The 144,179-nt window shown below is 37.9% G+C and overlaps 1 protein-coding gene and 2 long non-coding RNA genes across 6 annotated transcripts; 2 read left to right on the top strand and 1 right to left on the bottom strand.

Annotated features, from left to right (window-relative positions):
- Positions 1-30,037: 30,037 nt before the first annotated feature.
- LOC116438376 lies at positions 30,038-76,675 on the bottom strand. 2 transcript variants are annotated; one of them, XR_004237701.1, is made up of 4 exons: positions 76,473-76,675; positions 72,473-72,577; positions 34,050-34,151; positions 30,038-30,607 (listed from the first exon to the last, which is right to left on the bottom strand). It is a non-coding gene; the product is annotated as an uncharacterized LOC116438376 (long non-coding RNA). The 2 variants fall into 2 exon arrangements; XR_004237700.1 differs by lacking the exon at positions 76,473-76,675 and adding an exon at positions 76,280-76,385.
- On the top strand, positions 73,256-84,998 carry LOC116438377. Of its 3 annotated transcripts, XR_004237705.1 has the most exons (5): positions 73,256-74,314; positions 81,742-81,801; positions 82,384-82,475; positions 83,527-83,853; positions 83,984-84,998. It is a non-coding gene; the product is annotated as an uncharacterized LOC116438377 (long non-coding RNA). The 3 variants fall into 3 exon arrangements; XR_004237704.1 differs by having other exon boundaries at positions 73,679-74,314; positions 83,709-84,998; XR_004237703.1 differs by having other exon boundaries at positions 73,682-74,314; positions 83,527-84,998.
- Positions 84,999-98,076: 13,078 nt separating this feature from the next.
- LOC116438291 lies at positions 98,077-135,993 on the top strand. Its single transcript, XM_032097131.1, has 4 exons — positions 98,077-98,172; positions 104,226-104,405; positions 104,600-104,729; positions 135,751-135,993. The coding sequence occupies exons 1-4, from the start codon at positions 98,077-98,079 to the stop codon at positions 135,963-135,965; spliced, it is 621 nt and encodes a 206-aa protein (XP_031953022.1). The 3' UTR covers positions 135,966-135,993.
- Positions 135,994-144,179: the final 8,186 nt, after the last annotated feature.

The raw sequence follows: 144,179 nt of genomic DNA, 5'->3' as shown, positions 1-144,179 counted from the left end.
TGTCCATTTGTACAACTGATTACCCTAGAAAATATAATATTAAGTTATATAAGAACCATGATAAAAGTACAGGAAAAAGAAATAATTTAAAATGGGTAGGTCAGAATTTCTGCACTATATTTTTTCATAGTGAGTAAGGCTTCATCAGCTTCATCAACTATCTGGAATTGTAGATGATGTAACATTATATTAGGCCAGTGCTGTTTATCTTCATCAATTACACAGGTGAAGAAATTGAGTGCACCCTCAGCAGGTTCGCAGATGACACCAAGCTGAGTGGTGCGGTTGACACACCTGAAAGACAGGATGCCATCCAGAGGGACTTGGATAAGCTTGAGAAGTGGCCCCTGGGAATTTCATGACAACCAACAAAGCCAAATGTAGGTCCTGCACATGTACTGGAGCAATCCCTGCTATCAAAACAGGCTGGGGACTGAAGGGATTGAGAGCACAGAAGTACTTGGGGCACTGGTGGATGTTAAACTGGACATGAGCAAACAATGGTTCCCCTGATTCCGGAAATACATGGATGTTATGGAGACGGTCCAGAGGAGAGGCACAAAAATGATCAGAGAGCTGGAGTACATACTCTGTGGGGATAAACTGAGAGAATTGGAATTGTTCAGCCTGAAGAAGAGAAGGCTCTGGGAACACCTTATTATGGCCATTCAGTATCAAAAGGGGACTTGTCAGAAAGATGGAAACAGATCTTTTAATAAGGCCTGTTGCAACAGGACAAGGCATTAAACTCAAAGAGAGGAGATTCAGAAGGTGTGAGAAAGAAATTTTTTATAGTGAGGGCGGTGAAACTTGCACAAGTTGCCCAGAGAGCTGATGGATACTTCATCCCTGGAACATTCAAAGTCAGGGTGTCTGGGGGTCTCAGTAACCTCAATTCATCTCTCCATTGGAGAAGGTTTGAAGTCGATTAGCTTTCAACCCAAACTATCCTATGATTTTATTACAAGACGGAAGGTAGAATCCTGTACTTCAGGATTTTATACAGTATTTGGTTATTATTGTACTCACATCCTGTTAAAATATTTTCCTGTATTTTTATGTAGCTAGCTTCTGTTGACCTCAGGGTACTAAATGAAATGAGATGAAGACACTACCTTTTGTAGTACTGCCACGAAGTCAAGAAAAAATTAAATGTAGAACTTAGTTGGAAGCCAACTAAACCTTTGTCTGTCTTTTCCTCAGGCTCTGCTTCATTATGAACAGAATGCCAATCAGGCAAATATCACTAGATTATTGATTTCACTGAAATCAGTACGATTTATGTTTAAACACATATTCAGTTCTAGTTTTGCTTTATTATTTTTCTAATCATGCTAATATGATTCAAGAAAGCCTTCTGTGTATCAAAATTCTGGTGTGTATGGATCTTAAAAATCCACAAAACATCTTCACAAATGGGTCTATCTTTTCCATATACAGATGCAAGTGTGACAAGATCTTTGATGTGATAAAATTCCAGGTCATTTCTCCTTCTTGCAGCACTCTGCTGCCATTGTTTGGCAAGATTCAAGGCCTTAATGATTTCTTGAAGTAATGCTCCTTTTCAACGAGGTTAGTCATCTAGCGAAAGAACTGAAATCATACTGCACTTACAAGCAGTATGAATAAGAATGTTTTAGTAGTGCGTAAAAATATTTGTACTTAGATGAAAATAAGGGTCTGGTGAACATTTACTGAGAAATGAATGATCTGCAAAGAGAGAGAGGATCCCTACTTCCTGCTGATGTCATGTGGGAGTTCAAGGTGTCCAAATTTACTTTATAATGCACTTCTCACTTACGATCTCAACGCCAGTAAAAAATTCTTAAATACATTCTACATTCAGTAACACAGTAACTGTTCCAAAAGAGACCAGTCTGCTGAGCCTGGCTGTGTTTCTTTGCACAGCAAGTATTGGTGTCATGCTATCATTTGTCTGGTCTTTGTTATGATTGTGCATATGTTCCTGTCAGAGAATTGCTGATAGTGCTGGTCTGCTGCTCCAAGACCTGGGTCAACCTGTAATTAAAAAAAGCACCATAAAGGAGGAAAAACTTCCCATCTGAGACATTGGTTAGGTTCCCACATCTATTAACGAGAGTTTTCAGGCTTGACTGCTTACGAGAAATGTAATCAGGAAAAATATTCTAAGGACAAATGTGTTTCCATTGTACATAGATAGAAAACCCTAGTGTTAAAAAACAAACAAAACAAAACAATTGTTCTGGAAAATAACGAAAGCAATGAAATATCAAATAAAGTTTTTCTGCCAAAGGTAAATAATTTCTAAATAGGGCAGTTGTTAAATACTTATGAATATTGGAACCTTTAAAGAACACACATGATCAATTCAGTGTTCAGATCCTAGAACTTCAAACAACTTACATTAAAAGATCACTGTTTCTTATATGCGTTAATGTGCAAAAAACAACTTGTAGATATTGAGTTCTTGTGACTATTAATCAAGGCTTATTGAAAATTCTCTTGGTGTTAATTTCCATGGCTTGAAATTATATTGTCATCTACTCTTTGACATAATTCTATGACTGCAGTGATAGAAGGGCTTGTCAAACATAATATTGCATGATACACTTTGTGTTTTTCTGGCTGACCACTGCAGTGGCCTCCTTCAGGTAATGGAATCAAAACTACTAATAATGTTCTGAGATTTACATAAATCCATCAACTTTAGCAAAAAAAAAAAAAAGGAGAATGTTTGCAAATTAGTGGAAGGTGTGAAACACAGTATTACTATATCTCACAGAGGTTGCATTTTGAAGAAAGCTTTTTCGAAAATGTTTTTTGGAAAATAATTGTCAAAAAGAAGGTTTTTATTGGAAAAAATAATTAATCCCAAAATCTATATTAACACTTTTAACTGAGCCAATACATTATTAGTAAATGCTTATAATGAAAAACTTACTTTTAAGATGACATATCAGGAACTTTGAAATTGCTTTACCTGCTTACTGAACTGTAAGGTTCTACATCCATGCCTGGGTAGTGGCCTCTACCCCCTATTTTAATCAATGACATGTGACAGCAGTAAGGATTAAAAAGTATTCCTGACAGCTGGAGAGATGTTCAGATGAGACACTAAATATAAGATACAGTCTGTCTTTCTTTTTTCTGGACTGCTTCTGACATTAATTTTAAGCAGAATTGATGAATATTTAATATATTACCTAATTGCGACATCTAAACAAAAATTAGATAGTAACAAAGCAACAGAAGATGTGAGATTTGTGTGTGAATTTCTTCAGCAGTATCTATGTAACCTGGCAATTTTTACAGTTGTCAGGTGGGATTCAAAATGTGGCAGGTAGCTCTTTTTAATTCAAGACACTGGAAACTGGCTTATGGTTTCCTAATGACAACACGAATGGAACCTGACTGGCATCTTTATCTGCATCAATGAAAAATAAATAAACGCATTTGCAACAACAGGAGACTTGTAAGTGCTATATTTTTTCACTCCTCTAAAAAAGCAAGACAAAAGCATCTACCATGATTGATACAATTTCTTCCTCTTTATGTGTATTGTAAGCATATCTACAGAAGGAGAAGGTTTCAAGAAAAAAAGGAGTAATTACTTAAAAGAAGCCATTTTTGTTACCTAGGTTGGTTTGACTTTTAAAAATGTGTGTTGGGTTATCTTTTTTTGTTTTTAGTAACAGCCTTGAGGATAAAAAATCATTCTGGATACACAACACATTTGAAACTATATTAGCATGAAAAGGATGAAGTTTCACTGAAGAGTTAATGGAAGTAAAGGTACAAGATCCATGGAACCAGTGGAATATGGTTCACATATTAAGACACCATCTTTTCCACTGGTTGAAGCTGATCCTTATTTTGAAAATTTGTGAGAACTGTGGACTGTTTTCCATGTTTAAATATCTTATTCTGTAGTGATGGTCAGTGAATTAGAGAGGAGTTTGTTTTGCTGTGCCTGAGCCTAGGAACCACACATTCACAGGAGAGACTGTTCCACTTTCTCCTGCATGCCTACTCTTTTGTGGATAGGAACAGACATTGGGAATAAGATTTCCTATTAGTTGACTAGGTTCAGAGCAGTCAGACAGACTAGCTTCTCCTACTAGCTCCTCTGCTGTACCTGTCAAGGGACTGACAGAATTGCTGCAGACCTGATGAAATTTGGGGTCAGGGATGGGGAAAAAAAAAGGATGGGGCTTCACACACTCCTGTGCATTTGAAGCATGCCAGCTTTTATCAAATGGCAGTATGCTAATTTTGTGGTCCAGGCAGATTTGGCAGTTAGGAAAGTTTACCTCAGCTGCTGCCTAGTAGCAGTATTTGAAGCGTGGGTCTGAAAAAGCTGAGCTGCTCTCGATATGAATGATTGACCAATGCCTGTGTGAGGCAATGAGTGCAGCAGGAAGCCAAACCTGGGTTTAATTGAAACAGGGTACCTGTGGTCTGAGGTAGATTGGCCATGAAGACTGCAGGAGGATGAGAGGGTGTGAAGAGTAGGGAATGTGTAGATAAGGCCTTCCAATGCAGGCTATTAATAATGGTTGGAGTCTGAGAGCATGCTTAGATGAGCTAATTAGCTAGCTAGATAGTATAAGCTTGATGCTCAATAGAAGGCTGATAGCTGATAAGATTAAATGATAATATCATTTTGGGAAACAAGAAATGCACATAAGAAAAAAATTGGATTTAAGTGTGATACAGTTTAAAGAATGTTAAGTGCATTAGTTATTGCACAGGTATATGGTACCTGATCTTCAGTATGAATATTGATGTCTGCCATTGTCCCTTAAGAAATTCAAACACTTAAGCAGTCAATTTGACTGTGAATTGAGCTTTGGGGCTAAGCATACCTAGGTGAATCTAGTCAGTTGGGATCAGAAGCATATTCTGGAGTAATCAAAAGTAGCTGATTAATGGACATTCAGACGCTGGCATACTAGCAGCTCTGGAAGCAGCAGCTAGTGTGCTTTGGCATTAGGCATTACAGTTCTGAGCTGATGTTTGGATGAACTGAGGGAATTCCTTTAACTGTGAGGTGGTCACCCTTGCTAATGTAACAGTGTCCACTGAGAGTAATGACACCCACTGGCAACTGTGACATTCACAAATACTTTAAGATAAAAAAGGACTAAATTAAATGACAGAAAGGGAAATATTCTTGTATGTGTACCTGATTTAGAGAAGCAAACTGTAAAGAATCCAGCATATACCACATCCAGGCATCTTTTCATCCATCGAAACAAGTCTCTGAGAAGAAAGGAAGGAAGCATGGTGTCCTACAAACTGTTAATCATATACAAAATTAAAGAATCTATTGAAAAACACTTTAAAAAAAATTAATAGATATGAACGAAAAAGACAATTTTGGAAAAATTCAAGAAAAATATAACTTCGCAGAATTCAAGCAAGCTGCATTACAGTGAGAACCAGAAGTATAAGAATTTGTACATATTCCTTGGGAATATGTGACTATATTCATGGGGAGATGACAGTTCGTCTATACTTACACCAAATGATTTGGTCTGTTGATACTGATGTGGCGAGAAAAAGGTGAGGAAGCAAATCTTCACGGTCTGACAGTGAAACAAGAAAAAGATTTTCCTAATTTGTTAAATGCACATATTAGATATAAAATTAGACATATCTAACTTTAAGATAGGTATCAGTTGCAGAAAATTTAAGGATGTAAAAAAAGACTGTAGATGCTGCATAAAGATGAAAAACCTGAAATTAATAACAATATGGTTACAACCACCTCACAATGTGAAAGACGAAGATTTGTAATATGAGCAGAAGACATTACTACACTATGTTGGGAGGGAAATTCTATTGAGACAGTTATCTAAAAGTATACCCTGTACATTTATGTGTGGTGTGTGCTATGTGGGCAGAGAAGACTACCTTTCCTTATATTAGAAGACTAATATGAGAAAATTACTCTGCTACCTACAGATCATAAAACAAAACTTTTATGAGTTGCCTTAATAATGTACTGAAATGCAGTCTATAATCTGCATCAGGTGTTTGTGGCTGGGGCTGAATCTGCATGATTCTTCTGATTGATGATGGGGAAATTGGTAGAGGCAAACCCTATGCAGAGGAGAAGCTTGGAATTATCTTTTCCGGCTTTAATAACAGGAAGCTTCGCTCAAGTGTCAACTCGCATGCTATAATAGATTCTGTGGTTTTACTTCATGGTATAGAGGGAAAAGACCTACACTGAATAAATGGCTAGTTGCTAGTAACTGATTAAAATAATATTTTTACTTCCTAAACTACAAGAATTAATTGAGCCTAAGGGAAACTAAGTATTGTTAATCAAAACAGGAATTATGTCAGCCAGAGAAATGGGCTTGGATATTTTTGAAAGACTTTCTTTACAGTGACTTGCAATTCCTGTCATATAACTGGTTTGCCCTCACAGTAATATATGTACTATTATAATACTCTGAACAATTTTTTTAAATAAATGCTTCTTTTACAAAGGAAATAAGAGAATTGAGTTCTGTGAACCTAGTTAGGAAAATTAATTCAATTTTATTTTATCCAGTAAGATGTTATTATTTAGTAACTTCTGAGAGACTAATCTATAGGTCTACATTATTTCTATCAGTGGAATAATTCACAGAACATGTTGTTTAGCTTGGAAGCTTAAGAACTTTCCCATGAAATACCTCAAAATTTTTTTAGTGGATCTTCTTGTTTTTAATGGAGGAAGAGTGGAGTCATAAATGAGAAATGATAGGGGTATGATTAAGAAAGCATTTATTTTCTTATAATTCTAGTGCAGAATTAAATGTATGAGTCTCTGTTAAGTAGGATGTCGCATAACTTCCCTAAATCTCAATTTATCCAGAAAAGAAATGGAGTTTTCACTTCTTTGGCAGAAGTACTCCTAGCCACCAGTATAATTAGGTACATGCAAATGTATAGCAAGTATTATTAATTTGAATTAGAATCTTTGAGATTTATAATGAAAAGCAGAGTAAGGCATGGTGAATGAGCCACTTGAATGGGATTTTGGGAAAGGCTGTTTTAAAGAGGGCAAAGGTAAAAAGATCACAGAATATTTAAGATTGGGAGGGACATAGGTCAGTGACACAGTGGGTTGTCTGGTCCTACCTCCCTGCTCGAATATGGTCTTCCTAGAGATCATGGCACAGAATTGCATCCAGACAGTTCCTGAATATCTGAAAATGATACACGGAAGTATTAGGACTAGTGAAATTTTCCCTGGTTTCATGCAAAGTTGAAACATTTTCCAATGTTCAACATTGTTTCATTGTTCAAAACTGCAATGTGACAATTACTCTAGAAAGTGGAAATAATTCAGAAGATATATACAGGTTAAAAGATTAAGATACTGAAAGAACTGTTATCTCTGTTACCATAAATATAATTCAGAACATCTCCATTTGAACCTAGGGATTTAGCTAATAAATTCTGTCCTTATAGAATAAAAAACCAAACAGTTTCCCTGGGCAATAAAAAAAGTGCTATTTTATTGATTTACAAAGCTCTTTGCTGCTTATGGCACTAAATCCCACTCTCTTTTTTGAGGTAAAACTCTCAGTGAATTCTACAGCAAACATATTTTTATTTGAACTTAACAACCTCTGGCAGAGAAACAGCTTTCCTTATTTTTTTTTTTCCAGGATAATTAAAGATACAATAGTATCATAGCTCTATAAGAAAATTCCTTTCCTTTCTCTCCTAGTGAGAGTTCTAGTAAAAAAAATTAGGGCAAAAAAAGATCTATAATAAATTTAAAAAAATACCCAATCCCCAAAAAACAACAGGTTCAGTTTTCTTTGGATTTGACTTGGTACATTAAGATCTTTAAATTATTTCATTTTGGTGGCATCTGTATTGTGATGGGCCCTCTGGAACCCCAAGAGTTGCATCCAGAAGAGAAACCTGAACCTCAAACAGGAAAAATAAACAAAAATTCTAGTAAAGGTTATGTCTCCAAGCTGCATGCTGATCAACTATCTCATGATAATACAGAATCAAAAGATAAATTAACCATTTTCAGGAATTCCCACATATCATAGTAAGTTATGAGTATTTATTTTGGAGCATTTCTGTAGAAATGTGGAGAAGCTGCAGAGCACATAACAGTCATGTCCACCAAGTCATGAAGGTAGCTGACATCATATGTGACCCCATCAAAAGAAATACAGAGATGCTTTCTGAAGAAACAGAGAGGCTGTCAAGTCTGTCACCACTCCCCATCCCTTGCTTCCTTCAGTAAAGTAAGATAAAATAGTTTAAAGCAGAAGGAGACATAGGTTGCATTGTAAAGAACAGAAACAAACTGGGAGCACTGACAAAAGAAGACAGTGCAGGGGGATTTTAATAACCTTGACTCACAGAAAAAATGATCTTTTTTGTGCTTTTTTGACTACCTAATATGTAACTTATTTGGTTTTGAGATCAGAGGTTTTAGAACTGCAGAGAGAGGAAAATGAGTATCCATTATATATATAATTATTTTCAAATTTTTTTTTGACATCTATAATCCTGTAGAATCTTTTATACTATGTACATCATCTTTATCAAATCCTAGATGGACCATTATTATTTTTGTAAAGGGTAAAGAAGGTAAGACCTTCTTTTGGTTAAAGAGGATTGGTTAGAGAACGCCTCGAGACACCCACAAGTGAATGGGCCCTGATTCTCAGCATCCACGAGTGCTGAGAATGCTGGCTGAAACAATAACTAGATAACTCAAAAATCTTTGAAAGGTTGTGGCCATCAGGTGAGGTGCCTGAGGACTGGACAGAAGCAAACATCACCCCATCTTTAAAAAGGGCAAGAAGAAAGACCCCGGGAACAACCAGCCAGTCAGCCTCAGCTCAGTCCCTGGAAAGGTGATGGAGTACCTCGTTCTGGAGGCCATCTCACCCATGCAGATGAAAAGAAGGTGATCAGAAGGGGTCCACAGGGATTCAATAAAAGTAAAACATGCTCGACCAACCTGATTGCCTTTTACAGTGAGACAACCACCTGGATGGATGAAGGGGGAGCAGTGGATATTGTCTACCTCGTCTTTAGAAACGCTTTTGACACTGTCTCTTACAACTTCCTCATAGGCAAACTCAGGAAGTGTGGACTGGATGAGTGAACAGTGAGGTGGATTGAGAACTGGCTCAGTGGCAGACTCCAGAAGATTCTAATATGTGGCAGAGGGTTTAGTTGGAGGTCTGTCAATAGTGGTGTTCCCCAAGGATCAACAGTGGCCCCAGTATTGTTTAACTTATTCATCAATAGCTTGGATGAAGGGGCAGATGCCTCCTCAGCGCTGATGACACAAAGCTGGGAGGAGTGGCTGATACCCCAGAGAGCTGTGCAGCCCTTCAGAAGGACCTCAACAGGCTGGAGGTATGGGCAGGGAAAAACAGTTTGAAGTTAAACAAAGGCACATGCAGGGTCCTGCACCTGGGGAAGGACAACCCCTGACACTGGGACAGGCCGGGGACTGACCTGCTGGAAAACAGCTCTGCAGAAGAGATTTGGAGGACCTGGTGGACAGCAAGCTGTCCATGAGTCAGTAGTGCCCTTGGGGCCAAGAAGGATAATAGTATCCTGGGGTGCATTAGGAAGAGCATTGACAGCAGGTGAGGGAGGTGATCCTGCCCCTCGACTAAGTCCTGGTGAGGCACATCTGAAGTGTTGTGTCCAGTTCTGGACTCCTTAGTACAAAAGATATGGAACTCCTGGAGCGGGTCCAGCAAAGGTCTATGAATTTTGATTAAGGGATTGGAGCAATTCTTTTGCAAGGAAACACTGAGAAAGGTGGGCCTGCTAAGCCTCTAGAAGAGATGACTGAGACAGGAGCTTATCAATGTCTAAGAGTATTTGAAGAGAGGGTGTCTGAGGACAGAGCAGGCTCTATTTGGTGGTGCCCAGCAATACGACAAGAGGCCATGGGCAGAAACTGATGCACAGGAAGCTCCACCTGAACATGAAGAAGAACTTTAATTTGCAGTGCCTGAGCACTGGGTCAGATTGTCCAGAGAGGGTGTGGAGTCTCCCTCACTGGAGATATTCCTGAACCAATTGCATTCCTGAATGGAATCCTGCGCAATGTGTTTTAGGATGACCCTGTCTGAGCAGGGAGGTCATACCAAAATTGCAGTAAATTGGCACTGATTTGCCTATCTAAGCTTTGATATAGGCTCCTGGTTTAATGACCTGGAAAACAAAAGAAGAAAAGTTAATATTCGTACAAAGTTTGAATAAAATACACTAACAACACATGGAAGTTCCATTTCATATTTTTCATAAAGTCTTTTAATTTTTTAAAGTTTCCTGGTTAGGGATGTTGAGAAGAAATAAAGTATATCACCAGGAGCATTCTTTATTTCAAGGTATCAAGCTTGAGAGTGGCAATTTGGAGTTAATGAAGAATAATAATATCCAGTTTAACTGGGTTGGGTTTAAGCATTATTAGGGAGAGAAAAGTAAGATGTTTTACTGATTAAGACCACAGGTATATCAGTTTGTTCTGTTTGTTCTCCCTCCCCTCCTCAGGATTAGACTGCATAAATACTAATTCCAAGTTAGGACAACAAAGGATTTTCTCTCAGTCTTCTGGGTACCATGCAGAATGCCGGCTGCAGTGCTGCATTTGTGAAAATGTATTACTTTCCTGCTAAAAGAGATGGATTTTCCTTTGACATTTTGACATCATCAGAATATAGAGATTGTCATGTCAAACAGTCTTCTAGAGTCCATTAGAAAACAACTATTAAGAGAAATGTAACACAGCAGGACTCTATTCTAGCTTGTTTTTTGAAAATAGTTCTTTAAAAGTTTATTTGTTTAAACTGGCTATTTCTAGGGATTTAAACTATGCCGAAGATTATTTCATATAAGTCAAACAACCTTGATAATCACAGGTTGTCACAGACAAATGAATTCTTCTGGTTACTATCAGTAGATAAAACATTGTAAATGAAATTAGAAGTAGGTTGTTTTTGCACTTCTCACACTATGAATTTCAAGTAATGAATAAAACTTTTTGCTTGTTTTTAATAAACATCAAGTTTTAATAACACAACCTAGTTTTAAAGCCTCATTGTTGAAAAAAATGCTGTTCTCATGAAATTCACTTGCCATTAAAAATTCACAGAAGATTTGATTATTCTGAAGAATGCTGGCAGGAATCCTCTGGTATTTTGCATTTTAACTGTGAGTAGATCTTAGTCCTCAAACATTAATGAAAATATAAAATGATAATGAGAAATACTTGTTCCCAGTCTTTACTACACAATAAGAATCTTTACAAAATGGGAATACTTCTACATACAACATAAATATATCCTGTATGGGGAAGAAATGCAACACCAAAAAAGCTAATGATATGCATGTTGCCATATCTGTAGAAAAGACACACACCTGCTCTGTCATCTGTGTTACATGGAAATAAAGTCGCTCAGTTTTCTGATACTCTGATACTTTCTATACTTCTGATACTTTCTCCTTTTCAGTGATGCTAGGATCTCTGCAGCTATTGTATGAAGATCTAGGTACTTAAATTGGAATTGTGCTGGGGCTGTATGCTTTTCTTGATAAAATTTTATGAGGTTCAGGATGTGAGTTGAACTATACTAAAAGCCTGGGCATAGTGGTAGATACTGAGATGTTCAGAAGATCTTGGTTATTTAGTCTAAAAATTTCATGTAGTCAGTCAGTCAGCATAAATTATTAATAAATTAAAGTTATTGATAAAACCCCATGCTTTTTGTAATCTCAGTTCTTTTTCCACTTCTTTGCTACAGAATATTCTCAACATAAAGCAGACTAAAGAGGTTACTGTCACAATTTTCTTATAAAGCATGAATATCTCTTTGAGGTTGCTGTGGGGAGACCTCATGAGCACAACAGACTGTATATGTGGAAAGTGCTAGGAAAGTGTGAAATACTTATTTTGCAAACAATTTTTGCCTGTATCTCTTTCAGTTCTCTTTTGTAGGAGTTCCTTTGATAGTATCTTTCAAATGACAACTGACTTTAAAATATTTGAATTTTGAAGGGCTCTTTTCTTCTCTGTTTTTTATGTATTCTTGAAGCATCAAGTGCACTACAGAGCTATTGTAGTGAATGATTCTTACTTAAGTACAGTGAATGACACCAAAGTTTTATTCACCTTTTGCTTAAACTTTGCAAAAAATGATTTAGAGGCAACAGAAAGCTTTTCAAAGGATTTTTAAATCAATTAATATGAGTGGCATTTACTTTTTTCATTCCACATTTTCCATAGCTTGCTCTTAATGCTCTTCCATTTTCCCCCCTGCAGCTTTAGTAATCATATTGGTTCAATGGTCCTCATCTCTCTGTAGAGCTGTTTAATGATCAGGATAAAATGCAGTTATCCTTGAGATTTCCTTGAACCTTGCATTGTTGGTTGAACCCAGATTCAGCCAACAAATGATTATTTGAGAAATTCTAACATTAGCAGTCCAGCTTTCCCCAAAAATATGCTAAGGAAACATGAAAAATTAGAAGTCAACTGCAATTCAACTCATTTGCATCTATCATGCCTAAATGCATAAAAGGTCATGTCCTCAAGCACAAAAGAACCAGTCACATCACAACCATATAACACCTTTAAAATAAATTTTTGTCTTGGACGGTGTGCAATATTGCAATACTTGTGTTTCTACACCATGTCCTGCATTGACAGGTAAACAAAGACATTTTATTTATATAATTATTACAAAAAGATATTTTGTGTAAAAAAAAAAGTGAGGATGAAGTGACCAAATTCCATAGGAATTTCTGCTTATTGTAGTCCAGAATGATTCACAGAATCTAAATGATTCTAAAAATAACTGTGTGTTTATTTTTCTTAGGAATCAAAATAGATTAAAAGGAGATTCATGTACCTTTCCCAGAAAGCCCCTAAATATTTTGAGTGTCTTCTGTTCTTATTTGCTAAATATGACAATGTGGAAGACTGTGTATCTGTAAAAGATGATAAAAGAGAGACAAGTAAAAATGCACTGTTTGATTCCATTTTTCTTCTACCTTAATTTACAAAATAAAATGAAATTGTCTCAATTAAAGGAGAAAACCAATGATGGTTTTAAGAAGAGCAATAAAAAGTAGTTCTGCAAAGTAGAGTAGTAGTTGAGTACTCTTCTCAGTTCTGGGCTCCTCAGTGCAACAAAGATATGAAGCTCCTGGAGTGGATTCAGTGAAGGGCAAAGAAGATGATTAAGGGAGTGGAACATCTCTCTTGCGAGGAAAGGCTGAGGGAGCTATGACTGTGCGAGATGAGTGAGAGGAGACCTCATCAATGTATGTGATTATCTGAAGGGAGGCATCAGAGTATGGACAAGGCTCTGCTTGGTGGTACCCAACAATAGGACAAGAGGCAATGGGCAAAAACTGATACACAGGAAGTTCCACATTTTACTGTGAAGTGACTGAGCACTGGAACAGATAGTCCAGAGAGGTTGTGGAGTCTCCCTCACTGGAGATACTGCAGAACTGTTTGGACACAATTCTGTGCCATGTGCTCTGGGATGATCCTGCTGGAGCAGGGAGGTTGTACCACATGACTCACTCTGGTCTCTTCCAGCATGCCTCCGTCTGTGATTCTGCGAATCACACTCTAGCATCTGTATAACTGAAAAACTATAAGAAAGTTACCCATCCCCTACCATGAAAACTTCTGGAAGCTGTGATTCTTGTTGTAGCTGTAAAATAAAATTTTAGATGCAAGAGGCAACTGCCTATGCACGGACTAGTGTTAATGTGCAGGCAAGGCTTCACATAATGTTTTCTTAGTGAGGAAAGGAGGAAGTAGACATTCTGATTTCCTGTGTTTATATTGTTTTCCTCCATCCTTTGTCAGAGATGATAATTTAGAATGTTTAGATATGCAGGAATCCTTTTAATAGTATTTACTGTAAATGTCCAAACTGGGGTAACCAGCCCTTTCTAGTGGAAAATTTTTTTAGTATTACTTTCCCAGATCTCGCAATACTTACTGTCTATTTAGAACATATTCCACTCTTTATTCTCATTCCAATGCTGAAATTCATCACTTTATAAGAATAAATAATTTTAGAGTGGTTGCTGGCTAAGTGATTTTTACATTATTTATTGACAATTATTATTTTAAAAGGAATTTTTTATTCCCAGTAAAAACTATTGATCTAAGTTACTCTATGGAACCATTAGTCCATTCTGTTCCCTACTGATTGAAAATGAGTATCTAAATCTCTTTAAGAGAATCCTAATCGTTCTCTTGGGAGATTACACTCAGTGAAACATGTGAAACATGGTGAAGGTATGCATTTTTGCAAAGATTTTTATACACATATAATGCACAGAGATGTCAACTTTGCTATATTAATATGTGAAGAATAAGAATATGGAAAAGTACAATTCATGGTTAAGTACTTGTTAAAGTGGGCTAAATTATCTGCAAGTAACTGGCTGTCACCATTGCAGTATGATTTAACGTGACCCTTCAGAACTGTTCTCTATGTGACAGAAGTTTGCAGGGAAGTTCAGTGATACCTCTAAGAGATTATGCCATCCGAATTATGGATTCAAACAGTGCTACCTTTTATGTGACCGTAGAAAATGAAAGGGTTTTTGATTTATAGATATTTTATCCCAATGTACATTTCTCCATTATTGTTCACCTAAAACTAGGCAATATATATACATAATTTCCACATTTTCCTTTGAATCCTCTAGCGAGCTATATTTAAAATTAAATGGCACCACTGCTTAAGGGAAATATGAGATTGAGCTAGTATTACTGAACTAGCAAAAAGACTCATAATAGCCACTACTAAGAAACAGAGCCTGGACAGCAATACAAGTTTTGACTGTCAGGGACTGAAATGGTTCATGCCTTAAATATTGTTATGAAGGAGTTTTGCCTGTAATATCAAAAACTGTATAAAGAAGCTACAACACAAAAGCCCACCCCTCCTTGAAGATGCCTGACAGGAACTTTGGACTAGGAGTTAAGCTGCCTAGATAAGATAAAGGGGACATTAATATTCGATCATCTCAGGTTGAGGGACAAGAATGCATCCACAAGAAAGCCAAACCCAGTAGCTGTCCTGATTATCATCTCCGGCTATGTTTGGGGTGGGGGAGACACAGCCCACAGAGGCCAGGTTTACACAGACTCCCCCCACAAGTGAGGGTAGGAGGAGGAGGTTTCGGGTGTGTGGTGTAACCTTTGGTGAGAGGCATCAAACACCCATCTTCTGTTACACAACCTGGCCCAGCTGTGAAATCCCAACCCTGGGAAGGCCACATTCATGGGACATTCATGTGGGATTTAGCTGAGGGGGAGTCATAATCCATCAAAGACCCCCCAAAGTGCTCCCCAGAGTCATTCCTGTGGCCTTGCACCACAGGGCTGCACGTGATGCAAAGTAATGCAACAGACCTAGAGTTTGCTGCAAGAGACTATGTCAAACTGACCCCTTGCACTGGGGGAGGTACTTGGGCATTCCCACCTGTCCTAAGTGTGTATTAATCCATTGGAGTCTATGTTTTTGGGGGGGACTGTCACCACCAAAAAGACTTAACTGGAGAGGATCATTGGGATGCCAGTGGGATCCATGGAGTGGTGATATTTTCTTTATTGTTTCTGTCACTCTCTGTCATACCACCGCTTTTCTATTTCTTTCTCTTCCTTCCTCTCTCATATATTTACTATTAAAAAACCCCGTACTATTGACTTTGGCATATGGTCTCATTTGCACTTTAATTCGTGTAGAGGCATTTCTAGTAGCTTTAAAAACCAGACCATAACACTGACATGGAGAATGCTGACTTTTCAATTGAATATTGAAATGCTTTGCTCAAATTCAAGGTCTTATTTTGGTGGTATTTAGTTTAGAATAGATATAGCTGGCTCTGCACACATTATTTATTGTAAAATTTCAGTTATGACAGCTGAGTCTGGAAAGACTTTTATTTTTTTCATTTGGCTGCTTCTGGTAAGCAAATACCATGGATTTTTTGTTTTATTTTGCATTTTACTAGCCAGATCAGGTTATAAAACTCATTCAAGTTTCTTCCTATATCTTGCTACTACACAGAGATTGCTAGTTGTGGTTCTGCTGTGCTTTCTCTGTGGTGACAACCAGACTACATCTGTTATCTTACCATGTGTTTTTCTAAGACTGTTTCACACTGTCAGCTAAAAAAATACAGCAAGCCAAACTTTCTTTTATATCACTGTCCTTGCTCTAGGGTTCAGCTGATAGAAACTGCTGATTGGACACTGTAGCATCATAAAGTAGGCATGGTCTACCTGTGGACAGCAGAAAACAAAAATACATAGCTGCTTGTCCAAAGAGATTTTATCTCTTCTAAATGGGACAGCAGAGGAAAGATGGAGGTAGACTGCGCCATTCCCACTGGAACTTTATAAAGCTCTCTAAAATTTTATTTTTTTCTGTCTTAACGGTGACAATTCAGTGCCAGCAGGGTGCAATCATGGTGGCTTTGTACCCTGTAGAAATTTGTCACAACATGTAGAAAGGTAGAATTTGCTCCATTTTAAAATATGTTTAAATTTACTTTTAGCTCATTTTTCTTGTAGTGAACATTTAAGGGCATTACAGAGTTTAGTCTTTTGTTAGTTTGTGTAATAGATAGCAGGGGAAATTATTTTGCCTTTTCCAAACCTAGCATGGACATACAACTCAAGTAGAAAGGGACACAAAGGAGGCAGTTGTACATTTGGACAGCAGCAATCATTTGATGTCTTTGCCTTTATTTAAGAGCTAAAGATTCTTGTCTGTTGGCGATTGAATCACGGACCCAGACCGGCAAGGGATCTGAATCGTTTATTCAAAGGAATGAGCTGGTTTTATACAATTTTCTAAGGCACAGTATTTCCTTATATGGTAATTCTCATTATGTGACCTATCCCATGTTGCAACATCAGCAACACACTTCCTAAATGTCCTTCTGTGGGGTGATCACTCGCTGTTCACCCGTCTGTCAGCTCCCGGCAGGCTCCTCTCCGTAGGGGCCTGCCGTGCGACACCTCCTCCCCCCAGGGTCTGGAGGAGACAAACCTCTCTGTGCTACCATGTGCTCCTTTGTGCTGCCGTGGGCCTCTGCAGGCAACTTTTACAGCTCACAACCCAATTCTCTCTTATAATTCCCCATACTTGTCTGTTAGAATAATCCTAATAATGAAAAGCTTTTCTTCTATCTTGAAAAAAAAATAAAATTTTTAAACTTTCTTAGCATTGTGTGAATCTTCTTGTGCCTTTGCATTATTGAAGATTTTCTTTTGAGATCCTTAACAGCCAACAGACTTTAGAGGTGTCATTGGGAGAGGGAGCATTTTCTCTCCAGCTCTCCCCAAAGTGCAATACTTTTCTCAATCATACAAGTCTGAGACTTTTTTTCACTCTGGCCCAGCTTATTTTTGAAGAACCCCATATTTGTTATCCTTTCAATATCTTCAGGAAGTGGGTTGGAGATCTTTGTGATAATGCTGAGCCTGAAGTTTTTATACTTACACAAGGAATACAAAAGCGTAGGTGGGCTAACTGGAATACATCCTCTTTAGACAACTCAAAATTTAGTGGTCCTAAGTGGAAGTTTGTTGTACATTCAAGCATCAGTGATCCACCTCAGCAGACATGCTGCTCTGCAGTGTTCTGTACAGTGCCATGCTGTATGGCACAGGCAAGCCTTCAGAATTGCACTCTGCTGCGCATACCTCTTGATGTGGGATAAGCTTGGCTGGATAACCATTAAGGAAGGCTCTCCAGGTGGCACACACTTGGTGTAATGGTGATGCTGGGAGCAGGTGTTTGTCATAAAGTAAAGCAAGTGTTTCCATATAAACTTCATTTTGATCAAAATACAAAAGTTGAATAAAGTTGCTTGTTGCTAAGAAAATTCTATCAAAACTCAACCACAGTGCCCTCAGGCTGTTGGGGTTCCTTCCCCCTGGCATGGGGTCCTGGGAGAGGGGCCCTGGGGTAGAGGCAGGGCCTACAGGGTTTCCCTACTCCCTGGTCAACCTTGTTCCTCATTGGTTGTTTTGTGTTCCCCTGCCCGGGAAGGACCCTCTGGTCCCGTGATTGTTCAGTTCTTGGGCAAGTCGCTGACCAGGCGGCTGGAAAAATAAACATCTCTGAAAATATCTACCAAGAATTGGTCCATATAATCTTTTCCACAGGCCTCGTTGTCTGATACACATGTTGCAAGAATCCCCACTGCAACAAATAGTTGGAGAATGCTGTCAAGACATCGATCCCTTGGGACAGCAACTGTGATTTGTGAGTAAACTCTGGATTTCTCTTCTTGTTTTTGTTTTGCTGTTCCATCTCTAAACTATGGAGGAGCCATGGAAAGACTCTTGGCTCTCAGAGCCACATAGGGACATTTTTCTTAAACTTGAAAAGATTCTTGAACAATGATTTGTAAATTTTACCTTAATTCAAGCTCAAAAAGAACTGAAACACTTCCTGGCATGGTTGTTTAAGAACTTTTTCTGTGTTTCGTGGGGCTTGATTCTTAGCAAAGCCTTTTGGAAGACTGTTTAGACACAGTTAATTTCTGAGTCAAAATATATTCCAATGGAAGAATATTTTTGTGAATATTATTTAATTACCGGGACTGTTGAACAATATCAGCTGTGTCCTGGCGAAGGGAAGTGTGCCTCAGGGACTGTGTGACCCAGGCCACGTGCGTCGAGCGCTCTGCGAGCAGCAGCGAGGCAGTTCCCGTGCGCGTGCGGAGCGACGCGAGCTGCAGTGTTGGCAGTGCTGTGAACGCCCGACCGAGAGGGACGGTGCGTGGGTGGTGGCTGGTGGCGATGGCCACGGAGCGGAGCCGCGTGAAGCCCAGGCATGTGCCGGGACGGAGCCGTTTGCAAGGCGCAGGGGGCCATCACTCGGAGGCCCGGCTGAGACATGGGCGCGGCTCCAGGCAGCAGCAGCGCAGCTGCGACCAGAGGTGGCAGCAGTGGCAGCGCGTGGGGAGCTGAGCAGCGCAGCCTGGCCCGGCCCACGCGGCCCCGAATGTGACCCTGGCAAGCCAAAACCCTGCGGCAAGAGCCCGCAGGCACGAGCAGCCCCAACGGCCCCGGCAGCCCTGGCAGCTCTGGCAGCTCCAACACGGGAGCGAGCGAAAGCAAAAACACAGTGAGACAGAAAACAGCAGCCACTTGGAAAAAGGAAAAAATCATCGTAGCTGAGGTTGTAAAATGGTATAATGTTAAACAAAATTATGGTTGTATAACGAGATGTGACAACCAGGAAGACATATTTGTTCATAGAACTTCTATTAAAAAGAATAACCCCAAAAAATACATTCCAAGCTTAGGAGATGGAGAAGTAGTAGAGTTCAAGATTGTCCAAGGAAAGAAAGGGTTACAAGCAGCAAATGTTACTGGGCCTGGGGGTGTTCCAGTCAAAGGCAGCCATTATGCACAAAACTATAAACAATATCCATCCCATCAGCTTCCCTACCCGCAACCTACTTTCCCCTTTTACCCTATGCCCAATATGAACCCTTTCCTAAGTTTACCCCATCCCCAGTGTATTCCCAATCAGTTTATCCACCCATAGTTTCCCTCACAAAACCATACCTTTGCCAATTGTTTCCCCAAAAATCCCTTTCCAATGCCGAGTGGGGGATGAAGAGGGGGAGGGAAGAAATTAACTGTTGTTGTTCCAACAAGTACAAATTGAAGAAACCCTCTCCTGCCTTAGTTTCCCCACAAAGCATGCTCAGAGAGTCCTGTCTCCCTTCTGCTGACTCAGGATGATGGCTTGTTTTGTTTTGTTTTGAAACTGTTCTTGTTATCTCATGTTTATCCAGTTATTTTCAATGTTAAGTTTTAAATCTCTTTTTGTTAAACAGGTGAAGTGTTGGGGTTCCTCCCCCCTGGCATGGGGTCCTGGGAGAGGGGCCCTGGGGTAGAGGCAGGGCCTACAGGGTTTCCCTGCTCCCTGGTCAACCTTGTTCCTCATTGGTTGTTTTGTGTTCCCCTGCCTGGGAAGGACCCTCTGGTCCCGTGATTGTTCAGTTCTTGGGCAAGTCGCTGACCAGGCGGCTGGAAAAATAAACATCTCTGAAAATATCTACCAAGAATTGGTCCATATAATCTTTTCCATGGACCTCGTTGTCTGATACACGTGTTGCAAGAATCCCCACTGCAACATCAGGCCTCACTATGAACAGTAGAGCTGTTCAGCATGTTGTGCCATTACCAGAGGTCCATCCAATACTCTATCACCTCAGGTTTACCAGCATCAGAATAGATGTAAAATTTTATAATGTGCTATCAGTTGCTCTTGGAAAGTTATAAAACCTTTCTGCACAATGTTTTTCTTACTGCGATTCAGAAAGATGACAAGTCCTATTGTGTAAAACAAGAAACCATCTAGAAAGTGCATTTTCTCTGTATCTCTTTCTTCCTTAGAATATTAAAGGTATGCCAAGTGAATTTCCATTGAAAAGTACAAAGGAAAAGCAGCTTTCTGAAAAAGTGGCAGAGAGGAAGAAAAGTTCTTGTAAAAATTAACTGAAGCATGGAAATTTTAAGGATTCTCCCCTACTCATTTATCATCGTTCATTATACGTTGGGATACTTTACTGACTAAAATTTTCCAAATCTCTGCCCTAAAACTTTCCTCAGATTCCAATCTGTTCTCTTTTGTTGTTGCAAGATAACATTTTGACACTTAATATCAGCTGTAGGTATCAGATATTCTCAGATTCTCAAGAGAGAACATGACATAGCTGCAGCTGGAAGAAATCTTTTCCATCCGAAAAGCATTTTGACAAACATGTGGAAGATATGATAGGATAAAATTTTATCTAGAATGTCTGGAAAGTTGCATTGCTGGTACATCACTGTTGTATTTTCTCTATAGAATAATGTCTTGTTACCTTTCTTTAGTGACTTACTGCCCAGCTCTTTAGTAGTTAAGCAGGATTACCTAATATATATATAATTGATCAATTTATTCTGTTGATATGAAAAAAACCCCCACCCAAATGTACCCCTCTCTGATTTTTCTGCTAATATTATCTCACTTAGGAAGGCTTCGGGAGTGGAATTGCTAATTTTGTAATTAGCTAAGGTAAATAATATCGGTGTTGACTACTCAGAAGTCTGAGACCTGGTTTACAATAGGGAAAAAAGGTAGAATACATTTATAATTACAGAATTTGAAGGTATGTGTAAACATAAACGTGCTCTTTTATATAAGCAGTAAACATATTTTTAATATAGCATTAGGGGAAAAATGACTGATTTGGTCACATAAAGAGAAATTCCCTACACTGGCTGTAAAAGGCAACATTTCAAACAGGAAGACTACACGTAACTGAAGTCTAGAGTGCTCTCTCCTTTAAGGGCTTAAGCATTCAGGAATATTTTTATATTTAGGATCTTGTTTTTCTGAGTGCTTTGTTTTTCCTTTTGACAGTACAGATGCAGTGATAGTGTCTGAAGTTTAACTTGAAGAGACTACCTACCCATTTTGGTAATATTTATATAAAGAAGAAAAAAAATTGATTGAATTATGAGCTACAGGTTTTTTTCAGATGTTGCGGTAATCCTATAGCTCCTTTGAATATGTTGGTCAAGGAAAGTGTAGAAATTTTTCGGTTGCACTTTCAAATTTTTTTGGGCTCTGGTAGAGATACAAAAGAGAGACTGATATCTTGGAAAAGCAGCCTCTAAGAAGTATGTTTAAGATGAGATAGCTTGTCCGACTTTATGTACTACACATAGTTGGGGATAACTATGTTTTCCATCTGAAGTCTGGCAATTAGCTCATGCTCAGCCTGATTTGCTTTTCTGTATAAAACTTAACAGCTACTAGGAAGTGGTAGAGTTCTTGTATTTCATCACTTTAAGAAATTTCGTAACACTGACCCATTAATGCATAATTTTATTCAAGAATCAAAATACTGGGATCCTTAAACTACTTATTTAAAATTTATATTTTGGAATAAACTAATAATAACCCCCCTGACACACAGATCTATAGATGTTGTCAGTATATCTGGATACTTTAGTAAATTTTTGATAATTTTTTAGAGGAAATAGACATTAAAAATATTCTGATAGGTTTCTGTATTCTTCCAGAGCTTTGAAAACACTACACATACGATATGGATGTCTTATATTCATGTTCCTCAAGTGGCCACGAATCTCTGATCTTCTCTCCCTTATGGGAGGGACCCCCTGTCCATGTCCTAAATCTGTCTACTTGAGTGATAAGGGAAGAGAGGTTGCCAGTGAGGACTGAGGCAAAAAGTTGTTCAGTACCTCAGTTTTCTTATCTGTTGCCACCACTTTTCCAGGATTGTTTATCAGTGAGGGTATGATTTCTTTGACCTTCCTTTCCTGGCTGGCATACTTGTAGAAAGATATAAAATAAATTTACAAAGGAATAACTAAAGTGAGGCTCTTGGCCTGCACGTTTCTTTCAGGTGATGATAATCTGGGAAGAATGGTTCAATTTCCAGGGCTGAGGGTGATTTTTTAAGTGCTTAAAAAGAAAAAGACTAAAAACAGATACTGTGGGAGACAGAGGAGTAGAAACTCCTGCAATTAAAGGAGGCTTTGATTTACAACCCTGGAAGAGACTAGGTCTGGCTTAATTGACAGAGATTTATAGATTTTAAGTTAAAAGATTACAAGCTTGTATTCCTATAATTATAAGTAAAATTGTACACTGGGTGTTTTGGTGAAGGGTTTTAAAATATAATAGTGTGATTTTATATAGTTTAAGTTAAGAATGTAGATGGTATAAGAGAGACATCTGTGTGTGCGTGACATGAGAAGTTATTGGTCAAGACACAGCTGCATTGCAGTGAGAAGTGCCACAGGTGATAGGTCATAAATCCAAAACAGTGTGGTTTCAAGTGCCTATTGGATTAGAAAGTTATAAATTACAATGTAACTCTAAATCTTGTGACTAGTTGCCATTATTTGGAGGTATTGTAAAATCTCACGCCTCGACTGATGCTTTTGTTATTTTAAACAATAAATTAATGTAATTGCATAGTCCCATCCCTTAAAGTTATTTCCTCCGACACGTGAATGTGCGGGAAATTTGACAAGATACATCTCCAAAACTACTTGCCTTAAACTGCAAAAATATTTGCTGTGCTAAATATACTGTTTTAACCGAGTTACTGGCAGAATTAGAGGTAAGGAAGTGTCAGACCTGATACTATGGAATTAAATGTGGCCAGGATTTTGCCCTAGGTATGTCTAATCTAAGAAATATTTTGGAAAGTTTCAAGCATAAATCAGGAGATGATTGTTGAGTTTGTTGGCCACTCCCGTTTTTAAAAGGTTCCACCAGAGGGAAAGGAGTCCAACTATTAAAATTCATAGATCTTTGATATACAATAAAAAAAGTCTGACCTCAATGATAAAAAAGGAAGTAACTTTAAAAAAGTAAAATGAGTCTTAAATCCAGCTGGAATATTCAGTGCTAGGAGATTTATATCTATCTGTTCGCTGGGTATTGCTAGATTTTTATTTCTATACAAAATTCACCATCTCTGGCTCCACAATTACAGATTTTAGTGAAAGAGAAAGTGCAATTAAAAAGAGAACAATTTAAAATTACATACCTAAAGCACACAATTTCTAGAATGTTTTTTAATTTCTCACTTTTAATTACATTGAACTTAGTCCTTGTATTAATCTCTAGAATTCACTGACCCAGGAATTGATGATATTCAAAACCTGATAACCTGATAGAAAGGTAGGACATATTTCCTATATTTAAAAGAAAATCCAGAGCTGTACTAAGTTTATGATAATTGAATTCTGATGCAATTCTTTACCTACTGCAGGCAAATGGGAACATAGTATTGAGGAGTTCTTCCTGTCTGCATATAAAAGAGTTCCTGCAACCTGTTTAAAGATTCTGGTCTAGTCAATTCTAGCCAATCAGTGAGTGCTTGAAGGTTTTTTTCCTAGATTCATGTAACAGGATCTATTAGGTAGCCTAACTCTGCTTTCTTTCAGTGTCTCTATTTTCAGGAGGGGATTGTTGTTTTTTTTCTAGTTTAAAAACAAGTCAATTTATTTTGATGGGAAACCTGTTGCTTTTTGTGTATTAAAATAGTTCAATTATACTTGAAAAGAAAAGAAGTCAGTTACTTTCTGCACTGCTTCCATTTTATATGCTAAAATGTATCTACATTAGATTTATGCTGCAGTGAAATATAAAAACAAGTGGACCAAAAGTAACTTAATTGACTCAGAAAGCAATAACAGTTTTGCTACTGCAGTTTGGTGCACAGCAGGGACTAATTTAACCTATTACCTGCAGCTAAAGTAATCTGCACTGAACTCCAAAGCTGACAATCAGAGAGATGGTACTGTAATTACATACCCTGTGTTAATTTAAACTCTTTACAGAAAGAGTGACAGATTTTGAGAATATTCACTAATGAGTTTGTATATTGAAAAATGAAATGTTTTCACAGAAGTGAAAGATGAAATGTTTTCACAGAAGTGAAAGATGAAATGTTTTCATATGTTTTCAATAAAAAAATTTGGGGCATGAAGCAGAATTAGAAGACCTTTCTCTCTAGTCTGTGCCATTTAGAATGAGCTGGAACATCTGGCTAGTTATTGAAATATTTGTGAAAAGCAGCTGTCCATAACAGGAAGAACAAACAACTTCAAGAATGTTTTAGTTTAAAAAGGTATGCAGATAATAAAAGTCTATATTCTCTTAGGATCTATGTAAATTAAAAAAAAATTGCAAATTTCATGTCCTGGTCATGGTAATAATGATAGATTTCATGGGTTATCATGTTGAAAGAAAAAAAAAAGCTTATATAAAGCATATAAAAAAAGCATATCTGTGTTGATTAGCAAATTTTTAGCAAAGATTATACATGTTTTCTGAAGAATAAAAGTGAATACAAATTAACATGTCTTCCAATCTGTGTTTTACTAATTCTTCACATCACTGCAACATCAATTATAGTTGTCATGCAATTGCACTTGACTACATACAGTAAAACAGGCTCTCAACTGGTGCACATCTGTTGACTTCACGGGAATTGCTGTGTTATGTCTCAGCAAAAGATATTCTGCAGATTGTTTATCTCAGGAATCAATGCCAAGTTTTAAAATCAAAAAGAAACAAATGTTAACTCAGTCATTTGCTTTTTTATCTATTTGTCAGGATGTCAGGATGATTCTCAAATACCTGTTCATATCTCTTAAGTTAGAAAGTAATTGTGCTTTTCTGAAATACAAGAAAGTTCTCTGAAATAATTTATCAACATAATTTTCAAGAGAACACTTTGTTTAACTCCCATTTCATGCTTAGAAAGGCTGCAGAAAAAAAAAGATTTTATGCTAAAATTTTTGCTTTCCAAGTCTCTTTATCAGAATAATTAAAATAATAGTGCGATCATTTTCATTTTATAGTTTTTCATCCTGGAGGACCTTCAAGAATATCTCATTTTTTGGTAGTAGCAAATCAAACAACAAAAAAGTGAAGAGAATATTTTAGCAATAATAGTTCATTATCTTCAAATAATATAATTCTCTTAATCTTGTCCTCAGAGATGTAGCTGAAAAATAGAAATAGAAAGTAATTAGTGTCCCAAATCGGTGAGATTTTAGAAATGTCAGTTGAATCAATTTGTTTTATGCAGTACAATATAACTCTTGGTCTTTCTGTATGCTACTGACAACACAAAGACAGAGATCACAAGTTCTTGACCCATTAACAGTTGTGTCATCTCTACTGCTGGACACAAAGCATTGGTCAAAAATTCGTGGTCACAAAACAGGTTGGTTGCTTCGCCTCACATCTGCATGCCTTAATTAGGATCTTCAGATACACAGTTACCACAGTAGACTGGCAGGAGGAAGAAAGAACCTTACTAGGCTACTGGATAATTGCCTAATTGTAATAGACAGCTATACTGGTGAAGCTATTGCTTTTGAAAATCAATGAGAATGACAAAATAGCCAAGGCAATCTCAAGTGCTTTTTCAGTCCTCTGTATTTGAAAGTGTGTTAAGATCTGTCTGGCTTATGTTTCTGGTTTGGTCCAAACTGTTTTTTCCCAAAGGAAGTAAATGTCTGTGTACAAATTTCTGGAAAACATTATGCCCGTAACACACAGCTTCCTATTTTTATGCATTTCTGCTTATCATTCCAAAGTTTTCATACCATTTTCCTCTGTAAAATGTAAGGTCAGACAAATTGGAGCTATTGGTGACAGTTCTGGTTATAAATATTCTCTTCCTCCCTATCTTTGCTTTTAAAGATTGCTCTATTCCTGACAGAAGCTGGATGAAATTCATTGCCCCTTCAGAGACTGATCCTTCTGCAGAATGTCTTCACTTTTGGAAAAGAATGATATCTTTTTGCATAAGTCAGGAGACAAGTATACATGTGTCTCTTCTCACCCCTTATGTATGATCATGAACTTTTCAATGACTCTTTTTTTGTCACCTTTATTTCTGGGGTGATGTTTCCTCCTTTTCACATGTAGCTCTCCTTACTCTGTTTTCACAATCAATGAAGAAGTCAAATAGAAAAAAATTGTCCTCAGTTCCCTAGGCAAAGGAAAATGTCATCTCTGTTGTGAGTTCTTCCTCCAGCAGGAAGTAAAAATCCCAAGTTCTGATGGGGGAATATTAAAAGATTCAGTTTCAGGCAAGGTGATTTTCCAGGACTTTTCTGAATATGTCTTTGGCACCTATGTTTTCTCACCTAGAGGAATTTTAGTCCAGCTTAACATCGCTGGCCTCCTTGAGTTGTTCCTTATTCACAAAGATGAAAGATAGGCCCGTGTGGTCCACAACAATTTATCCATAATTTTTTTCCTGTTTCTTTTATAAACTATTTTTAACATGAAGCATAAGTGCTGCAAACCCCACAGTTTTATTTATGAACCTGACTAGCATAGACAGCTCAGAGTTCTTTGGAAATGAAAATTATTTCTAATTATTTCAATGAAGTAATGAAAATTATTTCAAATTCACATTAGAATGTTTTTAGAACAAAAAGGAAAAACAAAATCCCCAGGAAGGATTTCCTGCTTTTTCTCAACAGATTTACTTCTTCAATTCTTTCCCTTTCAATTCAGTCTCAAACCTGCAAGCGGTCCATCACATAAATTCTTAGTTTTCTGTTTAAATATACAAATATACAAGCATTTGGTTTAGTTGCATGACCTGTGCAATATTTTAATGTTGCAAAAGATACAGTATAAGGACATTAAATTACTGTTGTTGCAATATTGCGTTTTTCTCCTTTGTCTTCAGCCACATTTTAATCTCTTAATTTGATTAATTGATGAGATGACAAGTGGACAAAGCAATGTGAGTTATCCTATGGATCCCTTTAGTACTGCGCCTGGCTCTGCCTTGACAAGGAGGGAAGGAAAAAAGCATGAAGGGAAAGTTAAACACATCTTGTGCTAATGTAATGATGAACAACAGTGATACAGTTCCACTGTGGCACTTCTGGCAGGGGATAACAGTACTAAGTAATGAAACAGAGAATGACATGAACAAGCAAGCATATAATGAAAGGAGCATGTGAAGAAGATAAGGGAAACGATCCCATAAATTCAAAATTAAGTTCCTTCTTAAATTCCTGTAAAGGGAGAGCCCCATGGTGAATACCTGGCAGGGCATTAGCTTTTGCTATTCTCTTTTATCAAAACCTCTAAGGAGAGAGAAATTCACTCCTTTATGTTTTGAGGATTGATTCCAAGACTTTACATTTATTCATTTATTTGTTTTCCAAGTCAGATCTTTCATGATACTCTTATACAGTAGCATAAGCTGCAGGAGGGAATTCTGGCTGTTCAGTTTATTTTCTTTTCACAGCATTAATAAGCAGTGCATTGAAGAACAGGACAGCTTCTTTTCTGCAGTCCAGATTCTTGCTGCTGTTAAGTGTAAATTGGCAGAAAGGCTGCCTGCATTTGCTGGAAAAAATAAACAAAGCTGATAGCATGTTCCAGATCTGCAGCCTCATATTTGTTTAGAATTTGTTCAACTATAACTTTCAATGGGTACTTGAGTATCAGAGCTATTTATACAGGGATTTTCGTTGAAAAGGTATGAATTCTGCAGTTCACCATTTGCTTCATTTGTAGAGCTGCTTCAGTCCAAATCATTTCATAGAGATGTCTGTTCCTCCTGCCCCCCTGCCCCAATTCCTCTGTGAGATGTAATGTATGCTTGCAGAGGTAAACATTTCACATTCTATCAGCAAAGCCCTTTATTCCATATTTGTATAGGAGACACAGAGCAGGGCCTTGTTAAGATGATTATCTGAGATCTACAGAATTTGCTTCGGGGGGTGAGATAAACTAACAAAAGGGGAATTTTAGAAAATGCACTTGCACAACTCTTCATATCTCATCTGAGAGACATGCAACGCAGAAATGATAATCCTTTGAACATAGATCAATTTTCTCTCTCTCTCTTCTGTGAAGGGCCCCTCAGCTGTAGAAGCAATGATGCTTTGTAGCTCTGTGTTCTGTGTTAATGGTGGGGAACAGAATAATTTGGGACAGAGCAGAATAAAGCTAAAAGAGTCAGTGTTGGGGGGTTGGTTGATTTTTGGGGGGCAGGGGGGCTATTTGTTGTTGCTGCTGGTTTTTGTTTGGGTTTTTTTTTACCCCTTATAGGAGCAGGGGCTGAGGTAGGAGCAATTGGAAGGGGAGAAAGGATTATTCAGTTGGTCTCATTACTGTTTTGTCTGTCACCACCAGGCAAAACACCAGTTTGCACGTTGTCCTTGTAGTGGGTTGGGTTCGTAACCGGGCAGAAACACCAATTTAGTGTAGGGGTTTGGTCCAAAATACTCATTACTGTTTATCTTCTGTGAGATAAGAATTAGGAGAAATGCAAAGCAGGCACCAATCTTGAAAGAATATAAAGAACTTTATTAACAGACCTAAAAGAGGAAAAAAAAGTTATTCCACCTTCAGAACTCTCCTCCTCCCCCCACCTTCCTCCCTTCTCCCACTGACAATGGAAAAAGACAACCCTTGAGGTGTTCAGTCTGTTTACCACTTCCATAATAACCTTGTTCAGTCCATTTAGAAAGAGAAGTCTCTTCTTGCTCGTGCCATGAAAACATTATCACAACGAGACAGCCGCCCACTTCCAAATATTGTTCAATCCATTTAGGAAGAGGTCTCTCTGCTCACAATGTGAGTCCCTTCCCCCAACTTGCAGCTTTTCCCGCAACTGCTTTCGGGGGTCCACTCTTGGAAGTTTTTGGGGTACAATTTTAAGGTTGAGCCGTTCAGAAACAAAAACAGAGGCCCTTCTCCTTCCCTGGGAGCAAAGGGTCTTCCTCATCTTCGTCATTAAGACTATCTCTGGGAGCATCTCTAGGAACTGAGGTTTTCTCCTTTCCCATTTGGAGCAAAAGTCCTCATCTGGTCCATCTCTCCCTGTCCAAACTTCTCATGAAATTACAGCTGCGTCAGCATCTGCCTATCTCAGCGCAGGTGCTTTTGCTCACGAGTTGAACACTCCACCCCCCATATCTTCATGAAATTACAACGGGATACTCTGATATATCATAGCTTCACAACAGACTTTCAGCTTCAAGCATCTCCTCTCTCTCTTCCCTCCGGTTTTCAGCTCTTCACAGCACTAAAAGGGTTAATCTCACCTCGGCATTGCAGCTGTGTGGCTTATCGCTGTTGGTCACCTGGCCTCTGCCGGACAGCAGTGCTGCTTTGCTGAAATCTTGGCCGCAGTGGGGGGGGGGTTCCGAGCTGCTCTGGCTGCCCACAACCCTGCTGGGGGGGTTCATCCTGGAGCCGTGGCCCGGCCCGGCCTGGCCCGAGCAGGGCCTGGGCCGGGCCCATTGAGCCCTGCTTGGGTCCCACAGCCGCCTGTCCCAGCGCCGGAAACGAGAGAGAGCTTGGGGGGGAGTTTGTCTATTCTTAAGTGCGGATCACAGAGGCGGTCACAACTTTAAGTGGCTTAAAGAATTGTCCATATTCAAACTGGCCAGCTGATAGGTTCTATCAGTTCCCAGAGGAAACTGTAAGCACCCCTTAGCAAGGACATCCCTTCCGGGACTATGCTTGCTAACCTATGACAACACTGTATTCAAACATTTTACCATCTGTTCATTCTACATGTACCTGAATAACTGCTTGCTTTCAGATTCCCATTGGTTTGTGCCTTGTACAATATATGGGGCTCCCAGAAGTAACTAGACGGGTCCTTGAGTATATAGAACATTCGCAAAAATGCCAGTATTACCAACCTCTCTCTTTATGTAGTCCTGATGTTAGCAGAATATCCATTATTTGTTTAAGGCTGTTTTCAAAAGTATCTGTGAAAAGTGTGAAAGCGAACTCCTCTAGATACTACTTTCCACAGTTAACTTATTTGAGAACACTTATCCTGGAGATTTTCAACTGTGACTGTTCAAACAAACTCACGCATTAAGATGTTTTGCCTGGGTATTGAACCTGCAGAAACAGAATTCTTGAATTGCTCCAATCTCCCTGTTTTTCACTCCTGGGATGTTGCTTTCATTGTGCCTTCATTCTCCATCAGTAAAATGTGGGTAGTAGTGTTTCTCCACTTTCTACAAGCAAGATGAAGGAAAAACATTCAGTAACAAATTAATAATAAAAAGACTAATTATAGTAAAGCAGATTTTTTTCCCATAGACAACATATTTTCACTAACTGCTCTGTATCAAACATACCGGCACAGGAAAGTTGTCAGTCTACCTAAAGTAATTTAGGAAATCAGAATAATTTTGGATCCTATTTCTCTTGTGAAATGTAGAATCTACGTTCATATACATGAATGTCACATGTGGTGCTGGGCTGCAGATTTGCAACTGGCCATGCAAACAAGAAGACACTGTAGGATGAAAAATATAGAATCACAACAGTAAGTTTTGCTTCAAGCACGAGGGGTCCTATTCATACTGGGATGCCCCAAATGTGACTTTACACAGGGTTCTTAATTCAAATGTTCAGATACAATGTGATTTGACTAAGCCCTAGCACCCATATTGCTCATTACTAACCATAGTAGAAGTTTGCAAAGCAATGGTACTTTTGCACCATTGCAAGTTCTTGCAGCTTGTCTATTTATCCAGATGTCCCTGGGATCAGTTTTGAAGTAGTGATGTATCTATGATGCCAGATCCTTCTGGTAGGATATTAGATAGGCAAGGATGCTGGTGTTACCTCAGTTGTAGAGGGGTATCCTTTGTCCTTCATGGACAGCTCTAATCTTCCAAGAAGCAAAGTCCTTATTTCTAGGGCCAGGCTGCCTTTTACTTTGTTTTGCTTAAGCATGAAGAATACAAATCGAATTTTACAATCCTGTAAAATTTGACTAACTCATTACATTACTGCATCTAATGTGAACTAATATATGTATTAACAAAGTTAGTAAGTTTTTATAATGTAAAGAGTGTTTGGGGGTATTAGGGAAGAGAAATTTAATAATGCTCTACAAAATACTTCTCTAATGAAAAAGCGGGAATTTACCTGGGTAATTGACATCTTTTTGCTTGAGATTGTCCTTCACTTGTCACAGCTACTGCTACTGTTTTTTTACCTGAAGAATATTTTTGCACCTTCCCCAGAAAACCCTGGAAAAGTCTGCATTCCTCATTTCTGCTTGGCTTTGTACAAAATTAGAGTCATTTATACTAATATTTAATTCAAAACTCAAGTACAAATGTGATGGATAGAGCTTATACAAAACATATCATGAGATGATTTACACAAGCAGAAAATCTGTTAGAACACAGGGTAAAGTTTGCATCTTTTGACATCAAAGTCTTGTTTGTGCCAGAATAAGCATTACAGGAAATCAGCATCCAGCCCTTTCTGGATGAAGAACTTCAACAATGGGATTGCTGCATAGCCACAAGGTGAGGGGAAGTAATACAAAGTGCCTGAGCTAGGACTAAATAGAATTACAGAATTGGTTAAATTAGACTCAAAAACCTAGCTAGTGTCTGAAGTCTGGAAACACATGGAAACCATGGATAACTATCCTTTTGAGCCTCCTGAACAATTAATACCATGTTGGAATGCTAAATCTACATAAAGGATACTTCCTAAATGAGGTAATATATTGAAAAGCATCCCTATGAGGTCTGTCCTGCATGGCTATCTGTAGCACAAGGTCCATGTAAGTGTGTTGTTAAATATTTAAGTGTAGGGTGCCTTTTAATGGCCTCTTTAAAGACAGCAGAAGAGAGGTTATGGAGAGCAGTTGTACGTTGAAAGCCATAGGGTCTTTCTTCCTGAAAATACTTGAGATGATGAAAACGCTTTAAAAATACACAAGCAAGGGTTAGAAAAACTTTCAGTCCTAAAGTCACATTCCCACCCTTGTCATGCAGTGAGATATCAGTTCACTGAACGTAGAATTTAAGGCAGTGCATAAAGACATCACAGTAAAGTGCGCTTGGTTCAGTCCCAGGATTATTCTGCAGGCTCTCACCATGTGTTTTCTTCTGGAAAATGTATTTAGATGTCTTTTCTGAATGTCATTAATTATAACCAGGCATATGCATAGGAGGCATATTCTGACATGACAGCTAAGGATTGAAAAGTAAACGACTTGTGATGGTGATCTCAAAATGATTGGGTAGTTGGTTTTATGCTGAAACCATGTGACACAGACAGCTCTTGATAACCAGATTCAGGTGGGAGAGTGTTTCTTGGGGTTATTTAATTTATACAGCTTTTTGTATAATGGACTAGATTTTGCAGCTTGATGGATATAAAAGATGCCTTCATTCATGTAGTTAGGATAAAGACCATAAAATTGCTACTTGGCTAGACCTGAGGACGTGAAAAAAATGCTTAAACTGCTGTGCTCTTTACAACACAAAGTATGGAATCTATGTGATGTAAACCTTTTCTAGACTTGATGGGTATATTTTTCACAGTGACCCTATTCATTTAGACATCTTGCCAGTAATTTGAAAGGACAGACAACAATATTACGTATATATATACATTATATATATATATACACACACATGTATATGTATGTATATATGAAACTATTGAAAGCAGCTGCCTACCAAAAAGCTTGCAAAAGGCAACCATTTTAAATTCACAGTTTAAGAAATAATTGAATGCAGTGGGAAGATTTCTTTTTATGGAAATAAAAGAAAGGCTCAAGGCAGTTACAATTTTAAAGAATAGGGAAATAATCTAAGTTGAAAAGCAGCAGTACATTGCATACATATCAGGTCTAGATAGAGGTAATCTCAGAAGTAACACGTAATTTGTAACACACAAATGTTCAAGCTGAAAAGATTCTTTAAAATTTATTTTTACATTTTTTTAAATTTTATTTTTATTTTATTTTATTTTATTTATTATTATTAAATTTTATACATTGTTGAATACTTCGCAGCATTTGCAGAACATTGATTTTCTGCATCTATGGGTAATCTGTCTCAAGAGAAACTTTAAAATAGGATATTTGCTTGGTCAGGAGCTCTTTATTAATTCCATTGTTTCTCCAAAATCTCATAGGTGGTTAGAGCTATTTTAAGTATTTTAACTTCTGGTACAACCAACACAGGTAACAAAACTGACAATTTCACCAAAGAGTTTGCCCTTCAGACCATATCAGTGTCATTACCTGTATAGTATTTTGTGTGTTCAAAGGAAGGACAGATGGTTAAGTGCAGGGTTCCCTAGCCTTCCTTTGGCTGCACTTATGATGCATGGGAATTTATGATGTACCACAGCAATGTCAGACAGAAGCATAGAAAAAAAAGTATTTCTGTACCACAAAATATAGAGCTCTAGATTTTATTAATAGCTTTTCACCTATGTGAAAACTTTTGCAACTTTTTGCAACACAGTTATGTGTGTGTGTGTGTCTGTGTGAGTGTGGAATGGACCAGTCTGAATTGCCTCGGTTTCTGCTATTTAAAATAGGGATTGTCCTTTAAAATGCATTGAGAGTTTAGATCTGTTAGTGACTGGGAAGTTATGAAAGTATGTAAAAGAAAGACTGAACTGTTTTTTTACCTTTTTGAAAGAAAGTTGCAAATGCAAATTCAATAGTTCCACAGTTAGTTGGTGTTGCCAGCCGGGCGCTGTGGCTTTGTGGTGCTGGACCGTGGGGTGCCGCTGTTGGGGAAGATGAAACAGGAAAGCCTTATAAATATGATTGCCTGACAAAAGATTTTGGGAATATGAAAACTATAAGCGACATCGAAATGAAGGCCACCTTTGAGATACCAAATCTTAGTTACTGAACAACTGGAAAACAATGGTATGGCCGACTGAAGGTAATCCCCTCTTGATTGAACAATACCCTCTGCTTGCAGGCAGGTCCAAGGGTCAGAGCAGACCCTACTAGCTCAGCAGAAGGGGTCCAAAGAGTAGTTTTTAGAAGTTAAGATGTAACACTCTATGGTAATATAAGAACTCTTATAGGCTGTATGTAAATGCTATAGGATTTGTATCTTGTATTAGATTGGTTAGTGACAATTAGAATATTCAGTACAGAAGATGATTTATTGTATTGTAATGAGAACTTCTGTACCACTCTACTTACTCCCTTACCCGCTTACTCTCTTACTTACCTCCTCTTCGCTCACTCTTACTCCACTCTTACCTACTTGCTCTTACTTTTACACTCTTGCTCTCCTGGGCCTGCTCCGAGCTGCGGCTGGCAGCTCTAAGCAGTGCCCCTGTACCCACGCCCTTTGCAATAAATCGCATGTTCCAAGATCTGACTTCAGAGATCTCTCGTCTCCGTCCGTCCCGACTGTCCGACCCACCCAAGCTCCTACATGCCACAACCTTCCTAAAAGCGTCTTCAAAGCAAAGCCACTCGGCAGGACCACCACACACTCACACACGTGTACAGGCACGCACACATGGATAGCTCCTTAAAATGGGTCAACGGCAAAGAGATAGGAAAGGGTCTCTGTATAGAGTTCCACAGGAGCGATTTATTGCAGCCACACTCGTGGAGGGCTCCAAGGACAAAGACCAAGAACAATGGAAGGTCCAGGTTTAAGTAGGGGAGCAGATCGAGCATCAGGGACGTCTGAGGGCACAGGGGCGGTACACAGGCGGGACTAGGGAATGGGAACCAATGGGGAAGCTCTGGGGGAGTGGTGAGGGGCAAGGGCCAATGGGGGAACCTGGAGTGAGAACTTTCTAGGACATGGGACATATGGGGTGGGAAGGCCAACGGCCAGCAAGGGAAGCAGAACTGGGATACATTAACAAAGCAAAAGCAAAGCGTCCCAGGGGAAGCCTCTTCTGTTCACCATAACCTGGGGACGACACTCTGGTCTTAGGGACTGTCCCACCAGCAGACTCTTTGTCCTTTGTACCACTGGCTCACCGGCCACCACAAGTTGGAATCACATAAGTAGGGCTGAAAACATCCATAAGAGATCATTTTGGATACACTCGTATGCATAATATTTTGCATTACTTTATTGATTTGATACTGAATGAGTTTGCAGAAGATAAAGCTTTTTGACACTCCAGGGTCTCTGGGTGCTCTTTTACAACTTGGTCAGGGCCAGTTGACTGTGTTTTGATTGCATAAATACTGTGTCCAGAATGTACGCCACCACTTTCCACTGGAATTTTCCGATGAGAAATGTAGGAGCCCCTAATGGGCGAAAGATTGGCAAATGCTGGCAATATTTGATGCGTAGACATTCACTATGATCAAGAACATTGTTGGCATGATGAAGAGAACCTGAAATCATTCAGAGCTAATTCAGAGAGAAAGTCACTACTGAATGCTCCCAAGCTGATATACCCAGTAGCCTATACTAGTGGCAAATAAAAGAAGTGAGTTCAGAAAGAGAGCCAGTATAAAACACCACTTTTAATTTCCAAATTACCTCCTCCCAAAGAAGGGAAGATTAAAAGAGACGTAAAAAAGAAGAGCACTGAAAATCTGATCAGTGAGAAGTGCAAGGTTTTGCTGCTCCCTTATTTTTTTTTTTTTAGTGTGTGGTTGGAGTACTGCAATTAACAATGGCTTGGGCTCAGAAAGAGAGGCAGATATATCAACATGAGCCTGGGGCAGACAGAGATGAAGTAAGCTTTAAGCACAGGTCTTCAAAGGTGAAAAGCTAATGAATTAAAAACTGCTGCTCTTTCTGTCTTCCTGCACTGACTTGTTAATTACAGAGTTATGCATGACCTATACTTCAAGTGAAGCATGCAGAAGGAAAGTGAGTTGGTAAAGTAGGTGACAACAGTTAAAAATGCCACTAAAAATAACCCAGTCCTTTTACAATATATTATTTTCAAGTGCCTTGGGACATCATGATATATGAAAATTGCTGTGCTAATTGAAATTGCTATCTCTTCTCATAATAATTGACTTTATGAATCCCTTTTCTCCCAACTGGTAGAAAATGAAAGAGAGAAGGCAGCAGCCTCCCACTTTTTGCAGAACAAAAACCGGGAAAGATTTTGAGAGAATTCTCTGCGAATATTGTAGGAGAACATGAAATTTTGAAGAATTTATAAGCTGCATACACCCACATAATGTAGATTATTAAGATTATTTTTGATGCATAAGAATTCAAATAGGAAGAGTGGCTAAGTACAGCTCTAATGATAGAAGGGCATAATATCTGTTAGGGCATCTTTTGGGACATGTTAAGATCCTATTGTTGAGAGATGCCTCTGCCCAAATTAAGGTGCAAACAAGATCATATGCCGAAGCCAGAAATAAGTTATTTAATAGTAAATGTGAGGTAGAGAGATAGAAAGAAAAAGATAAAAGCAAAGGGTGAAGAGTGGAAGAGGGGAGAGAGTCAGATGAAGCAGAAGAGAGTCATGGCCCATAGATACAGCAGCATCCTGTTGCTCCCTCTCCAGCCTAGGCTTCTCAACAGTGGGGATCCTCAAGTCATTGAAAATTGTTCATTATTTATCTCTTTTAGCAAACAAAGAAATTAATGCTTGTTTTTTACGCTGTTCTCTTATTCTATTAGTTAAATGATTCCCTCACCTCTAATGCTACTTAGTCCCATATTCAGTCTTTTTCTTCTTTTGAGTTGGTGTTTTTTTGTCAGTGGTTGTAATCTCCCTTCGCCTGAATTACCTTTCACCCAGTCCAAGCTGATTTCAGCACAGTTGCTGAGTTTGCTTTCCTCATGGCACATAAATCCTGTCACTATCAGTGATAAATTCTCCCTCAGCTTTGCTTTCCTCCACCTATGCCTGAGATAATGGACAACTGACCTTTATCTCAAGTTCCTGTCTTGGTGGTTTAACTTACAGTCCAAGTTTCAGTTAACCACAGAGGCATATTCAGGGTGGGGGGTTTTGGTGATTCCAGATGCCATCTGTCCTATAACTTGAGAGGATCTTTGTCTGACCAGTAACATGTGTGTGAGCAGTTCCTTTACAGTTTACCACAGTGGTAATTTTTGCCTGGATGTGCACCCAGGATGTGCTAACCAAACCTTGCTTCCACCAGACTTGGAGTTAGAGGCAGCCTGTCCACTCCGTGTTTATCTCATGGCAAAATCCTTCTGTGGCCAAACCAGTGTTTGATAAAGGCAGCTGTGCTCTTTAAGACTTTACAGGATAGTAATTTTCAAGGTGTTTTCTTTCTGAGGTTGAGTGTGATTGATGTTTCTTACGAGAAAATCTTCTGTGCTAGGTTCTGGGAAGGAGCAATAAAAATCAAAAAGGCCTGTGACTTAATTTGTAACCAGAGATGGAATTGGGACAGAGACATTACCCCTACTTATGTTATAAATGTGTTAGTGGTTTGAGAAACAGACATGGGAGGAAGTTACGTGGAAATATGCCTAGTGATGCCTTTTCCTGGTCTTAAAATCAAGAGTCATACACGGTTAGAAGGGGAAAAGGGATTTTACCTTGGTATTTTTTTTAAGGATCCTTAGGTGCACACGTCCAGGTCATATGCATTGAAATGCACCCTGCGAAAATGTACACCCCAAAAAATCGGGTATAACATTATAGATTTTACTAATTAGCATATCTATCAAAGATTCCCCAGTGAGAGGCTCAACTGAGCCCCCCTCCCCAAGGAACCTTCCCCTGGATGGTTCTATCTTAGTTTACAGAATGTGTTCTGGAGAGCACCTTGGGGTCTGGGGCACACTGGTCCCTAACTACAAAGCTTCTAAAATGTTTAGTCTCTCAGCTTGACAAACAAGTCCAAGAATGTAGGGAAAAAGCACTAAGAATACAGAAGTTGTAAAAAATGTGTAATAGGGGTATAAAATAAAAGGCAAAAAATCTTCATGGCATCACTAGGATGGACAGTTTATTACAAGATGTTTTTGAAAGGCTGTAAGATGAGCTTGTTGACATTTACTAATTTTTTAAAACAACACCCACAACTAATTTCTTCATTTTATCTCCATCAGTTTTCTTTCCCCCTCCCCTCCGCCCCATTTCCTTTTGTCTTCTTTTTTTCTCAGCCACTAAAACTTGCCAATTCAAATATTGTGGTCAGAGCTTGTTTGCTTGAAGAAAGGATCATATGTGCAAATATTTGCATGCTTTCTTTTAGATATTTCAGTGACAAAACTGGTAATAAAATCAACTCTCCATAACACTAAACTAATTCTATTTGAACTGAATAATGAAAGCTTCTAACTTCCTCTACAAACCTTATTTTTCTACACGTGAACATGTAAAACATCATGGCACATCCTGGCACAAGTGTAGGTATTTGTCTGTAGACAAGAAGCAGTATTTGTAAGACATAAAACGTGAAGAAAGGGTCTAATATATATGTATATATATATATGTATATATATATGTATATATATATATTTACGTATAAATTTAAGTTATGTTGTGCTAACGTATTTTTGTGATAGGTAAAGCTTTAACAGTAGGTTAAGTGCTCATTTCACATGAAATGGCATGGACTTTTGTGATTGTCATATTGGTTTCTGCACACATGTATTTAAAATAAATCGCATGGTTTAAACTTTAATTTCTAATTTATTTTTGTGAGAGTTTTCAAGTAGCCATTACTTGATCTTTAGAAAAATAACGTACATTCGTTAGTAATTCTCTGTCCAATTCCCAGTTCTAAAAAAGTTATCTGAATATATGACAAAATATTATTTAAAAACATTTCAGGATGTCATGGGTTAGCATAGCTACGGAAGTGATTTTCTTGCAAAGAGGTGCTTACAGCTTCCTCTAAGACCTGACAGAACCTATCAACTGGGTAGTTTGAATATTGGCAACTTTCTAAGCCACTGAAGGAGCTTGACACGCCTCTGTGATCCACATTTAAGAATGAACAAACCCTGGGAAAGCTCTCTCTTGCATCTGGCCTTGGGACAGGTAACTGGGGGGGAGCCCATGTGGCCCAGTGGGGCTGGGCCAGGCCCTGCTCAGCCTGGGCCGGGCCAGGACACAGCCATCCTGGAGCCGTGTGGACCTCTTCCATCTGCACCCCGCCCGCCCCAGCACTGTTACATGCAGATGGCATGGCTCCACACCCTCCCCTCCAGTGCGGCCGAAGATTCAGCTGAAGCTGCCCTGCTGCCTGGCAAAGATCATGGGACCAACAGAGAGAAGCGAATTCCAGCTGCGGGGCCGGGTGAGATTAACCCTTTTCGTGCTGTAAGTTTGCTCCAGAACAGATGAATCCTGCTGACATCAATCCTCTTCCGAGTCTGAGGAAGAAGGAAGGTGAAGAAAACACCAGAGAGACACCAAAGTCAGTAAAGAAGGAAGAGCTGAAACCTGAGGGAGAAGAAAGAGGAGATGCTTAGAAGCTGAAATTCTGTTGTAAAGCTATGGTGGTGATGGACTATGATATATGAGAGTACCCATTGTAATTTCTTGAAAGCCTGGGGGGGTGGAGCGTTCAAACTGTACTTGTGAGCCAAAGCACCTGTGCTGAAATAAGCAAATGCTGAAGCAGCTGTAATTTGATGAGAAGTTTGAACAGGGAGAGATGGAAGTGATGAGGACTCTTGCTCCAAATTGGAAGGAGAAGACCTCTGATCCTAGAGATGAAGATGCTCCCAGAGATAGGTGAAGAGAACCTTTGCTTCTGAACAGCTGATCCTTAAAATGGTACCCCAGTAGCCCAAGACTGGACCCTCGAAAGCAGTTGTGGGGAACGCTGTAAGTTGGGGGAAGGGACTTTCACATGCAAGCAGAGAACCAGCCTGGGCAGCTGTCTAGCTCTGGTACTGAAGCCATGAGAGAACTTCTTGTGGAGATGTCTCCATAGCATGAGCAAGAGAGACTCCTCTCCCTAAGTGAACTGAAAAAGGTTATTATAGAAGTGGTAAACAGACTGAACATCTCAAGGGTTGTCAGTGGGAGAAGAGAGAAAGGTGGGGGGAGAAGAAGTGTTCTGAAGGTTTGGACTGAATATTTTTTCCTTTCTTTTAAGTCTGTTAATAAAGTTCTTTATATTCTTTTAAGTTTTGTGCCTGCTTTGCTTTCTCCTAATTCTTATCTCACGGAAGGTAAATAAGTAAGTAATGAGTATTTTGGACCAAAACCACTACACGGGAGTTTTTGAAAACCTAGTTTAGATTCTGGACAGCCATTCACCAGCTTTATGGTTCAGATACCTTCATTCATCAGAAAGAATGATGAGCCATTTACTAATTCATCTGGCAATATATTAGCAATTGCCTGGGTTGGTAATTAAATAAAGATAATAATAAAACATGATAATGTATTATCAGAGAAAGAGTTCCATAGGTGTGAAGAAAATAATTTTAGATTCCAAAGCTCTGGGAGAATGCATATCCATTCTGCTTCTGTTGTTTTGATTTAGAAGACAAGGGAATAAAAACATGAGCAAGTAAGGAGGCTTCACACAATTAGGGCAGCAGTACATTAGCAAAAGATCAATTTAAGTGTGAATTTATTGAGTAAATTTAGAGTAAATTATGAAAAATGCTAAACTGTTTGAAGTACCCCGAAGAGTTATATCTGGAGAATCATCCAGATAAGCATGGAGGTCCCCTGGACAATTAAATGAAATTAGATGGTTATGTCAAGACATACAGGATTCATGCTGTTTTTATTAGGGAAAGAGCGAAAGTATTTTTTCACCTGTATCCAGCTCAATCATGTATTTTATGATGAACTTTTAATTACCTTTTCAGTAACCTGATACTCCAGCAGTACAGGAAAAGAGAGATAGTTTTAAAAATCTTTAGAAATATGAGGTCTGGTGACTTGCCTGACCTCAGATCATGTCTAATGATAAGTTGTATAATGTCTCGGTTTGAGACAAATTATGAGGAAACCCCCAAAATGAATGGGTCCTCTAATGGAAGACCCCTCCCACCAGGTTTGGAAAGAAATTCCAGGAGAAAAGTGAAAAAAACCTATTTATTTAACAAGCAGCATGTATGCAGGCATGAGAGGGAAGAAAAAAAAGAATAATGTTAAATAATAAAACCTCTCACAGTGCAAAAAAACCTGATTAGATTCAGAGTCCTTTCTGTAGGTGTGGCTCTGCTCTCTCTGGAGGTGGGGTGTGGTGTGGGCCTCTCCAGGCCACAGTGTGGGGCCTCCCAGTCACGTTCTGGTATTGCAGAACAGTTCCAGAAGAAAAAAGAAGCCACAGTCCCAGGAAAACTCCTTGCTTCAGCTAAAGAACAAGAAGCTAGCTAAAAAGCCAAAGAATGCACCTCTCTGCCCTGCTGCAAAGCCGAGAGCTGGGGAGAGAAACTGAGGGAGTTATCTGTGTTTTTTACACAGGTGTCGCGGGTTTGGTTTGTAACTGGGCGGAAACATCAATTTAGTGTAGTGGTTTGGTCTAAAATACTCATTACTGTTTATCTTCTGTGAGATAAGAATTAGGAGAAATGCAAAGCAGGCACCAAACTTGAAAGAATATAAAGAACTTTATTAACAGACCTAAAAGAAGAAAAAAAAAAAAATATTATACCACCTTCAGAACTCTCCTCCTCCCCCCACCTTCCTCCCTTCTCCCACTGACAATATAAAAAGACAACCCTTGAGATGTTCAGTCTGTTTACCACTTCCATAATAACCTTGTTCAGTCCATTTAGAAAGAGAAGTCTCTTCTTGCTCGTGCCGTGAAAAATTATCACAACGAGACAGCCGCCCACTTCCAAATATTGTTCAGTCCATTTAGGAAGAGGAGTCTCTCTCCCTGCATGTGAGTCCTTTCCCCCGACTTGCAGCTTTTCCCGCAACTGCTTTCGGGCGTCCACTCTTGAAGTTTTTTGGGGTACAATTTTAAGATTGAGCCGTTCAGAAACAAAAACAGAAGCCCTTCTCCTTCCCTGGGAGCAAAGGGTCTTCCTCATCTTCATCTCTAGGACTATCTCTGGGAGCATCTCTAGGAACTGAGGTTTTCTCCTTTCCCATGTGGAGCAAAAGTCCTCATCTGGTCCATCTCTCCCTGTCCAAACTTCTCATGAAATTACAGCTGCGTCAGCATCTGCCTATCTCAGCGCGGGTGCTTTTGCTTACGAGTTGAACACTCCACCCCCCATATCTTCATGAAATTACAACGGGATACTCTGATATATCATAGCTTCACAACAGAATTTCAGCTTTAAGCATCTCCTCTCTCTCTTCCCTCAGGTTTTCAGCTCTTCACAGCAATAAAAGGGTTAATCTCACCTCAGCCTTGCAGCTTTGCAGCTGGAATGTTGAATTTTTCTTATCGCAGTGGAGAGGGGGGGAGAGCCGAGCCGTTCCGGCTGCCCACGGCAAGGCAGTGGGGGGGGGTTCCACGGCTGGAACAGGTCCATCGGCTCCAGGATGGCCGTGGCCCGGCCCGGCCTGGCCCAAGCAGGGCCTGGCTGGGCCCGCTGGCCCCCGCACGGGGCCCGCAGCCACCTGTGCCAGCACGGAAATGAGAGAGAGCTTGGGGGGGAGTTTGCCTATTCTTAAATGTGGATCACAGAGGTGATCACAACTTTAAGTGGCTTAAAGAATTGTCCATATTCAAACTGGCCAGCTGATAGGTTCTATCAGGTCCCAGAGGAAACTGTAAGCACCCTTTAGCAAGGACATCCCTTCCGGGACTATGCTTGCTAACCTATGACAACAGGCCGCCAAAAGAATTCCACCACCTTCCCCCCCCCCTTCCAGAGCTACCTTTAAAGGCACAGAACTCATGTCTGGCATAGGGCAGACGATAGGGGATACAGCATCAAAAAGTCACCCCAAGACATGTGATAATGGTTGCAAAGAGGTTTGCAATATGGGTTCTCAGCTCTCACTTTCTGGCGATTCCTATTTTACATCCTCTATTCTCTACAACTTGTAAGGATTGAAAATGAGGGAGGTAAGAATAGTTTTTGGAGTTCTGAAGAATAGATTTCCTACTTGACTTAAATTTACCCAAGTTAACATAGTGTTATTACTTAAATTTCCTTAAATAATTAAATCTACTTATATTTACTTAAATTAATATTGAAAAAATATGTGGCATAATGTGGCTATGCTGTGTCTCTGAATATTGTGATCGGACAGGGCAGGAATGATAGGAAGAATTTTCCATATATTTTGAAGCTTGGAAAATAAGGCTGCTCCACAGGGAGCAGGGTTTATGGGCAATAAAAGAAACTTTACTGAGAAAATTAGAATCACCATCAGAGGAGGCGCAAGTGTTTTGAAATAAATTCACCTATGAAATAAATGCTAGTGCAAAGGATATTTACTTTAAACCTAACATAATTTCATACCCTTTGTCTGAGCTAGTATTAGAACTAGTCATCTTTAGCCTTAGGATCTTATGCCTTGAACTTTTGCAGAGATAGATTGCTGCTTCATCCTTTCCAGCTGAGGAGAATCAGTATTCAGAAGTATAAGGTTATAATTGTCTATTTTTAAACACTTAACCTTGTTTCTTGGCAGCTTTTCCTTTATGAAGTGCATTAATCCTATAGACTTGTGCATTTACAGGTTTGCACATACAAAATACTGTGAAATGTCATGTTAAGGATTAAGTTATCCTTGTCATCATCATCAACGTCATCATCATCATCTAGTTGCTAATAATAGATTTCCACAAAACTGTTCATAACCTTTAAAATATAATTCTGCTTAAAGTTTACTATTAAATTTCTTCACATTATTTTCTTCAAAAATTAAATAAAAAGTGATAGATATATATAATACTTTCTTTAGGAATTACAGAGTTAAAGCTTCAGAGAAGCTAAAGAAAAAAGCCAGCAGCTCTTAACAGGCCCTTGGTACTACTGTGGGAGAGCTGTAAATTTCCACTGATTGATACTGTGAGATCATTTGGGTTTTCTGCCTTTTTTTTATTGCAAATCCCTGTAGTTTTGCTACAAGTTTAAGGCTCCCAATTGATGTGTCATGTCTTCATTGATCAATGAAGATCACTCCAAAGATTTAAGAACAAACCTTGTAAAATGGTTTCCTAGTTAACTCAAGGTGGAGTTCATATTCCCTGCTGATCTCAGATTTGAAAGATCTTTCTACAACGTTTTTGGTGGCCCTCTAGGTGCATTACATCTTGTTTGAAAAATTAAATATGTCTGGGCTGGTATATATATCCTTTCTTATCTGAAAGCAGGAGTGATAAAATTACCTTATACTTCCAGTATAAGCTTTGCAAGATTTCAGAGATTGAATTATTTTCTTTGCTGGGCTTGGCTGTCTCAAAATCTTGGAGAGAGGTACTATCTAAAAGGCAAATAAGTTCTCAGTCATTTGTGTTCTCTCTCAAAATATAAAAATAAGTGGCAGCTGATTCTAGCATCCTCTCTTTGACCCTCATGTTAGAATGGAGGGTTGCATCTCTTTAGATAAAGTACAAGCACACTTATTTTTAGGCTAAACCAAATGCATTTCAGAGATATTTGAGAGAGAGATTGAGAGCGAGAGAGAGAGGAAGAGGGAGTGAGCTGAATACCTCAGAAAGTTTTATTTTACTTAGAAAAATAGGAACTGCCTTGGAACTCCACTACATTTGTGGAAAAATAATATGCTGGGTTAGTTCCTGAGGTGGCAGATAGTTCTCATTTACTTCACGTGGACTCAGGGACTTTTATGTTTGGGGAAAAATTACACACACCCGCATCAACATTAGGAAAGTTTTGTTCTACTTCTAGGAAAGGAAAAAGCTGGTAACTTACATCCTGTGTTAGCCCTTTGGTACCATTTGAACCTGGAAGATTGTACTGCAAATCCTATGCTTGTACTGGGTGAACAGCACTGTTAATTGTGCTAGGATTTCTCAAACATTATAAACTATCATGAATAATTCTGTTTACATTTTTTTCTTTGAGAGTCACATGAAAGGGAGACCACAAGGGCTGTTAAAACTATTCCAGTGATGAAGAATCTGAATTTACTTTTCAAAACTTACTGAGCAACAACTATAGAAAAAGAAATAGCATGACTAAATCTTAATTATTTTAAATCACATAGGGCTCTTTACCAACAACCTGTGACATACATGCCTAAAGAGTATACTATTCACATGATAAATAAGTGTGATATACTCTAGGCATCAGTGAGAATGTACAAATGCCATTTGAAAATTAAAGTGAATTGAAGAACCTTATTTAAAAAAAAAAGCTCTTGTTGCACAGGAGATCTGAGGATTTTTTTTTGTGTATTGCAGATTGGGTATGTAATACAACACTAAATCTGTTTGCATATAATGAGCTATGGACTGCATTTTCTTATTAAGAGACTGCATCAGATAGAAGGAAAGCCATTCCTGCAGATCACTATAGTTCACATCTAGCTGTTTTCTCAGCAGCCAAGATTTTATGGAGCCCTTGGTGAAAGCAACACTTGGGATTTCATACATACAGCCTTAAATAATTTCTCTAGGAATTGATTGAAGTGGCTTTGCAAAGCCACTTTGTAGACTTTTGTAGACACCTATGTGTTTAAGCAGAGAAGTGTATGGTTTTGCATGGTAAGTTCTTGTGAATGTTCAGTTATTTTCTATTCTTCAGAAGTTAATTGCTGTCATCTACATATATTTGGCAAGAGTTTGCTCCAGATTATTTTCAGCCTATTGCCTATCACACTGACTATTACTTTCTTACTAAATTACATTTTCTAGACCTGTCTGTTGCCATCTCTTGACCATGAACTTGTTGTAGATTATTTAGTACAGCAGGGTTCCACCTCAGGATTAGGATGTTGGCATGATGTGGTATTAAAAGTACTTCAATAGTAAAAACAACCGTAAATTAATGGAAAAAACCCAGTAAAACAATGGCAAAAAAATCATATTATGGATTTAAAAAAAAAAAAGTTTATTACTGTCAGAAGGTCACGGGATCCTAGAAATCAAGCTGGAGGAGGTCCAAGAATCTTATCTGTTCCAGCCTGCTGTTCTAAACAGTTGAGCCATATTGGGCATGACTTTTCAATATATCACCATTTTTACAAATAAATATCTTGTAGGTTCTGAATTTGGGAAATTTTCAGAAATTTCTAACCCAAAATAGGTTACCATTTTAATAGACCAAAATGCCTTGAATATCTGAGGGAAAATTTCCAGTCTTTTTAATAAAATGGCTATAATTATTAAAAAACAGAAGTAGTATTCAAATGTTGGGGTTTCTGTTCAAGCCAATAATTCTCCATGTGGTAGAAAAACAAATAGTTGTGTGGTATATGTTATTCTTAAATTTAGAGGTGTGCAAAAAGTACCACTTTTTCTGACGTAATTGCTGTATGTTCAAAGGCAATTAAAGAAAACCAAAAGATGCTGTATTCACAAAAGCATTAAGAGCTTCATAGGTTCCAGGTATCTCAAACTGAAAATAAACGTGTTAATTTTTGAGAGTGTTTTTGCAAAATGCATTGTCTCACATGCACATACATATGTGTGTGTGCACACACTCTCCCCTCTCACTCACTTATGTCTCAGCATTGTAGCTGATTTGTGCTTTAGGTCCTATGTGTAACCTTTACCGTTGTGACAGTGATTGAAGTTTATCAAATGCCTCTGGTGACTTGAACTGTCAGAAAGCAACAAGAGTGACTGATGCTTTCCTTGGCCTCACCTTCTGGGAGGAAAAATCCACCTCCTGAAACCATTTCCAAACCTGAGGCTTGCTAAGGTGTCAAAAGCTTACTTGGAAAGCAAATCAAAAAGAGAAAGTGAATAGTAAAAAAACCCAGTGTATTGAATACTTTTTTTTCAAAGAAGAGAATGCAGCTTTGTAGGAGTTTATAAGCTGCCTGTTACATGAGAAATCCCCATGTGATTTGTCATTACACTGCATTTAGACAATTAAAGACAGTTATTTCAATCTACTGTTTGGCAAACGTTCTGTAAAACAAACTTACAGGTTTAAGGATAAATATCACCTAATAAGCACACTAGCAAATACTGAGTCTTATAATTGTGACTGACCTGTAGAACAGTTAACTGCAGGGGAAAATATGTATTTCCCCAAACCGAAATGTTTCAGATCAGAATTTAAAATTATCTCGCTCCTTAAGCCACAGTCAAATCTCCAATCACTCTGGTAGCTGGAGATTTGAACATGATTCCAAACGTTGCATCTAGGTTGTTTTTGATCTTTCTGGTTTTTGCACAGAGAACTAGCTTTTTATTCCTTCAATTAAGAAGCTGAAACTGCAGAAACTTTTGCTACCCAGCACTTAAAAGCTAGCATCTGGTGGTCTCTCCCTCAGAGTGCCTCCTATGCTGTATCAGTATCTGCTTTGACCCTGTATTTGTTCCCCTTCACTTTCTGACCCATTATACTCCATGCCTACAGAAAGGGTTTGTTTTCAGCCTGATTTCAGCAATAGAGATCCTTAGAGAAACCAGGTAAAAGAATGTTTGAAACCAATTTTAAAGCCCTGGGACTTTAAAAAGAGGATTTTAATCAAAAATACTGTAATTTTAAGTCTGTTTATGCCTTGTGTAAAGTAGTAATTCATACCCTAGAAGAATGTGGACATTTTTCTTTAATGGCCAGGAAAACGATCTGTGAAAGATGAGAAAACCTAAGTCTTAGGAGTAGATGTTTAAAAGCGTGTCCTTATGAGAATATTAAAAACAAACACACAAAAGCTTCATTACAAGAAACACTTGTAGTTATGAGGCAGGTTGCAATGATTATCTATGTGTGTATGCATGAACAAACACACTTTAAGTCATTGTGGAACAGACGAGACTCATTTTAGTGCAAAGACCTGGAAATTAGGGAATGAAACCCTTTCATAATCCAAAACATGTCTCTTAGGCTAGATACTAGGTCAGTGAGGAACAAATAGAAAGCATCATTGAAAGGCAGAGGTTACATTTCCAGGAATGTAGAGACTTAGGAATTACTACTGCAAATCAGGTGAGTTCCTAAATTAGTGTAGTTTCCGTAACTCAGAGCAACTAATGCAAAGTGCTTTAGCAGAGGTATGTCTACTACGAAAAGCTGTGCTTGAAGCATGAAGGCTGATCTTTCCACATTTTTATTCTTACAAGGAAGGAGAAATTCTTTCTTACCATTAATTTCATGTCCAGATTTCTCCATGCCTCAGCTGATTAGAGGATGAAGGAATGTTAAATAGAGTTTTCTCTAGCTGCAGTTTCTGATTACTGAAGAATGACCTCTGTGTTTGTGTTCTGTCCTTGCTCCTTACCTGGCGTACAGAAACTGCTTTAAAAAAGGGCACTTATACTCCCTAAAAAAGGATGTTTAACATAGGACATTAGCTGGAGTTCTAGAAGTGGTCTCAATACATTATCTGAGACAGGGTACCCTGGAAACCTCGGATCAGCTGTTTAGCTTGTCTGGGTCTCTGTATGTCATTTCTAAACTGATGGTAGTGTCATTGACACAGAATACTTGGAAAAATATTATGAGACTCAGTTAACTGAATATTAAAGAATTTGCACAGTCATTTTTCACAAGACCTAACTGACAATAAATGAATGCTTATTTGTACATGATACTGAGCACTCTACCTCTGCCCTTGTGAGACCCCACCCTGGAGTGCTTTGTCCTGCTGTGAAGGCCCCAACAAAAGGAGAATGTGGACATGCCTGAGCAAGAGGAAGCCACAAAAATGATTAGAAGCTGGTGCACCTCACCTATTAAGATGGGCTGTGAGAGTGGAGGATGTTCAGCCTGGAGAAGAGAAAGCTCCGGGGAGACCTCATTGTGGTCTTCTGGTACTTACAGGGAACTTTTAAAAAAGAGGGAGAATGACTTTTTACACAGGATAAGGGGGAACACTTTTAAATATAACTAGATGTATAGATTAGATTTAGAGAAAAGTTTCTTTACCCATAGGTTAGTGAGGAGCTAGAAGAGGTTACCCAGAGAAATTGTTAATGCCCCATCCCTGGAAGTCTTCAAAGCCAGATTGGATGGGGGCTCTGAGCAACCTGGTCTAATGAGTGGCATCTGTGTCCATGGCAGGGGGTTTTGAACCAGATGATCTTTCCGGTTCCTTTCAACCCAAGTTGTTCCATGGTTCTATGATTTGTTATGCTAGGTGAAATTGCCACAGCAACAGAAAATTTTAGGGGCAAGATTTTGGTCAAAAAGGGCATGAGTTGCATGACTACATGTTCCTCTAAGATCTGCTTTGCATATAGAAAGGCATATCATCTTTTCGCCCAAACTCCTTTTCAGACCCATAGTGATAAATTTTCTCTGTTTTCCAGCCATTCATATACCAAGTTCCTGATGACCCATTAGACTTCAGCCCAACTAACAACTACAAATATCGTTCTGTATGAGGAATTAGGGTGAATATTTTACCCTCCCTGTCAACAGGACAAAAAAGAAATGTTAATACTGAGTAAAAAAAAGGGAAACCCAAATTACTTTTTCACTCTTAAATTAATATATAGTTATTTCATATATATGGAACATATATGGCCATATATAAATGATATACATTAAAAATATATATAAAAACCACATATAATTCATATGTATTGCTATTTCAGAGAACACAATGTGAGGGTATTGGAGAGTGAAAGAAGAGATAAAATCAATAACATTAAGAACTGGATTTCTGGAAAAGCAGGGTATATCTACATGAAAAATGGAATAAATTTCAGTTCACACCACTGTGTATTATTCTATACTGCTGAACATATTCCTGGGACTGACAGGAGAGAAGACAGCAAGGAATAATATGGCTACTCCACTCATTACATTTAAAACCCATTCCCAGGCATTGCAGAGATTACTGTTTCTGTTTCATTCTCCTTGCCTTAATTGCGCCTTTCATATTTTGTGGCAGGATGTCTTGACGTTTAAGCCAGATAAACTTGCAGCCATTACTTCCCAGCCCTATTTTTAATCCTTCTAACAATGGCTTTAAGTTTCCCAGACCAAACTTCCAACTTCTTATGTATAAGTACTGTGCTCAGTTTAAGATTAAAAATACTTGTCTTTCCATTTGCTCTCCAGGACGTAGTGAAACTAACTTAATGTTAGTCTTCTGTCTCTGTGATGGAAGTTTATATGACTTTTCAGGGCTTTTGCCTCCCTTCCCAGGACTATTGATCAATGTAAAATTTCCTTCACATTTTTTCCTTTTTTTTCTTTTGGTGACCTTCCCCATCATTTTGGTGATCATTTTTATGTCACTGTGCATTGTATACATCCTGTTTGTTACCAGACATATCAATACTTGTCTTAATATCAGATAACATAGAAACAAATTTAAATCTATGAGATTGCCAAGGAAGAAACAACTAAATGAGAGGTATTTGAATGTCAGGTAATCAATAAACACTAGAGAGTGCTTTGCAGAATATTCAGAAAGATTTCCTGTCCGTGTCAGACAACTGATATCTTTTCTTTGTGTAAAATGACTAATGTATTTCTAAGGAAGGCTGTTCTGCATCAAGGCAGAATCAAGAGTTAAGAAATAGTATAATATTATAAAAGTTGACCTAAAATGAATTAAAACTAGATAGTAGCCTTGCTGTGCATAGTCATAATTGCTTTATGTGAATATTTATTTATTGTGTGATTGAACTAGTATCATGATATATTATGCAGTGTTTTTTTAAACACTTTGGGTGCAAAATATTGTGATATATTGGACTTAATGCTTAACTAATTATTTTTTCAGAGCAATATCTGTTCCCTTACATTTTTTATTGCTTCATCTGAATTGTTTTAAAATAAGGTACATTAAAAGATATACTTGTGTCTAGAAAATGGTTAATTTGATATCATGAATTAATTTGCTATTTAGTACAGAATTCCTATGTCTATTTAATTTTCCTAAATCAGGATTTCCTGGTTTTTTTTTTCATTTTTTTTCCTGGAAAACAAAATTCAGTAGAAAAGCAATGAGTTTAATTCACTCTAGCTTGTCACTTTGTGGTTTTGTTTTTTTCTTTTAAAGATCCTGGACAATTATTGAATATTTGCAAAAGGAGTTCCTTATTCCTAGACATTTAGGAATTGTAGTAAAAGCTTCTATTCTTTTTAGATTTTATATTTGGCATCAGCTATTTATTTTGTAGTTTTTTCTTAAAAACCTTGTGCTTTCCTTGTCAGAAGCTGAGACTACAGCATCAAAACCAGCTATCTTATTATAGCACAAATAATTTATTTACAGTTTTTCTATCCATTTCTGTTGCATGAACTATATGTTTCATAGTTAGTAAATATATATAGAAATCACAGTGATTTGTAAATGAAAGAGACAATGCAAAACCAAACCTCTTTCCTGATTAATTCAGTCCTTTCTGCTTTTATTACACATGTTCTAAAAGACTACTTAATTTGAATTTAGATGCCTCGACGAGCAAGTTAAGATACAATTTAAGAAACTTTAGAGGAAAAGTAAAGACACGCTAGATTTAGGGAGAGTGTCAGCTGTAAGGAAAACTATATAGAACAAACGACACATAAAGAGAGGTTTCATGCAAATGTCTTCCACAAGAGATTAAAAAGAATAGATTTGGAAATATGTTTTAAAGAATATGACACATTTTTTTAAAATGTAAAAGAAATCTGATATTAGAATTTACTTCTTCAAAGCTAGATTTTCCTAAATATATGATACATCTAAGAATTTGATTTCATAGTTTAGACTTCCACAACAGAATTATTATGAACTTACGGGAATAAAACCCCCATAAATACGTAACAGCCAGGCCATACTGTACCTGAGAACCACATAATTTGCTAGATTAAAGTTACATTTAATCCATCTATATATATTTAAACAAAGTACTTCAAGTCTTCTGGTTTAGATTGCACTTCCACTTTTCTTCAGTAAATTGTCTCCACAGAAAACAAAGTGGAAAGCTTGAGATATATGGAAATATTGAATCATCTGTTGTTTGAGACAATAGGTGACATAATATAAGCTAGATCTTAATAAATTTCAATCATGATAATGGGAATCAGAGATTTGTTATTTAATTAAAACTAAAATTTCTTGAAATATGAGTTATGCTGTATTTTAAAATACTATGTAAGCATATTGCAAAGAATGTTCTTGTAAGAGCTGGGTGATTTTCACTTTTTAACGTTACATTAGAAGTCATGCAAAATAACAAATGTATTTTTAAAAATTATTCATTAGGAAAAACAAAAGAACCTATGACTTCTTCTATAACAATCTGAGGTGGAAGACATGATAATGATGACAAGAAAGAAGTATTATGAACTGCTTATGCCTCCAAGATTCAGGCTGCCTTTTTTGTTGTTAGCATTGATGTTTTTTGGTTTGTTTCTTTTTCCACTCACAACTAAGGTTTTAACTTAAAACACAAATCTGATTTGTGTTTTGATCTCCTAAATTGAAAATATATTCTCAATTTCTCTTGAGAGGAAAACAAAGTATCCCTGACAAAGAAAGAGCCATCAAAACTGGCAATAAACACTAATGGTTAACTTTAATACTCTGTAAAGCATAAGAATTACAATTCATAGTGGAAGGATAGGTAGTAAACTACTCCACTGAAATGCAGTTTTGACTTGAAAGTAGTAAATGCAAATGTAAAATAAAGAGCTGCTAAAAGTGCATGTCAGAAAACATTCCCATAACCCAAATCTCCTTAGCTGGTGAAGTTCAATTAGTTAGTATAAGACAGGGAGATAAGACCCAGCTTCGAAGTGTGTCTTAGACATGATGGCATAAATGACTTCCCTGTTTAACTTTTTAAACGCTTCCTCTGTTTATAGTGGAATCCACATCCCAGAGTAAAATACCCAAGTGCTTTTCTTAGCCAGTGCATGTTTAAGAGCTTTAGCATGCTGTTCTAAAACAATTTAGCACTCAGAGCAGGGAGCTGTCTCAACATTGCAAATAAGAAATATTGAGTATATGTTAATGATTGCCACTATCTGCATCCATTCAAAGTAATCCACCCTTGAAGATGTGTGCCAATTCTGCTTCCTTGAAGTGTGAAGCAGACAAATCGGCCCAGTAGAAGAGCCTCAACAGGAGGGAACTATCTTGCCCAGACAGAGGCACTTCTGAGTATGTAAAGAGGTGATACTGTAGGCATTTGGAAAAGATAAGTTAAAAAATGCAGCTGCTTATGGTATTTACAAGGTCTTTATAGTTAGCCAAGAGGATCATTGATTTGCAGGTATTTCAATTCCCACTGTAAGCATCTGAGTCTTTATAATCTGGCCACAGGTTATTTTCAATGCTATTAGAGAAATAATAGCAGAATGAAACTTGGTTTCTCTGAGGGGTATTGTATTAGTCCATCTACTTTAGCAGAAAAAGACTGACATCTATCAAGTAATTATGCTATCCAAAAGATGCCATTCTCTCTGTCTCTCTTCTTCCCTCTCTGCATAGTTCTGTATGTGTGCAAGAAACAGAGACTGAAAAGGAGAGAAAATTGTTCCAAAATAGCAACAGAACTCCTTTGAAATGCAAATGGAGATTATGGAGAGGTCTTATTAGTGATATATTCTTTTTGTTCAAACTTACACGTTTTAGAGGTTTCTGTTTTCAGACAATATTTTCAGCTATTAAAGGACAAAAAGACCTTGAACAAAGGATTTGGTTGGTTACAAGCCTTTCAATTCCCTTTTTGCATACTCTATTGAATTCTATAAGAAGGTATAATAAATACTATTCTGAATGTGACTTCCAGATCGTAAGACTGATAACAGGAATGGCAAGTCGTCCTGAGACTGTATCCCCAAAAGGCCACTTGCTTCCTTATTTCAGTTCCAATGTCCTTTTGTGCCTGATTAGGGCATCCGTTTTTGCTGATCAGTGTAAACTAGCTATGTACATTACTGCCCTGAGGCAACGTCTGAAATACATATAGAACTGTAATCTTTGTCTGTTAGGTGTTTTTGTTTCTATCACAATGCATGGACAAGGCAAAATGGGAGGATTTGTGTTGTTTGATTATAACTTAATTCATCTTTCATCTGTGAGCAGAAACCCCCTGTAAAACCTAGAGCAAAGAATATAAACACAGAGGCAAGATGAAAAAAAGAGGTGTTACCAAAAAGCACCTACTCTTGAAATAATTTACCAGCACTTCAAAAAATGTTAGGGATGGAGCTGAACTTACTCTTAAAATACTTCCTTTGTTTCATTATTTAATTCTTATGCTTCCCTTCAAAAAATCCAGCTGCACAGCCAGTACCACAGGCTCCCCCTCTCCTTCTAACTTCACTCAAAGGTAAAATTAATGAAATTCCAAAATTCACCATAAAATTCTGTCCAAGCTGTTAATTGCCAGCAAGGGATCTGAGATGTGAGATCATAAATGCGTACTAAAGGCAGTATTCACAAAAATTAAAACTCATTGGCAACCACTGTTTCTTGTATCAGAAGTCTCTTTATGGAGGATACAAGGGATAAGAGACCTGCAGCTTTATCTAATTCAAAGTAAATATTCAAAGCATATGTATGTTACTTGATATAGTGCTCTAATTAACTGATCAGTAGATATTTAAACTGAAACAAAGTAGCATTTAATGGAAAACTAGGAATGTAAAGTGTGCATTTAATGTAGGACCTTTCCCTCACTGGGCAACAAATATTCAAAGCTTGGAGGGGCATGAAAAAACCTGTACATCTGCCTGGAACTGCAGGACACCTGTACTCCCACTGGGGTCCCCTCATCAGCTCACTCAGTCTGACTTAAACCAGAACCCAGAACCCTTCAGGGCAGGTGAAGAGTTCAAGGAGCTCCAGGGTAGTATTGACAGCCCTGAACACTGGGCAGCAGGGGGCATTTCAGCACAATCTCAGTCACTTGCTGAAGGCTCTTCTTGAAAAAAAGGGGGATCCTCAAAGAAAGTCACTGGGAACTGGAGCTGGGAGCAGGCAGCTGTAAGGGCGGGAGCGTGACGGTATTTGGGGCCTTAAACATGTGAATGGGAGGTAATAAAGACCCCTGCAGATTACAGCAGAAAGCAGAGGTCAGCACCAGGCATCTGCTCCAGCCCCAGCTCTGCAGCTCTGCTTTTGCTCCACCTATCCACACCTGGTACATGATACTCAGCAAGCAACTGAAGGAGACTGAGGCCCACCTGCCTGGGTAGCTGGTGGGAGAAGGCAGCTACATAACCACTGACCTTGTGTAGGTTGACCACCTACAAAGTTGCAGTCTTCCCACCCTGCAACATCCCACAGGGAAAAGTGACCCCACCCAGGCAAAAGGCTACCCCTCTCCCCTGTACTCTGCTGAGCTCCCCAGCTCTGTGCCAGCTGGCAGAGATACCAAGATCATCCAAATAAAGACAGCTCTGACAGCATTGTTCAGGATGTGTTTAATCACATTAATCTCTTTAAAGGACAGTGCAAGTAAAAGGCAACAACAGAGCTGTAAGAGAAAGAAATCCAGTCTGGCCTGACTCTATTTGTTCCGTAAACCGGCAAGAGGAGAACTGTGATCCTTGCACAGAAGAAAGGCAGGGCATCTTTGGGGGGACTCTATACTGCCAGCCTTACTGATTGGCTCTGCTATGGAATTAGGAGCAAAATTTCAACCTGGGCATGGATTTGCTACGGATGCTATGGATGTCCTCTTTAAGTAGTCTCTGGAACACAGCTGCCAGCACTGTGAGCACCTGTTGCCGTTGGCTATGCACTTCCCAGCACTGCTAGCACAGAGGAACCAGGAGCTGGGAAGTCGAGATTTTGCCACTCTCTACAAAGAAGCAGAGAGCTCCCAATTGCGTATCTGTGAGTGTGCAGGAATGCCAGGAACTGGCATGACAGTGTACACCGGAGTGACTGAAGAGGAGGCCAGCTCCCTAGTAAATGCTGTAGGTGTGCTCCTCTATGTTGCTGTCCAAGTACACTGGAGATCAGTGGTGCAGAAACTTGAACTGTGGAGGATGGTAAATGAGCAGCCTCACAAATTCCAACACAGGCTCTCTTGTATGTCTTGTACCACCTTTCTCTTATGTGAAGGGGTGATGCAGAACGCTGTCACAATGGCTTAGGTCAGAGCATCCACCCACGTGCACATGGGATCAGGTCTGCTCAAGCGTGCCCTGGCGAAAGTCCTCTTATTTGTTTTTATATTATTTTAATTATTTTAGTTATTATGAATTATTTTAAAATACTCCCAAAAGGTCTTTCAGAAATTGTTTCCTCAGGGTGCTGTTAGCTGGGTGGAAGATGGCTCAGTAAGTACCCAGTCTGTACTGTAACAGATCCCAGACAAATGCCAGGACCAAGAGCCTGCAGCCACATCTCACTCACTGACCCTGTGTGTTGGCTGTAGAACTATGTCCCAGACCCCTTTAGCATGCTGCATTCCTTGCTGAGGACCTAATGGAAGACTGAAGCAAAAGAACTGTCCCACTGATGCTGAAAAGCTCCAGCACTACCAGGGTCATGGCATCCTCATGCTTTCTGTAGAAGTAGGCAACTACTGCCCCACATCACCCCAGAGTCTATAAAGAAGAGGTAGAAGAGGAAGTCACCAAAAGAAAATCTCCCAGCTTCTTCAGCTCTGTGCACATTGCTGTCCCAGGCAGGGAAAACCACAGTCTTTATAGTCTGTTTCGTATCAACAGGACTCCACAGTGCTTGCAGGGCTGGGATTTTTACTTCAGGTGATACACAAACTCAAACTAACCCTGAACAACCCTGAAGATTGAAGGAAACTGCTCTCCTGCAACAGTAATAAGCACATGACTGTAACAAGCAGTAAGAGCCAAGCCGAGTGATTGTGCAGCTGAATTATGGCACCAGCTGAATATTCTCACTGAAGTCTATAGGGCAATCTGGCTTGAAGAGAACCAGGATGAAAAAATGACAGACAGGGAAAGGGGGCAAGTAATGAGAGACATTAAATACCTGTCTTTTAATAAGGTAATTATTCTTCCTTACATAATTTCTTTCTCCTATTGATATTTTTCCTGTTTGTCTACTGGTGTACTCATAATCTCTTTTATTGTAAGCTGATTTTCTTGCATTTCTGTTGCTGCTAGCTTTATTTGAGACAACTGTCTGGTGTGTTGGTCTTAAAATTTACACAGCCTGGCTGAAAACTGTTCTGGTAGGTTTTCCTTTGTAAAAGCTGGCTAATCTTTAACAGAAGGTGTAGGTGATGCAGGTAAGAAATTTCCCCAGGACATTCCAGGACAGAAGTTGTGATCAGATCTGAGATATAGATAATCATGTTGAATTAGATGTAACATCACTGATTGTTCTTACTGATCCAAGTAAAATCCCAGCTGACAGTGATATATAGCAGTGCCACTATAGGTATAATACTTGCATTTTCCAATTAACCCTTCTTTTGCAGTCATATCTATATTTGGATGTAGTACCGACATTTTTAACTAAAATAGAGCAAACTTTTTTGTCTTTTCCTTGGTTTTTTGTTGCTCTTTCTCTTCCATCTGCCAACTGCCAAATTTCATATCCATGAATTGCTTTCCATTTGTTACAAGCTATTTATACTGTCATTACAATAAAATTTAATTTTTCAATTAGTAAATCTCCAATGATTCCAAAAGTTTTCACTTGATTTATGCAGCTCATGTCTTTCAGTTGTGCTAGTATATCTATTTCAAAATAGAGAAGGTGATGGTAGTATATAGTTTTAACTGATCAGGATAAAAAGCCCCGTTCAAATCTTGACCTAAAATTCTACTGTTTTCATTTCTGGATCAGTACCTACAGAATTATATATAAGTAAGTACTCAGATGGTAAGCAGGCCTAGTTTTGGATCTTGGAAATATATATATATGTATATGTGTATGTGTATGTGTATTTATATGTATATATTTACATGGATTTTTGCAATATTTATTTTAATATTTTAGATGCTGGTGAAAAACTGCTCAATGCTCATACAAGAAAGTCTCTTATTTTCTGGATGATTATGAAAAATAGGATTTGAGATTAATTCCTAGTTGTATTGAAGTCTTTGTGAGAACTTCCACTGAAGTTCTCTGTGGATCGCATTTTCCATTAATGACACCTGGATCGTGTATTGTGCAAATCTGACACGGACTGCACTGACTGTATCTACCAAAGCAAGACTGTAACTTGAAAACAGTATGTTCTGTATAGGCCCTACTGTGACTTTTTCTATTAACTTACTATACTTTCTAAAGCACATCATGAAGTTTGATACAATGTCCAAATTGCAACAAAAATTGATTAATTTTTTTTTTAATTTTCATTTTCTCAACAGTCTCTGTCTTATGAATGGATGAATATAATTTTACCTGGAGTTCTCTTTACAGTCTTAAGACTGTCACAAGAATGGATTGGGTGTCACTTTCTCTTCTTGTTACAGTCTTTGTCATGAGTTCTCACAGACCTTTAATGCTTGAAATGTTCTCATTCTCATTACATATTCTCATTCCCATAACAAAGATTATAATGAGAGAAGAAAATGTCATAAAATTAATGCATTCTCATAACAGACTGTAACGAGGACAGAAAATGGAACAAAATTAATCCATTCTCATTACAATGTGAAGACTGTAATAAGAGCAGAAAATGGCATGAAATTTATCCTCCTTGTGACAGTCTTAAAATTGTACCAGGGCAGGAAAGCATACCAGATTAAATGGCCCTCAAGACAAAAGGCTCTAACTAGAACTGAACCTTGGTACCAAAGTAAGCTATTGTTGCCATTAAAAAATCCCCCAAAAGTGTGATCGTATGTTTGTGAGGCGATACCATATATAAACCACCTATCATTTTAAGGCCCCCTAAAACAGTTTGAATTTTACATCTATGTCACCAGAGGACTGAAGAAGTACATATAGTTTGTGATATTCAGACCTTGAAGTCAAAACTTCAGCTCATGGTTGGAAACAAATCACCAAAAACTAATTAATATTTAATTGAGTGCCTAACAGAAAACTTATTATGTGTATTGCACAAATTTAACCAAATATTTAAGGAAGTACTTTTGGCTTTGTGACTTTTCTTCTGGATAACATAAAAACCTTAACACCTCTCATTCCTCATGTGTCCTGGACTTCATTCACAAAAGGCTTCAGGTAGTAAACTGCTCCTTAACCCTAACATTAATCTTGTCAGTAAAATTTCTGACCCACTAATGTCCGCTCAGATATCCCTTGCCAAAACCTGGACAAATGGATAGATTTTAGACAGTATCAGTTTTCTAAGTTCTTCAGTTTAAGTTGTGCTTGCAGATGTGATAGGCTGTTCTGGTTTCAGCTAGGATAGATTTAATCTCCTTCTTTAGACCTTATCTTGAGAGTCAGCATCATCTGGGGATTTGAAGATTAAAGGGTTCCTCCTGCTGATTGTCCCTTTGGTGACCTTCCAAAGCAACTCTGTATTGGGGATCCCATCCCAAGGTGCTGAGATCTCTCTGTGCAAATTGAGATTGGTATATGCTGCTCTGATAGGATGCAGTAAGTTAGGTAAAGCAATCTTTAAGACGACATCTACAGGCTCCACAACTTTTGGGAGCACTTAGCTTGTGCTCTGATAATGAAATTGTGATCATTTAAAAAATCAGTGCCAAACATTGCCATTTGGGGGCATAAGCATCATTGAAATAAGATGAAGGATTTTTTTTTCTTTTATGCTAATTTACACCACCTTAAGAAGAAAGTACTCCCCATATCTTAGAAGAATTCAGTAATCTATACTGGTTTAAAAAATACCACATCAAACAATAAACCAAGGTAAACAAAACCAAAACCAAATAAATAAACTCCCACCAAAAACTCAACGGTTTTTTTGAAGCCTCTGCCTCTAGTAATTCTGTAAAAAATGCCAAAGACATAATCCTCTATGATTTTCTTGAAAGTAAGTTTCTTATTGTGGCCTTATGAATGAAAATTACTTACTGACTCCTATCTACTCTGTTTGATAGAGTGCACTCTTTTAAACAAGTTGTTAAAATTTTTTCTGTTGTCTTCTCACTGTTGATTTGTCATAGAGAAATAGACAGACTTTTCTTTTTGCCACTATAAACATGCACCAATGCAGCTGGGAATTTTTGCTCACTGGTGTTCTTATACTGTCTTCTGAAAACTGTAGCCACACAAGATTCCATATTACTTGACTCCCAGGAATTTCATACTGTACACTGCTTACCGTTAGACATCATGACTGAAAGCTAAGTTTTGTACAGACCTATGTGTCTTGTAATATAAATAGTCCTTTATTCACTAAATGTTAAGGAGAGGAGAAATAGGTTAAGAGAGCAATAGAAATTTTTAGTAATTTTAAATTTTTATTTGTATCACCCTTTTCCTCCTTTTCTCCTTGCTTTTTTTTTCAATTGCTTTAAATTCGCAAAGCCTGATTATAAGCATTCATAGTTCCTGCAGAATTTTGAAAAACAATCCTCTGCTTTTTCCAGATGTTTTATTGAATGATTTCAATGAACGACTCAGCCTTTCTTACTCCTTCTTGTCCACTCAGGTAAAATGCTGTTGTCCAATAACACCAGTGAAAATCTTTCCATATGCCTGGCCTTTCCTTATCTTAAGTATAAGCTTACTGAGTTGGACACTGCTTGCTTTAGCTCTTTCTTAAGTACCATTTATATGTGCAAAGCCATGGGCTTTTTTTTTTTCAGAAGATCTTTATTTTTTAGCAGATCTCAAACAGTAATATTTGTTAGCCACTCTTTCACATACGAGTTCTAAAAGATGTAAGTCCCTCAAAGCTTCCATTTGCTGCTGGACCATCATTTCCAGTAAACTGCATTCCTAACATTTGGTCAAGAGGGTGAACAAAAATAGAAAGTCTGAAAGTCAGTTCAGAAATATGTTGATGCCAGAGTATAAAAAGGCATGTTATCTAAAAGTGACCAGGGGTTTTTATATCTCACTTTATTTTCAGCTAGTGTTCTCCACTGTCAAAGCAAACTTCTGTTGTGAGTGCTTTTCTGCTGAAAAAAACTTATAAATCATCTGATGATTAATGTTAAATATTTTATTCACAATTAATTAAAAAGGTTTAATGACCTAAATCTGACATGGATCTTAGAGATTCCTTTCATGTCTTATAAATATAGCACCAAAAGAATAATGCATATGGAATTAGGTGTTTCATCTAGTTGTGAATTCAGTGTCCTTGTTGCTAACCAAAGTACATTGATATGTTATATGTAAATATGTAGGTTTCCTAAACAATATGAAAAACAAACAAAATTTTGGGGTGTAGTTTATAATTTTGCTTAACAAGCTTACAAAACTTACTGCAGGAACTGGTAACCCAAAGTACCACTCCTGGTTTTATTCTCATGTTTTACAATAATTTCTTCATAAATAGTTGGCCTAAATATATTCTTACAAGCAGGGAAAAGGCCATTTTTGAATTTTGCAAAACTGTAAAACTTTCTGTCAGTAAACTAGCACTGACTCAGTGTAAATTGCAGCTAAAAAGTAAAATATTTATTTGACTATATACAGTTCATGAATTATTTATGAATGGATAAGTTTTTACAGGATGCAGAATTAACTCTTCTCTCTGTAGCAGACAGGGGTAAAATAAAAGAGAAAGAGTAAGCAAAGAATACCATTACCAATGCAATCCAGGCAGTGCATACAAATGCCTTTTGTTTCTTACTGCTGACAGTAATCAAGCACTTAACATTTCATTTGGTTGCACTCCATAACCAGAATGCTACAGAATGCTTGAAAATAAGATAAAATTAAATATCTCAATCACAGTGTATATATGAGTTCTGTTTATTTCTTTGAAATAATGATCTTGGCATCTTTCCCCAGCAAAATGTGGCTATTCATTTTTTAAAATTTGTTTTGTTTGGTTTTGGTTTTATTTTTCCTGTTTTTTCTTTCTTTTGAATCTGTCTTTCTTGTTTAAAAACTCCAATAGAGTGCGAACCCTTAATCTCTATTGCACACCCAAAGCCTTTAAATATTGGGGCAAGTGAACCATGATGAACAGTAAAAGTGCACAAAATAAAGAAATTATATTTTTAAGTGGGTTTTTTTTAGTACTATAGAGACCTTCCTTGGCCAGATCTCTCCAACTCTCCATCAGTCCAACTGAAAGAGACTTCGTTTCAAGGTTTTCAAAAAAAAAGCAAATTTTTTTCCTAAAGAAGAAGACAAACTCAGTGTTTTAGCACCAGTCACCTACCAAACTAAAAGGAAGTCCTAGGAACTCTGATCAGCTCTGGGTGCCCTAGATTTATATCGCAGTTCTTTATTATCCAAGAACACGTGCACATAGTAGAGCTTATTCAAAATGCATTTCAATGTGAGGACATGGAGTAAACCTGTGGTAGGCAGAATTTATGCACACAGGTATTTAGACAGAAGCCCAGTATTTTTTATGGATTTGTGCTGCACTGCCTCTCACCCTTGAAGCTGGTATGTCCCCAGAACTATTCAGGTTGGCAGGGATTTCTTTAGGTCACTGGATCCCACTGTCTTGCTCAAGGAGAATCAGCAAGACCAGGTTGCCCAGGTTCAGTTGCATCTTGCATTTCTCTGTAGAAGATCCACAGCATCTCTGTGCAATCTAGGCCTGTGTTTGACCAGCTTCACAGTAAAAAAAACCCAATTCCTGATGTTCAGAGGGAACTACCTGTGTTTCGACGTGTATCCCCTGCCTCTTGTACTGACACTTGGTGACATTGAAAATATTCTGGCTTCATCTTCTTCCTTCTTGTTAGATGTTTACATCTAACAGGAAGATCCCCCTGAGCCTTCTTTTCTGTAGTCTGAGAAAATCAGCTCTTTCCCAGCCTCTCCTCATGAAGAATGTCTAGAAATTCAGGACAGTGACCACTGAACTATTCAACTGACCTGCTTAAAAATGGCTTGAACTGTAAGACATATTACTGCAAGTGACTAAGTCCCACAAAAGTGATAGTTTTCAGTCAAAGCTATATCTGCATTATGAAAACAGGCAGGGGACAGCATGAATTGGAAAAAGATTGAGAGGATAGTTCAGTTTGGCTGTTTTCATGCACTGTTACATGCCCTTCTGATTTGGAAGTAAGTCTTCAAGGATATGAAAATTCTTGTACAGTTTTATGTATTTATTTTCAGGAACTGATTATACAGGGTTTTTTTGTCCAGCTTTGCAACAGTGCAAAGTCATGCTAGACCTGAGGGAAATAAAGAACTCCTCCTTTGAAGACATAGGTTGTGTTGCCTTACTAAGAAGCACATGCTTCCTGGACTGTGGATTGAGTAACATCTTGACCTCTTCACATATCTCTGTGAGGGGGAATAAAACAAGAAATAGGTTTTCAAACTTCTTCGTTTTATTAGGGTCACCATGCAGTGCTTCACTGACCGGTGTCAACTTGCTTTCTCTACGTCCTAAGTGACAAGAAACCAGTCTTATGGTACAGTCTTATTCAACTTGTTTATCAATGACCTGGACAAAGGGATAGAATGTTCCCTCAGCAAGATTGCTGATGATACGAAACTGGAGGGACTGGCGGATACATCCAAATGCTATGCTGCCATTCAGAGGGACCTTGATCAGCTGGAGAACTGTGTGGAGAGAAATCTAATGAAGTTCAGCCTTTCACACCAGCACCCCCAAGTCCTTCTGGGCAGGGCTGCTCTGGATCTGTTCATCCCCAGCCTGGCTTGGCACTGGGAGTGGCCCCAACTCAGGGCAGCACCAACACTTGGCTTTGTTAAACCTAATGAGATTCCCATGGGCCACTTCTCCAGCTTGTCCAGGTCCCTCTGGATGGCATCCTATCCTTCAGGAGTATTAACTGCACCACTCAGCTTCATATTATCTGCAAACTTGGATGATACAATGCCCCAACCCCTTTGTCTCTGTCATTGCTGAAGATATTAAGTAACACTTGTCCCAGTACAGGCCCCTGAAGGACACCATTTAGCACTGATGTATATTGGGACTCTGAGCCACTGATGACCACCTCCTGGATGTGACCATCCAGCCACTTTCCCATCTATCTAACAGTCTATCAAATCTGTGTCTCTCCAATTTAAGCTGTCACAACCACCAAATATTAGCAAGCAGTGTTCAGCAAATATGTTCCAGTTAGTATGCCCTACTGACATAAAATTATATTAATAAATCTCATGTCCTGAAAGACAAATTCTAATAATCACATATGGCAAGAGTGGTTGGTAGTTTTCCAGTAAATTGTTACAATTTATGATTGTATTATAATTCTCAAATATATGAAACAAATCTGACTTTTATTTTTCCTGCACTTAATTATTTAATCTTGATGACTATACAAAACTGAGCCTGAAGCAAGAGTTTTAAGATTTGGACGCTGTATTTTTGACATGTCAAATTAGATGCCTGAATGAAACTTTGCTTTTAAGAACAGAGGTAAGCAATATAAAAACTGAACAAATCCTTCAATTAGAGTACAAAAAATAAGAGTAAATGGCAATTGCACTAAGAAACTGTAGCATGGATAGGTCCATGCTATTTTACTTCAAAAGCACAGTAAATGAAATGTATATTTCATTTAGTCATAATCAGTTAAGGACTGTTGATATCTTCAAATACGTATCTTTGCCATTGTGCCATACCGTTGTCACAAGAATGCTCTTCAAACAGTTCTCAAGGTTAATTTCACTGTTACTCCCTCTGGCAGGGCAAGAAGATACAATTCTTTCTACTTGCTAATTTTTTTCCCATCTTGCTTGATATCAGCAAATTTTACTAATGCTAAATGTTTTCATCTTTTTTCAAGGCCACTGTTTGAATTTGTCTGTTATATTTTTTAAGGAAATACTGATATTTCAAAGAATATAGGAAAAAACATATTTTGCTTCTTGCTAGTAAGATTGCTGAGAATGTTGTACTCCTTCAGTGACAACACTATAGAAAAAGCTGGTGTGTTTCTCCACTTCTATTTCTGAGCAGTTAAAATTGAAGAGGATTTGCTTAAACATAAGTAAAACTGTTTGCCCCTTTGGCTGTATAACAGATTGGGGAGAAAATTAAATCTGTTAGTCACAATGTCGAACATTAGGATATAAATTAACGGTATAAACCTTAAAGTTTTACTTTGCAGGTCATGCCCATAAAAGGGTCTTTTATTCTTTGTCTCAAAGTAGTAATTTTACTGAAATAAGACTATTCTTCTATGTATAACCTAGGACTAGATGTAACAACAGCACTGTATGTTCAGCAATACCTTTTATTAATGTATATATTTCATGTTTAATCTGAACTTGTGTTCAATTAAGAGCACAAAACCTTTAGTTAGGGCCTGCTCCTGTATTTGCAGCCTGCAAATCTTTACCTATTCACATCAGTTGAAGATTTTTTCTGCAGGAAGTGTGCAAGTTTCCATTTGAAGCTGCAGAATGTTTCTGTGTGCTATCACTATTTACTAATTAGGAAAACATCTGAAGTAGTAGAAATTTTGTAAGCCAATCCATATATTTACAGGTGAAAGAAATCCTCAAATTCTGTTAACAGATAGGCAGTTTTTCACATGCATCTGGCATGCAATCTTTTTGAAGAAGTTTATCTAAGGACAATAATAACATGTAATCCTTATAAAATTATTGCATTATCTGTAATAAGAACTCAAGCAAAGATGACAGGGTTCATGAAGAATGAAGATGATCCCATTTGCTGATATTTTATAGTAACAAAAGACCTTCATATAATAAACTGACATAGAACTACAACAGCAATAGAAAAATAACAAAAAGGGTTTTGATTTCACTGTGCTGTTTAGCAGATATTACATTCTCCATTTCCAATTGTAACACAGAAAGAAACCCGAAAAACAGCCTGTGGGGTTTTGACACAATTACCAATTACACTATTCTGGGACAAGACACAGGAAAAGTAGTTATTCTGGCTGTTTACACTTTAATGGTGTGGTTCTGCAGTCTCTGCAGTAAAGCCTACTGATCTCGTTTTTGTTAAAATGAGGAGTCATTTTTTCCCCTTTTTTTCCATACACCTTGCTAATCTGGCTGATAGATACTTTTTTTTTTTTAAATTAATCAATCTTTTATTGAAAAGTGATTTGATTTGAGTAGGGTTTGAGTAGGTACACCAAAAATCCAGAGCCAGCACAGAACAAGCAACAGAGGCACGTGACTGCAATTCAGAGAACAAGCAGAGGTAGCAGTGCTCTGTTAAGGTTGCCTTGGCTGATGAAAAGATACTGAGTCTTCAGAAAGATTCAGAATTGACACGATAAAGGATTTCTTTCCACCAATATCTTTCTCTAGACTTCTAAAAACATGAAAAGTGAGGTTTATCTTTGAACATGCTCAATTCTCCAGTATTATCCTTTGTGTACTAGTACTTTCATTAGTGTACTAATGAAGCACAATGAATGAAGACAGCAAAATCACCTACAAACAAAGGGAGTTGAGAAGAATTTTAAACACTATTCACCTATGTTTCTTTCTAATGAAACAGAAGTGCCAATGGTTTAAATACTTCTGTCAATGATCAGCTTAAAACATTACTTTTTTCTTCCTTGAAGACACTCAGTCTACAGGGATTTAAAATGAAAATTATGTAAGAGCATACTAAATCACCGAGTTAACTGGAGTGATACACTCAGATCGTACAGGAAGACATAGGTCAGATATGACAATTTAGATCACCCATACAAACAATAAGTAAGCATAAGTCAACATTGTTTTGGGGAAACAAAAAAAAAGAAAAAAACCGCCAACAAATGAAAACAAAACCCAGCCAAAACTAAAGGAAAGGAACAAACAAAAGGCAAAATCACCCAAACCAAAACCAAAAGAGCAAACAAACAATCCTCCCAAAACAAAAAGAAACAAACAAAATCAAACCCCCCAAAACTCACTTCCCTCCCAAAAAAAGAGCAAAAGCTACAATTTCAGGGGAAAAAAATATGATACCAAATAAAATATTTAGAAGAATAAGGTGCCTTTCCATCTTAAAAAGGACTGAGGGGTAGAAAATCTTTTGAGGTAATATAAAAAAAATAATTTGTATTGGTTAATATGTATCAAGTGGAACTTAAAAATAATCAAGCAGCATAACTGAGTTTAAAAAAGCAAATAATTCGGTTAGTGGTCTGATTTTATGAATTTCCTCTGTACAGCTAATCTGGGTTTCAGCTTTGATTTCTAAAATACTGGCACTTCATATACTATTCAGTTAAATGGAGGAAAAAAGCCCTAAGATTATGAGATTGATGTTTTCATTGTGAATCTTTCACTGACTTTAGGGAACACAGAATCAGATCTCTGAATATTTTGGCTCAGAAAAAAAAACCAGTTTTGAAGGCCAACTTCTTTTAGTTAAGGTGCTTGCCAACTTCATTCTTTCACATACAAAATGTACAGGCTTTATATATACAAAAATATACAAAGCAATAGCTTTAACCACTAGCATTCACGTCAGTAGTGTATTTTTTATATATATTTTGTATTTGGTATATTTTCCTAAAAATAAAATTGCACAGGTCCTACTTCTAGCTAAACATTTAAAACTTTATGCACTGAACAATGAAGTAACTTTCAACCCTTAATAACTGAACCTGCTCAGAAAATTATTACATGAATCTTCCAAAGCATAATATAGAAATATTATGTACATCTTAAGTATTTTTAAGTTATGCTTTCCATTATAAAATTTATGACAAATATTAAAAATTATAGTAATTTTATCTCATGATTTTCCAGGTAATTATGTCATGTTGCAGCGTAAATTTAAAACTTACAACCTGATTGGGTCATAATTTAAATGCAGCAGTTTTATCTATAAAACAATTGCAGCTTCTGTGGTCTTTTGTTAAGAGGCTGTGTGTTGATTTTTGTTTGGTGAATCCCACAGGGTGATGTAAGACTGTAGTTTCATTTAAAAGAATTAATCATTAGAAAGACCCTGAATAGTTTCCATTAAGCACATTAAAGAGTGAAAAAAGAAATTAATTCTTTCTTCATGCATGAAGTGCAAAACAAGAGACATGGAGTAGGTGAAAACAATAAGAAAATTAGTTTCCCAAACTAGTGCTGACACTTGGTCAACATGATGAGAAATATGATCAGCCCCACAGCAATCTATCAAGATAGTTCTTGTAGGTACTATTCAAAGGTGAATTTAAAAAAAAGATTTCTAGAAAGGTACTAAAAATTTTGTATATGTATGAGCAAAGCAGTATTGCAGAGTAGAAAGCCAAAGATACTTGTTTGAAAAAGTCACAATAAGTGTTGTCACTCTTGATTAATCAGAGACACAAATCAACTTCTCAGTAGTGAATGAAAGGAGACAGATATAGGCACTGATTGTGTGTGAAATGCCTTGAAAGCAAAAGAAAAGTAGGTCCCATTTTAAATAATAAGAAGTTGGAAGACAAAAAGGCCACAACCCACTTCTAAATAATGTTGCTCTACCTGATGTCAGATACATACCTACCACAGGGCAACATATTAAGAAACATTAAAACAAGATCCAATGCTTAAGAAGGAATGTTTCCCTCTTAGACATTCACAGGGAAAAAAAAAAGAAATTGAAAATAAAAATGAAAATATTTCTTAGAGCAAGAAAAAGATTTCATCACATGCCTACATCACAAAGTGCTTATGCATTAATCCTAAAATAAAGAGTTTACAATTTAGACCACTGCAACCCAAAGCTCTAGAATATAGCAACAACAATTCTGCAGAATGTTTTTAAAGGTATCTTCAGAATGTGCATTTTAATTATACTCATTCGTAGTGCTAGCGGAGTTAAAGACAGAAATTTACTGAAATGACACACAAACACCAATCATATGCTCATCAAGAATGTAATTCCTTGTGGATAATAAACATGTCTGAAATTGTACCTATGTTCATCATGTTGCAAATCAAAAGTGATCCACTGATCCAACAAAAAAGCCTTAAAGTATGGAACTTAAGAGAAAGGTGAGAAGAAAGCATATATACAAGAGAGTGTGTGTGTGTGTGTGTATGTTCAATTGTGAAAGCCACCACTGTAGGCTGACAGATCCCTTTCCAGTTAATATTTATCTTCCATCTGTATCTAGAATATAGTTAGTAATTCACATAAAAAACACAGTCATTTCTTGTCTTCCTTCAGGCCACACAGAATGTGCAATTATGAATTAACATTTCAGTTTTAACTCAGATTTTAAGGTAGAAGGTCTAACAAATACAATATCTAATGTAATACAATACCTTATACATTTAAAAGGAATCCATCAGAAAAGGCCCAGCCCTGTAATATCCAAAGTTTTCTGAGAGGTGCTATTCTAAAAATTTGAGCTTAGTTTGATTGTAAATATTATCTTGAACTAACCATTTAAAGTACTACTACACCTTCAATTTCTAAAAACTATGCCTCCAACCTAATAATAATTTTCCAAGGTGCTAGACAGGTCCAGTGAATTTCCTTCCAAACTATTTTGTTTGAAAGCTGCAATTCAAGCCTTATACATTATGAGGCTGATGGAAGATAAATCTGGTGCTTTCACTGACATCTGTATGTCACACTCCAGTTAGCATTCCCTTCTCTCTGCATCTGCTCTGTAACAATCATTCATGGAAGCACAGGTTAGAAGTGGTTTAGATGAGCAACCTAGAATAGTTTATAATGTTAGAAAGCAGCTGTTCAAACAGAGCACTCAAAGATTGGCAGCTACATATAATTATGAAAGTTCTTTACTTATGCCATTAGATTTTAAGTATCATTTTGAAAATGACAAACTCTCTTCCTCTTGGCAATGACCAGTAAATTAATAACACCAAGAGCACTGGAATGGCTTGTTTTTTTCAGATACATTAGCCTTGAAATATATACATATATATATATTCCATGACCATAAGAACACAAAACATTGTTTTTAAAATATCACTTCCAGTGATTAAAATGAATTGTTAGCTCCACTTAAAAAATGACATTAGACACACCATATAGAATGATTTGAATGGAAAAAGTGCATGGACTTACTCAGGTTATTGTTCAGTCACTGTAAGGGTTGGTTTGTACATGTTTGCCCAACATGTGCCCTCCGAATCTAAAGGAAAGTTGGTCACTGACTTTGACTGATCAATGACAGTACACTCAATCCTACAATCAGCAATCTTTGCAATTGCATGAAAATACAGAAACAAGTCTGCTAAACCTTTGAAACCGTCTGCATTGTCTCACATGTAATGCCATCCACATTCATTGCAAAATATAGAAAAAAAAGCAAGGTTTGCATGCTAACCAAGAGATCACTGCTTTTTCTTCTCTGCAGCCATTTATAGCCTTAGACTATCCAAAACATGTTAACATTATCACGATCCTGTCCCTCTGAGGACAGTTAGTGAGGTAGTGACTCATCTCTTAATAATAGACAGCTTTAGTTTTTTTGTGGGGTCGGAGAGGTAGTTGAGGGGGAAAATGTGGTGATTAGGAGGGGAAGGTTGTTAGAGAGTTTTGTGTTGCTCTTTCCTGGTCCTGGTACAAATATTTGAGCTGTGTAGAGAAGGTAGATATTTACAGGACAGGGTTCATTTATATAGAAGGCATGAACCAAAAGTCTCATAGTCCATTGTCCTGGAACATAGATCTCTTCCTATCCTATTAGTTCTTCAGTGTAAAAGCAAACCTTTGCAAGATGTCATCTTCCTGCTCCATTACATGCCTCCTACCATTTTACTTAAAAATCAACATGAAGGAAATTTTTATCAGATACTTTATCCAATCCTTGCATTTTCTACTGCAAGACAAATAGAAACACATGCCAGTTCTCAGCTTTAACAAGGCATTTTACTCCAAAAATTAATGTCAGAAGTTATGAATGGCTATAATATTGCATTTCCTTATTTTAGAGGGCTATAAGCAGTAACTTAAAGCTATCTTGAAGCATTAATCAACATAAAATTTTTGATTTAAAAAAACCTAGGTCCATCAATGCCCAATAAAACTTGTAACCAAAATCCCTCTCCCCAGCTGTGAACTTTCTTTATTCTTAGAGGAAGAACTCATGGTGTTTGAGATTGATGTTACTCATTCATACCAGTGACTATGGGCAAGTCTCTCTCATTCATCCTTGAGGAGTAACCCAATTTAAAGGAGAAATCTCTGTGCACACGCTGAGAAAGGTGTGTTAGAATTCCTTATGGTTAACAAGAGGGACTGAGCTTTTATTTGATACAGGAACTGACTGACAGTCAAATGTCTCCAGTCCAGCTGTGCCAGTTCAACAGCTTTAGATAAGTTATCAGCACTATCACTTGTTGATTCCTCTGTCAGGAACTTTGCTAGGTCTGCCACATCTTCACCTCACGCGTGTTTAACTTTGGGATTATCGACTCTGGCTGGTTTCAACATTATTCAATACCTTGTCCATTGACCACTGGTAGCTTTGACAGTAGGGTATTGTTTAAGTTGTTTCATGTGCACTCCAGCCACAGCATCCAGCTACAGTCCCTTCCACTTGAAACAGTCTATTCAATTCTAAATTTCTTACAAAGTCAGACGTACAGAGAAATTAAAAATCTATACAAAGCTGTGTCACAATGATGATGATGATGATGATAATAATAATTTATTTGAATGTGTCTTTTTTTTTTTTCTCCAAAAAACAGTTAATGGTCATGATCCACAGGTCTACAAGTATGCATGAAATGATGTTTGCATGAACCTTTTAAGGGAAGAAGTTGTTAAATATTTATTAAACTGAATTACACATCCTACACAAAATATTGGTGACATCAATCCTTGTATGAATTAAAATTTCAAGCCATTTATTTCACATTAGCAACCAGCTTTATGTGGCTTTCAGAGGAATGCCTGAATGGAGTACATTTCAGAAAACAAGCCTAGGGTTAAAAAGAGTTAGATCACCTCTTTATATTCCATATCAAAGGCAAAAGATTGACTAGAGTGTTCATTTAACTTTTTTCCTAACATTTCAAAGTTACCTGCTGACTTATTTCTGAATTAAACATGTATAGTAATAGAGGTTTAATTCTGCAATCCAAATCAAAATGAGTTTTGATAATGTTCTTAAAATACATTCATAAATTACAAATCAGGTGTACCAAATATTTTGCAAATCCACAAAGAGCTAATGTCAGTTATAAACCACAGAAGTGAACAGAAATGAGGAAGAAATCTTACTACTCTCAGTGAGAACACTTACCTGAATAGTCACTCCCATTCATAAAGAAGGAAGCCTCAGACCTCACTCCAGATTTCATTAAGGTCTTCTGTGAATATTGCCCTTAACCGAAGCTTCACACACCATCTAATGTCAAAACACAACATTCCCAAATTTGGTGACATGCTTTCACCTTGCATTAGATGACCTATCTGGGACTCAGGACTAAAGCATTAAACATTTCCTATCTTTCAGCTCTTAGTCGAGCAATTTAGTGTTCAATCTCCTCGGACAAAAGAAACCAAAACCAAACCACAACTCACTCTCTCCTCTCCCCTCCCCCCACACTGCCTCTCTCTCTCTCTCTTTCATTCCACTGCCTTTATCAGAACACTACATAGCAAAACCAAACCTGACAGTTTTTCTATTACAGCTCTTATATGAGAAGCTGTTCAGCACTGCTCTGAACAAATTTTGGCTTTGTGCAGTAAAGTTTCTCTTTAGAGGTGATATAACCTGACTGAAGGCAGAAAGCCCTGCAGAGTTGATGTAAGCATTGCATATTATAAATCACAAAACATGAAATACTTGCTTCTGGTCACAACTAGGATGGCTTCAGGCCAGAAGCATAGAACCCCTGTCAAGAAAACCTGAAAGAATCAATTGTATCTTTGGTAAAAGTCTAGGGAAAGATTAATCCTAAACGCAATCCAGATTTTATTTGGTTTTTTGTTTTGTTTTTGTTTAAGACACAGTCCACAAATCAGACTGCAACAGCTGTGTGTTTCAACAGAAAGGAAAAAGCTAAAACTGAGCTTACAAGATGATGATTATTAGGAAATTAAGGAACTTAGGACTACTTGTGACATTCTAGTTCTCTGAATTAATTAGAATAATTTACAAGCAATCTCAGCTAAGGATTTCAGACTTCTAATATTTAAATAGGTCTTCATATGGGAGACCAAGTGTAATGAAAGCCCTGAAAGGAAGACAGCAACTTGAAACCAAATGATCAAAGACTTTGCAAGAAAATAGGGTTAAATATGGTGAAATATGTTTCCCAGCCCTGACATCCAGCAGAGAACCTCACTGGTGTCTGGATAAGCAGGGAAAAACCTTGTACACGGATGTTGCTATCTCCCCAGTAAAGTAATATTTGTAAGTGGAAGACATTGATAGAGATTACCAAAAAAAATGTTCTGGGGAAAGATGTAGTGGATTAGACAGAAAACACAGCACAGGCTTTGAAAACAAAAAGTCCACTCCTGTATTTACATTTTCCAAATACAATTGATGTATGTGGAACTAAACATAGACAATAAATTCTCATTCTCAGGACACATTTCAAGATATCACTTTAATTATTCCTATTAGTCCTGTTGTCCATTGATCTCCCATTTCTGCCTCCCTCAGCATATGAATGGTACTTTCCATGTTCCCAGCAGTTTTACAAAGCAGGGGATTTTGTGCGCCCTATCTGCAGGTGCAGCAAGGCCTTGGCAAGGGGGAAACCAATTACCACTTTCAAAAGCAGCTACATTTTGTTGTTCATACTCATATCTCCACAGGGACACTTAACAATGTGTCCAGAGAGTGGTAACATGCCGCCAAGGAAACATGATTCTTTTGTTTGCTAAAATGTATAAGTAGTGTAAAGTTTTAAGAATCGGCGCAGTAGCTTTGTAGAGTTACCACATAAAACCCATCTTTTTACCAATATGAAATAAAAAACCCCCTCAGTTCTATGTGTGAGACTAGTTGACTCCACACCAGGTGATTAATTCCACCCTTACAGATGAAAATAGCTCTTCAAGGTCTTGAGAAAAGCATAAGTTCTCATGAAAATTAAGTTAACTGCAGTTCAAGCATCTGACAACCAACCTGGTAAGTCTTATTGTTGCTAGTAGAGATGATTTTATGATATATTTTGTAACTTACAAACTTTTTCTCTCTCCCATGCATTTGTTTTTTTAAATTCAAGTAAGCCTTTTCACAGGTCTTAAGTTAAAAAAACCTCAAATAGTGCAATATACTGAAACCAGAATATAGTTACTAATCTGTAGTTCATCTTCAGCTCAATTCTATGGAGCTGACTTCATTTTCTTAAAGAGCTCTACATTTTCCTATGTGCATTTAAAAAAATGCACAGATTAATTTTTGACATGCTAAATACTATTAAGTCTGTGCTGAATCTTAGGCATTAGTGTTGTTTGTCTCATACTTCCACTTCTGTTGTAGCCCACATCAGTTTTTGATGGTAGCTCAAATAAAAGGGCACTGTGTAAAGAATATAATGTATTTTTATTGTCCTTAATATATGGATACATATTGCAGGTTTATTCTTGCCACAAGTGGAGTTGATCTTGATCTGATTCAGTGTTCCTTTTTTCTGTGTATATCCTTCCTAGAGAAATGGTTCTAAAGAGTAGGGGATATATGAAAACAGAACAACTGGGGTTCCTCACCATGCATTTCAAACAGTATTGTCAACATGACTACAAATATATAGAGAAAAGAGACATATGAAAAAATGAAAGGCTAATTTATTAAACTCTCAACAGTCAAAACCTGCATAAAAAGATACTGGCATCATCTGCTCTGATATAATGACTAAACATTGATTTGATCTTAAAACCTGATTTATTACAAGCATAGTATTTTAAGCATTTATCCACCTGCAGTATTTAATACATCTTGGTTTAATGTTCTGTCTAAAACATGAATTCCTAAGAAGTTACTTTTGTAGTCCTTATTCCCATAAACTTCCAATTGAAAATAATGGAAATATAGTCACACAAACTGAAAATCTGCAACACTTTGGACCTATCTCACAGTCAGCATCCACTGAATTCAGTTGGTGCTAACTCAAGTGTGTAAAGCCCAATTATGCAAATGCTACCTGAACAGGCTGTCTGCAATGTAAGATTTATTCTTTGGATTTGATCCTTTAAGAACCCAAGTTCCTTTTACATGATGCCTGCATGTGTGGAATTACAAATTCTTCTCTTATAAAACTCAGATAGTTAATAGTAAATCAAATAATAAACATACAACAGTTTTTTCTTCTTTTACCCACAGGTATTTTGAAAGAGAAAGTGTAGAAGCTCTCTTGGTTTTTTTTTTTCATTCCATAGAAAAAGAATCATTAAACATATTTATAAACATATGTTTCTGTCCAATGACTTTTATCTATTCTAAATAGAAGGGTATCATATCAATCCTGGGGAAAAATATTAGTATTATGAAACAACATAACTGTGCATACTGCATGTCATATAAAAATCTAATGTTTCAGTCTCAGATCAAAATTTGCCTTACCCTGAATCACAGTTTCTAACTAATCTTGTAAAACTGTGTGCTTAGTGGTTATCATTATGCTACACTATTCAAGCCTAAATGAATATTTTAGAAGTTATTTTTCATTTTTCTCTACCATAATAGTGTCAAAGGACTGTTCTCTTTACATGTCACTCTTCTTTTTCTTAAACTAAAGGACAATAAAAAAATTACATCCTCAACTGTATCTTTATTCAATTATTTCATATCAAACTTTATGGTAAAAGGGAACTTGAGAGAGAAGGAATTTTTTAATATAAAAAATATAAAATCTATCCACGGTTATTAATATAAAGAGAAACCTGTAGAATCACTGCACATAAAAGAAAAAAGGCACACAAAACAAACATACCAAAAAAAAAGTAAACAAGAGACAACCCCTCACATAGCTTAGAATTTCTGAAATTCTACAGATATTTCATTAATATAAATGAATTTATACATTAATATAAAATAATAAAAATTAATAATTTTTTTAAAAATGCAGTTGTGTCAGAAGAGTACATATTTTACCTTTGTTGTGATTTAAGGCCAGCTGGCAACTAAGCCACTAGCACATTTTCCTCCTCCTTCCCCAAGGGATTGGTGAGGAGAATCAAAGAAGAAACTTTTAAGTTAAGAACAGTTTAATAATTGAAACAAAGTGAAATCATTGTCATTTATACAACCCAAAGAAAAAACAGAGATGCACAATAAAATTGCTTACCACCTGCTGACCAAGGCCAATTCCCATCCTTGAATCCTGATCAAAGTCCTCCCCATTCTGTGTAAATAAGTAACTATTATTAAAAGTATTATTTAATAAATAAATAATAATCTGGTTAACTCCCCCAGTTTATATGCTGGGCATGACATTCTCTGGTGTGGAATATCTCTCTGGCCTATTCAGGTCACCTGTTCCAGCCTTTCCCGCTCCCAGCATTTTTTGTGTACTTTCTCATGGCAAAGCAGGAGAGACTGAAAAAGTCCTTGACTTATGTAGTGGTTTGGTCCAAAATACTCATTACTGTTTACCTTCTGTGAGATAAGAATTAGGAGAAAAGCAAAGCAGGCACAAAACTTGAAAGAATATAAAGAAGTTTATTAATAGACCTAAAAGAAGGGGGGGGGGGGGGTGGGAATCATACCACACCTTCGGAACACTTCTCCTCCCCCCACCTTTCTCCCTTCTCCCGCTGACAGTGTAAAAAGACAACCCTTGAGATGTTCAGTCTGTTACCACTGCCATAATAACCTTGTTCAGTTCATTTAGGAAGAGGAGTCTCTCTTGCTCATACTATGGAGACATTATAACAACAAGAAAGGCGCTGGGGTTGGTTCTCTGCTCGCATCATGTGGGAGTCCCCCTCCCATGACTTGCAGCTTTTCCCACAACTGCTTTTGAGGGTCCAATCTTGAGCTACTGGGGTATATTTTTAAGGTTGAGCCGTTCAGAAATAAAAGTTCTCTTCACCCATCTCCGGGAGCATCTTCATCTCTGAGAATAGAGGCCCTCCCCCTTCCCTGGGAGAAAAAGGGTCCTCATCATCTTCATCTCTAGGACTATCTCTGGGAGCATCTCAAGGAACTGAGGTCTTCTCCTTCCAATTTGGAGCAAGAGTCCTCATCACTTCCATCTCTCCCTGTTCAAACTTCTCATCAAATTACAGCTGCTTCAGCATTTGCTTATTTTAGCATAGGTGCTTTAGCTCACAAGTAAAGTCTGAACGCTCCACCCCCCACGCTTTCATGAAATTACAACAGGTACTCTGATATATCATAGTCTATCACCACCATAGCTTTACAACAGATTTTCAGCTTTAAGCATCTCCTCCTTCTCCTCCCTCAGGTTTTTCAGCTCTTCACAGCACTAAAAGGGTTAATCTCATCCAGGCCTTGCAGCTGGAATTTTGCTTATCGCTGTTGGTCGCATGATCTTTGCCGGGCAGCGGGGCAGCTTCAGCTGAATTCCTTGGCTGCACTGGAGAGGGGGAGCTGGGCCACGCCGTCTGCACCTTACAGTGCTGTGGGGGGCCGCAGGTGGAACAGGGCCGCACAGCTCCAGGACGGCTGTGCCCCAGCCCAGCCCAGCCCGGCCTGAGCAGGGCCTGGCCTGGGCCCGCCGGGCTCTGTACAGGCCCTGCAGTTACCTGTCCCAGCACCGGAAACAAGACAGAGGTCCCCCGGGCTTTGTCCATTCTTAAATGTGGACCACAGAGGCAGTGAAAATTTTAAGTGGCTTAAAGAATTGTCCATATTCAAACTAGCCAGCTGATAGGTTCTGTCAAGTCACAGAGGAAGCTGTAAGCACTTCTTTGCAAGAACATCACTTCCAGGATTGCTAACCCATGACAACTTAGAATAAACGCTACTTAGGAACAACTGAGACATCAGTGTGTTATCAACACTATGCTCATACCCAATGCAAAACCAGCATTGGATCAGGTACTGAGAAGAAATTAACTCTGTCCCAGTTGAAACCAGGGCAACTTTAATCCATTACTTGTATAACTTAGCCTACTACAAATCCCAGATGTTGTGCATCAAAACTGGTGCTTTCTTCCCCCTTTTATTTATTTTTTTAGGTGAAACAGAGTGCACCATTTAAATTAAAAGCTAACAGGAATAACAGTTTATTCTTAGTGTGGTTTAACACTGTCATGCTGATAGCAAGATATCTGACAGTGACTTTGACCACCAGATTCTCAGCCTTTGTAAACCTCCCAGTTTCCAATGATTCAAACAGGATTAAGAGTTATCTCAAACAGAAAGGAAGAAAATGGTAATCTTTCTCTCACATTATTTCTCCTGGCTATGGGGAATATACCACCGGTGGAAAAGTGTTCCATTAATCCTGTCCTGCTAGCTTCTGGGACAAGCTGTTGGATGGTTTCAGGCAATGTTTTCTTGTAGGCTACTGTTTTCTGGTGGTTTCGGGAGTGTGAAAACAGCCACTTAACAGGGCTGCTCTTACAGAAAAGGCAAAGCAGAGTTATCTTTCAAAAGGAAATATCAGATATGCAAACTGACTGACACAAGTTTCTAACAAAATGGTTAAAATGAGAGAGAAACACACATCCAGAAAGTACCTGTTTACACCCATAAGCATCAAAACATTGTTGTATCCTCTTTCTGAAAAGTTACAGAACTGTATTTTTCTTCTTTTCAAAGGATGTTAAAATATTGTGTTCTTTAATTTGTGTATCTTGTAGATACATTTCTTCTGCTTTCCCAGAGTATTTAGGAAGTTGCAGAATCATTTGAAAAGGTAAAGGTTTGTCTCCTTTCTAAAGATGCATTATTTTAGAAACCAGTTATGACACTTTCTCTTCCTTTGATCTGATGAGGTTAATTTGTATGTAGTTCAAGCATGTCTGAGCACCTGTCTTTCAATTCATCTTGTTTTGGATGCAAATTGGACACTTAAGAAGGTTTTGCCTTTGACTCAGTTTATCTGAGAGCAAACATTGGATCCTCAGATCTTTGTAAATGTATTTGTGAACCATACTAATGTTTAATTAAATATTTTTATTAGTATCTTTACCCTGATCTGAACCATTTACATTCTGTTTTACCTAAATATTTTACCTGCACAATTAGCAAATGTCAGTAAACTGAAAATCATTAAATAGTTAAGGACTTCCTGGACTCTCAGTCTCAGTCTTAAGTAATTGATGACATAGTCTCTAGTTTTAGTTAGATGAAATTAAAGAAATCCACTTTCTATGGCTAAATTCTGCCAATCAGTTACAGTATTGGCACTGGGATTAGTGCTTGGACTCAACCTTTAATACCAGCTTTTAACAAAATGCTACCTGAAGTATCCACCTATCCACAAATCATCTGGCTCCTACAGGTAACCCTCAGCTAGGATTCCTGCATTTTATGTGACAATCTGAGTTAACTGCTGTTAGGACTTGATTTTTAATTGCTATGCATTTATTTATGTTCTCTGCAAAACCCTTGCAAGTTAAGATAAAAATAGCACTGCCATTAAGGATTGTTAACATGAAGGTCATAGTAAGCCTGTTTTCTGGATGGAAAGACTGAAGATTTTTTTTCTTTGTCTCTGTTCAACAGTAGATAACAGTACTGCAAAACTTAGAGTCACTGCAGTAAGATCTCTCTTATGGGTCAGGGTAGGGTGCTTCTGGTCAGGTCAGGCTCCATGGTGGGTGTTTTGCATGGGAATCACTTGCCTCTCTCTAGTACACTTTTGTAATTAGTATTGTTGCTCTTACTGTTCATTTTCTTACCTTATTGCTGTTTCCAGTAAATTGTTCATATCTCAACCCATGATCCTCACCTTTCGGGCCTCCAGTTCTCACTCAACTTGCCGCAAAGGGGAGGGAGAGGGAAGAAGGAGTGTGTGAGTGAGTGGTGCTTGGTTTGGAGGATTTTGGTGGAAGCAATAAATTCAGAATACCATTTTAAACCACAGTGGGCTGTTACAGAGAAGTCAGCACAACTGTGAAGCAAAAGAGAAAACTGATAGCATACAGCTAAATAAAGACTAATGTTTAAGGCAGATGTTTATTCAAGAAGCACCTATCAGCCTTTCCCTGAATGGTGACCACTAATTGAATTAATAATAAATGGGACACTTTAATCCATTTCAGCTACTAGGACCTGGTAAGAAAGGACATTTTTTTCTATCTTAAACAATACACACAGAAAACATTTCCTTCATATCATTTAAAGCTTTAAAAAAGAATCACCCAGTTCAACACATGCAACTAAGCAAGTTACCTGGGCTTCACAGGGATGACTGATGCAACAACAGAATTAATAGATAATACAAAACCAACTGTGGTTATGTAAATGTAAAATGGGAATTTGTACATGCCTTGCATCAGCTTTGATTTAGTTATCCCAATTGATTATTTGCTGAATCCTATTAGGAGAGGCATATAAATGAGAAGTGAAATTTGGCAATTTATTCAAAGTCTGCTGGGAACTAAAGTGAATGAATATACAAAACATAGGAACTCACTAACCATTTTAGCCTCAGTCACATGCTGAAAACCAGGTCTAAGTTTGTCCCACCTTAAATTTTTCTGTACCACCAAAGTGCTTCTAATTGCTACTGAGTTGCATATTTTATTGTATTGAAAAACATTTCTACTTTAATTCAAATTGCCTTATGTGGTTTTCTTTCTAGAAATACAGGGACAAGACTGAAAGAAACAGTGTCAGTGTTTCAAATGGAACATATTTCTCTTTATACTCTTCACAGAATATAAGGTCCAAACTCTATACCCTCATGAGGATCCTCTCCCAGTGCCACAACTTTTAGTCAGCTACACTTTGCTCTTTGACTTCCAACTTAGGCTGACTTTTCTGTAGTACACTGGGTGGGGGGCATAAACATCTCAAAGGTATGTGAAGCCCCATTTCCTTCCAAAATAGTTTAAAAGGTGCAGCTGAGGTGTCAACATGACATGCAAGTCTTGAATGGCAGCAGCAGTGTGACATTATGATGAGGCACGAGCAGGTCCATAAAAAGTGTGCTGTCCTAAAATGCTGACAAGAGGTCTGAACAGAGCTTTACTCTCAGCAAAGCAGATTCACAACAGTTAATGCAGTGAAAAGAATACACATCTCAGCCATTCAGAATATTACTGAGGTATGTTTTTTCAGCCCCTCCTTCTTTAAAGCTCATCTCAGAATACTTAGACCTTCATTTTACTTCTACTGCAAACTGGATCATTTGAGCCAATTTTATTTGCACATCTGTGTAAAGGACAATAAAGTTTTTCTCAGTCATCGTATGTCAAATAGGATGAGGGTAAACACTCATAATTGGACAAATTTGTATGAATAACCTGACCTGTATTTTCTGCAACGTGGAAGCTGCAAGTCAGCTGTGTGCCAGTGACAGACTAAGGGACATAAATGCAGCACACACAGAACAAATTAATCCTGTTCAAAATTTTATTAAAGTTCTAAGGAAAAGCAAAAATCATAAATTGAAAACCAGTTTTTTCTTATTTCAGATGCTTGTGCCTAGTGTAACTAATCAGTGTGTGAATCATCACATACAGATGAACTGTGAGGTGAGAAATTAATGTTACTTCATTTAATCCAAATAATGGAATATTACATTGTGGAACTCTGAAATAATTGTGGATGTGAAGAAAGGAGACAATAACTTGGTTTTCAAATTATGGCCATCAGTGAAACTTATGTTACATGGAATGAAAGAAATGCTGTGTGAAAGAAAGTATTAAGCTTTAGAACCTCATATATTAAAGTCTCTCTGCTGCAACATAAAAGATATGGTATTAAGTAAGCCCCATATAGTGTAATTGAATGTGTTCAAAGAAAAGGTAAAAATACTGATAAAAATACTGAAGTGGGAATAAAGACAGAATGTAAAAACTTTCTGTAAAATTGGATTGTATGAAAGAATTTTAACTTTAAAAGAGGAGAAAAATGACAAAAATTAATTGTAAAATAGAGATATGTATTAAGAATCACACTAAAGCACTCCTGCAAAGAATACATGACAATCAATAATTACACATTCTATTCACTCAAGGACGGGAGAAATTCAATTAATGTTTAGTCTTATTAAGAAGGTTTAAAATCAGGTTTTGTTTCTTTTTGTATTAAAGAGTTTTCATGTAATTCTACAGGAGAAGATTTAATAAATACTCTCTGCATGGATATTAGAGGATTTTACTGGTTGCTAAGCTACTGCAAAACCTTTTTTTAAATTATTCTGTGAGTAAGTATTTGTTGGAATAATGTGCAATGCAATATTACATTTGCTATGAATGCACAGACATGGAAAGTATTTATGAAGTCTGTGCAAGACTGTCCAAATTTTTGAGCCCAAGAACATTAATTTGTTCAGGCTACACATGGGAGAAGAGTTCCAGCAGATCATACTTCTCAGGAGTGAAGCAGATGCTGGCCTTAAGCAAATTAATGTAATAGATAAACACTCAGAATTGATTTTCATCTTGTAAGTCTGTTCTTAAGTCTTTTTTTCAATCTGTGGCAAACAGGGTGGGGAAATGACCTAGTGGAATGGCGTACAACTGATAGTAAAAGTGAGCTATCACCCTTTAATCAGCTCTCTACACAGGTAACAACACTGATGTTAAGGCCCATTGCAGTTAAATTGTGAAAAGTAACAAGTGCTTTAGACAAAAATATTAACAAAAAGAACCTCAACATCCAACAAATCAAAACCCGCAGTTAGTGCTTCTGCTATCCGGCAGGTTTATAGTTTCTTCAAATGAATAAGCAAAGACAGGTCAATTATTTAAGTACATTTCTTATACTTCCAGTGAAAACTAGGAGACCATTTTCAGGAAGTCCTTTTCTCATCAACAGCCTGAATTTTATTATATTTTTAAAATTTTGATTCCTCATTATCAAAGTATCTGGCACTTCTTAAAATCCATACATCCCCAGAATACTCATATGAGACAGGATACTGTGGTCATCATTCCTTGTAGCACAAAAAAAGTGCTTATTAAGTTAGTTGGGACTAGGTTTGGATCCCTGGTATTCGTTCACCTTTTTTTTTATAGGAATAGAAGCCAGATATAAAAGGAAATGTTTCCTGTTAAACTTTTTTAATTTCCTTTTTTGCTTTTTTCCCCCTCCCTCCTCTCCTGCCCCCATCTTGCCTCACCCAGCCCCTCCGCAGTTATCCATAGACAGTTTTAAAAACAGCTGGATGCATATAAATTTATTGACATATATTAGGGAACTGCGCAGTCCTCTGCACTTTTCTGCTGCTGGACTAAGGTTACCTTATCCTGCAGATCAGACATTTGCTGCAGGATGTGACCTGGTAGCATCACAATCAAGGTACAGCATGTGGCTCTCTGCTGGAAACATATCTAGAGAGAGAGACCAGGTGCCCAGTTTCTCCAACAGCCCTGCTTCAGTGTGACTGTAAGAAGGAAGGTAATGCCATCCCATTCTCATCCTTGTTCACATGTAGGTATGCATGAGTGGGCAGCTCTGATTTCCAACAAGGAATGAAACTTTAAGCTGTGTTCTGATCTCAGGGATGTAAGGAGACACTTCTAAACCTGTCAAAACTTTGTGATTTACTTCAAGTTATTCTACATTTTCATGAACAAGAAGTAAGACATTTCTTTTGTTGTTGCTGTTGCTGTTCTGAATGTATATGATGCAATTTCCCATTTCTTGTTTTGTAGCACAAGTTCTGAAAACACTCTTTTCTTATGAAACATATTTTATTGCCCTTATAAGTTTATAGCTCCTCAGTGCTGCTTTTTACAAGAACAGAAGATGTCTGAGACCAAGAAAAACAAAATGGAATTTCTGGAAGAAAAATTTACATCCACAGCTTTTTCAAACTTTGAGACCCAAGTGTCTGCACCTTCCTAAACTTTTTAAAGGTTTATTTGGTTTAATTATATACATTTATTTTCTGTACTTTCTAAATCACTGGTGCTTTTGAATCTTGTTTTATGTCTGTTCAGGATAAGCTGAAGCATCCCTTTTCTGTGCTCAGTGAACAATGTGTTTTACAGCATTAGTAAATTAAAGTTACCGATTCCTTCAAATCAAAGTTGCATAAATGTTTGAATTCACAATGCCTTACTACATTATAAAGCTTTTCAGATTAGACCATAAGTAAGTGTAAATTCTTAAGACTGTTCTTGCCCAAACCTGTTGGTACTGCATGATTACATTCAGACTTAGTGTAGGTAATTGTGTCTGTGAGTCTGCTCTAATTTCTGGTAAATTTATACACAACAACAAAGGCAACCTTTCCCGTCATACCAGGTGCAGAGGGATACATTAAGACTAACAAAGCAGGAAGGGGTCTCGAATTGAAGCAGTTTTTAAAATGACAGCTTAATGAAAGCAGTGTGAAAATACTATCAGTTGGATGGAAAACATCTGTCCTCAACTATTCCTGAATGACGGAATGTTATGAGATACTTAAAGAATTTTTTACCAGTCTATGTCTCTATCAACCATAGTTCAGGCATGACTTGCCCCCTTTAATATCATAGCAGTGACACTCCACAAAACCTTTCAAATGATGTGTAGATCCTGTAGTGGTCCTTCTGCACTAAAGGAATCCTTCAGAAATGTTGCATGCCATGATTCATGGATGCATAATTAAGTTAAAACTTACATTTTTGTTCTAAATAAAAATCTGAGAGTGTAAAATAGCTAATGAGACTTATGATATGCTATTCAGACAATATGAAAATGAGAACCTTAATAAATGGCATTATATAAATTTACTACATTACCTGTCATTTTATCTGAATCCATAAACACTAACCATAAACTGTGATGAAAGTCATCCTTACAGATTTCCTCAATTTGCTGATGTTTATTTAATGGTTTCAAGCAATATTGCTAATTGATCATTTTCCATTTCTGCCCAGTATTTTATATTCCACCTAGCATTTTCAGAATGGTATGACACATCCAAATTGTGCCTTCATTGTAACACAAAACCATCCTTGATTGACAGCAGCAGCAAGTTTGTCACAAATTCACGTTCATTTTTCACAGTGTGATATACTGACATGTCTTACTGGCAACATACAAAAATCATTTACAATTCTAGCTGAGCCATTCATGCTGCTGCGGTCAAGGGTATGCCATTACTTTAAGTTTAAAATCCACTGATATAACTCAACAGTGCAAATTTGCTTCAGGCAGGTGGCACAGAGGTTCTCAGATTTTTTTTTTTTCTCCAGAATAGAAAACTAATTGGTCATTTGTTTTATGTTCCAAAAGGGAAAGAAAAACTCAAGGAAGAAATTTGCAACAATTTGAAAGTAGCTCTGATAAGTACCCTTAAAAATGTACCTGGGCAGGTGATCAGCCCATGATTTATAGACAAAACACTGGGGACAGGGTACCAATTAAATGAGAACAGCCACTGGAGACATTTTTCTGCAAAACTGCTTGAATCTCAATACTTATTAGATAATGTCACTTCATTCATTATATACCACACCTTATACATTTTTACATATATGTTTTTAAATTTGCTTCCCTGGGATTAGTGTTCATCAGAGTTGTGCTTTGAGAAATACTGGCAAGTGAATTTTAGTCCTGACAATGCCATTGCTGGCAGGTTGCTTTCTCTCTTTCTGTGTGTGGGTTTGTTTGTTTGTTCCTGGTTTTGTTTTTATTTTGTTGTTGTAGTTTTTGTATAAGTTTTGTTTGTTTCGGGGGTTTGTCTTGTTGTCTAGGGAGGTGGGTTTTTTAAAATTTTTTTTTTTTGGACCTGTTTACCTTGTCTGTCTTACTCCCTGTATACTCTCTCCCCTATCCCTGTCTGTCTTGCGGGAACAGCAGTAACAAGGAGTTGGCCACCAGCTGAGGTCAGACCACCATGCTTACAGTCAGATAGATATACATATGGCTTTGCTTGACTAGGTAAAATACACATGTATACCTAAAAATCTGAATATTATTTAAACCTCAGTGTTAAAATCTGTTATGAGTCCCAGTGTGCTTGTTATTTTTGTCAAAGTAAAGTTCTGGTTCAAAGAACTATAGGCTCCTCTTTTGAATTTGATGTAGTTTTTATATTCGCCCAGCCAAAAGGCAAATTTTAAGATCCATTGAGAGCATTTGTGAAGCCATAAAATGTTGTTATCTCAGCACTTCATTTTCAACCCATTGAGGAAATATGAATGTTTACAGCTGAGGTGTGATTTCAAGCCCTAGCATTAAAAATACTGTGTGAAATCTTGAGGTCACTGAAATCAGTGATCAGCTGCCTCCACAAAGGCATAATTTTTATTTCTGCAACTTTACAGAGATTTGCTATCTGCTTAATATTAAAGAATGACAAAAACATTGCAAAGTGTCCAAGGAAGATAGGTCACAGTTTCAGTTCAGTTACAGATTAGTTTAAGAGCCAGTGCTAATACTGCTAATACCAGTGGGGCAAAACTTTCACCATATACAAGTGAAATCACTGAGGAATGCAGAAAGCCATTAAACAAACGAGAACATTTCCTTACATTACTGATGTATAGGAGCCATACACAGAAACTATCACATGGAGTTGGGACAATCAACTGTTATGACAGAGGATGAACATCGTTCAAAAGAAATAAGTAAAAAAAAAGTTTCTTCAAAGTCAGATATAAAGAAATGAAGGCAGAAAAGTACACAGGTGAATATTATGCACATATATACACACAAAACTGAAATATAAAAATAGAGTAAATCCCTAATGAACATTTCCTGGAAGGCATAGTTATTGGCTTATATTTGTAGAAAAATCGTTTTCTTTTACATTAGTAGTGAACTACATCCACAATGGAAAGAAGGAAAAAACCACACACAAAAAAATACTTATTTTTGATTTGAAGAAAGACCTGTAAATATGTTGCACATTGTTACACCCTGGACACTTAATGTATGGGCTAAACCAAGGTTCTTTTGCTTTGGGTAGACGCAAAGAAGAAATACCAACCAGATTTTCTCAAGAGCTAAACATCACACAAAAGTTTTCTAGCAAAAATATAGCAAATTAAGAAAACTTTAGCAAAGGACTAAATACAACACCAAATTCAATATAAAGCACTTATTTTAACATTACTTAGCATTTACTTAGCCCATTCAACTTAGAAGCCCTTAAACCCATAAAATACTAAGTTACTCAAAAATGTTCAATGAAAAAGAGAATTAGGAGAAGAGAGAGAAAGACAGAAAAGGTACAGAAAAACACACACACGGCTACCAACTCCTAGGGTTCCAGCATGAGTTAGAAACACCAGGAGAAGGCAGGGTCACAGTCAACCCCTTTTAAACATTTGGCCCTTCATGGGCCTGTCCCTCAGGTGGGACTTCTGGTCACTTGGCCAGTCAGGAGCTGGGTCAGCACTGCCCCTGCTGTGTGATTGATTGATTGATTGATTGACTGACAGCTCTCCTAGGCTGGGGGGTCTGGGGGCAGGGCCCTGGCTCAGCAGAAGCAAGGCCTGACCCACCCACAACCACACACACACAAGCATTGGCTTGATACACCAAACTTGTCCAGTCTGACGTGCATTCAGCACTCTGGAACAATCCTCCCCTATGCTCATCCAGATGAAAATAAATGCACAGTTGTAGTGTCCTTTCTTCTTGTACCACAGGCATTGTAATTAGCTATCAATCAAATGAATTTAAACTTTATAATGAAAATATAAATGGGGTTTTTTTGATAAGAGTGATGCTGGTGCAAAGTTATGCCTTTAAAGCTGAATTTAACCCTATTTTAGAAGGCAGTCCTGGGATTTGTCCACTCTTGAATAAAAGACTGAAATTATCTTTTACATATGCATCTTCCTGTGTGCTCCCTGATTGTTTGCGAGTGGATACCATGGTTCTGCTGAAAGGTTATATTTGTTGTAATACCTTTCCTCAGAAACCTACATTTATAAACTTAGTAATTTAGGACGCTGCTGTATGTTTGGAAAAAGTGGTGCAGCGTGCACCATGTTAGAGGGCTCTTGCACTGTGAATGCTCATTTCTGGGAACGGATTAAAATAACATTGCTGTACCTGGCAGGTCTGGAGTGAGTCCTAGATCAGTCAATGATCTAATGCATAAATGGAAGGATCAGCATGGGTCTTTCATTAAGAAGCTGTCTGAGATGCTAGCTACTGCCCTAGGTACCTGGTAATGTGCTGACAGCTACAGCAATTGCCTAGGAACAGGAGGGGAAAGAAAAAAAGTCTTAGGCAAAGTCACAGATCTGCAAGCAGAGATCATAATTTAAAGTTCCTAAAATGCAGGAACAAAGTTTGTAAGCAAAGTTCTCAGACTAAAAATAAGAAAGCTGAGTTACTAAGGAGGTGTGCCTTTTAAGTCTTTGCTGAAGATTGACCCTTAGCAGTTGAGCAAGTTTGCATACAATGTTCAATTCATACAAAGAAAATTATGATTAAGAAGAGTAAATAAAGGAAAAATTCATATTTAAACTGATCAGAAAGATAGCAAAAGTCTCTCCTTAGCAGAGAACTTCAAGAGAAGCCTAATCCCCACAGAGTGTAAGAAAAACAAATCTGACTATCATTTCAAGGGCTAGAGGCACTTTTCTGAAGGTTGGATGAAATATCTTTGCAAAGCCCTGGGTATAAGGATGTGCCATACTTAATCTAAACCTTTGGTTGTTTCAAACTTTCTAGCCTCCAGGCAATGGCAAATCCTTCCGTAACAACTTATGGAGGGTGAAACTGAAATCATACACAAGACAGTGGCTTACACCAGGTGATGGTTTGCATGTCATAACACAATGCAATTTCCTGCCATTTTAAGCACACCTGTTATGTCTAGCTAGAATGGAAAATGGTCATAGCAATAGAAACTTCTTGAAGTATTACACGTACAGTCACTCTGCCTTAATTTTCTTAAGCACACTAAGCACTAAGCAGCCCTTAGCTGAGTTTGGCTTCTAGGCATCTCTTGGAAGGCTGACCTCTTTACATTTAAAAAAGCTGGTTTGCTTAAAAGTAGGACACTTCTTCTATTCAAAGTTCAGCTAGCTCCTGCATCTGATAGCAAATGTCATAAAAATTTCAGCAAATCCAAAGACTTACGTGGACATGATTTCTACTCAGATGCCATTAGCACATTAAAAAAGACATGTTAAAAAAATTACTGTTCTGATTGAATCTTAATTTTTTCACTCTGTAAAGAACTTAGATTGAAAATCAATATTCAGTAGTCCTTTGTCAAACAGGCATGCTTAGTATGGCTGAAGAAAGGGTGGAGAAGAGGAGGAAAATAATCTGCAAAAGGGAAGGATCACTACCTGATTTGCAGGTGTGAGCCAGTTTTTGACCATTGCCTTTGACTGCTGGTAGCTAAATTTGGAATGACCAGCCACTGACAGAAAGGAATGACAAAGGAATCAGGGGAAAAAAAGAAAAAAAGAAAAACAAATGGAAAAACAAACACCTGTAGCAAAATCTATAGTGTATTTTAAGTAGCAACAACGTCCTCCTCTTTAAAAGCTTTTTAAATTCTATCAGGAAACCAGCCCTTTGATGAAAGGCACCTGGTTCAAGATGCACAACAGCTGTAAATTTATATTTTCTTTAAAGCACTCAGAATCCCTTTGTTTCTGAAGAAAATACAGCTCATTTTCATCAAAATATTGAGAGACTTGAAACCTGCTGTAGTCTTAGCAGAAGTAGCATCAGTTTCAAAAAATGTTGACTTCATGCCACATCTCAGTTGGATGGAGCCTTTCCTCTTTCTGTTAGCAGCTTGCATACAGACATCCTTTTCAAAGGCGCTGGTAAACCTTGGTGTGAGGATTAAACTGAAGTTCTCCAGCTGCAAAGCTGATGGCAGTGGCAGATGGGACATAGGGCTTTTTGCTACAGCAACACTGTGTCCCCTGAGCTAACCATTTTGCCATTTGGTCTCCCATATTTATAAAAGCTGTGTAAAGTTGCCTTTGACTGCAGGCTTAGCAGGCTCAGATGTGTAGGAGAGGTAAATCTTCCTCAAGGCTCTGGCAGCCTGGCACTTGTGTGCTGTGTGCTCTGAACAGCATCACTCTGCTCCAGGTCACCTCAAAGCCTTGTAACATCTCCCCTCCCCACTGTATGCTTAGCTGCAGTTTACAAAGGTTAAGAGGGCTGCTGAAGTAATTGATCTGATTCTGCTTCTTTTACAATACCAGTGAAAATCCAACTGATTTTATTGGAAGTACAATAACAATTGTAATAAAGATAGATTAAAGGAAAAGTGGCATGTTAGGGAACCTAATCCTTTCACCAGCTTATGTAGAATTATTTCTGATGGGAAAAGCATAGGTGGCTACCCTGATCAAAAATATAAGCTTAGTTTTATTTGCATCTAAGTCTGCTGGAAGAATCTGGATGTGTGAATAAAACTGCATGTGGAGTTTTATGTCTTTATTTAAGTTTGGCTATAGGAATTCTGTAATCTTAATGATCACATCATACCAAGATGAGATATCAATGTCTCATACATTTTGTGCTTGTAATGAGTTTCCCAGAGGCTCTTTGCATGTGGTAATTGCATACCATCATTTTACAGTGGAAACTATGTGTTTGAGAATGAATACTTGAGATCTCAAGAATGTTTACTGAAAGAACAGAGGTAATCGTAGAATCAATATCTCCTTTAAAACTAACGATTCGGTTGCTTAATATTTTATACAGAGTAATAGTTATGCTGCATAAGAAACCTGAGAAGGACATCCATATTGTAAATTTAATGAATCAACCAAAACTCCTTGTATTGTCTGAAAATGACATGAAGGGTTTAGAAGAGTCTTTGAGCTAGTGAAAGCTGGTGTGTAGTATTTCAAGCTGAAAATAAAGAGAATGATAGTATTTTTTGAACCCACTTCTGGGATCAATAGCTGTTTGGAAGAGATGAGATCCACCTGATTATGTAGGACAAATCTACCTTTGTCAACAGCCTGGTATGGTTTGTGAGACACTTGGTGGGGAGAGATTTCAAATGGGAATAACTGGGGAGGGAGAGGTTTCCCAGCAAGTAAGGAAGCTGTGTGTGGAGTAGGCAAGCCAAAGGCCTGGGGTGATGGGAGCAGAACTGGACACAGTAATTAACAAAACAGGAGTGAAATGCAATCTGTTTGAGAACAGGCATGAAAAGAAGGAAGTGTCTCAAAAATAGCCTTCTTGGGAGAGCTCTCAAGCCTGTATTCAGTAGTCAGCACAATTGGGTGCCTCTCTGTGGTGGTTTGACCCTGGTTAGATGTCAAATGCCCACCAAAAGCCACTCTGTCACTGCCTTCATCAACTGGACAGAGGGAGAAAAATATAACAAATGGTTGAGATAAGGGCAGGGATGGATAGATCACTCATCAACTACTGTGATGGGCAGAACAGATTTAACTTGTGGTATTAATTTTTTGACAACCAAATGAGAATAAAATAATCATAATGAATAAAAAAAAAATCTTAAAACACCTTCTCCCCCTCCCTCTCTTCTTCCTAGACTTAGCTTTACTCCCAAAGTTTCTACCTCCTTTCCCTAAGCAGTGCAGGGGAACAGGAATGGGAGCTGTGGTCAGTTCATCACATTGATACAGGGAGCTTAGGCTTTAAGAGTTAATTGCTGATTGTGGAAATTGCTGGTATTGCTTAATTTTGCAGCTGCTTGCTAAACAATGTGTATCGCTTGTTCAATACTTATTATGTGGGCCAGGTAAAAGGGAGGGATGCAGGGGAGAATAAGGGTAAGATGCCAGACCATTGGTAAGAGGAAGAAACTGTGACCAAAAGATCCTGCTTTCGGACCCTAAACCAGTTCAAACCAGCCTTGAGGCTTGGAATTGGACCAGGAACTCAGTGAGCAGTGCAAGAGAGCAAGGTGGAAAGTTTGAACCTGAAGAAGACTACTTACTTCACCAGAGGAAGACCTTACTTCATCCCTGAGACCCCAGCCCACGACCACCAGGTGGCACTGTACCAGCATGCTAAAATGCTAATGATGTCTGAGCTAATTATAATATGAAGCAGGGACCGACAATGAATATGTATAGGCATATGGTGTAATTTAATGCATATGTAACGTGTAATCAGAGATATATCGAGCTGAACACCATGGAGGGCACACATGGTTTTTGAGGGCTACCTCCCATGCGTCCAGTGCTGCAATAAACATACCCACTTTACAACTTTATTAGTTGTGGAGTCTTACATGTTGGAATCAGCACGTTGTCTCTGACACCTGTAAAGAAAGAACCTTGGAATCTTCTGCTCCAGCCTGGAGTTCTTCCCACAGAAGACAGTCTTGTGGAAACTGCTCCAATGTTAGTCCTTCCCATGGGCCACAAGAGACAGTCTTCCACATATTTTCCAGAATGAGTCTTCCCTGTGGGCTGCAGTTCTTCATGAACTTCCAGCATGGGTCCATTCCATTGAGTGCAATCCTTTATGAACAGCTTAGTCAAAAATGAGACTCCCTTTCTATGGATCACAAGTCCTGACAGCAAAGCTCCTCCAATGAGGGCTCCTCTCTGTAGGGTCAGAGATCCTGACAGAAGCCTGCTCCAACATGGGCTTTCCACAAGGTCACAGAATCTTTTGAGCATTCCCCTGCTCTGGCATGAAGTTCTCTACAACTGGCATGTGGATCTCTGCTTCCCTGTGGACCCCATGGGCTGCAGGGGCACAGCTGCCTCACCATGGGTTGCACCATGGGCTGCAGGGGAATCTGACCTCCAGTGTCTGCAGCACCTCCAGCCCCTCCTTCTGCACTGAACTGGCTGTCTGCAGAATTGTTTCTCTCTCACATTCTCACTGTTCTCTCCCAGCTGCTGTTGAGCAGTAATTTTTCCCCTTCTTAGCTCTGTTTTCCCAGACCAGTACCATCATTGCTGACAGGCTCAGTCTTGGCCAACAACAGTGAATTTATCTTAGAGCCAGCTTTGTTGGACATAAAGGAAGTTTCTAGCACCTTCTCATAGAAGCCACCCCTGTAACCGCCCTGCTACCAAAACCTTGCCACGCACCTCTAATAAAATCTGTGAAATGCCTCTAGTGCATGCTGTATGGAAAAAAACCCCAAAACAAACCAAAACCAAAAAAAACGAACAAACCAAAAGGAGTTAGAAGTCTGTGTGCTGTCATAACGCTATGTCAGTGGATCAGGGAAGTGTAGTAAGAGAGCTCCCAAGAAAGGAGTGCTGTAATGATTGGATAGAGGCTCCTTAGAAAGACCAGAGTGGGAAGGTGCAAAGAATTGTTTTCCCTTTATGTGAGAGAGTAGCAGGAGTGTGCAGAGCTCTGTCCAGGGATAGGTAAGGAGACAGATGGGAGCTTGTGGCTGGATGAAGGTCAGCAGGTAGACCAGTGTGGCTGCTGCTGCAGTGGGTATCTGCTACAGATCTCCTTAGCAGGAGGAAGTAGTAGCTGAGGCCTTCTTCAGATGACTGGAAGAAACATCACATTTACAGGCCCTGGTCATTGTGGGGGACTTCAACCACCCTGATATCTTTTAGAGGGACAAAACAAAAGGGTTCAATCAGTCTTAGAGATTTTCTAGAGCATGTGAATGATGGGTGATTGAGGAGCCAAGAAGGCAGGGTGCTCTGCTGGTCCTGCTACTTATTAGCAAGGAAGAACTGGTCATGGATGTGAAACTCAGGGGCAGCCTTGGCTACATAAGGTTGTGGGTTCATGATCCTACAAAAAGGGTGAAGGGCAAAAAGCAGGACCACAGCACCAGGTTTCAGGAGAGTAAACTTTGGTCTCTTTGGGGACTTGCTTACCCAATAATGTACAATAAGTTATTACAGCATTTCAGATTTTTTGACATAGCCATGTAAATACTAGATTTTTCTTTTAATTTATGTGCCTATTGGTAACTCAAAATTCTATGGTAGGAGAGCGTTTTCTGGATTTTTGAGGCAAATACTGATTTTGTAAGCAGTTTTGTCTTCATTTATACTTTAAAGTCAGAGACTGCACTAATATGAATAAATATCAGGATACTCAAATGAATACAGCCATACTTCTTCACTCCAGAAGTCCCAATTAAGGCAGGAGATTGAATATCTTTGTAGTATCTGCTTGCTTGATTTGCTTGATTTGTAATATCTTTACTTGCTTTAAAACCCTTCCTTAAAACCTTTTTTTGGGAGCAGTGCCTACAAAGACACGACATGGCTAGAGCAGTCATGTGTTGTGTCTGCTGCTTATCACAATGATCAGTACAGGGTAATTGTTTTCTCAAATTCCTCTGTGCATTGTCTTCATCTATTGCTTCCTCGTGCTTGTATTGTAGGCTCTTCCAAACAGGAAAAGTCTTCATAATGGTCAGTTCTTTCATTTTCTATTTCTGTTCTGTGTTTTTATGGAAGATCCTTACCTTTGGATAATTCTAAGGATAGCCTTGTCTAGATACAGTGACAATACAAGTACTAGTGTTAATGCTTTTGTTGTTATTCTTGTTTATACGTCTGAGAAGCTCATCTGTTTGCATAAACATAACTATTTTTTGGCTTGAAACTGCTCTCCCTAAAAATCTATGACCTGCCAGGAATACAACTTTTAGTATTTGGCATCTTACACTCTCCTTCACTGCTGGGCAGAATTCAAAACCAAAGTACTGTCTCTTTGAATTCATTTTGTCACAACTGGGCAGTTTTTCTTGTGTAACTCACAAGTTCACTTTTCACTCTTGTGTTAAGAAGAAAATCTCCAACTACCCAAAACTTTATTCTGAATTTAGAATTAATTGATGTGACTGTTCAAGAAAAATAAGTGCAACCTGGCCTAGGCAGATTTAAAATCACTGCCACTAAGGTAGGTGTTCCACTGCCTGAGAGTGACAATGGACTTAAAAGTTTCAGAACAGCCTGCATCAGCTTCCTGTGGTTTATGTTCTTTGTTGCTTTCTTTTCGTCTCAAGAAACATAATCTAGTCATAAAATCTAAAATATGTTCAGTAGTTTCTAATCAGGCAACAGAAAATATGATCTATGCCACTGTGATTTTGCAGATCAGACACTGTCTTTCCACTATGCCCTGAAACTAAGTTACAGCTCCTGAGCATCCCACAGAAACTCCATCTTGGCCCTCTTCCAGATGAAAGAAAACAGCTGGCTAGAGGAGTGAGGAAATACAGTAAAACTAAAATAAACTCTGGATTTAAAGGCTTACACACACAATGCATGAGAGAATTTAATCTTCACTGAAAATTTTAGGACAAACTTCATATTTGATTCCCATCCTGTTTCCTCTACTTTATTTTTTATTGGTCTTTTGAATCAATGAAACTCTACTTTGGGTTCTGCAGTCCCTTCCTGTGATATAGAATACACTGTTGTGTCAGTAGCGACTTCAGACTGCTCTCTAAAAGCATAACAATGGATGTTAATGTTAGAATCAACACATTTCATTTATCTCTATCCAGGGACATATTCTGATAACAGATCAGCTAAACTGGGCAGCCTGTCTTTCCTTAGAGGAGACACTCCTGTATTCATAAAAAGCATTTTAAATGAGGTTATTTTTTGTTTTTAATGTTTGAAATTGGAAAAATTATGGATCTTTTTCAAAAATAAAAGAGAAAAAAGAAACAACACACAACCAAAACCCTAATTTATATTTAAAATAAAACTAAAATTGTTTTAAAAATTAGTCCCCTTACTCAAAAACTTAAGTGAGCTTGCATTAATTTATTAATTTTTATGTCTTACTTGTTAAAAGTAACAGAATAACTGCCTGATTTCTCCTTGCTTCATGTCTTTCCTCATTATTATAATGGATACCATTGAATATCCAGTTCTATACTAATCTAATTTGCATCAGGCTTAATATGATTCAGAATTATGGATTATGGTTATATTTGGTTTCTCATTAGTTTTTAACAATCCAAATGTGCAAAAGGATTGCTATTACAGTATAAATATATTTACTTGCTTTCTTTCTTTTGTGAAGAAAGGTGGTCATAGAATCATAGAGCCATAGAATCATAAAATCATAGAATATACTGATTTGGAAGGGATCTATCAGGATCAATGAGTCCAGCTCCTGGCCTGGAACAGCACAGCCCCAAGAATTATGGCATATATCAGAAAGCATTGTCCAAACACTCTTACTGAACTCAGACTGGCTTGGTGCTGTTACCACTTCCCTGGGGAGCCTGTTCCACTGTGAAGACTCTGTGTGAAGAACCTTTTCCTACTATCCAGCCGAAACCTCCCCTGACACACCTTCAGGCCATTTCCTCAGATCCTGTCACTGGTCACCACAGGGAAGAGATCAGTGCCTGCCCCTCCTCTTTCCCTCACAAGGAAGGTGCAGACTGCGATAAGGTCTCCCCTCAGTCTCCTCTTCTCCCGGCTGAGCAGACCAAGTGACCTCAGCCTCTCCTTATATGGCTTCTCCTCCAGATCCTTCATCATCCTCACGGCCCTCTTTTGGATGATCTCTAAAAGCTTTATATCTCTTTTATATTGTGGTGCCCAAAACTGTCCCCAGGACTCGAGGTGAGGCCACCCCAGTGCAGAGCAGAGCAGGACAATCCCCTCCCTTGCCCAGCTGGCGATGCTGTGCCTGATCCCCCCCAGGACACAGCTGGCCCTCCTGGCTGCCAGGGCACTGCTGACTCAAATTAAGTTTGCCAGGGACCAGGACTCCCAGTTTCCACGTTGCTGCTCTCATTCCCCAGTCTGTCTGTACATCCAGGGTTGCCCCATCCCGGTGCAGAATCTGACACTTGCCCTTGTTAATCTCCATACAGCTGGTGATTGCCTATCACTCCAATTTTTCAAGGCCTCTCTGCAGGTCTTCCCTGTCCTCCAGCAAGTTGACAGCTCCTACCAATTTAGTCTTGTCACACTTAGTGTTCCTTCAAGTCCTCTCTCCAGTTCATTAATAAAGATGCTGAAGAGCACAGGTCTGAGGATAGAGCCCTGTGGAACCCCACTAGTGACAGGTCACCACTCAGATGTCACCCCATTCACTATAACCCTCTGTGTCCAACCTGTGAGTCAGTTGCTCAGCCATTGTGTAACACTGTTATCCAGCTGTGGGCTGGACATCTTGTCCAGAAGGATCCTGGGAGAGACAGTCTGGAAAGGCTTTGCCAAGATCCAGAAAGATTACATCAGCTGGCTTCCCTTGTTCAACTAGGTGGTTTACCCTGCTGTAGGAGGAAATCAGGTTTGATAAGCAGGACTTTTCCTCTCATGAAACTGTGTTGGCTGTGATTGATGACTGTGTTGTCCTCCAGGTGTTTTTCAAAAGCTCCCAGAATAAGCTTTTCCATGATTTTACTAGGAACAGAAGAGAGATTTTGTCCTGGTTTTGGCCAGGACAGGGTTAATTTTTTTGCAGTAGCTGGGAGGGGGTGTAACTGAAAGGGTGTGGCCAGGACAGGATGTTATCCTATATCACCTAATGTCACTGTGGGGAGGCAGAGGTAGAGGGACTCTCTGGAGAAGAAGGGTGTGCCTGCCTGTTGTAAAAAACCCAAATGTAATGGAGGGGGAAAGCTGTCTGTCACTGTTCACTGTCTCAGGGCCTGCAGTGAGCATTTATGCATGTGAATCACTCTCTCTTTTGTGTACTTTTTGTATTGTTGCTGTTACTGTTCGTTTTATCTCATTGCTGTTTCTAGTAATCTGTTATTATCTCAACCCATGATCTTCACCTTTTGTGCTGCTGATTCTCAACTCTATCCTGCCTAAGCAGGAAGAAAAAGGGGAAGGGGAACTGAGTGAGCAGTGTGTGGTTTAGGAGTCTGAGTGGAGGCACTGAATTGGGGAGTACCATTCCCAAACCACAGCAGACTGACAGGCCTGTAGTTTTCAGGGTCCTCCTTCTTGCCCTTCTTAAAAATTGGGACAATGTTCACCAGCTTCCAGTTGCTTGAGACTCCAGATGCCCAAGACTGCTCAAAAATCATTGAAAGTTGCAATGACACCAGCCAGCTATTTGAGGATGTATGGATGAAGCCTATTAGGGCCCATGGAGTTGTAGGGTTTCGGCTGTAACAGCAGATCCTGCACAAGTCCACTGGGAGTTGGTCATTCTTGCAGTCATGGTCCTCCAGTTCAGGGCACTAAGACCCCCTTGGTCCATCATCTGTCGTGAAGACAGAGGATAAAAATACATTAGACGTCTCTGCCTTGTCTATGTCCCTGTTTGGGAGGTGACCATCCGTATCCTGTAAGAGGCCTATGTTATTTCTACACTGCCTTTTGACATTAACGTATTTTTTAAAACCCTTTTTAGTATTAGTGGAAAAGATTTCACACCACACTCTTTCACCTAGGTGAAAGAGATTAAGAAAGTTCCTTTTTTACATATCATGTCATTACACTAACATGTACTGCACTATCTCAGCCCTTTTCTACTTAACAAAGTGAGATCCTTTGAGGATTTTTTTCTGATAGTAATATGCTTTGTATGATTCAAATAAAATGAGAGATTAAAATGTCTCCAGAAGGACCATAATTTTCTAGAACAATTCTTCCAGAGCACAGGATGACAGAATTATTTTTTACGTTCAGTATGTGAAGCAACTTGGATACCTTGAGGTATACTTAAACTTTAAAGCTTGATATTATGAAATGTATTTTATTTTTGTAAAATGAGTCAGTTCATGCAGAATGACTTCCTCAAAATGCCAGCAACCCTGATAAAGGGCTAAATTGTTCTAATCAGGTAATTGTTAAAGTAATGTCGTAGCTGTTTTCTTTAAATCAGTTTCATTACTCAGATCTGTGATCTATGAAGTCTGTACCAGCTACTAAAGTACAATTCATCTTAAATTAAAATGATGATTTTCTTTGGCAAGACAATACAATGTTCTTTGTAATGCAATGAATTATGTGGGTATACTTGTCAGTATAAATTTTCTGGCAACAGTAATAAACCATTTTATCATTCATTTTATTTCTGGAGAAAATAATCTTTTCCTATTCACACAGACGTATCATTTCCATTGGTCCTTAAGAAGGACTTGGTAATACTTCAATCTGAGTGCTATTAGAAAGCATTCTATTACTGCTCAGTAAATATATTACTTTCTTTTCCATTATGCTTACGAATCTCCAAAGAAGGACTTGCTTTTATTACCCTGGTCTTCTCTGGCACAGGACCAGCCTTCTTCAGAATCTGTCCATCCACAAAAGTGGCTTTTCATGGAAACACCTCTCACATACCAATGACATTGCAGTAGCAGTGTTCACAGAATTTTTTTCACCATTCAGTCCTAAAACTCCTCAATATGGTCAAAGTAGCACAGAAATATAACTATATTTCTAATATGATGTTAGTCAAGTTTCTGTAATTGTAAAACTCCCCTAATTTATATTGTACAAATGAATATGCCCTGTTTCCAGACTGTAGTCTCTTCTCAGTTGTGACTAGACAACAAAGCCTCCAGACAATTTATTCAGTGTTCAGTTTTCAGAGATTTTGCTTATAATATAAACTGCATGGCTGAGAAGGAGTTAGAGTTTATGGTTCCAAGTGCCGTCTGTAGGGGACCCACAGCCTGCACAAAACAGCAAGAGATTCTTTCAATGAAACATACACAAGGGAGGGGGAGGAAGAGAACATACATGGAAAGGACAGACAATGTGGAGGAATGGAAACTTGCAATGACAAGGACCTGCAGGAGAAAGGTACCAACAACGATGCAGCAAATCAGAATGACAGAGGAGCTCATGCATTTCTGCTGGATATCATTTAACACATAATCTTCACACACTTTCTCATATTGTCATGCTTTTGTCCCAGCCAGCTAAGTACCAGGCAGCTGATCAGTGACTCCCCTCCAACTCTCTTGGTGAGGTGGGAAGGAGATTGAAAAACATGAATAAAACTCATGGGTTGAGATAAGAATAGTTTTATAACTGAAACTAGACAAAATAAATAGAAGATAATTGTGATAATAATAGTGATAACAAAATAATAATAAAAATAACAACTGCAATGAAAAAGAGAAAGACAGATTAATAAAACCCAGAGAAATGCACAATACAGTTGCTCACCACCCACTGGCCATTGCCCAGCAAGTCTCCGAGCAGGACTTGTCCTCTCCCTACCAGCTGCTATGGTTTACCCTACAAACCACTTTATATGCTGGTCATGACATTTTATGGTGTTGGAATATCCCTTTGGCTCACTCAGGTCACCTGTCCTGGCTGTGATTCCTCCCAGCTTCTTGTGCAGCCCCTCACTGGCAGAGCATGAGACACTGATGAGTCCCTGACCCTGGGAAAACACTGCTTAGCAAAAGCCAAAACATCAGAGTGTTCTCAACATGATTCTCACACTGAGTACAAAGCACAGCACTGGACAAGCTACTGGGAAGAAAACCAACTCCATCACAACTGAAACCAGGACATATATAAGAGGGGTTTTTCTACTTTAATGTAAAGTGCAGCTTTGACTGCTGTTTTTATTTCTAACTCTGTTGGTTTTTGCTAAATAGTTGCAAAGCTACAAAAAGAGTAAGGAAGTATCTTATCTTCCCTGTATATGACTCTTTGATCCTAGACAAATCCAGCACTGCAGACAGGGAAGGATAGGAGTTGATTTCCAATTAAAGCTGTCTGTGGTGTCAGCAACCTTCTCTTGTTCTTTCCTGATAATCTGTCATAGCTCCTATTCCTACCATCTCTTTGTAGGTGTTCTGTTCCTCTGTCTTTATCCATGCCTTCTAAATAAATCTTTCTTAACTGTGATGTGCTTCAAAGCAGAAATGTTTCTTCAGACTTTACTATGTATATTGATTCTGCCTTTGGGAACACAATTCACTCCAGTTATATCACCTTAGAATAATTTGTTCACCAGAAGTTGATAATAAACAAGGCATTGAGATCAATATCAATTAGCATCCATCAATAAATGAATAACAAATCAACAAGCCTTTTAATGTAAACAGAAATGGAGAATACGTTGAGAACTTCAGGAGGAGCAGAAAAATTAGGAGAAAAAGTAATAGTGATTGTATAAATTTTTTTCTCTTTCCCCCACCCCTCTAATTGTTGCCTATCTTGTAGTGTGTCATTAATAGTTGTGTCCCTGTTTTATTGCCTCATTTATGCAGAACCTTACTAAAAAGGGACTGCAGGAAGGACTGGTGCTCAGACTATACCAATTCTATTACATTAAGATAACCTATACAATATAACAATTCAGTTGTATTAAGATATATCTCAGAGTGCTGCAACTTCTGTAGATATTTTAGATTATAAATTTTTCAGAGTTAGAAAGCAATTCTCTTTCAGAAAAGAAACTGGAGTTTGTGTTTGTTTCTGTTTTAGGAAAATGTTTGGCATACTTGAGGTTCATTAAAGAATAAAAATAATCACAAGTATTTTGCTCTCCTAGTATGTTTTTGCTTGGTCACACCATAAGACTTTAAAGAGAATGGACTTCTCCTAGTCCAGTATAAAGAAAATTTCCATTGGTTATATGAGAAAGGCAGGTAACTCTTTATCACCACTGAAGTGATTTGGGTGAAAATACCTGCCTTAAGACCAAAGAAATCCTAGTTACTATTGGAGACAAGATAAAACATATCTCTTTAATTCCTGTAAAAGGAAAAATTCAAAAAGGTTTATTTGGGAATACTAGCTTGATTTCATAAGTCTTAAGTGCACTTCCTTATATCAGAGACAAGGGAAAATGTTTAGGATGTGAAGCTCCAGGGATTCTTAGTGTCACAGCAGTAAATTAATGCCATTGAGAACTGACACTGATATAATAACATATAACTTGCTATTTCAAGTACTGTGCCAATTACCTGTCTGGTGTCTTATGATTAAGTTTAAAAAGCAAATATGATTCTTCAGACTGTGGGTTAAAATTTGACAATTTAGGAATATAGGAAGCAGGAAGGTGCTGAAAAACAGTCGTGTTTTACTGTGTATTACTGCAATTTGTTTTTTGAGAAAGTTTTATCTTGCATGTTTCTTGGTTAAAGAATAAGATGGATTAAAAAAATATGGAAAAATGAGAGTGACAAACAATAAAAGGCTGCAGGATTCAGATAAGAAATGCATGAAAGAATAACACAACATAATTGCATATCTGAATAAATCTAAACCAAGAAATGGAATATATTTAAATTCTTTCAAATTTATCCGTGTCAACAATCATAAAAGAAAAAAACAAAACTAAACAACAGAGAAAAATGAATGTCATTTAAGCGAACCAGAACAACACAGAACAAATAAACATTCATATAAGGAGATCATCTGAAAACATGGTCTTTCTAGTTATCTTTGATGTTCTCTGTATTCCAAAAGCAAAAAGTTAGTTACAATAATAACAACTAATAAATTGTTAGTTAGTAGTCAAATGAAAAATTGGAGTAAATACTGCCAAGCCCCTAATGACCATATTTTGTATTGATTTATATGCTGCAGAAAAACATAATAAAATGCATATATATTTATCTCAGGAGTGAAAATGCTAGCTGAGCTAAAATTCATTCAGTCAAGACTTATGAGATGTGCTTATCTTCTATAGATTTTCAAGTACAGTATAAGTAGAATTTTTAGATTTCTTGTATTTGTTTTCTAGTTAGTTGAGGTTTGTACTCACGGCAAAAAATGGTCCAAATCTTAGTTACTTACTTATCACTCAAGCAGCTCTCATTCTTATTATTGATGATGAAAAAAATATTTTCTAAGATGAAAACAGAAATCTTTTACTGCTTTCTGAATGGATTCTAATTTTTTTTCATAGGTTAAGATGAACACAATCCAGAACATTATCTGCATGAACTGAATACAACAAAGGAAAAAAAAGACACTATTCTCAAACTTGTGAACAGTGGTGTACATCAACATCTATCCTCAAACAGTTTAGGAGGGTTTCAATGACACTGCATCATATACATGCTGGTCACAGGAAGCGGTTTCTGTATTACCTACCATTAGGATTAAAAATTATAAAATGGAATTAAAGATGATAATTCTTAGAAAAAACCATATAAAGATTAGTTTCCTACTTCTGCTTGGTTGGTTTTTTTTTTAATCTATAATGTTAGAGAACAGTCCAATTATACTTTTCTAGTTTTATCTAGTTAGAATCATAGAATGATTTGGGTTGGAAGGGACCTTTAGGATCATCTGGTTCCAGCCCCACTGCCATGGGCAGGGACATCTTCCAGTAGATCAGGATGCTCAGAGTTCCATCCAACTTGGCCTTGAAAACTTCCAGGGCTGGATCTTCCATAACTTCTCTGGACAATCTATTCCAGTATCTCACCACCCTCATGGTAAGGAATTTCTTCCTCATATCTAATCTAAACCTACCCCATTTCAGTTTGAAGCCATTCCCCCTTGTCATGTCACTCCATGCCCTTGCAAATAGTCCGTCTTATCTTTCTTGTTAGCTTCCTTCAGGTACTGGAAGGCCACAATTAGGTCACCCCTAATCCTTCTCTTCTTCAGGCTGAACAATCCCAATTCTCTCAGCCTTTCCTTATAGCAGAGGTGCTCCATCCCTCTGATCACCTCTCCAACAGCTCCATGTCCTTCCTGTGCTGGGACCCCAGAGCTGGAGGCAGCTCTGCAGGTGGGGTCTCACCAGAGCAGGGCAGAGGGGCAGAATCCCCTCCCTCCCCTGCTGCCCACGGGGCTTTGGATGCAGCCCAGGACACACTTGGCTTTCTGGGCTGGGAGTGCCCATGGCTGGCTCATGTCCAGCTCTCACCCCAGCACCCCCAAGTCCTTCTGGGCAGGGCTGCTCTCGATCTGTTCATGCCCAGCCTGGGTTGGCACCAGGGGTTGTCCTGACTGAGATGCAGCACCAGCATGTGGCCTTGTTAAACCTCATGAGATTCCCATGGGCCACTTCTTGAGCTTGTCCAGGGCCCTCTGGTGTCATCTGCAGACTTGCTGAGGGTCCACTCAATCTCTTCATCTGTGTCATTCATGAAGATATTTAACAACACTAGTTCCTGAGAGACACCACTTGTCTCTGATGCCCATCAGGACTCTGAGCCATAGACCACCATCCTTTGCATGAGATCATCCAACCCCTTTCTTATCCATCTAACAGTACACTTATCAAATCCAAATCTGTCCAATTTACAGAGAAGGATGTTGTGAGGAACTGTGTCAAAGACCTTACAGCAGTCCAGATAAATGACATCTGTAGCTCCTCCCTTGTCAACTGTTGGAGTGACCCTGTCTTAGAAGGCAACCAGGTTGGTGAGGCAGAGCTCGCCCTCAGTGAAACTGTACTGGCTGTCTGGAATCATCTCCTTGTCCTCTGTGTTAGTAGAGTTTCTAGGAGATTCTGTTTATGATCTTCCCTCGCACAGAGGCTGACAGATCAGAGTTCTCAGGATTCTTGTTTCTACCCTTTTTAATAATGGATACAAATGTTTCTCTTTTCCAGTCACCTGGGACTTCACCTGACTGCCAAGACTTTTCAAATACCACGGAGAGCAGCTTGGCAACTACAACAGCCAATTCCCTCAGGACTCTGGGATGCATCCCATCGGGTCCTGCAGACTCCTGTGAAGAAGGTAAGAAAGATTTTTGCACCCTGAAAGTTTCTTTGCCACCCAACTGTAGCAGTAATATCATTATATATTGTAAATTATAATAAGCAAAAGCAGGTTAAAAAAAACCCAACGCAACAAAAAGCCCCAATATTGAATCATTGATTCATAGAATTATTTAGGTTTGAAAAGACCTTTAAGATTGAGCCCAACCATTAATCCAGCACTGTCAAGTCTACCGCTAAACCATGTTTATCAGAACCACATCTGCATATCTTTGAAATACCCCTGGGAATGGTGAGCCAGCCAATGGTGAGCAGCCTGTTTGTGCTTGACAACCCTTTCCATGAAGAACACAATCTGAGATAATTTCCTCTTGTTCCATCACTTGTTACCTTGGAGAAGAGACTGACTCCCACCTGGATACAACCTCCTCTCAGGCAGCTGTGGAGAGAGACAAGGTTCCCCCTGGTTCCTTTGTTCCAGGCTAAACACCCCCAGGTCCTTCAGCTGCTCCTCATTAGTCTTGTGCTCCAGACCCTTCAGCAGCTCCATTGCCTTTCCCTGGACCCTTTCCAGTACCTCAATGTCCTCTGTGTCATGAGAGGCCCAAAACTGAGCACAGAATTCAAGGTGTGGCCTCACCAGTGCTGAGTAAAAGGGACGGTCATCATCCTGGTCCTGCTGGACACAGTATTTCTGATTCAAGCCATGATGCTCTTGGGCTTCTTGGCAACCTGGGCACACTGTTGGCTCATGTCCAGGCAGCTATCGACCAGCACTGCCAGGTCCTTTTCTGCGAAGCAGTTTTCCAGGGATTCTGGAGAGAGGCCGAGGCATCGTCAGTGATAAGTACTTTTTACTGCACTGCCCACCAGGGTTATCATTTTATTGCATTAATTTCCTGCCCTGGGATGTTGCATTCCCATGCATAGAGATGTGTTGAAAATAGCAAATATACTGGTAAAGGACTACAGAGAGGTGAAAGAACCTAAAATAGTGCAGTTTCATAGATACTGCCCATTGGGAGGATCTGTTACACTTCCCTAAACTGTGCTTCACAGAATCACATTGTTGAAAGTAGACCTCATGCGATGTTATCTATTCCAAACACCCTGCTCAAGCAGGGTCAGTGAGAGCAGGTTTGTCAGGGCTGTGTCTGGTCACATTTTGAATAGCTTCAAGAACTGAGATTCTAAACACTCTCTGGGGAACTTGTGTCAGAATTTAATCCAGGCTTGCAACAAAAACAACAGCAGATTTCTTGTCTTCAAACAGAATTTCATGGTGGTTTTGTGCTTATTGCCTCTTGTTTTGTCAGTGAGAAAAGCCTTGTGCCATCTTCTTTATACCTTCTCTTTGGGTATTAATAAGATCTCCTGCTAAGCTTTCTTTTATCCAAAAAGGTCGCATCTCCCCCAGGCTTTCCTCATGAGACATTCTGTTCATTAGTCAGCTTCACAGCCCTCCTCTGCTGAGTAAAGATGACCTCCCTCACACTGCTGCTGACTCTCCGACAGCACACTACTGGCCACCTTCACCATGACAACACTCCACTGGCTCATGGTCAACTTTTTGCCTGCCAAGACAGCCTGCCAGTGCTTTTTTAGCAGCCCTGCAAAGAATGGGTCAGCCTCCAGTGTTTTCTGGTGGCTGGTGGTGTTCCTCTGTGGGAAGAGATGGGATGGAGTTGATCTGCAGGCTGTGGGACACGCCTGCAGAGGCACATGGCAGCACAAAGGAGCACATGGCAGCACAGAGAGGTTTGTCTCCACCGGACCCTGGGGGGAGGTGTCACACGGCAGAGCCCTACAGAGAGGAGCCTGCTGGGAGCTGACAGATGGGTGAACAGCGAGTGATCACCCCACAGAAGGACATTGAGAAAGTGTGTTGCTGATGTAGCAACATGGGATAGGTCACATAGTGAGAATTACCATGTAAGGAAATACTGTGCCTTAGAAAAGTGTATAAAACCAGCTCATTCCTTTGAATAAATGATTCAGATCCTCTGCTGGTCTGGGTCTGTGTCTTGGTCACTCACATTCCTCCCCAGGTGCAAGGCTTCTCACTTCCTCTTGTTGAATTTTATGAGCTTTCTGCTAGCCACTTTCTCCAGCCCTTCCTGGTCCCTCTGAATCACAGCACAAGCACCTTGTCTACCAACCACTCCTCCCTGTTTTTTGTTGTCTGTCCTTCAAACATACTAGTTGGTATGCACTGTGCCAAGAAATAGACTAGTGTACTAGTTTGAAAACAAACCAGTGGGAGACACTAAGTCAGAATAACAATTTAATAGGGAAATAAAAGGAGGGGGGAAGGAAAAAAATAAAAGCAGATAACACTAGGTTAAACTGACAGAGTCAAGATACAACCTGACACCCTGTTAGTCAGGGTGGTGGTAGCAGTCCGGTAGAATGGTGGCTGCAGTCCTCCTGAGGCAGTGATCCTGTAGAAACAAAGGGTCTGCTCTTCCTCAGAAAGTCCAGTGGTGGCTGTGTAGCTCCTGTCCACTGGAAATCCAGTGGAAGGGTTGTTTCTGGTGTTCAGAATCTCAGATTATATCCAGGATGGGATGCTTGGTTCCTCCCTCTGGGTGGAGCATCTCACAATGGGGTAATGAGTCATGAGGCCAAGTGTTGATTAGGCTCATTAACAGAAGATAGTCCAGAGGGAGTTATCTCTGAGTCATTCGGCAGCACAATGATGGGCCATTAACAGAAAGATAGTCTGGGGCCAGGAGGCAAGGAAAACACTGCCCCACCTGATTTCACCAGCTCATGAGGATGCTAATAGAATACACTGCAACCCAGGACAACTAGTAGTGAAACAATATGAATGAAGAGATGCTAATGGCTTTAATTCATTCTTCAGACATCCCTGCCTAATGTATGACATAGGTGTCATCTAAGCCAGGAAGACACTGATTTATTTTTCCTTGTTAAGAAATAGTCACAGTACTTAGTCTATATGCTGTTAAAGCAGAAGTACATATACTTGGTGTATAAATATTTTTCTTTTACTAACAAAGAAAACACAGAGGGTACTTCCTGCCCCTCCACCCCCTCAACTTCTCCAATTCTATTTTCTCTTGTCACTAGAACACTAACACACATTTAAGCTGTGTGTTTAACAGTCTCCAACATGTTTGACACCAGAAATTCCAAACAACCCCCAGTGATTTTAGGAAAAGCAGTTGGGAAATAACACTGATTTATAATGGTAGCCCAGCTAACAAGGGGATGTAGAACAAATACTTTCCAATAAAGCATGGCAACGAAAGATGGATCAGAAGCAAATAAAAAATCAACCTAGAGATAATGGTGACAGAATTATTAAAATTATATCTTTCTTGTAAGTATAAAATTATGAGCCTAAATAACTGATGTACACAGTTACTTGACATCCAGATAGATGTTTTTCCAAATTCATGGGATACTTCTATGTCAAATTATCTAAATTGGGCCTAGAATTATTTGCATCAGCAAATGAGATATCTTAAAATGGCCAGACTAAAACACACTCTACAAATTTTATATTAGAATCCATATCTAGCACTGCAACTTTTTTGCTAGATAAAAGTCTGTGATACATACAAAGTTCAAGGAGCTTGCAAAATTTGATTTCCTCTGACAGCTGAGTACTTCTGTACTTCTGTATGCACAATGAAGATGAATATAAAATTTAAACACCCCTACAAAATTAAAGAGTAGGCACAAAATTAAACACTAGAAGGAAAGCCCGCTTTTGGCTGACATTAGTAATAGACCATAAGCATTCCAATAAGTCAGGAAATGAATTTGTGTGACATTTTAAGTTCACTAAGTTGGATTTCTCCACTTGTGTGAGTTCAAAAGCCAGATAGGCACTGATTTATATTTCCCTATTAAGAAATAGTCACAGCATATAGTCTAGCTGATTTTCCATTGTACAGATAAATAGGAAAAAATATCTAATATGACAGGTTAAGGGAAAAAGGAAGATTACACTGAAGTGCAAGACTGGAGAGCACATGAGAAATGACTAGCTAAAGTCATTGAAGCAAATTGTATTCAACAATCTGCAAAGGATAGTGTCATCCTTTGTAGAAGTAAGCCTGATTCTGATTCATAAAACAAGGTTCAGATTTATGCTACAATTATTTGATTCAGTTCAATTTACTTACAATAAAGGGAGGAAGATGAGAATCCCAATGATGTAATAAAAATACTTTGTCCTATACTTTGACCAGAGACTGGTAATGTACACATACCATGAACCTGTACCAGTTGGATGTGTTGAAAGCAGTTATTTATGCTGCACAGTTGTGGAAATCTGATTCATATTCTGAGCAAGATTCTGATACAATAAAGCTTTTTCTTTATGGCTAATATTGAACCAGTGGTTTTAAGCACTCACATACATAAAACTTTGCAGAACAAATGCATAATGGTAAAATCAATGCTTTTTAAAGTATGTTAAAATCAGAAGACACTTGTAATAGGTGAAAGGCTGAAATTTCACCAGAAGAATGTAATGTGAACCCTATCTTTTCATTTATGAAATTTAAACAGCAGACTATGAAAGGTTTGTGTAGCTTTTATAAGAAACTTCACATGAGAGTTTTCTGCATAAATTAGTACTACCAAAACAAGGGAAACCACAGGTGATATTTTAGAAAATGATTTGGATGAAGCTGTCAAACACAGGGCTATAGAGTATCAAAGAAAGCATTGAAAATCTGCCCTGCCCAAAATGTAACCCCAAAAGCAGTTGAATTTATTTATTACTATGATAAATAAACTTTCTCAGAATGTATAGGATTTTATGAATATATAGAAAAAGTATAAAATGTAGCCCAGACACCTTAACTGGACAAGTAGAAAGAAACATACCAAAAACAAATGAATACTAACAATGAAAGGGAGATGAAAAGGATGGTGAGAAAAGCAAGAGAAAAATATTGTAAATAATCTTCAAAATGTGTTTTTGCTTCCTTTTAAGAAGAGTTCATGCTTTCTGACAAAAATAACATTAGACATATTGCATTGTTTAGTTTTACTTGAAGCATGGTGTTGTAGAAAGGACTGCTCTTTTCTCGTGACAGTGCAGCAGACATTCTGAGTGCTGTTCAGTGACGAGCACTCAGCATGCTCTGTCTCTGACATGGTGTTCTTCTTCTATATCACCCAGGCAGAAGTTGGAAATCCATAAATATTTCTAAACAAATTGTCCACTGATTTTTTTCCTTTTTCTCTACTTTCCATTTGTTCACAGCTGTATTGTAAAATTCTAGAGAGCGCCACTGAAAATTTTTAACAGTTTTCCAAATAATAGTTCAAGATCTTGCACAGTCTTGTAACAAAATTTTCAGTCTGTAGTATTGTTACCTATTTCGGGGTCCCCAAGAGCTAATTTATGTGGTGTGATTTTGCTCCAACAAAAACATTTAAAACACTTCAACACATGAAGAATTCCACTTTGACCACAGAGTTTGAATTTGGAGTTCTGATTGCCTCTAACAAATACACCGAGTGTTGAGAGAAGGAGTATTAAGTAAACAAATTTCTTTTGAACTCAGTAAACAAAGACCACATGTAGGTTTGTATTTGCTCTTTAATTTGCAGTATTAAATAATCTTAGCAATAGTACTGCTTTAGCGATAGTCTAAAGATTATTGCATAAAGATAGAATGGAGTCTATATATATTTTATTAAATAGCCTAGTTTAATGGAGAAACACAGGTAAGCTTTCAGGTCATTACTCCAGCTATTTTTCCAGAAAACATGAGTGCTGTTGTAGCCATTCTGAAAGTGACATTTCTTTTGAATCTTAGCTATTCTTCAGAGAGATATTTTCCTTCATTTGTTCATGTCCAGTAAACACACAGTAGATTTCAGATACTTTAGTTCTTTGAACAAGCTAGGAAATGTTTAGTCAGATTTTTTATGACTTTTTCATTTTATGGAAAGACTCTCCAGAAGGTTTGCATTTCTAGCACAGAATAGTAAAAGAAACTACAGTACTTCAGTTATTTTAATAAGTTGCTGGAGGTGAATCAGCTTTTCCTTTGCAGTCTAAATTTAAAGTGTATGTGACATGTACCTGCCAAGAATAAAGAGGTGTAATTGCTAGGGCTACTTCTCCCTAAACAGAATGTTTTCATGTCAAGATATTGGGGCTGTACCACAATATGTCTTTCTTTCTACTATGACAGCATGTGATGTCATGTTCTTTGTCTGTACTTAAAATGTGCATTTGTCCTTGACTGCATTAATGATCAGGGATAGATTGTCCTTTCTAGTGTGACACTTTTATACAGAGTTAAGGGTGATGCAATAAGGACTTACATCTGGAAAAATCTTCAAACACTTGTATGGGACGTTAGTACCATTCTACCCTACAACACTGTAGATGAATGGGCTGGATTCCTTTATCAATTGGACCATGCACTGGAGGTATTTAAAGGATGTGTAGATGCAGCACTCAGGGACATGGTTAGTGGTGGACTTGGCAATGCTGGGTTAATGGTTGCACTTGATTTTAGAGGTCTTTTCCAAAGTAAATGATTATATGATTCTATGATTTTGTTCCACAATTTAGAAGTCATCAGAAAACGTTGAAAGCAGCAGGCCTTACAGCTTCTGTATGTTCAGTAATTGCACTGATTTAGACTCCACTGTACCTCTGTGGCCTTGTGATACTAAGTTCTTGAATAGAGTGCAAGAGGATAAAACCTCACCCTTTTATATTTAGTGACTTTGCTGTTCTGCTTTCCTTGTTTTGTCTGGCTGAACTCAATTCAAAGATGCGGAGGTGAACAGCCAAGTGAAAATGGAGAGCATTCATCTAGGTCAAAATAAAACTATATGCAATTGAGTTTCAAAGGACATCTATCAGCAGCCATTAAAATTCTAATATCTGAGTCTTAGACAAAATTTAAAGAAAAGAGCAAATGACCAAACATTAATCAAGTCTCTTTACAAAGGTTAAAGAAATGGAAAGTGATGATAACTTATCCTTGCTGCAGTTTTCATAAAATCACCTCATGGCCTACCAAGGTTACTGAGTTGTATGTCATCCTAAAATGCATGGGTAGGGACTGAACCTTTTTTCTCCCTGATAATATCTCTTCTTCAAGTATTACAAGTGTTAACTGTATCTTTGTTTTCACAGTTTATGCCCTTCTATCCTACAGGTTCCAATACAACTGCCGAAATAATTCTGTTTTTCTTATTCTCTCATATCCTTAAACTAAACCTTACTTTTTCATAGGTCTTGTAATAGACTGGATTTATTGTTGCATCAGCTTACACTAGGCAAGCCTCTTATTATAATCACTCTTTAATAGCTTGTAGGGAAAGATCTTTGAGAAAATGTAGAGAAACTGCAGTACACATACAATTATTTATGTTTACTTGTCTTAAGGGGGCAGCAGCAGCACACTGCACCTCTAGAGCTGCATTTGTCTGCTCTGCCTGTGGACAAGATTAAGTGCAACTCTTTATTCGGTAGGGGAGCTTAATGGGATCTTGGTGATGTTTGTCATATCAGGTCTTTACAAAAACAAAGTCTGGTGTTTCAGCCTGATAGTGTTCATTTTTTGACATTTGTTGGACACATAAGCAATTTAATATCGTGTTGAAGTACTTGGTATGTGTCACTGTAGTTTAGCTGGACAGGTATAAGGCTGCTGCTGCTAGCAGCAGCCACATATGCATGTTTTCACAAGCTTTACTCATCTGGAATTGGTTTCTGTAGTCATTACTAAGGCCTTCAGGACATAATATGGAAATAATAGAATGCAAATTTACTGCGGCACCACTCTTTAAAAGCCACAAGGTTTCTGTACTTTGACATATTGTATTCTAAATCCCTTACACAGAACACAGTTGATCTAATATGTTCTGAATCACTCTCACATTCTCCTCAAGTGTGATGCTTACTAGGCCCTTTGTCTGCTTTCTCAAACCAGTGTCTGAACAAGTAAATAGTTATTGCTTGGGTGTCCTTTTTTATTGTATCTTCTTGACTCTGTATCCCATCTACTGTAAATATACATAAATACATCATAAATACGTATTTCCGTGCGGGTGAAAGGCTATGAATACATGGAATTTCTACCGAATTCCTGGAATGGGTCCATGTAAGAGGAATCAGGGTTTCACCAAGTGTCTTCTAAAAGCAAATGTATTTTTCTTCTGTAAGTGGCTTTATCTGAAAAATCTTGAGATGCACTTCATAGGAGTGTATCTGGAGAAGACCCAAATCACTACATCTCTGCATGTGATGCTGAGAAAAGAAATAGCTGATTATGCAGCTAGTGCTTCTTCTTCAATTTACCTCTATTCATCAACGATGTATTGTATGCAAATAGTGAAGCTGAAGGTAACAACTGTGGGGACTAAACTTCACTGAGTAATCACTCAGTGGTAGCATGATGTAATGATCTGTGGCAGATACATTAGAGTGGCCATTTAGCAAAAAAAAAGTTGAAAGAAAGGCATTTTCTTTTCTCTAAAAAGCAGTTACCAAATTACTGCGTCTACCAGATAGACCATTCACTATGGCTATCACTGACCCAGAGAAGGAAATTTTCCTACCTGTAAAGTTGTTCTTTTTTATGTATGAGGTAAGCATGAATAGCAGAGAAGCATGCTATTGTCAGCTTCATGTGTGAAAGCAAAATTCATCCAGTTACTATGTCCTGAATAATTTTGATTTTTACAACTATTAGAGCTTAAATGCAAGGGAGAACAAAGCGTGTAGAGTGAAATTCTTTGCTTATTTTCTCTATCAAGTGGTGCATCTGTTCTGGATTTGGAAATGTTGGCTGCACCTGCAGGCTCACAGAGATGAGCAAAAAAAGAATAAAACTACTCTGCTTTCTCCCAAAGAATAAAAATATTAGTCCCTTGTAATAAAAGACTGCAATGGTGTAAGACTAAGGAAGCTATGGTAGTAAAAAAGGTTCTCCCACATGAGATATCCTGGAGGCCATCTTTGTCATGCCAGCCTACTGTAGCTCTGCAACACAGTAGGCAGTTTTTCTTTACTTTTAGACAAGTGCTGAGAAATATTTTGTTCCTGAGTATATAGTGTGCCACTGATGTAAAGAGCATTTTTAGTATTCAGTGTCTGAAAAAAGTTTTCAGAGTCTTCTCTTCTCACAGCATTCAATGCTAAGTTGTAGGAAAATGCAATCAAATCAGGCTGTTAGCCCACATACTGCAGTAGATACACAGCATCCTTTATTCCAAGAAACTCTGTAAGATGAATAAAAAGTAGAAAGATACACAGGTCACAAACCAAGAAAACCTACTGAAGACATTGTTTTGATATTAAAAGTTGTTCCTCTTTACACATACCTGTTTTTTTTCTGTATTCTCCCTGTATACCTATATGAAAGGTGAGAACAAAGACATCTAAAACTTGACCAGAACAAGACAAGATCTTTCTAGATAAGATCACACTATGTTGCACACTCTGAGCAAGATGACACAGCAAATGACAGAATGTTCTGGTTTTTTCCATCTTTTTCTCTTTGCTCCCCTATTTGCATTGTGCGTGAGCCTATCTGTGTAACCTTCCACACATGTTAATATGCTTCATATCCTCCCCTCACATAGTAGTCCTTCTTGCCATAATGTACTGGATAAGAAACACTAAATGGCATCTGATTATGACTATCAATGATTCTATAATTCCAAGGCCTCTGATTTTCAGCGATTAATTTTCTATGAGAAGTAGAACTTGAGTTAAAACTATTTGGGTTCCTTCCTTCGTGTTTTTTCATCATAAAGGATTTAGCTTCTTGACAGTTAAATATAATTCTTCTATCCCAGGATTTGCTGTATGAATATTAATCAGACTTCTTCCTTGTGAAAAATTTCACATGGTTGTCTGAAGTTACACTTTGCTTTATAAAGTACCTTGCTAACTCTGCACTGAGCCAGGCAATGTGGAGAATGTCATAGCTAGCACTCAGTAGTGGAGGCTGCAGTGCTGCCCTGCTGTGGGGTGTGCAGCAACAATCACTAAAGGACAGTTACTGGGATTCCTCTGCTCCTGGAGGGTCAGTGCAGCATGTGAAGCCACTGTGCTTTCTGCTCTGGGTCTTTTCACCTGTGTGATGCACCCACCGAAAGCTATCATATGGATATAGGTGGGATTTATTAAAATGTTATTTGTATCACAGGATTTTTAACTCTCTTCACAATGGGAGCATTCATTGTTGAGTATCTGTTGGGTGCTCAAGCAGTAATTCCTGTGCACACAGACATAAGTATATACCTTCAGATGACACAAAATCCATAACAGAAGTGTTTGACCTTTGGTCATAGCTATGAGAGATTAAAAGGTTGTTTTTTATCAGACTAGTGTATAAATACTGTCTACTTTAAACCGTATGTACACTCCAGTGCACAGAGAGACACAGCATGTGTACAAATAAAGATGTGGATACACTGTATTTGGACCACTAGTCCTTCACTTGACATATTACTCTGCTACAAATTACAATGATCTTGAATCATGCAAGAGCATCCATGTCTGTAATTTTCCTTCAGTGGGGTCAAACTAGGTTGTATTGTGGGTTCAAAAGACAACACCTATGTTGCAGATGGATTTTATACTTTTGGATGTTGGTGAGATTCTTTCTGGATTTCAAGAATCCTTTTCTCAGCACACAGTCTTCTCAGCATTTGGGTGATAACACTTTGGCTAACATTATGCAGTAAACTACCCTGTGCATCAGACCATGTAATAAAAAGTGTTTTTTTCAGACTTTTTTCTCATATTTTCTGCTGATGTTAGTTGTCATCTTGTTATTTAAAAAAAAATCTTTTTAAAAGGATTAAAAAAATTATATATTGGCTCCCTTCATCCTTGTGCTGGGAAATAAAAAAATCATGACATAATGCCTATCATAATCATGACATTACCAAGACAAAAATATATCTGGGCTATGTTAAGTGATTAATGAGTTTAAGAAGTAATAAATGACTGTATGCTGGGAGGAAAAAGACAGGGGAAAACCAGAAGGTAAAGAAAAGGTACTCATTTATTTTACAGTGATTTACAGATTATGAGATTATGCACTTGCAATGAATACAAAAGACATTTTGGGGTGTTAAATCCATGTGAACACAGAGATCATGAACAATACTCTCTGGAAAACTTAAATAGTCCTTGTAGGCCTGATGCCTGAAGACGCTGAGCACAGGATAGTCTCTACTATAGCTATTTAACCAGGTATATTTATAATCTTTATATCCTTTAAAAAATTGAACTCTGTGTTCTTTGATATGGGGCAAGGAGATCAATACATGAAAAGGTGGTTATTTAAATGCAAACACATTTTCATTTATCTTGAAAAGGATTTTATGTGTTAGACAATGAAATAATAAACCTATAAAAGTGTGTTCCCTTTTAAAAGTAAATCTGGTAGTTTCAGTCTGACTATCCACGGCTTCAGATAGTGACAGTGATCAGAACGTACTGCCTCAAGATTTTTTTTTTGTGTTCTCTCAGTTCATATGATCTCAGCACACTGTTTGATTTATCACTATCCACTCTACAAACAGTGTCTGACTGAGGGAAACAGGCTGTCTTAGGGCTGGCCTTAGGCACTAGAACATGGGCAGCTACTTGAGTCAGAAGGCTGCTGAGAGCAGCAAAAGGCCCTTTGTGCCAGTGCTCATGGAAACAAGGAGCAATAGTTAATGCAAAAATGTTTACCCTGAATACCCCATCTGCTAGTGACAAAGGATTCAGAATATATTAGGGACTGAGATGGAAGGAATGAAAAAGACGCTTAACTAACCTCAGCCTTCTGTAAACCTCGTCTCAAAAAATGGCATGCTGTTGTTTGAGGGATTGTTGTCCTTGTCCTTACCCTTAGATGAGGCTTTGTTTCTGTGTACCCCGTCTGAGACAGCTTTCAAGCTTAGAAACCTACACATAAGATTTTAAAGCCCTCTAAAAGTTGTCCTTAGAATTTGCATCTGCAGTAGTAAGAGAAGGCTGTTTTGTTTAATTTGTTGGTTTGGTTTAGGTTTTTGGGGTTTTTTTTTAGTTTTGGGGAAGGGGGTTGGGGTTTTTTTGTTTGTTTGGGGGTTTTGTTTGTTTGTTTTGTTTTGTTTGTGGTTTTTTGTTTGGTTTGTTTGGTTTGGTTTGGTTTGGTTTGGTTTTTTGTGGTGGGGGTGATAGGGCTTAGGTTTGGTTGGGGTTTCTTTTTCCCTTGAATGCAGGTAGATCACATTTCCTTTTAGTTTTTAATGTGAATAGTACTGCTCTGAAAACAATTCCCCAAAACAAAAGCTGCTGTGTCTCCAAATATGGTATATGTAACAGTAGTGATGTTCGAACTGCAGGAGACTACAAAATTGTTCTGAATTGTTACTAGAAACCAGGCTCAGACACTCAAAGCACATGTGAAATGTCAAGGGGACAGAATGGAGCTGTGCAAAAAATGCACTCCCTCGCACAAAAAAATCCTGCATACAGCTGATGGAAACAATAAAGCATATTAAATGTGCAGGAGAATGCCAGGACACCTGAGATCTGCACAGAGGAAGGATGACTTAACAGTAAAATAAATATTGCTGTCTTTTACTTTAGTAGTTTTGACAGTCGGTATTATAGGCTGTGTCTGGGGGAAGCAGTCAGCTTCAAGGAGGTCACAAAGTTAACCTGCCCACCATGCTGATTCAGCACAGTGGCACTTACCAAAGCACACAGAATTCTTCTATAGCACACAGAGCTTGCCTGAGCATCAGAAGAAATCTGGCATTTTTTTGTTTCCTGCAGGCCCCTGTGTTTTGATGTCAGGGAGGGCATCTGCAGAAGCTGGCTAACCAAGCTGGCAGACCATGGGAAGTGACAAGAAGAGTGATTTATCTCCTGACCTATTTGTAGGAGATCAGTGCTCAAATGTTTACAGTAAAAAGGTCAGGGTAATGAACTGCTTAATAATGAAGCTTTTTCTGAGCTTGTCTTAGAAAAGAAAAAAATATCGCAAACTCAGAAAGAGACATGCAAGAATCAAGAATACAAAACTACAGTGAATCCTATCTTTTTTTTTCCCCAACCAAAACAGTGTTAAACCATTATTTTGAAATTCAAACTTCATAGGCTGCATTTTAGTTTTTTGTTCATTTGGGGTTTTTTTCATTCATAGAAAATAATGGCAATAATATGAGAAGTTTTCTACTTTCCTATAATTACTTTCACTTTAAAGTAATAGCCAATATATCACGTAATAGAAAATGTGGTTTAATTTGGAATAGTCTGACTTCCTATTTGTAAGCAGCTTTGCAGAAAAGCTCCATTTATGAGCTATAGTTGTTTAATAATTTATCACTCTGGAAGCTTTAGCTTTGTGCACTAGGAATAAATCTATGACAAAAGTTTGAAGGTAAGAGTTTTTATTACATTAACAGGATGCAAGTAATGTACACAAGCTTTCAGGATCTAGTTATACTACTTATCCCCTCCTTTGATTTTCACCAGATGCTGGATTTCAATAAATTGAGGGGAACATTCTACAGACAACAGAAGAAAAATTGTATGCATGCAAAGTAGCCTATAATGTAACACACTCAATGTGGCAATAGCAAGCCCAGGAGTGTTAAGCCATACAAACATCAATGTATTGACTCTGCTTTTCACTCGAATAAAATCCATATCCCAGTGGAGCAGTTCCTGTTTCTGAACAGTTCACAAAGGCACTGTGGTGCCCTCCTCTGTTTCCAAACAAACCTTGTGCAAACAAGCATTCTCTTTGATCTTTGTGGAATGTGGATTTATGCAGTGTCCGTCCACAGAAAAAAAATGTTCAAATGTGTGCTAGAAGGTCAAAAAGGTTGGCAATTGCTGCTTCACTAATGAAAAACCCACTTTTTTTTTTGTTGTTTTTGAGCAGATGGAAGCAGAACTATGTATGCTTGGAGGGAAGTGAACTTCTGTATTCCTCCCTATCATCTCAGAAAGTGTAAAAAGGCACTCTGAATGTCTGATAACAAAGCCATGTTGGACTAACAGAGAGATTGTTCTCCAGGAAGTGTATGGATTATCTTTCAGTTCACAAAACAGGAAAAATTTACTGTAATTTTCTCCTGTAAACACAAATCAATTAGCAGAACTAATTAGCAAAATCAATTAGTCTGTGAAAACACAGCTCAGGATTTGGCCCATCGGGTAAATCAGTGGATGGTTTAAAAATACCAGTATAATAACCCATTAATTTGAATTCATCCATCCCTGTATTTTTTCCTACTGACAGTAATTCTGGTAATATGCTGCATATAATGGATATAATTCAAGACAAATTACTATTTATAATTTAAAATGACAAGGTCTTTATAATGCTATGCATGGGATAATAGAAATGGAAGGAAAATATCTGTGTAAGAAGTAAAAGGATTTCAATTAGGTAAGCTCATATTTGGTGTGCCAACAACACATGTCATAAGCAAAATAAGGCATTAAAATCAAAACAAATGTTTTGGCTAAAGTTTTGCATTTTGGAGAGATATCATACATTAAAAAAATTTCATCCCTAGTTGCAGAATTCTTGAGAGAGAGTGTGTCTCTAGTGATGTAAAACAATTATCTATCAGCTTAGAGTTATTAAAATAGTAAAAAACCCCAAAACTTAAGTGCTTCATTATCAGAAGTATTATGCTAGAGGGAGCAGGTAGGAAATTGCATGCTCTGAAAACAAAGTCTTTCATAATGAAAGTGTGGCTACCAGACCCATTGCTTCAAGAGACACATCAGATTTGTTGTCCATGTGCTTCACAGGTGGTTTGCACATGTGCAACAGAGTGGATCTATTTGGAATGTGATAAGCTGCTGTGCATGTGCAGAAATAATTCTGCAAGGTCTGTGTAGGTGTGTGGTAGCACTTCCAAGAAACTTGGAGCCTGAGGAGTTTATGATAGAGACCATCTGTTTATCAGATACAGATCCAATATATAAATCCTGCCAATAGATCCACAGCTTCCCAAGCTCACTTCACTTGTACTACCTACTGCAAGTGCAAATACTTCCACTTGGCCAAAAACCCCATAAAAAATGGCAGATGAAAACAACCCTTTACAAAACCAGCATGTTACACGAGAAGTGTGAGAAAAGATCTTTTCCTAGTTTATCACATCGGAGTAGGTTGGCCCCCTGGTATAATCTCTCTTTCTCTCTTTTTCTCTCTCACACTCATATAGTTAATAGTAAAAAATATCTTGGCTTTAAAAGGCAAACAATTCCATTTACATTCTTAAAATGTCCTAAACTATTCTCTGCATTGTTTCTGCAGCTTTCTGAGTTTATAAAGATACTACTGAAACAGTATGTACAGTTTCATTCACTGCTAAAGAGTGCACATTCAGCCATGACTTAGATATGTTAAGGAAACAATAGAAGTTAATTATCTAAGACACTCTGATTTAGCCTGATGTGTTGGCTGCTTATTGAAGGGTTTTTGACTAGGTATTTTTGACCAGCAAACTATCTTCCAAAAAAAAAAAAATCAAACTGGCTTTACCTCAAAACATTTTAATCCACCCCTTTGCCAAAATTTGAAGCCCTTCAATGTGGTAAGAATTATAGAAAACATAAAGAGTTATACTTAGATGTGTGAAAATTTCTCTGGATTCTCTTTTCTTTTAAGATGAAGTTTTCTTTGTGATAACTGACATTTCATTTAAGTTCAACTTTTCACAGGTGGCCGGGACTTGTATGTCTTTCATTTCGCAGGGTCCTCATTTAATCTCAGGGTCTGTAATTTGCCTCAGGGTCTGAACACTTGCAGCAGCTGATGGCAGTAGTACAATGCTCTGACAATATAAGATACTGCAAAGATAATATGAAGTGTCCAAAGGTTACCCATTATGCTATGTCCAATTATGTCAGTAGCAGCTGTGTAAATTTATCACTATAATTACAGGTATGTCCAATCACTATGAAAGCTGGTCCTGTATATTCCAGAATGTCTCGCAACAATATTTCATGAAAAGCAGGTAAATCATGGAGATTTTTTTCCAGAATACTTAACAAGGCAAAGCACTATGGGATATGTATACATCTGAGCTGCAGGCTTTCTAAATTAAGCAGTGTAGCAATGTCATATTTGAGCCTGTGACTGCTCCTAGGCTAAACAAAGTAAACACAGGCTGCATGTAAAAGGGGAAGTATGCCCAGAATTGTGAAGATAAATTAATTAATATTACTATTTTTTTTCCTAATTTATATTACCTGCATTCACATACTTTAGCAATGAATTTAATGGAAAAACTTGTTAGGAAATCAAAAATTCAATGTATAACACAGTAGTGCAGGAAATATGCCCTGGGCCATATTGAATGAAAATGATTAAACAAATCATTGCAATAGGGGTTCATTAAGTGAACACTGAACACTGAATAAGACAAGGAAAAATGGTATGTAATTGTGAAATTAAAGATTGTATTGTTGTGTGTTTACACATGGATGCTATTACTCTTTCTGCAACTATTGCCAGCTGTTGTCTGCCATGACCACTTCTAGCAGGATTATTTTTAGTTTCTTTGGGGGGCAAAACTTTACTCTGCAATGCACATGGAAAATTCACAGAATAAAAAGATAATTATAATAATCATAATATTCCTCATATGCTTTTCCCATTTTATAATAATATGTTATATTTATATTTATATTTATATTTATATTTATATTTATATTTATATTTATATTTATATTTGAAGAACAAGTGCCCACCAATGTCAGTGGGAGAATTCTTGGATATGACCACAAGATTTGACTGTCAGGGATCACTGAAAACTTAGGCAAGATAAAAGCGATTTTTGCTTTACGTCTGCCTCTACAGTTCTGCCCTGCAGTTGTGCAAACCAAAAGTTTGATAACCTCAGAAATCTTACCCAGCTCTAAAAGTTCTGCAGAAATTTTTACTGCAGACAAAATTGACTTCAGGAATGACCATATCACCTGTGCAGCTTGTTTGGATTTTGTCAGCTTCAAACACTGTGACAACCTGGTCAGCTTCACATTAGAAATTCTTGTGCAGATGAGATGAATTCTTATAAAATCTCTGAACCAAAAATTAGGACCACCAGTCAATTAAATCAAGGGCTGGATTGAGAAAGATTGTTCCCTCTTCACTGTGAAGGGTATCCATGCCCTTAAGAGTGGCAGTAAGAAGTATCCCATTTCTTTGACCTACATCTTCTGTCAGGCTGATTATGCAAATTTTTTCCCTCTGAAAACAAGCCCATACTCCAAAGAGATAGTGATATATGATTGACCCATAAATCTATTAAACTGTCACTCAGGATTATCTAGAGGCTGTGTAGAAATTTACATCGAGAGATACTGTTTTTTTCCCTTTTATTTGGTCCATAATGAAAAAGCTTGCTTTAAAGGGTTAAGTTCATTAGATTCAAGACCACTTTTTTATTCTGCTCTGGAAATAGTGCTGGCTTTTCACACTCTGGAGATAACTATATTTTTATTCAGGACTGTAAACAAATAAATGAAATTATAAGTAAAAACTTATTGCCTCACTGATCCAGATTTTCATTTGTATGGTTTGGTATAGCCAATTTCAGAAAAATTTGATTTAAACTGTCACTGGTGATCAGTGCTTTTTGAGTCATGGTTTTATCTTCTGTGACTGATAAACATACTGAGCCAAGGGAAATATACAATGGACATCTTTTATTGATTGGACAGTTTATTTATATTTTGGCAAAATTGTAACAAGTAGCACCTTACTAGTATGAACTTGAGAACAGAAAACTGCTTTCCCTGCTTTTCTGTCAACCAGTATTTATTCTTAAAAGATAATTTTTTTGTTTCTGTTTCACTGATGGAAAATTTAACTAAAGTAAGATCAGATTCTCCAAATTTTTGCCATGTAACTGGGAGACAAATTCTCTCAGATAGATGGCACAGATGCAAAACTTGTAACATTTTAGAATGAGAGTATCAGGACTAATACTACTTTTGTTGTTTGTGAGCATTGCAGGAGCTGCATCTTTGAATTTTGAATTGTTTTGCTATTGGTTGAAATATTGACAGACCCGTAACCTGCTCCTGCCCCTGACTACTTGATCGATCGAGTTGTCCTTTTGGACCATTTATAATGATTAAGAGGAAAGCCTTATCAGAATGGTATTCCTGAAAAGGCACATATTTATATTTGGATTTTTCTCTCTGCTCTCCAAGGCCATCAGTTTACTGAAGAGATAAAGGCAACATGGAACTACTCCCGCCAAAAATGCAGACTTATTTTTCTACCATCTTTTTTCAAAATCTAATATTTAATGTTACCGCCAGCATAAAGACACCTTCATTTAAAATATTACTTTAAACATCTGCAAGTTTTGCTTTGCTGAAAACAATCCCTTTTTTTTTTTTTCCCCCCGGGAGGGAAGTTGAGCATCAAACTGTATCACCCAGCAGCATTTTTGTTACATTTGCCTTTCAAGAAACAGTATTTTCATCCAGGTATATTAACTGTGTCTAGGAAAGAATGTGCAGGAAACACTGTTTAAATTTGTGGAATATGTATGCACAGCATAAAATAAATACAAACTGAGTTCTAATATATTTAGAAACCCATTCCTTCTACAATATCCATTTCCTAGATGATGTTCCAAATAATGGCTAACTCAGTCAAATGTGCACAATTCCCAGGAGTATTTTGTAAGGAAGTTTTACATTCAGATACATACTTTGTTGCTTATTTGAGATACCTAACTACTGACTTAATATACTTGACTGAAGGATTTTGGGTTGTTTTTACAGAATAGACTTACACTGATTTCAGACTGATCCTATAAGCGGTGCAGTCCCCTTATCTGTAGTCCTTAAAGATATGAAAACCTTCCATAATTTGTGGGAAGTTCTCTTTGGTCTTGCTCTATACTTCTGCCAAACATGCAGAGAGCTAAACTTTTTAGAGCAAGAAATACAAGAAATTAATTTTGAATTTTTTCACTTTGTGTGCTCTCCATAAATAGGCTTTAACTTTTAGGTGACTTTGTTATTCAGAAAAAAATCTTCAACACTGTGCTGGTTTGGCCAAATTTAGAAATATATCCTCTGAGAGAAGGCAGGTCACCACCCCTCCCCCACCAGGTTCAGGAAAAAATAAATTTTCCTCGAAGGAAAGTGAAGGAGATAAAAACTATTTATTTAACAAACACACGGGAAAAGGAAAATAATGCTAAATAATAAAATCGTTCACTGTGGAGAAGAAACCTGGGAAAGTGTTCGAGTCCTCCCTTTGGTCTCCTCAGAGCTGGGGCTTGGCCCAGGGCCAGGCCCTCTGTGCTCGGTGGAAAGTCCTCCCAATGTGTTCTGCAGTCCAGCAGAAAAGGGAGAAATCCGAAAGTCCAGGGAAGGGGAAAAAAAAGTTCAACTCTCAGCCTCTCTTTGGAGAAAAGGAAACTGAAAAACTGGCCAAAAGCTGACTGGAAAGCAGCAAGCCAGGTGCCTGCCTCCTCCCTCCCCTGCTGCAGCTGGAAAAAAAAAAAATCTCTATCTCTGTGTGACCTTGAACAAGCTGCAAGCTGCTTTGAAAAAGTTTTGCGCAGTTTTTCCTCCCCCCTCTCAGGCTCAGTTTAAAGGCATAGAAAGGCACAAAATTAATTTCTGGGCATAGGGCAGCGATATGGGATACACATCATAAAGTCACCCCAAGACAGAGACTTATGTTGCAACGTTATGCAGTATTTTAAAATTATTTATGCCACCAATAACTTTGGTTATTTAAGATGTGATCATCAAATAATTGAGTCTGGAAGGGATCTCTGGAGAAACTCTGGTCCAAGCCCTCTACCCAAGCAGGGCCACTCAAAGACAGCTGCCAGTACCACAGAGAACTTTTTAGTATCTTCAAGGATGGAGAGTCCATTGTCTGGGCAATCTGTGCCAGTGCTACATTCAGGCTCACAGTGAAAATATAACTGGTTCATAGGGAGCCTCCTGTGTTTCAATGAGTACCCATCTCCTCTGGTCCTGTCACTTGGACACCACTGAAGAAAGCCTGGCTCTCTCCTTTTTAGTTAAGTTACTCCTGAGCATGCCCTTCTCTGTGCTGAACAATCCTAACTCTCAGCCTTTCCTCTTCAGTGAAATGCTCTAGTCCCTTTATTCTGTTTGTTTCCCTTCATTGGTCTCCCTCCCATATGTTCAGTATGCTATGGGGAAGCCAGCTCTGGACACAGTACTCCAGGTGCAGCCTCATCATCACTGAGCAGAGAGAATGGGTCACCTCCCTCATCCTGCTGGCAACACAACGCCTTTTGCAGCCCAAGACACCTTAGCCATCTTTAGTACAAGGACACATTGATGACTCATGTCATCACTTATGTAAATCACATTTATACCATAATAAGAAATTTGTTAAAAAGACAAGAAGAAAATTAAAGACATTTCTAGGGGATTGATTGAGACCATTTCTGTTAAGAAACGGCATGTAAAACCAGCATGAAAGCAACTTAGAAACTCTTATTTTACGTGAACTTTTTCATAGAATAAAACTCGCCGTTATATTTTGCAATTTGCAGTTTGTGAAAAAACTACTGAGTAGAATTTTGGAGTTGTTGCAAAAACCAATCACTTTTGTGAACAAATACTTGCAAATAGTTATTTAGGACTTTCTTTCACACCGCTCATCAAAAACTTCCTTACGTGGATAGCCATCATTTCTCTGAAAAGAAAACTTATTCTTTCAAAGAATTAATAAATTGCAAGAAAATATATTCAAGTCCACATTACACATGACAGCTTAATGGGTGCAGTGGAAATGGAAAGCCTGACATCACTTAAGGGGAAAAAAAATTAGGTAAAACTCTTCCTTCCTTCTTTTTACACTTTACATTTACTGACAAGACTGAAATCTCACTGGGAGTTGTCTGTAAGTCTGAGTCATGCATCCTTCTTTTCAGTCCTTCCCACTCCTGTCCCATCCCTGGAGCAGCAAGTTGGTTTGTGTCCAAACTTTGTGCTGTGTAATGAAGCAGGGATTACTGTGACAGCTCCTCATCCACTCCAAATTGAAAAAAAATGTTGAGTAATTACTCTCTCCAAACCTTCAAAACTGATAGCAGGCAGAGACCACTTTCCTTCTAGCCCGTGATATCGAAATTGCAGGCACATCTTGATACACAAGGTGAGAGGTCTGCAGGTCTTGTCAGCCCACCTTCAGCCCTTCTCAAGAATTTTTGTTTGCATCCTTAGGTCCCCTTTGTGCTCCACCCGGCCCTGCTCCACGACACATCAATGCTCCTTCAGCACTCAAAGAGCCAGAGCTGCTTCAACAGGGGAAAACTCTCTGTTTTCTGTCTATGAGTTGGTAGTTAGGTGGGCCAAGCAGTGGTGTTCGAGCCAAGAAGACGTTAAAATTTCAAGGAGTTGGGGATCAAAATTTTATAAATCTCTTAAAGCAAAGCTATGCTGTTGTATTTTAGAACTTTTTACACAAAAGTAAAACTGAACTTTAAAAAATATATAAAAATGTTAATATTAGTGATATAAATTATATCTTTTATTAGCACTGGTGACCAAATTTTCCATAGCTTTGGCACCCACAATTTCAAAGCTAAGATAAATATTTATTGTGTAGAATTACATTAGAGTAAAGCTACACTTAATATGTTCTTGTAGTGGATTGACTGTAGCAATTTTCCATTTTCAGGAGTAAAACCAGAAGGTTATGACACACATTTAAAACCTCTCTGAACTAGAACTAAACTTTCTGAAAGACTCAAACCAACAGTCATGTACATGTGGAATGTGAACCAAGTTAAATAAAAAGGAAATGCTATGACAGTGCTTTTAAGTTCAGGATTTTAGTCTCCATGCCAATATCCTCAATCTCCTAGGTCAGATTAAATTTTCCATTATGTATTGTGATATCTTTTCCTGATCAAAAGTGGATACAGAAAACTGGTGCTGTCCCAAATGATTTGCATCAGACAAAAGCCATTCCTGCAAAGGGCTTATGTGATATATTTGGATGCAAAGATTTTAATTTCTCATCCATATGTGTTCAGTGAACTCTTTCTTTTCTTCTTCTTTGTGAAAATGTGCCACACACATTTTCAATGGAAAATCAAAATTTAAGAATGATTCCATAATTAGGGACATCTAAAAACATGGAAGAATTAAAACCATACAATTCTATTTGATAATAATTTTGATATATGAAAAAGAAACTGGTGCGTGTATTTGTTTCATACCTTCATATGCAGACAGACACATATCTACATGTTTGTGTGTGTAGATAGCTATAGACTTGCATATGTAGATGTATGAAGAAAGAGAAAGGTGACTTATTTTTTTTAAGTTTTTAGTATTTTGCCACTACATTCCACTAGTTTCAGTCCTTCAGTGCTGTCTTGGTGACAGTACTGTCACACAAATGCTGCAGTGTTGGGCTTAATCATGGCTCACATTCCAATAGCCTTTCTTACCCTAGGCCAGTTCTAAGCAGGAACATACAGTTCTCTTGATAATTTTTAAGCATAAGGGTCTTTTCACTGGAGATTAGGCTAACCTCCTAACTAATTTCTTTCAAGCATTCTACAGGTTTTGAAAATCCATTCTTTACAACATAAGGTCTGTTTCAGTTAATCCTGATGAAAATATTCATGTTTATTATAAGTTTCTCTGTGGACCCAATTAAATTAGTATTTCACTGTCTCACAAACTTGAAAGATCATATTCTCACACTATTTATTTGACAAGTGTTTTATTATTTTGAGGACAAATTTAAGGCATAGTTTAAATAATTCTCAAAAAATGATGTAGGAGAAAGATGTCAGATGGGTGCTATGTCCTTGCCACCTGGTCATTATTCAGTGTCTTAATCACTATTAAGTCTTCCGGTGAGTCAGAGATGGCCTGGATCCAGCAATCAATAGAATTATTCAGGTGCTTAAAATTGTGCACAAGATGAAATACGTTGCCAGATCAAAGGCTCAATGTCCTTACCAATTTATGGACAGAATATTAGGGAGGTCAAGGAGAAATGAAAAGCTTATTGAAAAGATGTAATATGTGTGATTCTGAGTGTGATATGGTAATTGATGCTGAATAATTAAGAGTAGGAAGGTGTCACAGCCTAAATTCACTGTTGTAGTAGAACTACTGCTTGAGACTTTTTTTTCTCTCTTCTGTTGAGTTCAATGAACTCTCTGCTACAATTTCAGACATACGTATTACTCTTGCACTCTGAGGGAACAATTAAACTTTATTATGCAATTTGCAATGCCCACAAAAGTGGTATAAATCTCCATCTTTTTATTTTGGAAAGTTGAGGTAATTAAATTTGTAGTAAAGAAAGGTTTAATTAATCTTGATTGTTGCAAGTTAGTGTCAGAGACTCATATGAATGGCATAGTCATGAAATGGAAGCCAAATTGCTGCAGAAAATAGAATACAACAATAGATGTGGCTGCACTGTCCATACTAGTGTTGCTGGGAAAACTTCAGAATGTAGAAAAAAAGTCCTCTAATAACTGTTTCAGCCTTGCCAACTTCACTACCATATGGATATTTTTCCTATGCTCTAAACAATGAGATATTGCCAGGATTTTCTTTTTAGTCCATATAAAGTGCTGCTGAAACCTATTTGAATCTTATCAATTTTGATGTAAAATAGAATAAGCACTATGAAAAGGAAAGGGGAAGATGATAGTTTTTCAACTATTTTCAACTGGAATATTTGATATTTTCCAAAACTGTATTGCACAAATATCATTAAGTGTCTTTCCTCCCTTGTGAAATACAGACTACTGTTTTGCTTCAGTTTGAATTTAAAATTGATGGGTTTGATATTCTCAGTGAAATGACTTTTAAAAATTAATCACCCAAATCAAAGTTATACAAAACCCTGAATTACTTTGTCATCAAAATAATAATAATAATAATAATGATAATTATAAAAATTATTAATTAAAATAACATGCTGACTCATGACCACTGTAACTTACTAGTAAACAGAAACAAAAATAAGTAGGGTTTGTGATAGGTTTGTTGATAAAAGGATTGTTTGGTGCTGAGATTAAAAAATCCACAATTGTAAACTCAGTAATATTTGATGGTATTGGATAAATAAATTTGGAAAGTGTTATTTTTTGTATTTTCCTGGCTAGCAATGAAATAAAGGAAATTGTTTGGAAAGAATAAAGAGATAAAACTATTTATCAGTAACTAAGAAGCTCAAAGTAAAGTAATTTAGATTATGCACTTTGTTGATTAGTTACTACCAAGCTAAAAAATTGAACAATTGGTGAGATGTCCTTTTTCTTTATCTTTTTTTCTTTTGAAATTGATCCTACTTTATTTTTTTTAATGAAAAGGCAGATATATGTGTTGAAATAATATTGGCAAGATAAGCACTGCATTGAGATGAGATTACAGCAACAAAGAAATATTTTTCTTATCATGATTCTTTAAGTGAAATCAATTTAACATTTTGGAGCTGAAGTAAAGGAAGATAGGCAACGTCTGAGTGCTGCTGCTGAGACTAAGGGGTCAAAGCTCTAAGGAAAATCTATTACTCTACAGATTATGATGGCTAAGAACATGTAGTGGCTTTTTTAGTCAAATTTGACCATGAGTTGAAGTTTAGTAAAAATCTGAAAATGTTAATAAAAATGTAAGTGAAATGTTACTAGGTATATTTTTTATATTTTACTTTAAATTACGTTAAAAACCACCAAAATTTAATGCAAATTTTCTCTTGCATTTTTTTCAACATGAAAGTCAATATTATTTGATGGCATGAAGACATAAATACCAGATGAACTATGAAACTAGAAAGTTTAAGGAAAAATTCTGCCAGAGATCCTAATATAGAATAGCACCTACATGTAGGTTTCAGTTATTGTATTCTTATCTATTATCTTATGCATTTATCATTTAAAAAATTAAACATATGTAAAGATCTTGGCTATAAAATTCTGAGGTGAGATTAGCTCTGGTTCTGTTGACCTGTATATGAGGCCAACTTTTGGTTAATTTTATATGGTATTAATGACTTGGCAAAGTTTGGTTCAAAACTGTTCAAATAATTTGAAGCAATTAAAGTGATGTCTCATTATATTAGCAATATTACCAAATATTTTGTTATTGGAAGGCTTTTAAGGGATTATTCACATTAATCACCCTTTGTCAAACATGACATGCTGACAGTTCAATTTTACAGAGAAAAGGCAATGTACAAACAATGATGTGATTATCACATTCTTCAGAGGAGAAAGCAAAAGGTGTGGCAGATTTAGTGTAGAAGTGAATGCACAGAAAATAGTGGGCGAGAGATAGTACAAGATACAAGACATCAGAAAAAAAAAAGAAAAATAACAAAACCTAAGGAAGATACACAAACATGTGGAGGGGTTTTTTTGCTTTTTTTTTTTTCCCAAAGAGATGTATCATGGCTCTTTGTTAATATTTCCACCTACAAATCAGACGCCCGTATATTTAACAGGCCTTCTAGGAATCATTTCAACCTATGGGCTTCCATTATGTGGATACAGAATAATGTAAAAAAAGTAAACATAATTGAACCCAATATATACACAAAATTGCAGAAGTTATACATGCTTTCAGAAAAGGAAATTCATGTTTAGTGGACATATTCATCCAAGAATCTAAATAATGTGATCTCATTGTTCAGTACTGTTGAAAATGTTGGAAGTGGTGATATCATTTACATAAAGAGAGCAAACACTAATCCATGATTGGGAAAGACAGTAATTTTATGCATGATAGTACAGGTTGCAAGAAATAGTTGTACTGAATTACATATCTGAAAACATGTACCAGAGGTGATATCTTTTATGTTACTGAAAGCAATCTTCAGTTCTTTTTCCCCCATTAGATGTTTTTCATCATTCACAAAATGGTAATAATCTTGGTGCAGCTGGTAAACAATTCACAGGTTTCAACTAGTGGAAAGCACTCATAAAATTATATACTATGCCTTTTTTTTCTTAATTAGCAAATGCTCCTTATTAATTTAATTCCAGTCTCTTTAAATGCAAATACATAAAACTGGATGTGGTTGCAAAAGAACATGATTTTAGGAAACTTTGAATGTCTCTAGCTCCTTCTAACTTCTGAAAATAACATTATTATTTTGAATGTATGATCCTAAACATGTGACTCTGGAAATCGCAGTTTAAATTAAATAAATAATATTTGAATGTGTTGTGCTTGAATTCCAAATTGGTATTCTGTGTGAAGAAAATGGCATCTTATAATGTGAATATTTGTCCTTTAAGAAGATGCTCTCAAGCTTTAAGATTTCATATCTCCCATTAGAATAAGCACGTACAAATTTTTGCACATGACTGTGCATAACTAATATATACAAACCATGCTTCTGCAAGTAAATGGATGACAATTGCAAAATTCATTTATGGCCACTTCATTTTTGTATCTGTAATTTCAAGATGAATTTTGGGAAAAAAGTGACATCTAAATGTAACCCTTGTAACATAATCACTCAAGCACTATCTTCCAATATCACTCAAAAATGCACAAAAAGCAACTGTACAATTTATGACCTGAATACTGATGAATTTTCCTGATCTGCTACTAACACTGCCCAATTTGGTGTATCATGCCTGCTGATAAAGTCTCACTGAGTTGATGAAGAGATGTCATTTTCTGTCAGTGGGGCTTTTAAATTGTCAAATTTTTAAGCATATGATGTTTAAATAGCAACCTATGCTGAAGTCAAACTGGAAATGTAATAACTAAATTTTCAGGCAGAAGTAAGAGTCTTAAACAAATCAAAATATTTCAAATATTCAGGACAGTTGCTTCTCTATTTCAGAGTGATTTGTCTATTATTTTCTCTCTTTCTCAGAAATACACAACCTCTGATTTAGAAAATTTTTCAGAAAAATTTTGAGGCTGATGTAGAAATTAATGCTGCTTTCTTGACCACAAATTTTCTGAATTTTCTTGAATTCAATCCACTGGGATTTTTTTTTCAGGAAAAAGGGAGAGTTTTTAGGAAAATCATTTGAGGTATGCAATAATATTCCTGATCAAAAAAGGAAGAAAGAAGAGCAAGAGAGAAAATGAAGAATAACAAATAGACTTTGTGGTCAGCAATTGTCTTTGCTACTTGATTAGTTAATTCCTGATGATTTCTGAAGTGTGAATGACCCAGAGTTAGTTTGTTGCACCAATTTAAAGTGTCCCAGACTTTGCCCACACAGTATTGAAAATGGAACAACCTGAAACAAACCTGAAATCCTAAAAAATTCTGCAGAATAACAAAGCAGGCTTTATTAACTCTAAGTGGTGACCTTTCTTCTGTCCATCATGTCCTATCTGATACTAGAGACCTGACTTCTTATCCATCAGCATCTAATTCTTTGCTTTGCTTGCATGCCCCTAATGGCTTATGTCTGTAACATGTAGAAACTGTGGGCTTCAAGGAGAAGCTTGAGCTCTCATTCTGCTTTCTCCTCCTTGTTTTGGTATTTGGCCTTTATTTTCTCTCCACAAAACCATGCCATCTGCTTCTTCCAAAATACCATGCAGTCACATGGCTGTCCAGTGTAGTTATCTGATGCTAAAATTCTCTTCCAAATTCTTTCCTGGTACTAAAACATCTTTGTCTACTCTATCTTCTCAGTGTCCTGCTTCAGGAAACCTCCTGCTATGCAGAGATATACCAGCCTAGCAACTTCCTTCAAACAATGCTCAAAGCACTGCTCCAGAAAACATGTATTATATAAAAACAAGAACCCACATAACAGTCCTTCCTGGAGGGCTTCTTCAGTTCTCCATGCTTTTTTTTCCCTACATTTTCATGCCCCAGCATCTGCCCACTCCACTAATCACACATATACCAATGGGGCACAGTTTTTGTTCTGTCTTATACTCATGATTTATGGTCTGACCTGACTTCCTTAGACCTTTTGGAGACTCTCTCCAGGGATGAGTACCTCTGCTTCTGCCTTGCATTTTCACTTTCCCACTGTCTTCTTAGTCTGAGAATGCTCCTTTCCTGGGAAAGGCCAGAGATAACTATACATAAATGAAGTCACATTCGCATATGGTTCCTATACTCAGAGGTACATGTATTAGAGCTGACTCCTTCTTACATAAATTATGCCCCTTTTTAAACATGCCAAAAGAAATTTACTGCTCTCTGCTATAAAATGTTTAAGATGTGAAGTGCAAGCAAACAGGCACTTGGCTAAGATTCAGATTGATAAGCCAGTCCATATATCATCACATCAGTCCAAGGACTGTCTGTTCCACTAGGATTTTGCTAAATCAGGGGAAAGATTTACATACAAGCAAATCCATATGACTGTACAAGATTTGATTAGTTATAAAGCTCACAAGTAAAATGCTTTGTATATAGGTGCCTTCTGATTATTCAGGCAAGTTCATTTGGGGCACAGTCCTACCAGGAGTGATTTAAAGACAAGTTGCTATTCTGGAAGTTGTCTAACACAGAGCGCAAGAGCCCACACAGAATTAAAACATCTGTAAATACAGGCCTTCTGCTGGCTTTGGACAAGGATGGATTGCTGTGAGAAAGGTAGGGAAGGTAAGATCGGTTTTGCTCACCCTTAGAGTCAAATGAGGAATGAAGAATACTGTTTTAGGACAGAGATGATTTACATTAAGCAAAAGGAAGGATCACTACTCCTGCAAAGTTCCAGGACCCACATCCAAACAATGAGATTTTTACATATGGACCTATAAAATACTAGTCTGTGAATGAAGATAAGACATCTCACTCAGTGTAAGAACACGTATATCTGCAGAGATGCAAATACAAAACATATCCATACATGTGAGTTATGTGTTGATATATGTACTTAGGTATTCATATAGATAGATACACATATGCACACAAACACACATATTTCTACTTATTGCTTGATGCATTATTTCATTATTTCAAGGAACATAATTTGTCTAGTAGTTTTGAATTAATCTATTAATTTTTGGAATTTTTTGCCCTCTGATAATACATGTGCAGATCTCTTTGGCACTGAGGTAGAATTTACTGTCCATGGACAGTGTGCTTGCTCAGAGACTATAAATTCTAAGAGAAAGTATTTTTACTTTCTTTCTGCCTCTGAATCAGCATTAGCATCACAAAGTTCAACAAGACCAAGAGCAAGGTCCTGCACTTGGGTCCAGGTAATCCTCAGTATCGAAACAATCTGGAGGAAGTATAGATTAAGAGCAGTCCTGCAGGCACTTGGGATCTGGGAGATGAAAATCTGGACATAATGTACACTTGCAGCCCAGAAAGAAATGTAGCCAAGGTCAAGTGAGGTGGTTTTGCCCCTGTACTTTGCCCTCGTGAAACCCCCTCAGAGTACTGTGTTTAGCTCTGGGGTCCCCAGCACAGGAGGAGCGGGTCTGGAGGAGAGCAATTAAAATGACCAGAGGGCTGGAGCACCCCTTCTATGAAGACAGGCTGAAGGAGTTGGGATTGCTCAGCCTGCAAAAGTCAAAGTTGTGTGAAGACTTTGATATAGCTTTCCAGTATATAAGGGGGGATTATAACAAAATGAGATAGAGACTTTTTGACATTGTCTGCAGTAACAAGACAAGGGGGACTGATTTTAAACTAAAAGAACCTTTATGAAGGGAATGGTGAGACACTGGAACAGGTTGTTCAAAGAAGCTGCAGATGCCTCATAATTTGCAGTGTCCCAAGTCAGGTTACAAAAGACTTTGAGCAATTTGATCTAGTGAAAAATGTAAATACGTGGATTATGCGATCTTTAAGGGTTCGTTTATATCAAAATAATTTTATGATTTTGTGATTTTTCAAAAAAATATTAGACATCAAGAATAAATGAGCTTTTATTTTAAACCCGAAAACATACGACATTTCTAATGTCTTTGATATGTGACTTCAATTTTTTGGACTATTTTTGTTGGTCTGTTGGTGTATTGTTTTTCATACCTTCTTCTTTTCACCTCCCATTATTTCTATATTTTCTTTGGCAATGTGTGAAAGAAAATGTGAAAGAAATTGATACACCTTGCCTAATTTCTTAGTCACTGTACAAAAAGGAAACAAATAGTAAATTTTTTTATGGATGTGTTTGATAAAACACTAAAGAATTAGTTAAAAGAAAATATTATTTTAAAATATGTTTCTACCATCTGTCATTAATGAGTGTTGAGGTCACTTAAAGAATCACCATCAAAGGATTAGCAAAAGCAGGTTTAATAACAATTTGGGAAACACTACTGAACAGAGCTGGATGGCAAGGTTTCCTCTGTTGATAGGATGAAGCATACAGAGGAATATCAATTTAAGATCACCTAAAGAGTCACTGCCTGAGATATCCCCAAAAAGTGATTTTAGTATGATGCTGAAAAGTATCAGCACAGTTCAGCACAGATAGGATTTTTACACAGTTTCTGATCTAGCAGCAGTCTGAGGTTTATTCAGTGGATTTATTAATGTGGATCGGTTTTAAGATGGATCACAGGACTTTAGCAGCACTTAATCATTGACTAGTTTAACATTTACAAAGTCAGTCAATAGGATTTACTGTAATCACCACAGTATCTTAATTATAGATCCAAGATGGCAACTTGGTATAATGTATCTAAATCAATTCACACATGCTTTCACAGACACAAAGTTAAATGCCTGTTAAAAATTCCCCTCTAGTTCAATAAAATACTCACATCTAATAACTTGGCATTTCTAAACAGGTGAGGGTTGAGCCTCAAAGAGTGGGGGGTGCTGGCCCGGGACCTCTTGTCAGCTTTTGGTGATGGTCCTCTGAACTTCACAAGCTTGAGAGTTCACTGGCTCTGAGAGGAGTCCCACTCAGAGGGAGGTGCTGGTGCAGCTGCTTGCAGTTCAGAAGAGCTCAAAGGGCCTCACTTAGGATTGCTGTTTATACAGCTGAGAGACCCTTGACTTTGGACATCAGCAAATTTCCATCCTGGAATTCTCAAATTTCTATTACACTCAAGCTACGAATGTTCCAAGGCTGTCAGGCAATGATGGATTCTTCCCTCTTTTGTTCCCCACTTTGGCCAGGAAACTGGAGTCCATGGTATGGCCGGTGCTGCTCCATCTTGGCTGTGCAAGAGTTCCTGCTGCGGTCAAGAAATGCTCCACTGCCCAACTCACTGCATAAAGGCCAAGGGCTAATGGCAATTTTTGAAATCATATGTGAGGAAGGAAGAGTGCACCATCACATCATTGCACACAACTCTGTGGTTTGTTGTGATTTTGTAATTTTATTTGGTTGATTTTTTTCTTGTGTGTTTGGTATTTTGCAGATGTTTTTGCCTTTTTTTTTTTTAACACTGCAGTTACTATTCTTAGTAAGAATAAAATGGAAATTGGGTACAAGACAACTTTAAAGCACTATATCCCTGTACGTTAGCTGACACCGGCTTTTGTTCTTGTGAAAAACCTCACATAACTTTCTGATGCTGAATTTATAGGAGGAACTATTCAAATATGTTTTAAATTTTGTTGCACTCAACCCCCCTTCATTAATCTTTGCACCTTTATTTCCCTGAGAAGAACTATAAATCATTGTGTTGTATTGCTGCTATTCATGAAAGATACTTTACTTTAAGGTATATAATTCATCACAGAATGGTTGTTTATGCATAACTGTCTCTCCTGGACCAAAATAATTCAATACCATAAACAAAGAGAGAAAATCAAGTAAAAAATAATACTAGATTATTTACATGGATTTTAAAGTACTATCACATGCCACCTTTAACTCAAATTAGAGAAATGTTACTTCTTAACACAACAATTTCTTCTTATCACAGAAAACCATTCTTTAGTTTATTTTTGAAAATAAATTTGTTGATCTTACTACTCAAAGATGAAAAATTCCCCAAAATGTAGCAATGGAGCTGGGCTAGTCTCTGATCCAAAAAATGTGACATTAAATGGAAATGTTTGTTATTTGCCTTTGCAAGTCTTTCACTTGACATTGCCAGAGAAAAATCCACTGACTTGCTCTACAGGCTACATATGACTTGAGAAGTATTTATTTAACTCATGTTGGGGTTCCTCCCCCCTGGCATGGGGTCTGGGGGGAGGGGACCCTGGAGGAGGGGTACAGCCTACGAGTTCTCTGGTCACATGTACCCTAATCCTGTTCCCCATTGGTTATTTTGTGTTCCCCTGCCCGGGGAGGATCCTGGTTGTCCCATGACTGCTCAGTTCTTCAGCAGTCCCCCGGCCATGTGGCTGGAGAGTAAAGATCTCTGAAACATCTATCAAGAATCAGTCCCTATTTCTTTCCATGGGCCTCGCTAGCTATACATGTTGCAGAAATCCCCGCTGCAACAAATGGGGGATACATATGCAACAATGGGCAACATACTAAGTCCCTGGAGTCAGCAACTGTGAAACAATCAGGATTTTGAAAATCCCCAAAAATTTGTGAGTAAAGAAACTTTCTGGATCTTGCTTTTGTTTTGCTGTTCCATAAACTATGGAGGAACTGTGGAAAGACTCTTGGATCTCCGAGCCACAAAGGGACATTTATCTTAAACTTGAAAAGATTCTTGAACAGCAATATGTAAATTTTAGCTTAATTCAATCTCAAAAAGAACTAAGACACTTCCTGGCATGGTTGTTTAAAAATTTTTTCTACATTTCTTGGGACTTGACTCTTACCAAAGACTTTTGGAAGAATGTTTGGACACAGTTAATTTCTGAGTCAAAATACATGCCGATGGAAGAAATTTCCGTGAATATTATCTAATTACGGAGACTGTTGAACAATATCAGCTGTGTCTTGAGAAGGGAAACGTGCCTCAGGGACCACGCGACCTTGGCCACGTGCACCAAGTGTGCTGCGGGCGGCAGCAAGGCAGTTCCCGCATGCGGGCGAGCCAGTGCCAGCTGCAGTATTGGTGGCGGAGCCAGGCTCGGTGGGAGTGGTGTGACCCAGCAGTGCCTGCCTGGCCCCATGCAGCACGTGGTGGAGCGAGCCCCGTGAACTCCCGGCCAAGAGGGGCAGCGCATGGGCGGCGGCCGGCGGCGATGGTGGTGGAGCAGAGCCACACATAGCCAAAACACGCACCAGAACGGAGTCGTTTACAGGGTGTGGGGGGCCGCGTTGCGGAAGCCCAGTCGAGACGTGGGCGCGACGCCAGGCAGCGGCAGCGCAGCTGTGACCAGAGGCGGCACGCAAGGAGCTGAGCAGTGCAGCCTGGCCCGGCCTGGCTGGCCGTGAATGCGACCCCAAGAAGTCGAGACTCCGCGGCGAGAGCGCGCAGACATGGGCAGCCCTGGCAGCTCCAGCAGCTCCAACGTGGGAGCAAGCAAAAGCGAAAGTGAAAGCAAGAACACAGTGAAACAGAAAACAGCAGCAACACAGAAAAAAGAAAAAATTATTGTAGCTAAGGTTTTAGGAATAGTAAAATGGCATAATGTTAAACAAAATTACGGTGTTACAATGAGATGTGACAACAAGGAAGACATATTCGTTCATCATACTGCCATTATGAAGAATAACCCCAAAAAATATATCCCAAACTTAGGAGACGGAGAAGTAGTAGAGTTTAAGATTATACAAGGAGGGAAAGGCCGGCAAGCAGCAAATGTTACCGGGCCTGGTGGTGTTTCTGTGAAAGGCAGTATATATGCTGCAAATTGTAGCCATGTCAGACAATATGCCCATTATAAGCAACCCATACAGTCTCCCTTTCCCAATCCTACCTTTCCCTTTTATCCCACATCCTGTTATCAGTTTCCCACCATGGTTTCCCTCACAAAACCATGCCTTTACCAATTGTTTCCCCAAAAATCCCTTTCCAATGCCGAGTGGGGGATGACAAGCGGGTGGGGGGAAATTAACTATTGTTTTTTAGAGTTCCAACAGGTACAAATGGAAGAAACCCTCTCCTGCCTCAGTTTCCCCACAAAACATGCTCAGAGAGTCCTGTCTCCCTTCTGCCAGCCCTAAGATGTTCCAGAGAAAAAATCTGTTTGGACATTTAGAGACTCAGGAGAGCGGCTTGTTTTGTTTTGAAACTGTTCTTGTTATCTTATGTTTATCCAGTTGCTCTCAACGTTAAGTTTTAAATCTCTTTTAGTTAAAACAAAAGGGTGAAGTGTTGGGGTTCCTCCCCCCTGGTGTGGGGTCTGGGGGGTGGGGACCCTGGAGTAGAGGCACAGCCTATGGGTTCTCCCTGCTCCCAGGTCACATGTGCCCTAATCCTGTTCCCCATTGGTTGTTTTGTGTTCCTCTGCCCGGGGAGGATCCTGGTTGTCCCGTGATTGCTCAGTTCTTTGGAAGGACCCTGGCCATGTGGCTGGAGAATAAAGATCTCAGAAACGTCTATCAAGAATCGGTCCCTATTTCTTTCCATGGGTCTTGCTGGCTATACATGTTGCAGAAATCCCCGCTGCAACAAATTCAGAAGCATTTTCAAACATTTTCCCTTGATAATAGCTCTGCATGCAGGCAAGATCTGTGTGGAATATGGAGTCTGTAAAAGATACCTTAAGAAAGGCCAACAGTGACTGATAGACAATAGGTAGCTTGTGGAAGCTTCCCTTTCTCTCTGTGGTTAGTGACATGCAATCAACTCCATCAAAAAATAAGTAAATGTCATTACAAATACCAGTTTATTAATAATTATCACATAGTTTATTAATTCTGGGCAGTACTTCTCAATCACTTAAATATAAGTAAAACCTGGACATGATTTGATCAAAGTGTTTAAATGTGATTGTTCAAGTGTCATGAATCACAGACATATGGTACATCTTAGGAGATAGTCAGTAGAGACTATCTATTTTAATCCTTTCTTTTGCAATACAAATGCGCCCTTGAAGTTTCTCCTACTGATTCAATGATGCTAATTGACAACTTAAGATCTGCACATGCCATGCCTCTCTACCTAATCCCCAAGCCACACTTGTGCCTCCTGTAAATCATAAACAGGCCAAGGACACTGTCTTAACACTTTCAGCAGCCTGTGGGAGTCTTTTGATGTATATTAGTCTCTTCACAGTACAACCTGCTCAAAAACTTGATTTTCAATGACACCAAGAAGTGTCTTTGTCTTCTAGTGGACTAAACAATGCTCTTCCCTTTGTGGAAGAAAAATGACACTCAGTAAAATGTGTTCAGAGTAAGAATTAAGTCTCACTGGCACTGTGGTACCAAAACACGTGTCATGATTTCAGACTTTCATAGTGACTTCTCATGCTTTTGCTATGCCTTAAAATAAAGACGGGAGAGGAATGAATTTTGAAAAGTATAATTTTTCTATTTTTTTTATATTAAGCAAAAATATTATTACAAATAAAAGTGGCTTAATTTTTGGTACATCAGTGTCTAATTGAAGGTTCTCCATACAGTTAGACTATTTTTCTAATGATAATTTATAAAATTCATGGTGAATTGATAGAGACTCTAGATCTTTTGCTCAAACAAGCAGAAGCAGCTTTCTTTTCTTCCTCCTTTTTTTTTTTTTTTTTTTTTTTGTCTCCTTTTATTCAGAAGCTCAGCTTTTAGATGGATATTATTAGGTCATATAAATGTCACCCTGTTTTCTGGAAATGATGTGTCACAAAACCTTGCACATGAAGCATCCCTAAGATATTGTTCTGTTACATTGTTATGCTTTTGACTGTTCTTCACTTGTGCCAAGTGCATTCCTACTACATCTGAAAATTCAGTCATACAAATTGTCCTAAATTCTTGAAAGGTGAAAAATATTTTATTGAACCAAGAACTAATAATTCTTCAGGAAGTGTTATTTACCATCCACTTTCTATTGTCCCCATAAAAAATACTGCCATGACTTTGGAGTGTGTGAGGAATATGTATTTGAGTCAGTGCAGTGTTATTTAGCCATCCAAATCCCATTAATGTCAATGACTGTCATGCTGCTAAATGTCTGCACACTTTTCAGGGGAAGTACAGTTGATTATCTAATGCTCTCTCATGCAGAGTCAGGACCTTTGGTACCATTAAAAATACGTACAACACCATTAAGTACCCAGATCACACCGGTCACAAGCTGGTTCTGTAAGCAAATAGGTAACAGGTACTATGGCAGCAAGAAACAGAGGCATGGTTTTCTTTTCTTGGAAAGAACAAGTCAACCACATTTTCTGTGTGTTTTTTATGAGGTCTTTATGCATTCATTATAAACGTCACAGAAATATGGTTTGAAAAATATATTTCACACACATGAGAATGGTCAAGGTTTATTATTAGAGCTCTCCAGAGAAAGAAAACCAGAAAAGTGAAACAACTTGCTGAGAACTTCTTTGCAAATCTTTGACAGAGAAAGGATTAGTAAACAGTACATTCCAGAGGTCACTTTCTGTTTATTTCTCCAAGCTTGGCTATTCCTCATTTATAATTTTAAAACAATATGGTCCAGGCCTATAGAGACTGGTGAGTATGATTTTTTGTTTAACAGCTTCAGTTTTCTCTCTCTGTGCATGTCTTGTTAATCTGGGACTATTCATCTGGGAATGAACCCTAAGGAATAACAGGTATTTTAAAATGAATTGACTGTTTCTAAGACAAACCACAAGATGTGGTGGCCCAAGAGATAGTTACTGTTACTTAACAGAAGTGAATGTCATATTCCTTATATTAGGTGTTTAGTTAAAAAAAAATTTAGTTGTTAATGGCAGTCTTCAGAAAACAAACAAAAACCAAACCAAACCAAACCAAACAAAGCAAAAAAACCCCACCAAACAAACAAACAAACAAACAAACAAAAACCAAAACAAAATAATAACCAAGTTCGGCTGAACTTACAGGTACCTTCCATCCATCTTCTGTTTCATTTCAGAAGGGTAAATCATCAATGCTATGCTTAGACTATGATATAGTTAGAGTGTAAATCACAAAACCTGAAAAAAGAACTGAAACTGAAATTTCATGAGAATTGATTCTATAAAAGCACTGCACCAGAGTAACTGTCTTGACAATTAAAACATCTTTTTTCCTTTTTTATTTATGCTATGTAGGTGATCTCAGGAATTAGAGGAACATATTCATAATTCACAATATTCAATATGTGAATATTTCTGTGCAAATACTTGTATGTTCATGTAAGTAGATAAATGAAAGCTTGAGCCTGAAAATTGTTGCTGGTAAGTGTCATAATGCATGGAATATTAATGTATGATACTGTGTGTTTTCTTTGAATTTCCCCCAGCTATTTACTTATCCGTGGTCATTTTGAGACACGACAGAAGGACCTGTTTCCTAATAATGAGAGTCTCACTGGATAGCTAATAAAGACATGGGAACACACGAGGTGTTAAAGCCCTTGACGGAATAAAAAACAGAGGAGGGAATTATGTGAAACAATCATAAGTGGTTTATACAACCAAGAATTAAATAGCCCCATTTTCTCCAATCTTATGATTTTTATGTAAACAGAATGGGAAGATATAAGAAAAATACTGAATGGTTTATGGACCCAGAAGAAAAAACAGGACCTTCTGTTGCCAACTTTACATGCATTTTCTTATTACATTTAGAGCTGGTGAAAAGCTTCAAAGAAGCATTTCTACAAACAACCTGGAAAGCTCCAGCCTTTGGGAGAAGGTGTAGTTCACAACTCCATTGTCAGATATCAGGATCACTCAGGTGATGTCAGAGGATGCAAAAAACTTGAGAAGTACGGTCTAGGTGAATGAGCTTTATATTAACACCAGACATTTAAAATGCAGATACTTACATCAGAACTAGTTTCACAGATTAATTTTAGCCTAAGTTAAGGAGGCTACTTTACTATCAGGTATCTGTATACTGGCAAAAATATTTCCGTATATGGATATGGATCAAGCAAGCAACATTCTACAAGTTTGGAATGAAAGCTGAAACTAAGACCTCCCTTTCTCATTCCATCTCAGCTGAGATGTAGTATCAAACCTTGCAAGTTTTAAAAGTTTATTCAAAGTAAAAATATAGATTAAATAATTTCATCCTGATTTTAAAAATCAAAATTGAGAACTATTTAAGTTGTGTCAATGGCAGTAGCATTACCACCGTGCATAAGTCAGCCAATGTGATTCCTTGTGTTTCACAAGGTCACTCAACATATTTGCGACTAGTGTCCTGAGTGTCTTCAGCAATGCTGACTTTTCTGATTACCTCCCTTGGTAGCCTGTTCTATTCTCCAATTATGTTCACTTTTTCTGATTAATTTGGGATAGAACAGCATGAGTTTCATTTTCAGGGACTTGTTTCCAGTGGAGAACAGTCATGTTGTGACCATGAACACACAAAAGTACTACCAATGCACTGACATATATTATGACATAACCCTTTCAGGAGAAACATTACTTTATTAATTTTTTTTTCACATGGATATGCCACAAAAATGATGCTTAAAATATATTAACAGGAACTCAGAAAGTTAACATGAGATTCAGTGCAAATAAAAGGTTTTCCCCTGACTGCTTGAGAACACCTTATACCTGCATCACTTTAATTATTCTTGTAATTGCAGTATGGTAAACTGTGATATCATGATCAAGATGCACAATCCTAGTTGCTATGCAATTTCCTGTGGTCCATGATGCCCAGAGTTTATGTAAACAGTTGCACATGCTAATGGTGATATTCTTTTCTGACACACCAAATAGTAAGTCTCCCTTGTCACACCAAAACCAGATACCTTTCTTGGTTTTTGAGGGGACTAAATTTTTTTTTTTCTTTTTTGTAAATTCTTTACTTGTTCTTGCTTACCAAACCTTTTCCACTGGGACTGAAATTTATATAAGTGATATCAAGTCCAATGATGACCAAAACTCCATTCAAATACAATTCTTTTTTCTGTGTAAAATTATGTATCTGGTTTTAGAATATTACCTATTTCAGTGATCCATTCAAAATAGAGTTTATATGAGTTCCTGGACAGACCGTCAGAATATTTTAAGGGATGCAATAAGGCCTCTGATTCTGCAGATGTTCAGCCACTCCTGAATAAATCCAGAGTAATACGAGACCCCTTATGTCTTCAGTTATCATTTGCTATTTTGAGAAATGGTCTTCAATAAAAAGAAGATAAAGTAACTCTACATGATTTTTTAAATTGGAAGTTGTATAGGTTTGGAGAGAAGATGGTATGTTCTGTACTTCACTTGTTCCCCATCATGTTTCATTGAGGCAGTAATAGTATTCTCCAGGTATCTTGGACACCTACTGCAATCTTAGATGACTTTCTGCAGGTCAAGACTGAAAAGCAATTTGCACAGTGTTATAAATTAAAACTGAATAATATAAATTATACAAAGTTTCATTCAAAATACCTTTTTTTTTTTCCAATATTATTGCAGTCAAGGAGAAAGATAACTGCTGTGTGATGTCACTTTGGGTTTCCTCAAAACCGAAAGATCTGGAGTTCTGCTTAATAATTGATCATATGAAAGTCTTGATACCAATATGGGACAAACCCTAGATAATTTAAAAGATAAACCAATATGTGAAACCTGCAAGTGTT

Source organism: Corvus moneduloides, chromosome Z, assembly GCF_009650955.1.
Source record: "Corvus moneduloides isolate bCorMon1 chromosome Z, bCorMon1.pri, whole genome shotgun sequence".
Classification (NCBI taxonomy): Eukaryota; Metazoa; Chordata; class Aves; order Passeriformes; family Corvidae; genus Corvus; species Corvus moneduloides.
Note: the sequence above shows the minus strand (reverse complement) of the source record. Positions and strands in the feature narration are given on the sequence as shown.

Excerpts from the sequence above, each read along its gene's own strand:
- LOC116438291 (XM_032097131.1), top strand. The coding sequence starts at position 98,077 with ATGTTCACCAGCTTCCAGTTGCTTGAGACTCCAGATGCCCAAGACTGC. Across the intron at positions 104,406-104,599 it reads CTGTCTTAGAAGGCAACCAG|TCACCTGGGACTTCACCTGA; the intron begins GTTGGTGAGGCA and ends TCTCTTTTCCAG. Across the intron at positions 104,730-135,750 it reads TGCAGACTCCTGTGAAGAAG|GAAACTGGAGTCCATGGTAT; the intron begins GTAAGAAAGATT and ends CACTTTGGCCAG.